The sequence below is a fragment of the Melospiza melodia genome, unplaced genomic scaffold, assembly GCF_035770615.1.
Source record: "Melospiza melodia melodia isolate bMelMel2 unplaced genomic scaffold, bMelMel2.pri scaffold_34, whole genome shotgun sequence".
Lineage (NCBI taxonomy): Eukaryota > Metazoa > Chordata > Aves > Passeriformes > Passerellidae > Melospiza > Melospiza melodia.
In genome coordinates, this window is record NW_026948659.1 from 7,850,816 (window position 1) to 7,994,231 (window position 143,416).

At 50.2% G+C, this 143,416-nt stretch overlaps 3 protein-coding genes across 3 annotated transcripts; 2 read left to right on the plus strand and 1 right to left on the minus strand.

Annotated features, from left to right (window-relative positions):
* Nucleotides 1–7,782: 7,782 nt before the first annotated feature.
* Nucleotides 7,783–33,724, plus strand: LOC134434263 (olfactory receptor 14J1-like; the record flags this gene model as incomplete). The annotated part of the gene is made up of 3 exons (XM_063182943.1): nucleotides 7,783–8,274; nucleotides 33,257–33,330; nucleotides 33,703–33,724. Coding segments are annotated over 3 exons (588 nt in total), but the record flags the coding sequence as incomplete, so codon positions are not given.
* A 3,890-nt stretch (nucleotides 33,725–37,614) lies between these two features.
* On the plus strand, nucleotides 37,615–67,855 carry LOC134434264 (olfactory receptor 14J1-like; the record flags this gene model as incomplete). Its single annotated transcript, XM_063182944.1, has 3 exons — nucleotides 37,615–38,106; nucleotides 66,752–66,810; nucleotides 67,729–67,855. Coding segments are annotated over 3 exons (678 nt in total), but the record flags the coding sequence as incomplete, so codon positions are not given.
* Nucleotides 67,856–70,846: 2,991 nt separating this feature from the next.
* LOC134434265 (olfactory receptor 14J1-like) lies at nucleotides 70,847–111,970 on the minus strand (the record flags this gene model as incomplete). The annotated part of the gene is made up of 2 exons (XM_063182945.1): nucleotides 70,847–70,894; nucleotides 111,509–111,970. Coding segments are annotated over 2 exons (510 nt in total), but the record flags the coding sequence as incomplete, so codon positions are not given.
* Nucleotides 111,971–143,416: the final 31,446 nt, after the last annotated feature.

A 143,416-nucleotide genomic window follows, 5' to 3' on the forward strand; every position in this document is an offset into this window, starting at 1 on the left:
TTGTGAATTATTTGCTTTATACTGAGCTTTAGAACTTCTAAAAGATGAGGTGGGGACTATTTACACAGACTCAAAATATGCTTTTGGAATTGTACACACATTTGGAAAAATCTGAATGGAAAGAGGTTTGATAAACACTCAAGGGAAGAAACTGATCCATCAGGAGTTAATAATCTGATTGTTTGAAGCCCTGAAAAGACCTAACAGAAGAGCTGTAGTACATGTAAGAGGTCATCAACGAGGGTCAAGCTGCTTAGTGAGAGGAAACAACACAGCTGAACAAGCTGCAAAGGAGGCAGCTTGTAAATTAAAATAAACTATCCAGCTGAACACTATAGTGGAAATTCAAGAGGAGCTGCCAAAAGGCTACAGTACTCAAGAGGAGGAATCTATAAAAAGATTAAAAGCTAAGAAAGAGCTTGGAAAATGAGTACTACCAGATGGGAGAGAGATTTTACCTAAAGCTTATGCTAGAAGGATTCTAAGCCAGTTACACCACTGTACTCATTGGGGAACAAGACCCTTATGGGATCATTTTTTAAAATATTATGGATGTATTGGAATTTTTGAGATAGCAAAACAACACAGGGGTGTTTGACTTGTCAAAAAGTTAACAAAAGGGTAATGAGACAAGCTTCAACTGGTGGTAGAAAAATAGCCTACCGACCATTGGAAAGGGTTCAGGTGGATTATACTGAATTACCAAGGGTGGGCAGATGGAAATGCTTTTTAGTATTAGTAGATAAACTAACTCATTGGGTGGAGGTCTACTCAGCTGCCCGACCCATGGCAAAGTTTAAAAAAAAAAAAAAAAAAAAATTTTGGAACAAATTATTCCCTGATTTGGGGTTATCAGGGCCATTGCCCTTGGCACCCCCATAGCTCTGGGAGGGTGGAAAGAATGAACCAAACTATAAAACAGCAATTAAAAAAATTGATGATTGAGACCCAAATGTCACGGGCAAAATGTTTACCTTTAGGATTACTTAATATAAGGACGCTTCCAAATGCATATACGGGACTTTCTGCATATGAGATGCTTTATGGAATGCCCTATTCTCAGGAAGTACCCCAAACATCAGTTGTTGTAGCTGATATGACTATTCAAAAATACATCCAGAAGATGGGACAACATGTCTAGAACTAAGGGAGAAAGGGGTAATTGCTCAATCAGCCCCTCTCAGATTTAGCATGCATCAAATAAAATCGGGTGACTGGGTGCTGATTAAAAGCTAGAAAGAAGAAAGTTTGTCTCCTAGGTGGGAAGGTCCCTATTTAACTCTGCTGACCACTGACACAGCTGCCCGAACTGCGGAAAAAGGCTGGACCCACACGTCGTGGGTCAAAGGACCAGCAGAACCACTGACAGAGACGGAATCCCAGTGGAGAATTGCATCTACCCCCGGAGAACAGAAAATGAACTTAAAAAGGGACTGATGTATGTCAGGAAAATGCTCCTACCTTAAGCTGCAAAATCAGTTCACTCAGGAGAGGTAGAATGTACTACTCCAAACTGTAAGTGTTATCCATGAGGTTGTTTTAAGTGTATAGAGTGTGAAGAATATTGGTACACAAACCTACCAAGGGGACAGGTCCCTAATGCTCTCTGCTGTAATTGTACAAAATAAATAGAAAAAGAAACTGATAGAACGTCGTGGGCTGTTGTAAGGAAAGGATATATTAAAACAGTTGATAAAGATTGGTGGAGAACTTGGGTACACGGAACAAGAGGAGGAATTGATTTGCAGGAAGTACCAAAGGCCAAATTAAAAGAAACAGAGTGTGACAAGAGTAATTGGATACATTATGAATATCAAATTAAAGCAAAAGAGTGGCAGAAAGCCAAGTATTGCTGGAAGAAAGGGAGGCACATACACCAACCCTATTGTAGTCACATATCCCCCGAACTTAGGGGCCAATTGGCCTAAATTAAAAAGAATCAGGCCACAACCACAATAAACAGAGATCTGAAGGCTCATGAGGCAAAAGGCAAAAATGAAACAAAAGATATCAGTGACTAAATCCCAAGGTATAAACTCTGCTACAGAGAAGATCTACATCTCGGCCCTTGGATGCAACACAAGGGGCCTTGAGAGAGGTAGAGAGTTAGACCCTCTGAGGATTATTTTCACTGCATTGATCATTGCATCCCAGGCAATGGGCCTTAAGAGCCTCACTCCTGAACTCCACATAATCCATGAGCTGCAGGATCAGAGCCTATTGGTCCGACAAATGCAATCATACTGTCTGGATCAGGGGAAAAATGGAATCAATGTTCATGGCAGATTCCCATGTTAGTGAAGTGTGCTATGACCATAACCAATTAAAGATGTGCACTATGGGTGGCAAAATATACTGGGTTGGAGAAAATTTAAAACACGGACTGAAGGTTTCTCCCAAGGATTGGCCTGTGTTTATCAACCTTCTCAAAGATGATGATGAACGAATTTGTCTGCGATACGCCAAATTCTTTTGTTTAGCAAAGGACAGAGAAGGAAGAGACCCAGAGAGTAAAATTAAACAAATTACTCAAAAACTACAAAAGCAAGAATCAGAAGCAAAAATGTAAAGAGTAGAACAAGAAAAGCTAAATAAATTTAGTGAACAATACAAACAGTTAGAACAGCAGTATAGTGATTGGGGTTTTCTGATTTCAAATAGGAACGTTTTTGTAGATCCAAGGCAAGAAATTGCCACAGAATTAGAGTTAGCCAATTGTTGGATTTGTGGGGGATAGAAATCAGCTGAAAAATGGCCATGGAGAGGTGAGAGTCTAGCTCCAGAGCAATTTCTAAAATAGAACCATACTCAAATTTCCAAAAGATTGAAACGTCCTGAAGGATGCATTTTAAATCATCAAATAATTGGAACAGTTTGCATCAGCAGAGAGGGGAGAAAATGTACTGAAGTGGTAGGGTATACTCCCTGCACATCTACTTTAGCAGTAAATTCAACCAATAACACTAGAACCTGGCAGCCAACACCTCCTGCTGGATACTGGAGCCTAATTAAGGAGAAAAATTGCAAATGGAACAACCAGATAAAGTTGTGCTGGCATAAAAGTCCTGCAGCTAACCTTTACCGATCCCTAGAGACCCTAAGAAATTACTGGGAAAAACCTGAGGCTGTAAATGACCATAGAAAGCCCCCAACTGTATATATTGGATTTGTGGGCAAAAAGCTTATACAACCCTCCTTCTTTGTACTACCAAAGTCCAAGAGTAACCTGTTAGGAGCACCCTTATATGAAAACCTTAACAGGGAAAAATGAGAATTGAAACTTGAGTTTCCAAGGGCAGGAGGGGACCAAAAACGGGGAGAAGAAGAATGGCTAGCAGAAAGAATAATAGATTATTATGGGCCAGCCACTTGGGCTCAAGATGGAAGCTGGCAATATATGACCTTGATTTACCTATTGAACCGATTGATTAGACTACAGACAGTGGTAGAAATAGTCTCAAATAACTCCTCGGAGGCCCTGGACTTGTTAAGCTGGCAGCACACTCAGGTGCAGGCTTTTGTGTATCAGAACAGAATAGCACTGGAATATTTGCTGGCCAAAGAAAGGGGAATGTGTGGAAAATTCAATGAGTCTGAGTGCTGCATTGAGATTAATGATTATGGAGAAATCATCAGAGGTTTAGCAGCAGAGGTCAAAAGGCTGGCTCATGTCCCAGTCCAAAAATGGAATTCCATCCTTCAAGCCTCATGGTGGGACCAGATGCTTGGAGGAGGAGCTTGGTGGAAGAAAATAGGGTTCATGATATTGTGTTCATTAGCTGGGTTATTGTTTCTACCTTGCCTTATTCAATATTTTATCCGACTAATCCACTCAGTCATTCAAAGCATGCAGATTGCTGTGGTAGACCTGGAATTGGCTACAGGAGAGGCTGGACAATTTGAGACAACAGCTAAGATATCCAAAATAATGAGATTAAAGACAGAAGACAAAAAGGGAAAAGCTTCCAAAGTTTTGGCCAGACTTGAAGCCCAGACACGAATGAGTAAGATAAATGAAAATTTATACTAGCGAGGGGGGACTTTGAAATACAATGCTGTGTATTGTGTCAGGTACATACAGGCAATGTGTATATTTGTGATTGCAATATGGAGACCAACAATGGGACAGTTGCGAATTCTAATAATAACTGAGGAAAAAAAAAGCATGGAAGAAGGCCTTTGAACCTATCTTTGTTTGCAATTAACCTTGGTTGATTGAGGAGCATTTGAATTAAAGTGTTAAGGATGTTGCTCTTTGCTTGTAGTTAATCCTTAAAGAGTTCTGCAATAAAAACCTTTTGAAGTGAAATTTTAGAATATTGCTTGTATACTTGAAATCATAGCTTTGGAATATATATAAAGGAAACATGCTTATCTCACACCTTAACAAAAAAGAGAAAAGCAGCTCAAGAAAGGAAGATGAACATAAAGTCGAGGATTTACATTTTTGACCAAGGGAAGCTGGACATCATTGTTATGAGATTTATAGTCTCTGCAATAAAAAGGTGGACCCACATCTGGGGAGCTGGACTCCACTAGATGGGACCTGACTTTCTTCTTTTGGAAACTGGACCACCACCATATGGGGATACTACTTTTTGGCATACATCCCAAGAAAAACTAAATCACAATAGTGTATAGAATTGCAACAAAAAATTTGGGAATAAAAACCGCTGATGAGTAAAAATTGGAATAGAAACTGCTGAGAAAGCTGATGAGTACCCCTATAAATACCTGTAAGCCTCAACTACTTGTGTGCAGTTAGAGGGAAAACTTCCCGCATTCTACCCAGTGCTGTATTGCTCATATTTACCATATTAAAAAATGAATTGATTGCAGCTTGAATATTGGCCTAGTCAAGCTTCCATGTATAACAGGCACAGGGCAGGGACAAAGCAGGACAGCCTGGGCACAGGCATGTGCAGCAGCTGCAAAACAGCCCTGCCAGAGCCAACTTGGGCAGCACTTTGGCCATGGCTGCTGGGCCTGGGCCTGAAGCAGGACCAGGAGACAAGTAACCCTTGCAGGCCTGGGGCCTCATTGCCTCCTTGTCCCTGCTCAGCAGCCTGGCAGGGGCCGCCCCATGCTCCTGCCCTTGCCATTGCACATCCCCACATGCCAGTGCCCATCCCGGCAAGAGCCCTGAGCAAGGAGGGAGGGACAGGATCTGCCTGGCCAGGGGCTGGGGCTCAGGCCTTGGCCCTTTGCATTCCTCAAACACATCCAGCTTTGCTCAGCACCAGAGACACCTTGGCCTTGTTTGTCCCCAGCTGTCATCACTGCCTCCAGTATTCTGCTCTAACTAACCTGGGAACACTTTCTCAGTGGGACCCATTTAAACTTCAAGAAACTTCAGAGTTTATATTTAATTTTGAGTTCGTGAGAAGTTTTTTGAAGACTCTCTCAGGGACTGAGTCTGATGTAAAAACCAGCAAAGCCCCAAGAGGCTCATTAAACTCCTTGTGCTGTCTCTGTGCTGATGAGCTTTAAAGGAACAGCTCTTGCCAGGGCCAGCTCCTCTCCCAGCCCAGCAGGGCTGAGGGCTCTGCCTGCAGGCACTGAGGGGACAGGAGCCAGGTAGAGACAGGCTGAAGGCAATCAGGACTGGGAAGATATTGAGCTGAGACTTCACTTGGGGAAAGATCTTCACAGCCCTGGGCATGGTGAGTGTGTGGCTGCAGGGCAACATCCGCTGTGCTCCTGGAGGGATCTCCCGAAGCTGACCCAGGACAGGACTGATGTGACTGTAAGGATGCTCTGCTGCTCTTTCTGCTTTGGGGGAGGATGTGCTGCAGAGAATGTCTGCCTTGGGCAGTGTCAGAGGGACAGGGCAGGACGGCTCCTGCTGCCAGGGACGGCTGCAGGGGGTGAAGCTGGGGCTGCAGCCTGGGCTGCTCAGAGCTCCAGGTCATGCCCAGGGTGACTTTTAATTAGTTCATTCAGGGCAGGAGTTTCCTGCTTGGGTCTCTGCTTTCCTGAATCTGTGCTCCCACTTTTCCCTGGCTCAGCTTGGTGGCAATAGAAAATTAACTGTGCAGGGCAGATCAGGGGCTGAGACACTTAAACCATCACCCTGAGGATTCCTGGGCACCTCAGAAAGTGCCTGCACCTGCCCAGCCTCCAGATCCATGCAGCATCACCTCTGCATGGTCCCCAGGCTGGGGAAGCTGTTCTTTAATCCCTGCAGGGCCCAGCAGCTGCAGGGCAGGGCTGGCCCAGGGGCTGGGCTGGGCTCGGGCAGCTCTGGCAGGGAAGGAGCCGGGGCCACAGGAGCAGCTGGGGCTGGGACAGCTCCAGCAGCAGAGCCCTGGGCAGGCAGGTAGGGCGGCAGTGCTGAGGGAGGCCCTGCTGCAGGGCAGATGTGGCAACTGCCGGGGCTGCTCTGCAGGGCAGACACTGCCCTGAGCAGCACAGCTCTTCTGTCCCCTCGCAGCCAGCACAGCCTTCAGCCCGGGGGCTCGGGGCCCTCAGTCCCTTCTGGGCCGGCAGAGCAGCCCCAGAGATGAAGGGCATCTCTGCAGCCATGTGCCCATTCCCTGCTGACCAGGGCCTGAGGGCCACTGTCCTGCCCTGCTGCTGCCTGGCAGGGGCTGGGCAGGGCTGGCCAGGGAAAGGCTTTTCCTCAGGCCCGGCTCTCTCTCTCTCCTTGCCTTGCCCAGGTGCTGCTGGCATTGCTGAGGGGCTCTCTGCAATGGCAGTTCCAGCTGCAGGGCCAGGCCCAGCCCTTGGGCTCCTCCTGTGCAGGCTGAGCACAGCAATGGGGTGTCCCAGCTCCCTGTGCCCGGGCAGCTCTGGGCAGGGCAGCCTGGGAGGCTGGCAATGAGCCCACTCTCCTGACTCTGGGAAAGGCAGGAGCCACTTTGTGTGCCAGGGATCCCTCTGCTCTCAGCAGTGTCTCCTGGCTGTCCAGGGTAACATATGAGTGGATTTCAGAAAGGTGCAAGTGCAGGGCAGCTGGAACAGGAGAGAGGGACAGAGCAGCTCCCCTCAGTCTGCACTAAGCCTCAGACAACCCTCCTGCCTCCCTGGACTCTCTGTTCTCCCCAGGTGCAGCAGAATCCCTCGCTCTGCCTTCTCTTACCCCCATCCCTTCAGCCAGGCAGTTCTGCAGCCTTACAGGAAGATTCTTTATCCAAGCCTGAACACCAGGACTGGGCCCTGCTCTCACTGTTCCCCTGCACTGACTGGGGGTCAGGGCTGACTCCCAGGTGTCCTGCAGGCCAAGGTCCAGATCCTCAAACAGCATTGGCCAGCAGCAATCAGGGCTCCAGCAACAATGGTGAAGGAAGATATCCTAGACATACACAAGGGGGAGGTGCTTAGTGGAAAGAAAGAGGCTTCGACAAAGAGTTTTGATTTTTCTGTGAGAAATTTCCCCTCCATCGTCCTGTCTTTCCTCCTTCTGTATGTTGAAATGTGCAGACACAGGAAATGTCCAACAGCAGCTCCATCAGGCACTTCCTCCTGCTGGCATTGGCAGACACGCGGCAGCTGCAGCTCCTGCACTTCTGCCTCTTGCTGGGCATCTCCCTGGCTGCCCTCCTGGGCAACGGCCTCATCATCAGCGCCGTAGCCTGCGGCCACCACCTGCACAGGCCCATGTTCTTCTTCCTGCTCAACCTGGCCCTCAGCGACCTGGGCTCCATCTGCACCACTGTCCCCAAAGCCATGCACAATTTCCTCTGGGACACCAGGGACATCTCCTACTCAGCATGTGCTGCACAGCTCTTTTTCTTTCTGTTCTTCATCTCAGCAGAGCTTTCCCTCCTGACCATCATGTGCTACGACCGCTACGTGTCCATCTGCAAACCCCTGCACTACGGGACCCTCCTGGGCAGCAGAGCTTGTGCCCACATGGCAGCAGCTGCCTGGGCCAGTGGCTTTCTCGATGCTCTGCTGTATACAGCCAATACATTTGCCCTGCCCCTGTGTCACGGCAATGCCCTGGTCCAGTTCTTCTGTGAGGTGCCCCAGATCCTCAAACTCTCCTGCTCACACTCCACCTTCAGAAAAATTTGGATTTCATTGGTTGCTGCCTCTTTAGCTTTTGGCTGTTTTGTGTTCATGGTTTTCTCCTATGTGCAGATCTTCAGGGCTGTGCTGAGGATCCCCTCTGAGCAGGGACGGCACAAAGCCTTTTCCACCTGCCTCCCTCACCTGGCCGTGGTCTCCCTGTTCCTCAGCACTGGCACATTTGCCTACCTGAAGCCACCCTCCATCTCCTCCCCATCCCTGGATCTAGCCCTGTCAGTTCTGTACTCGGTGGTGCCTCCAGCCCTGAACCCCCTCATCTACAGCCTGAGGAACCAGGAGCTCAAGGCTGCAGTGTGGAGACTGATGACTGGAAAATTATGAAAATATTAAACTGATTGCCAATTTCTGCATATCTCTTGTAATAAAAGTGAGATTTGGTAGTTTTTGTTGGTTTGGTTATTTGCCCCCTCTGTTTTAAGTTTTAATATTCTCCCTAAACCAAGGCCACTGTTTCTACCATTTCTAATTTTCTTTCTCTCCACCTTCCCTGTGCCCCCAGACTGTGTCAACTTCAGCTGTGCTCTCAGTGGCTTTAAATGAAATAAAGGATCTCTCAGCAGAATTTTCACCAGAGATGCCCCTTTCGTTGCCTTCTCTGGAGCTGCAGCAGCAATGTCTGTGTGCAGAGCTGGGGCAGATCAGGGCTGGCCCAGCAGCTGTGCCCAGCAGCAGCAGCAGCACTTGGTGTTGCCAGTGCTGCTGCCGTGGCCCTGTCCCGCTGCCCTAGTGGGCCTGGTGTTGCTGCAGGGCCTGAGTGCTCTCGGGGCCGGGCACAGCCCTGGGGGTGGCAGTGCCGGGGCTGCAGCAGGGACAGGCCATGGGCACTGCTGGGGCAGCGCTGACGCCTCAGCCCAGGGCCTGGGGGCTCCAGGCTCCTTGCCCAGGCTCTCTCAAGAACATGCCCAGGCCAATGCTCAGCACAGAAAAGCCCCGTGAGCAGCCCCAGGCTGGCCGTGGGCAGGCTGGGGGCAAACAGCATGGCTGGGGCTCTGCAAGGGCCCTGGGGCAAATGCGAAGGAGCAGCAGAGCAGGGGCTGATCCATCCCCAGTGCGCTGCACAGCCTAGGGCAGCGTCCCAGAGCGTCCTCATGGAGCTGCCAACAACATCCCCCCTTTGCAGCCCTGGCCTCTCCCCCAGCTCACACAGGTGCCCCATCCTTGCAGGCACAGACACGGCAGCACTGGCTCAGCAGCCCCTGTTTGCATTGCACAGAGCAGGGGGAGCACCCCCATGCTGTTGGTGTGGGGCATGAACCTGAGGGAGCCCAAATGCCATCAGCCCCTGGGGCCAGCAAGGGCTGGGGGAAACCACGGAAACCACTCAGCTTTGTCCTGGGCTCTGCAGTCAGCCAGAAAGTTTGTTCCCATCATCTGGGAGTTTCCTGTCCCACTGCAGATGCTGTTGCTCAGAGCCAGGGCTGCCTGGCAGCCACCCCCAAACTGCCCTGAGCATTTCCTTTGCTTTCACCTTTGCTTTCTTTCCACTCTCCCGATCCAGATTTCTTCCTATTGCCCATCCTCGTCCCCTCCCCTGAAAACAGCCCATCCCTGTTAGCCCTGTCCACTCTTGCCCTCACTCCCCATTGCAGTTCCTTACTTGGCACCATGGGAACATCCCTTGGGCAGCAGGATCATCCTACAAGTGCTGCAGGAATTGTCTGCAGGCTCCTGCAGTGCCTGGTGCTGCTCCCTTGCCAGAGGCACCCCAGGCCAGGGGGGCACATCTGGGCTGCTGTGTCTGGCTCTGGGGCTCCCTGTTCTGGGCAGTGAGGAGGGGCTGCAGAGGCTCTGCAGGACTGACAGGATGGGCTTTGGGGCTGGCAGGAGAAGCTGAGGGACCTGGGCTGCTGGAGCTTCTGAAGAGGAGGCCCAGGGCTCCTCCTGCAACTGCTCCACGGGTGGTTCCAGAGAGTCACGGAATGAGCCAGGTTGGAAAAGACCTTGGAAATCATCAAGTCTAACCTGTGCCCTGATATTGCCTTGTCTCCCTGGGCCTCCTCTTCTCCAGGATAAACAACCCCAGCTCCCTCAGCTGCTCCTACCAGGACTTGTGTTCCAGACCCCTCCCCAGCCTTGTTGCCCTTCTCTGGACACGCACCAGCCCCTCCATGGCCTTCCTAAATTGGGGGCCCAGAACTGGACACAGCACTCGAGGTGTGGCCTCACCAGTGCCGAGTGCAGAGGAAGAATCACTGCCCTGCTCCTGCTGGCCACACCATTCCTGATCCAGGCCAGCAGCCATGGGCCTTCTTGCCCACCTGGGCACACTGCTGCCTCATGTCCAGCCTGCTGTCCATCAGTGCCCCAGATCCCTTTCTGCCTGGCCGCTGTCCAGCCACTCTGTCCCCAGCCTGTAGCACTGCAAGGATTGTTGTGACGAAAGTGCAGGACCCGGCACTTGGACTTATTAAACTTCATCTTATTGGACTCTGCCCATCCATCCAACTGTTCCCGGTCTCTCTGCAGAGGCCTCCTACCTTCCAGCAGATGGACACACGCTCCCAGCTTAGTTTTGTCTGCAGATTTACTACTGAAAGTCTCAACACTCTCATCCATGTTGTCAGTATCAATATTGAACAGAACTGGCTCCAGCAGACACCCCTGAGGGACACCACAGGTGACTGGCTGCCAGCTGTATGCAGCAGCATTCACCACCACTCTCTGGTGTAACATTCACCGCCACTCAACTGGCCATCCAGCCAGTCGTAGGTGTTTAGTGCATGCCCCTCGTTCTTTCAGAGAATATTAAAAAAATTAATAATTTCATGGTCAGTAGTGGTGTTCACCGAGGTCCCAGAAGAGGGAAGAGAAAAGGATCTGACTCCATGTTTCAGAAGACTAATTTATTATTTTATGATAGGTATTATATTAAAACTATACAAAAAGAATAGAAGAAAGGATTTCATCAGAAGGCTTGCAAACAAAGGCGAAAGAATGGAATGAAAACAAAATCCTGTGTCTGACCAGAGAGACACACAGCTGGACTGTGATTGGCCATTAATTAGAAACAATGACATGAAGCCAATCACAGATCCACCAATTGTTCTCTGCCCAAGTTTCTCCGCCAGATGACGGTTTGGCATGGTATTTAGCAAGCAATGTGTAAAAGTCAGTGTGGAGAGTATTATTAATAATTGGTTAGCTGAAAAAGGCCACACTGATATAATGCCACTGGTTAAGCTGAAGGAGAAAAGTCAGCAGTCAGCAAGCTGAAAGGAAGAGTCAGCAGCGACCTTGCTGCAACATAAGGATAGGGAGTTGAGATTAGTCCTGAATATATCCTAAGAATATGTAGAAAGTATCAAAAGTAGAACCATAGGAATGTAGAAGTAGGCGTAGGTGCTGATATGTAAGCTGACCAATCCTGAGCTCAACTTTTGCAATATGTATGAAGCTCATTATTAACTGTATTTAACCCGCCGTACTGACCAATAAAATTGAGCCTGTGATGATCAAACTGATGTCCTGGTTCCCTTCCGCCGACAAATGGTGGAGAATGCGGGCATAACCGAATCTCTGCCCTTTTTCTCGGATTAAAAGAAAAAGGGATTACGCCACGATCGAAGAAGTTGGGTTTGGGTCCCGGCAGCAGGGACGGTGCCAGAATTTGAAGCACCCTTAAGGTTCACAACTGTGACTTAAGCCAATACGTGTCCGCCGGAGCCTGGAGAGCTGCAACAGCTCGCGCTGATTAATACATATGGATAGGCAAGCGGCATATGATTTATTTACCGCCTATTTAGAGCGGCGTGGGATAAAAGGGATAGATTTAAAAAAGGAGTTAAATGAGGTTTGTTTTTGTTATACTGCTCAATGCTGTAGCAAGTGAAGCAGTAGGAGTAACACACTTTAGTCAACCAAGGAAAAGTTTATGGGTAACACTTGCTAATCAAACTAACCAATCATCACTTTGCCTTAGTCTTGGAGGAGTCACTAATCCATTACGAACATGCCTGGTGGGACTTCCGGTGTGGTCTCTTGGAGAATTTTGCAGTTTGATAAACAATCAAACCTTATGTATGTCTAACATGTCAAACATCACATTGCCGGTGCAACAAGGGTATACTGCAGGTCAGAGTGATGGCTATCGTCAATGCTTACTAATCCAATCACTTAACACCTCTTTGCATTCTCCTCCTGAAGAATTGGATGTTTTTGGAAGTACAAATGCCAGCATATCTAACACTACAGCTGGTGGATGGTTTAGCTTCAAACTTTCGGGTGCTCAGAATTTAAACCAACCTAAAGAAACATGGGCCACCCTAGATTCATCCCTGAATGTGAGTGAATTCTCTCCACAGCATTACAGTCAATGTAACGACACAAATATCACAGCACCAATGAAATTACCCACAGGAATATTTTTGATTTGTGGAGACAGGGCATGGAATGGTATACCAGCTAAACCACAGGGTGGACCCTGTTTTTTGGGAAAATTGTCACTGTTTCATCCTAATGTGTCCTTGCTAATGCAGCTGAGTCAAAATTCAAACAGGAGAAAACGTAGCATACATGACTTAGACTGCAGCAAGATAGGAGATCCACGGTTTTGGGGCACATTCAAACAGGTGGTGGTTTCAACTATCTTACCAGGAGGATCTGCCAATAAAGCCATGAATTTAGCAAAACAATTAGGATGCTGGGCAAGGCATGAGCTGAACAAGACATCACAAATTCTAGACGTGTTAACTGCAGATGTGCAAAGTGTTAACCATGCTGTTTTGCAAAATAGAGCTGCTGTAGATTTTTTGCTCTTAGCACAAGGGCATGGATGTGAAGAGTTTGAGGGAATGTGTTGCATGAATCTGTCTGATCATTCAGTGTCCGTTCACACTAAGATAAAAGAATTGCAACAGGGACTTCACAAACTCAAGGAAGAAGATGGTTTAGGAATTGACGAATGGCTTAAAGGCTTAGGACTTGGACCATGGCTGAGGAACCTTGTGATCTATGCTATAGGACTGCTGGGTGTAATTTTACTGTTTTTGCTTATTCTGCCTTGTATCTTTAACTGTATTCAAAACATGGTCAGCCGTACAATAGCAAAAACATGGCAAACTAATCTCCTTGCACAAGAAGAAAACGGGGGAAATGTGGAGAGTATTATTAATAATTGGTTAGCTGAGAAAGGCCATGCTGACATAATGCCACTGGTTAAGCTGAAGGAGAAAAGTCAGCAGTCAGCAAGCTGAAAGGAAGAGTCAGCAGCGACCTTGCTGCAAAATGAGGAAAGGGAGTTGAGATTAGTCCTGAATATATCCTAAGAATATGTAGAAAGTATCAAAAGTAGAACCATAGGAATGTAGAAGTAGGCGTAGGTGCTGATATGTAAGCTGACTTACATATCAGCACCTACAAATCCTGAGCTCAACTTTTGCAATATGTATGAAGCTCATTATTAACTGTATTTAACCCGCCGTACTGATCAATAAAATTGAGCCTGTGATGATCAAACTGATGTCCTGGTTCCCTTCTGTCGACACAGTAGCTTTTCCCAGGGTTTGAAGCTGGGCACCAGTAGGATAGGTATGAGTGTTTGACGTGTAGGGAATAGGGGTTTACCCTTGGCTGTCCTGGAAACAGGTCGGTGATGTGGAGCACGAAGGATGGAGTGTTGGGTGTGGTGATTTCTCTGAGTGCTTTGCCAATACTAAGGTGTCGCATGACCCACCTGAAGGGCTGATGGGTGTAGTGGTCTGGGCTGGCTTGCCCTCTGGTGACAAACCCCAGCAGCAAAATCACACAGAAACACCCTTGATGGTTGGGTCTCACCCGTGCGGGTCTCTCGGGCACTGCCTGACGGCTTGGTGGTCTGTCGCTTTCGTCTGGAACCAGGATGTACGCGTCACGAGGACGTCCCACGAGCAGGTCCTGTAAACAAAGACTCGCAATTCTCGTCAGTCTCATTCTGCTCGCTATGAAGGTCCGGTTTAATCGACTTAAGTGGACACCACCTGATTTTGCCGTCCTTTTTGACAGCCGCGTACCCTCTCCCTGTGAGCATCAGCCTCCAGCCCCGCTCCCATTCGCCTAGCTCGTTTCTGATTACCACCTGTGGGCCCTCTTCTAGTGTTTGAGTGGCCCAGTGTTTTTGGACGGGATAGTTTGTTTCGTCTCCCCTAGGGAATTGATTCAGTGCCAGCAAAGCGGTTGCCAGCACACGTGCCTGATCTCCTGGGGGAATGGCATTGGCAAAGCCCTCTGCTTTTGCCAATACTTCTATCTTGGTTTTCAGGGTCTGGTTTGCTCTCTCAACTATGGCCTGCCTGGTACTGTTGTGTGGGATGCCTTGCACTAACGTGATGCCCCATTTCGCAGTGAATTCCTGTATTTGTCTGGAGGTGAAATTGGACCTCTTGTCCGTTTTGATCTGCTTGGGAATACCAAGCCAAGCCATGGCTGTCAGCCAATGCTGAATTGTGTTTTTGGAGTTAGTTTTGGGGTGCTGTGTGGCTATGATCATTCCGCTATATGTGTCTACTGTCACTGCAAGCCATGCTCGGGGCTTCAGCAGTTGACACAAGGTGAAGTCTGACTGCCAGATTTCTGAGGGCTTGAGACCTCTCGAGTTGACTCCGTAGGTCCAAAGGGGTGACTTCTGACAGTGAGGGCAGGTGGCTACCACGTGTTTTGCGTCCGCCGTCGGGATTCCACACCTCTTTGCCAGTGCTTTGACTCCGATGTGGAGCGACTCGTGCAGTTGACGAGCTCTTTGCAAGGTCCAAACGCCTTTTGCTGCGGCGTCTGCTTTGTCGTTGCCGGTCTGGAAGTAGCCTTTGACTGGGTCATGGCTGTTGATGTGGATGACTGACACGGTGCCCTGTCGCGAGGAAAGCGCTTCTTCCAGCATTAGGGCTGCTGCTGATGTCGACACACCTGGTCCTGCCATGGCTAGGCAGAGCCTTGCCACAAATATAGAGTCCGTTACGATGTTGAGGGGCTCTTCTTGGAAGAGTCCACACGCCAAAACCACTGCTGCTGCCTCCAGTTGTTGCACTGACAGTGTGGGGTCACACACTTTGACGCAGTGCCATTGCTCTCCTGCCTGCCACACTGCTGCTGCGGTCGAAGTCATGGAGGAAGCGTCTGTGAAGACCGTTGGTCCTGGCTGTGGTCTGTCCTTGACCTTCGGTGGCATGTCCATGTTGACTACGGTCAGCAGCTTGGTCCAGGGTGGCTTGGAGGAGTAGGAGTTTTCTCCTCCGAAGCCGGAAAGAGCAAGGCCCAGGTACTCCGATATTGTGGCTGACTCCGAGGTCGGCTGCTTGCGAAAAGGAAGGTGGATGCTTGTCGGCTCTGTTCCTAGGTGTTTCTAGGCAAGTTTCCTGCCTTTCATAATGAGGCTGGCGATGCATTCGATTCCCGGGGAAAATGCACGAGCGGGTCTTCCGAGGACCACCCATTGGATCGGTCGGGCCTTTTCAGAAGGTCCTTGGGCCAGTGCTCCCACTCCCCCCTTTGGTGTAAATTGGACGTACAGGTCCAGTGGCGTGGCTGGGTTCCACCTGGCAAGCGTGCCTGTGGACATCTGGTTTTCGATGAAGTCGAGGGAGCTCGTTGCCTGCGGCGTCAGCTCCTTGGGATCCCAGGGGTTCTTCCCTTTCAGGAGGTCGTACAAAGGGTCCATGACCTCAGAGGGAATCAGGATGATGTTGCGAAGCCACTGCAGCAATCCCACCAGGCGTTGCACGTCGTGGAGCGTCTCGACTTCTTGGTTGATCTTCATCTCGGGGGGTGTCACATAGGAGCTTGTGATTCCTACTCCCAGGAAGGTCACGCAGGGTCCTCTCTTGATCTTTGCGCTCGCGATCTCGAAGCCGTTGGCCTGAAGGGTCTCTGTGATTGGGGTCACCAGGTCATCTACTTGGCTTGTCGATGGTGCTGCAACCAGGATGTCGTCCATATACTGGATGATGGTTGCGGTGGGATTGGAGTGTTGGACCGGCATCAGTGCTTTGTCCACAGTGATTTGGCATATGGTCGGGCTGTCGACCAGGCCTTGTGGAAGCACTCTCCATTGGAAGCGAAGGTTGGGCCGCTCGCCGTTCCGAAATGCCACAGAAAAGGCGAATCGTTCTCTGTCCTCAGGGTGCAGGGGTATTGAAAAGAAACAGTCCTTGATGTCCCGTACTGCGCACGGCTGCCCTGTGGGGATGGCTGAGTTCGCGGGTAGCAGTGTCTGGACCGGACCCAGGGGTCGGATCGTCTTGTTCACCTCTCTCAGGTCGTGGACAAGACGATAGCCTTCTCCGGACTTTTTGGGGATCACGAATACAGGGATGTTCCATGGGCTGGTGGAGGGTTCTATGTGACCCTTTTGCAGTTCGCGGTCGACCAGTTCTAGCAAGGCTGCCACTCGAGGCTCTGTCAGGGGCCCCTGCTCAACCCATACAGGGTCTGATGATTTCCAAGTCAATTTGATTGGCAGTGGAGGGTGTACGGCAGTGGTCTTCACGATAAATTTGTAATCCGAAATCCGAGCATTGAAAGGACGTCCCATTTCCCCAGGGCCGGGATGCTTGGAGTGAGGATGCTGCCAGAGAAAGCTGTGCCGGCTGGGGACAGCTCGCTGAGTTGCTGCCCTTCCCCGGAAGCCTGGGCTAACGTTGTCGTCCTGCCATTCCTGCTTAAATACAGTCCACTCCGCCCCATCAAAAAGCATGCGGCTTATTTGCGTAATATCAAAGGTGAGCAGATCGTTATTGCTAGAAAGGTCCTCCTCAAGAGTGGGTACTACAGCTGAGTTGATCCCTATTTCTGAAATCGCTTTGGCTTCTTTTGGGTTAACTGGGGTATATGCCCTTTGTTGGTTCCCCCGCGCTCCGGCAACCCCCCTGGGGAAAGCGTGCATGGAGGCTGCCGGTGCCCGGTCCCCACAGGCTGCTTTTATTTTTCCCCATTTTGTGAGTTTGTGTTGCGATTGTTTCCCGATATTGTTTAAAGCTTTATTCGGTTTCTCTCAAAACCGCATTAATTCTGCTCTCTCGGTTTCCGAGTCCCATCCGGACTCGGTCGGCTCTTCCGAGCTGTCTGAGCAGCTGTTACTTGACTCTGAGGTGGAAGCCGACTGCCGGTACACTTCCGGCGCTCCGTGCCGTTTTGTTCGGCTTTGACCTCGCTCCTCCCTTTGGGGGTGGTGCCGTTCCCTCCCCCTGGGCTCCCCCCGCCTCCTGCCGGGGGAGGTCCTTGCCCCATAAGGACCTAATTTGAATAGAGCGCTCTGATTGGTTTTACGCTCCTCCGCGGGGGCCGCCCCGTCTCCCTGCTCGCCCGCGCATGCGTTGTTAAGCAGGCTGACTGCGTTTCCGCCCCCCGCCTCCTCCCTTCTGCCCTCGCCATGTGGTTCGGCGCCATTTTTAAACGCACATGGTGGGGGCGAGTTTTTACCGATCCCGGCGGGGTCCGACAATCTGGCCTCGTTCCGTGCCTCCTCCGCGAGTCCCTGCCAGAAGCATCGTGCGCGCTGCTCTGCTTCTTGCGCCGGACCGGCGGCCGGAGGGGAAGAGACGGAGAGAGAAACCGCGGCTTTTTCGGACGGTTCTGCGGGGGGGCTAGGACCCGGCGGGCTCCGCGGGAAGGTCAGGGGGTCCCCTGGGTGTTCCGGGGGGTCTCCTGGGGGCTCCGGGGGGTCTGGGCTCGGGCTCGGGAAAGGATGGAACGTGCCCGGCCCCCGCATATTCCCGCCTTCAATCCGATCGCTCTCAGAGGCGGTCTGTGTCGCGGCCCCCACCCCCGGCTTTGGTGTAGCTAATAAAAGTGTACGCGCGGCTTTCCGCGTCTCTCGTTCTTCTAACGTCTTGCGTAGGGCCTCTTCTACTTTCCCCCACGCTTTGAGGTTTTTACCACTGCCTGCGGACTTAGAGTCCTCTGCTGAGGCGGCAGTGCACTTCTCCCGCGCTTCCCAATATAATATATTTACCGGACGTTCGATCGTCCCCAGCTATAGGAGCCTAGCAAAAGCAAGATTAGAGTTCCTGAGCTCACCTTTAATTCCCCATTGCTCATGAGCCTGACTTACGACCTTCGCTGTGGATTCCATGGTCCAAGCTGGTCCGGGGGGAGTCCCCCCCCGCTGCGGTCAGTCCCGCTGCTGCAGCCGCCGTCCTCTTTCCAGGAGTATCCCCGTTCCCCGGGCGCAAGCCGCTTTCCTGGGTGTTGGCACCAGAATGTTGTCTTCTATACCAAGGCTGGCGACGTGGTTCTGAGGTACAGCTCGACAGCCCACTCTCCAGGGCCATTCGGGCCAATGACATACGCAGACACCAATGTGGTGGACGGTCAAAAGGCGTTTATTACTTCTTCTTCTGGGGTCTTATAGTCTTGGGGGTCTCTACGTCAAAAAGGGGTTTGTCCTTCTTACCTATGGTTAGTAGGGAATGGAAAAGTACTGAGTAAGGAGTGGAAAGTTACTGGCTTCAGTGGAGCAACATTCCTATTGTTAGTGGGGCCACATTCCTATGTTAATTTCTTATCTATGAGTACCTGAGGGTCTTATCTATGGGGAACAGAGGGTCCTGGCTTTCCGTGACATCGCGGCAATCTTCTGCAGCGCCTCTTCCCTATCTACCACACCAGTTCCTCCCAATGTCATCCAGAGGATGCCCCAGTGTCCCCCAGTCTTCCCTGCAATATCCCCAGTGTCCCCAGTTTCTCCCAGTATCCCCCAGTGTCACTCCCAGTATGTCCCAGTGTCTCCCACAGCGTTCCCAGTGTTCCCCAGTATGTCCCAGTCCTCCCCAGTGTTTCCAAGGACAGTTTAATTTCTCTCGGTGGCCGTGGCAGCCAAACCCAGCAGTGGGGTCAGTGCAGTGCCCATGGCCACAGCCCCTTGCAGTGGCCCAGTGCAGCTTGGGCTGATGATCCACCCTCACAGCTGGCCCAGGGCAGCTCTGCAGTGTCTTTGGTGGCACCTGGGGCTGGCACACACCTGAGCAGTGTGTCTGTTTGCAGTGGGGAAACTCAGGAGTTCAGATTGCTTCAAAAAGCTCCCAGAAAGTGAAAACCCCTCTTAGGCTGAGTGCAGCCAGCTCTGCAAGCACAGCAGGGCCCAGGGGAGTGAGGACAGACAGGATGGGGCTGGGCAATGTGGAGCAAGGTTGTCCACACTGGGTCACAGCTCCCAGCACAGCTCCTGTGAGCAGGCCAGAGCTGCTGAGGAGAGATCCTAGGTCAATATCAATCACAGAATTATGCAACCAACTCTGCTCTAAAGAGAAATAAAATAAAATATAATACATCCTTTAAAATAGGAATGTGTATTTCCTACAAGGTCCTTGAAATCTTTCTCCATAATTGGACAAGGAAAATTTTAATGACCCTCTCAGGGCTTTGGTGTTGTTTACATCAGACTCAGTCTCTGAGACTGTCTTCAAAAAACTTCTCAAGAACTCAAATTTAAATTTATACTCCAAATTTTCTTAAAGTTTTAATGGGCCCCACTGAGGGACAGGACTGAGAAAGTGTCCCCAGGTTCTAGTTAGAGCAGAGCACTGGAGGCAGTGATGACATCAGAGGTGATTGCACCATTCTGTGATTCATATTGACCCAGGGTCTCTCCTGAGGAGCGCGGGCCTGCTCACAGAAGCTGTGCCTGGAGCTCTGACCCAGTGTGGACAACCTTGCTCCACATTGCCCAGCCCCATCCTGTCTGTCCTCACTCCCCTGGGACCTGCTGTGCTTGCAGAGCTGGCTGCACTCAGCCTAAGAGGGGTTTTCACTTTTTGGGGATTTTTTGAAGCAGTCTCAAACTCCCGAGTTTCCCCACTGCAAACAGACACACTGCTCAGGTGTGTGCCAGCCCCAGGTGCCACCAAAGGCACTGCAGAGCTGCCCTGGGCCAGCTGTGAGGGTGGATCATCAGCCCAAGCTGCACTGGGCCACTGCAAGGGCCTGTGGCCATGGGCACTGCACTGACCCCACTGCTGGGTTTGGCTGCCACAGCCACCGAGAGAAATTAAACTGTCCTTGGAAACACTGGGGAGGACTGGGACATACTGGGGAACACTGGAAATGCTGTCTGAGACACTGGGACATACTGCGAGTGACACTGGGGGATACTGGGAGAAACTGGGGACAATGGGGATATTGCAGAGATGAATGGGGACACTGGGGCATCCTGTGGATGACACTGGGAAGAACTGGGAATGACTGGGAAAAAACTTGGGTGTATTGGGACAGACTGGGCTGTACTGGGAGGGATTGGAGGGGTACTGGATTGTACTGGGTTCTTCTGGGGAAGAATTGGGCTTCAATGATTTTACACTCGTCTGTACTGGGGATGAACTGGGCTTTACTGGGAAGGACTGGAGGAGGGTGAATTGGCTGTTCCCACCTCCACTGCATCCCATTTGCCGAAGCTCCCGCCCATCTCCAGCCGCAGCCAATCAGCGCCAGGGATCCGGGCCTGGGGGCGGTGCTTACACGGGCAGCAATTTTCTTTTTGCCTACAACTCCCGTCATGCCCCGCGGCCCGACTGAGCCCCATTGCAGCCGGGAGAACAAGTCCCGTCATGCCCCACGCAACACAGAACTCCGGGATCTGTCCCCATCTGTCCCGTAAGTGTCCCCCAAACACTCCAGGATCCCTCAGTGCCGCCTCAGCGCTCATTCGGGACTCCCATAAGCACCCCCGAACCCCTGAGTGCTCGCACCCTCACAGATGCCCGATACAGCCACTGCTGGGAATTCATCTGCTCTCGTCCCCCGTGGCCCCAGAGCCCCTCAGAACACAGTCCCGCGCCTAAAACTCCGGCCGTGACCCGCGGCCTAAAGAGCCCGGTTGGAGCTCTCTGAGCTCCTCCCAAGGGCTCCCGTGCCGTTTAGGTTCCCCCAGACAATCCCAAGTCGTGGCTCGGACGCAAAGGTGTCCCCCAAGAGCCGTCCCGGACTCCGAAACATTTCGTTCCAACCACTTCCGAGACTACAGCTCCCGTCATGCCCCGCGCCCCACCGAGAGCCATTGCAGCTGCACCCAGAACTCCCGTGATGCTCCGCGGCCCTGTTAAACCGTATGATACCCGTGCCTACAACTCCCATCACCCCCCGCGCCCCAGAGAGCCCCGTTGGAGTCCCTCCAAGTGCCCGCCCGGACCCCGAAGGGCCCCAAATTCCCCTCCCTGACCTCCAAGGGCCCCCCTGGCCTCCCAAGTGCTACCATGGACCCCAAACTTTCCCTCAGAATCCCTGAGTGCCCCTCCAAGTGCCCACCCGGCTCCCCCAGTTGTCCTCCAGACCCTCAAGTTCTCTCTGAATTCCCTCCCCAGACCCAAAACTGCCCCAAATGTGCCCCAGAAATGTCTCCAGGGACCCCGAAGTGCAGACCCCCCCAACCCTGTCTGAGAAAAAGATGATAAAAATGATGACAAAAAGACTATAAATATAACTAATTACATAAAGAGAAAGAAATAAATAGCCAATAGAAATTATTTAATTAATTCATGAAGGAATTGTGTTACTTAGAACCAATGATGAATAATTTTCTTGGTTGCTACAAATGTATCCAATTTTAATATAACTATACAAATTAGGTAATAAAAACATTGTATTAGACTATCCTAAATTCAAATAATACAATTATTATTTTGTTATTAATAAATTTTATTTATAAGGAAAAATGCTAAAACTTTTCTTTTTTTTGGAGATGTCAGTCCCAGGTGGGCGTTGTCAGACATGGTGAGGCTGGGGGTGAGGAGCAGCTTGACCAAACAGGCTCAGCCTGCAAGGGGCTCATTCTTATCCATGCCCAGACCTCCTAAGGAGACATTCAGCATCCAGATCACTTGGGGAATGCTTCTATCCCCTCTTCTCATAACTATAATATAAAAAGATACTGATGTGATTAAAAAAACAAAAATCATGAGGTGCATTTTGACATCTTCCTCCTGAAGACAACTCCAAACTGACTCCAGTCACTGCACAAGCCCTGGAGACTCAAAGACAATGGAGGGGAGACAAAGAGCTCCTGAGGGCTTTCTGTATTTTAATCAGCCCCACGCTGGATTTGGAGCTGGCTCCAGGAGCCTCAGGCACGCAGAGAAAGATGAAGAAGCTGCTCAAGGAGTCAGCAGCAAAACTCCAAGTGCCTTGGAGCATGGCTGGGCCCCAGAGAGGGCAGGGAGTGCCCAAGGCTGCCCAGGGCCTGGTGAGAGCAGATCCTTGAGGGCAGGATTGCAGGGAGCCCAAGGCTCTGAGCAGGGAACTGCAATGCTGAGCAAGGCCTGGCCTGGCTGCAGGAAGCAGAAAGGCCAAGCCCTGAGCCCAGCCTGGGCCAGCAGGGCCTGTCCCTCACGGCTGCCTCGGGGCTCTTGTTCGGTCAGGGGGATGTGAGGGGCAGCAAGGACAAATGGCATCAACCTGCAGCCCCTGCCAGCCTTGCCAGGGAGGCCGAGGGAGAAGCAAAGTGCAGCCCCTGCCAGGAAAGTTCCTCCTGTGGGGCCTCCAGAGGCGCTGCCCGAGCCCAGGGCACAAAGGCCTGGGTGCCGGTGGCCCTGTGTAGAAGTCCATCCGAAAATCCTTCATTTTTGCCTCACAATTGTCATGAGAAAAGACTACCAAAGGGTTAAAACTGCTGAGCCGGTTGGGAAAGAAAGTCTCCTGCTTATCTAGTATGTTCACAAGTGATGTTTGCAGAACACGCCATGCTGTACTCGAAGGGGCATGCTGCCCTTTTCTGGACAATTGAACTGGACTTTCTTCCAAACTCCTGACCTGGCTGGACTGAGCTCTGGGGTGGTTCCCCTCCGCTCCATGAGAAGACCCCTCTTGCCTGTCTTCAACCACCGTGACGGACCAACAGAGATGCGAATCCCCTCGTCAAGGAATCAAGAACCCCTCTGGCACCCTATTGACACCCCCATGGCACCCCCATGGCACCCCCCCTGGCAACCTCCTTCCAGAGACTGGGACTGTACTCCCTCCCAACTCGGGGAGGGGGAAAAACCTAACGTACCTGTGAGCATTCGGCCATGAAAACAATGGACTTCTCCCCTCCATGGAAACCTAATTTCAGCCACCTTCCCCCAACCAAGAACAGTATATATATTGGGGTTCGGCCCGACTGTCCTTTGAGATCTCCCCAAGACGTGTACCAGCGAGTTTCGGCGGCGGGACCCCGAAGTTTTGGTAGCTATACCCCATTCCCTGACCTCCTTTCCTCCCTTTTTCCTTGTCTTACCCTTCTCTTCCCCGGATCCCTTAACCAAACGCATATTTAGCTATGGTTGTAATCAATAAATTGCACCTTGTTGATTTGTTACTGCAAAACCCCTGTGCCTCTTTTTGGTTATTTTTGCACCCAAAAATCATTCGTCACCCATTTATTTCGGGCGGACCTTCACATAGTTGGCATCACAGACAAGGATTCCAGCAGCCAGTGAGATTTTGCAGGTTTTGTGTAGTTTGTAACCTCTTGCAGACTACACATGCCAAAGCCAAACCTCACGCTCGATTGAGCACACAGGCTCTGGAATTGACACAGAAGATTTTTCGGTGCAAAAGCAGGGAAAATCGTTACTGTCACTTCTGTTACTGATTTTACCGGCACGGACACTGACACTGATACTTCTCCTGATCCTGATATTGATGCTGTTACTGATATTGATACTGATATTGATACTGTTGTTGTTGTTGTTGTTGTTGTATTTGAATTGAATCTGAACCTGTTACTGTTGTCTTTTGAGCTGAATTTGAACTTGTTACTGTTTTTACTGCTGTATTTTGTGTACCTGGACTGTCTAAAAGGGAAGGGGCAGACTTGAATTAATTAAGCAGTGCCTTTTAGACAGATATTGTCCCTTCACCTACACAGGGAGCAAGGGGCGGCCCAGCGAAGGCTGAGTGGCTTTTTCCCTGTTCTAGGTTTCTGGTCCCCTCACAGAGAAAACATTTGTGTGTGCGTGTAAGTGTGTGTGTCTAGACTGTCTGGAAAGGAAGGGACAATCTGAAGCAATTAAGACAGTGCCTTCCAGACAGATTTGGTTTCTTCAGCTATCTAGGGAGACAGAGTGGAACAAAAGTCTGTATGATTGTGTAACTTGAGTTCGCAAATCAGCTCCCTGGTATAGTTCTAGTCCCTTCACACAAAATGAGTGAAAATCTCAATCCTAATGCAAAAGCTGACTGTCGACAGAAGGGAACCAGGACATCAGTTTGATCATCACAGGCTCAATTTTATTGATCAGTACGGCGGGTTAAATACAGTTAATAATGAGCTTCATACATATTGCAAAAGTTGAGCTCAGGATTGGTCAGCTTACATATCAGCACCTACGCCTACTTCTACATTCCTATGGTTCTACTTTTGATACTTTCTACATATTCTTAGGATATATTCAGGACTAATCTCAACTCCCTATCCTCATGTTGCAGCAAGGTTGCTGCTGACTCTTCCTTTCAGCTTGCTGACTGCTGACTTTTCTCCTTCAGCTTAACCAGTGGCATTATATCAGTGTGGCCTTTCTCAGCTAACCAATTATTAATAATACTCTCCACATTTCCCCCATTTTCTTCTTGTGCAAGGAGATTAGTTTGCCATGTTTTTGCTATTGTACAGCTGACCATGTTTTGAATACAGTTAAAGATACAAGGCAGAATGAGCAAAAACAGTAAGATTACACCCAGAAGTCCTATAGCATAGATCACAAGGTTCCTCAGCCACGGTCCGAGTCCTAAGCCTTTAAGCCATTTGTCAATTCCTAAACCATCTTCTTCCTTAAGTTTGTGAAGTCCCTGTTGTAATTCTTTTATCTTAGTGTGAATGGACACCGAATGATCAGGCAGATTCATGCAACACATTCCCTCAAACTCTTCACATCCATGCCCTTGTGCTAAGAGCAAAAAATCTACAGCAGCTCTATTTTGCAAAACAGCATGGTTAACACTTTGCACATCTGCAGTTAACATGTCTAGAATTTGTGATGTCTTGTTCAGCTCACTCCTTGCCCAGCATCCTAATTGTTTTGCTAAATTCATGGCTTTATTGGCAGATCCTCCTGGTAAGATAGTTGAAACCACCACCTGTTTGAATGTGCCCCAAAACCGTGGATCTCCTATCTTGCTGCAGTCTAAGTCATGTATGCTACGTTTTCTCCTGTTTGAATTTTGACTCAGCTGCATTAGCAAGGACACATTAGGATGAAACAGTGACAATTTTCCCAAAAAACAGGGTCCACCCTGTGGTTTAGCTGGTATACCATTCCATGCCCTGTCTCCACAAATCAAAAATATTCCTGTGGGTAATTTCATTGGTGCTGTGATATTTGTGTCGTTACATTGACTGTAATGCTGTGGAGAGAATTCACTCACATTCAGGGATGAATCTAGGGTGGCCCATGTTTCTTTAGGTTGGTTTAAATTCTGAGCACCCAAAAGTTTGAAGCTAAACCATCCACCAGCTGTAGTGTTAGATATGCTGGCATTTGTACTTCCAAAAAGATCCAATTCTTCAGGAGGAGAATGCAAAGAGGTGTTAAGTGATTGGATTATTAAGCATTGACGATAGCCATCACTCTGACCTGCAGTATACCCTTGTTGCACCGGCAATGTGATGTTTGGCATGTTAGACATGCATAAGGTTTGATTGTTTATCAAACTGCAAAATTCTCCAGGAGACCACACCGGAAGTCCCACCAGGCATGTTCGAAATGGGTTAGTGACTCCTCCAAGACTAAGACAAAGTGATGATTGGTTAGTTTGATTAGCAAGTGTTACCCATAAATTTTCCCTTGGTTGACTAAAGTGTGCTACTCCTACTGCTTCACTTGCTACAGCATTGAGCAGTATAACAAAAACAAACCTCATTTTTCTTTCTGCCTGCTTTCTTCTCCTTTTCTTCCTTCTGCTTATGTTGTTTTTCCTTTCTTCGCTGTCTTTTCCCTGGTTTGCTAGATTGTCTATTGTAAGGCTGTGTCAATTTTTGAATATACTGATCTAATTCTAAATCAGCATCCTTGCTCACAGGTATAGCATGAGGTAAGTTTGAAGGCAAATCAGCTTTACAGCGAGCTGCTATGATGCGTGAGGCTTTATTAATTTCAAATATTCTAAGGTTTTCCTGTAACTTCCACCTAAGATATGCTCTAATCACTTGTTCTGCACTCTCAAAGAGCTGTAATCCTGTCCGTCCTGGCAGGCCAGTACTTTGTTCATGAGCTCTAACCCAGATATGATTTCGAATCCACTTTCCAAAACAAGATGTACACCATAAATATCCCAATGACCTCTGTGGATACCAATAAACCTGATTACAATCTGCACAATGCAAAGCTACCCATGCATAGCATTTATCTTTATCCTTTTTGCAAACATAACAAGGAAGCGAATGTAAGTAAGGACCAGTATAAAATTCTGGTTCTTCAACCCAAAGCAACCAATTCAATGGTGGTGATCGCAAAGCCTCTTCAGCCTTTTTACTATATGAGGCTAACAGCTCAAGGTCTTTCTTTAACACAAGGCGTATCTTATTTTGTAATCGTAGTTCTTGTTCGTTATCCTCCTCAACAACTATATCCTCCCGAGGGTCCCACAACTGTAAAAGTGTTCTAATCATAGAAAATTAATTAGCAATCACTGATACCCCTATTCAAATGAGACCGTTCCCTTTTTTGCCTTCTTTTTCTTATCTGTCTTCAATCTTGCTGCTCCTAATTTCACTGGTCCTGCCACTTGCAAACTTAACTTTTGCAACTTATCAATGCAGCAATCTAATGCTCTATCAGGATCCCCTTGGAAGGGTCCTACAACTGAATGCTGTGTTAAAGGCACTAATTTCCTACACCTTATAGAAACTATACGTGATTTACATTGAACCTTAACTCTATTTACAATACATTGTATTTCCCATCGATAATAAGCAAGAACCTTCTGTTCAGGAGACTCATAAAGATTTAAAGCTATATATGCGTTTTGCCCCGTTTGTCTCCTTAATTCATCTTGCCAGCTTTTTCCCCACGCATGCTCGTGTTCACAAGTATGACACCACAAATCCCGTAATAATGACTGTTCTATCCAAAAAGTTCTTTTACAACCCCCACAACATAGAGCTATCCAGGCAGCACAATGTGGATTGTGACAGTCAAGGCAATGTAGTTTCGCTGGATCTGTTAAGTGAAAAGTTGATAATGAGTCAATAAAACCAATCAACTCCTGTGCCGTCCGGTAGTGATGTGTCAGTGCTCTGTCCACCGCTTCCGAGTACCCCTTCAATTGTAACAGTAGTGGTTGTAGGACTAGAAGCAGTTTCTTCCCCAGTCGCTCCCTGTCCTCCTCCGTAAGGCGATCCACCAGAGGCTGCATCAAAAACAGGTTTAGTCCACTTAGCAGGCACCCACAAAGGCCCTGTAGGTGAGGAAACACAAAGATACCCCCGACCCCAATATAATACTTTTGCAGGTTTTTCCCATAATCCTGTACTCGGGTTCTTATACTTAACCCAGACCTCTGTTTCCTTAGTATTTTCCTGACCTGACCTCGGATGATGTTTCATTGCAGTGGGGGGTATCATCTTCCCCAAAAATGCATAAATGGTTAATCACATACAAAACCTTAGCCAAACATGCTTGTGGATCTGTCAAATCTTGATGTTTTTCAATATACTGCTTAAGGGTACCGTTTGCTCTTTCCACTATTGCCTGTCTAGTAGAAGAGTGTGGAATACCTGTCACATGCTTAACAGACCACTGATTCAAAAATTTCCGGACCCTAGCACTTATATAACCTCGACCATTATCCGTTTTGATACTCTTTGGAACTCCCATAACAGCGAAACAACTTGACAGGTGTCTGATAACCTGTATAGCTTTCTGTCCTGCCTGAGCCGTAGCCCATATGTAATGACTATATGTATCTATGGTGACGTGCACATGCTTGACTTTACCGAATCTAGCTATGTGTGTAACATCCATTTGCCATATCTCATTTATTTTTAAACCTCGAGGATTAACCCCGATGCCTAGACCTATCCCACCATTATGATAACTACATGTTGGACATGCTCTGACAATGGCCTTGGCTTCTGACAAACTCAGCTCAAAGTGTTTTGCTAAACCTCTTGCATTTTGATGATATCTACTATGTGCTTCTCTGGCCAATGTGTGCTTGTCAATAGGACAAGAATTATCAATGGGTAGGGTAACCAATTTATCTGCACGTTCATTCCCTTCTCCTAAACCTTCAGACCACTTATGGCTCCTAATATGAATCACAGAATATGCTGCATTTCTTTCTCGTAAAGCTTTCCTTAACTGTATCAGTAACTCATACAATCGTTTATTATTCACTTCTTTAATTGCTGCTTCCTCTATTCGTTTGACTACTCCTGCAACATACATAGAGTCTGTGACCACATTTAAAGGCTCCTGTAAGTTGGACACTGCCCATACTACTGCTAACAATTCCAAAGTTTGTAAGCTATCTGCAGGGTCTGCTGTGAGGAGTTGATGCTTCCATTGTCCTTTTTCTTGCCAGGTAACAGCAGCACGCCTTGATTTCTTTCCTGTATCTGTAAAAACTAATAGCTCCTTCTATGGGGTTTTCTTCTCTCAAAGGTTGAGTGATCCAGTTCCATTCTGTCATCCATTGCAAAACTCTAGGCACTAATTTACTAGTCTCTACTTTAGCAGGTGACATCAATAATGCTTCTGGTAAATTCTTCCAATTAATCAAGTACCAGTCCAAGGTTTCTTTTTCCATAGGCAATCTAATAGTAGCAGGTTCTCTACCATCCACTTCAAGAATTCTGAGACGCCCCTTTTTGATTAATGCAGCCAATTGTTCAATTTTTGAAGATATTGTTTTCTTATGCTGTAGTGGTGGTGATAACCATTCCAACACCTGTATCTCCCCCGTTTTCTTTTGCAACTGAGAGAGAGCACCAAGCAAGTGGCAAGGGCTATTCCAAATAGTAAGGTCAATGGTGTGCTCGAGTTGTCGACGAGACACATACCCTTGCTGTACACAGTTACTAATTTGCTGCAAGGCAAGACGATGCTGCTTTGTCAGGTGTACAGGAGTAGTAGGGTCCACGCCTTTTAACAAAGGTCGTAGGACTTCTAATAAATGATTTGTTATTCCCACAATAGGCTTCAGCCACTGTAAGTCTCCCAGCAACTTCTGTGCATCATGTAGAGTTTTAATGTCCAATTGTAATTCCAATTTTTGTGGTATTACTATTTGATCCGTCAAAGTCCATCCCAAATATTTCCAGGGCTTTGTAGTCTGAATTTTCTCTGCAGCAATAACAAGTGAATATGCAGCAAGAGTATTTTTAATGGTGTTAATCTGTAAAGAGCAGAATGGCTGTTGCTGTGCAAACAAAATATCGTCCATGTAATGATATATTATAGTTTCTGGCCATTTACGACGTAGTGGCTGTAATGCAGCATCAACATAAAGCTGACATAAAGTGGGGGAGTTGCGCATGCCCTGCGGAAGAGACGTCCATTCAAATCTTTTATCTGGTTCCCCATGATTTATTGCTGGTAAAGTAAAAGCAAATCTCTTCATGTCATCAGGATGCAGGCCAATAGTGAAAAAACAATCCTTTAGGTCAATAATTAAAAGTGGCCAGTGTTCTGGAATCATAGCTGGATTTGGAAGACCAGGCTGTAAGGCCCCCATTGGTTCCATTTGGTCATTTACAGCCCTCAAATCATGTATCAAATGATATTTCCCTGATTTCTTTTTGATTACAAAAATAGGTGTATTCCAAGGGCTTGTAGACAGTCGTAGGTGCCCCTTTGTATATTGTTCCTGTACCAATTCATGGGCATGCATAAGACTCTCCCCTTTTAATGGCCATTGCTTAACCATCACCGGTGTATCCATTTTCCAGGTGAGTGGAATGGGGAAAGTCCAAGCAATGGCAATTACCCCAAAGGGTGCTGATTAGTTAACACCACTCCCAATTGTGTTAAAATGTCCCTTCCAATTAAGCAGGAAACTGTAGGAGGCAGTTGAACAATTGAAAACACAGCAGATATTTGTTGATTCTCAATGCACACAGACAAAGACAGCGACCTGCTTGCCAATGTAAATCCTCCCACTCCTGTGAGCATGTTTGATGATGGAAATAGAGGCCAATGTTGTGGCCATGCTTCTGGAGAAATGATGCTAGTATCTGCTCCTGTATCCAATAATCCATAAAGGGTTATGCTTTGATGCCCATAGGTAATTTCAACCTTTTGTTTTGGTCTATTTTGTAAATCCACAGTTAAAAGTGTAACACCAGTAGAGCCAAAACCTTTTTCATCCCATGTTTGTCCAGTAAATGATTGTATTCCTGATGTCATTTGTGACAGTGGTATCAATTGAGCAATGCGTTGTCCTTTTGTAATTTTAATCGGAGGATAAAGGGTGTAAGCCATGATTTGTATTTCCCCTGTAAAGTCCGCATCGATAACACCAGGCAAAACAAATAATCCCAACATAGTTATAGAGGAACGTCCCAGCAATAATGCTCCACATGTTTGTCCATTTAATATAAGAGGGCCCTTTACTCCAGTGGGTATCCTCTGAGGCCGGTTCGTCATTAGTGTGACGTCTACTGCTGCTGATAAGTCCAAGCCGAGGCTCCGTGTTGTTGCGGGTTGCAGACAGGAGGTGGCAGCGATGTCACGGCAGCAGCTGGTGTCTCCGATGTCACGGCGGCAACTTGTGTCTGTCCCTCATTCCCGCATCGGTAACACTTGATGAATGGTCTCGAGCCTCTTTACGTGACTGCCAGTGAGCCGCTTTGGAGAGGAGCAAGAGCAACTAACACCTGATTTTGAGTAGACTCTGCTTTTGTAACCCTAATCCTAATTCCTTTAAGGCTTCTGCTATAAATGCCTGTGAAGCTGTTGGCATTAATGCCATTCGCTCTAATGCTTCCTCAATAGTCCAATTTGCCCCTAAAGTAGCTAACACTCTTTGGGTTGCTGGATTGCTATTTTGCAAGGCACACTGCTTCAATAGCGCCCTGCAACACCAGCCCGATCTATAGCAGTAGCTGTTCTATCGATAAAATTTCCAAATGATTTTTCTCTACCTTGTTTAATGCCCATATAAGCTGGTAACCCTCCTGGCTCTTTAACCATGTCTATTGCAGCACGCACTAACCACATAGACTCTCTAAGTTTATCTTCTCCCGATATCATCTGTGCCTCTGTACGTAAAAATGCCTCTAAGCCCATCAGCTCCTCTACTATTACTCCATGTAATGGGTCATGTGCATTAAACAATAACTGCTGATGCTGAGTAAATATCAACCGAACTATTCCTCTTAAATCATTAGGACATAAAACCTGAGTATTAAAAAGATAATCTAACATTTGCTTAACAGGTTCACTTTTTACTCCAAACTGACTAACCGTAGAACGTAGCTGAGTTAACAGCTTCCAATCTAAGGGAGTATATTCTGCTATATTATGCGTAAGGTTCCCCTGTGCATCATACTGTGGTGTGTATGTAACTGGACATGCAAGACTAGAAGCTATTTCCACCGCCTCACCATCCCCCAATTGCATTACTTCTTTCGCCAAAGCAGCCCAAGCTTCCCTCCTCTGTTTAGCCATCTCCCCCCATGGATCACGGTGTGCCCCTGGGATGGGATCTGGCCCTTTAAGGGTGCTATGCTGCTGGCGCTTCGGTGCAGACACCGAGTTTTCGCGCGGGGGGGGCAGTGAAGCAGGTGCTGGCTCGCGCGGGGGAAGCCCCGCTGGAGCTGACAGTGAAACCGGAGCCGACTCAAGCGGAGCCGGCTCATGTGGGGGAAGCCAGCCCCCCACCGAAGCTGTAACCGGAGCTGGCTCACTGAGGGGAAGCGGCGGAGGCAAGGCTGGCGGCGGAGGCGAAGCTGGCTTGCTCCCACCCCCACCATCCGACCCTCCTGAAGCTGGTGGCGGAGGCAAAGCTGGCTTGCTCTTACCCCCACCATCCGACTCGCCCTCCCCCTCTGACAGGAAAGGTGCAGACGGTTCCACTGCACCTATAGGAAAATCCTCCACACCACTTTGCTGGGGACTCTTAGGCCTAAGTACCTTACTTACAGAAGGTGCCAGGGGATCATCTTCACGACCATACCCTATATTCCTCTTATGAGCTTCTGTTGCCCTTTCTGCTGCCTTTCTCTCAGAGACCTGCTGAAGTAACGTGTTATACACCACCCGCCATAACTTCCCGAATATCTTTGCTGACTTATCATCATCTAGCACTGTATCCCACAATATTTCCCCAAACTTTCTCCACTCTGATAACTCATGAACTGTATGAGGATTAGAAAAGATACCCTTAGCATGGCCATAAGCTAATAACCCTGGTAACTCCTTTTTTAAATCTATCCCTTTTATCCCACGCCGCTCTAAATAGGCGGTAAATAAATCATATGCCGCTTGCCTATCCATACCTATTAATCAGCGCGCGCTGTTGCAGCTCTCCAGGCTCCGGCGGACACGTATTGGCTTAAGTCACAGTTGTGAACCTCAAGGGTGCTTCAAATTCCGGCACCATCCCAGCTGCCAGGATCCAAACCCAACTTCCTCGACCGTGGCATAATCCCTTTTTCTTTTAATCCGAGAAAAAGGGCAGAGATTCGGTTATGCCCGCATTCTCCACCATTTGTCGGCGGAAGGGAACCAGGACATCAGTTTGATCATCACAGGCTCAATTTTATTGATCGGTACGGCGAGTTAAATACAGTTAATAATGAGCTTCATACATATTGCAAAAGTTGAGCTCAGGATTGGTCAGCTTGCATATCAGCACCTACGCCTACTTCTACATTCCTATGGTTCTACTTTTGATACTTTCTACATATTCTTAGGATATATTCAGGACTAATCTCAACTCCCTATCCTCATGTTGCAGCAAGGTCGCTGCTGACTCTTCCTTTCAGCTTGCTGACTGCTGACTTTTCTCCTTCAGCTTAACCAGTGGCATTATGTCAGTGTGGCCTTTCTCAGCTAACCAATTATTAATAATACTCTCCACAATTCCTATATCCGCAATCGCTTTAACAATTGCCTGCACATCTTTCAGATTGACCGGTGAATAAATTCTTTGGTTTCCGCCTGCCCCCCGCCCCCCACGAACCGGGAACACCAGAGTGGCGGACGGAGCCAATTCCGCGCAAGCCATTTTTATTTTCCGCCAGTTTGTAAGCGGGGTTCGGTTTTTCTCTGGTAACTCCTTCACCCATGCAGGAGCGCTGTGGCTAGTGACCTTACATGCCGCTGCTCTCTCTCTGTTAAAGCTAAAATCTGAGCCGGAATCCTCCGACCCTGTCTCGGGCTCCGAGCTCGAATCCGAGTCCGAGCCGAAAGTCGAGTAAAGAAACGCTTCTGGGCTGCTCTGCCTTTTCCTCGGTCTCCGACCCTGCCCCTTCCTGCGGGGGTCGGGCCGTTCCCTCCCCCTGGGGTTCCCCCGCCTCCTGCTGGGGGAGGTCCTTTCCCTATAAGGACTTAATTTGAATAAAGTGCTCTGAGTGGTCTTATGCGCCTCCGTGGGGGCCGCTCCGTCTCCCCGCTCGCCCGCGCATGCGTTGTTCAGCGGGCTGACTGCGTTTCCGCCCCCCTCCTCCTCCTTTCCGCCCTGACCATGTGGTCTGCCCCCATTTTCAAACGCATATGGTGGGGAGGCGTTTTTATCGGTCCCTATGGGGTCCGACATTCCGGCCGCGTTCTGCGCCTCCTCCTAAAGCCCCTGCCAGAACGCCCACTAGTGCTCCCCACCCTCTGATGGTGAGTCCGCTCGCTGAGGGGGATCCGGCGTTTGCGCCTCCACGCGCCCACCCGGATCAGGCACCTCCGCAGTTAGTGTCGCCACGCCCACCCCCAACAGCAGCACAGCTATTAAACAAGTTCGAGCGGCTTTCCAGGTTTCTTGCTCTTGTCGAGCTTTTTGCAGAGCCTGGAAAACTCTGCCCCACAATTTTAGGGCTTTTCCTGAGCCCAAGGACATAGAGTCCTCCGCCAGGGCTTTTGTACAATTATCCCACGCGTCCGAATGTAGGACGTCCACAGGGCTTTCAATAGCCCCAAGCTTAATCAATCTCGTCAATGCAAGAGTTAAATCTCTTAGGTTACATTCTATACCCCATTGCGCATGCATCTCTGTTGCGACCCTCGCTATGGCTTCCATTGTCCAAGCTGGTCCGGAGGCGTCCCTCCCGCTGCGGTCAGTCCCGCTGCCGCAGCCGCCATCCTCTTTCCAGGAGAATCCCCGTTCGCCGGGTGCAAGCCGCTGTCCCGGGTTTCCGGCACCAGAACGTTGCCTTCTATATAAAGGCAGGCAACTTGGTTCTGAGGTACAGCTCGACAGCCCACTCTCCAGGTCCGTTCAGGCCAATGACACACGCAGACACCAATGTGGTGTCAAGTCAAAAGGCATTTATTACTTCTTCTCATGGGGTCTTATAGTCTTAGGGGTCTCTATGTCAAAAGGGGTTTGGCTTCCTTATCTATGGTTAGTAGGGAATGGAAAAGTACTGGGTAAGGAGTGGAAAGTTACTGGCTTCAGTGGGGCAACATTCCTACTGTTAGTGGGGCCACATTCCTATTGTTAGTTTCTTATCTATGAGTAACAGAGGGTCTTATCTACGGGGAACAGAGATGGCTTTCCGTGAAATCGCGACAATCTTCCGCAGCGCCTCTTCCCTAGCTACCACAGGCAGGGACACCGTGGGACAGCCTGGGCTGCACAGGGCACAGGCATGTGCAGCAGCTGCAAGACAGCCCTGCCAGAGCCAACTTGGGCAGCACTTTGGCCATGGCTGCTGGGCCTGGGCCTGAGGCAGGAGCAGGAGACAAGAGACCCTTGCAGGCCTGGGGCCTCATTGCCTCCTTGTCCCTGCTCAGCAGCCTGGCAGGGGCCGCCCCATGCTCCTGCCCTTGCCATTGCACATCCCCACATGCCAGTGCCCATCCCGGCAAGAGCCCTGAGCAAGGAGGGAGGGACAGCATCTGCCTGGCCAGGGGCTGGGGCTCAGGCCTTGGCCCTTGGCATTCCTCAAACACATCCAACTTTGCTCAGCACCACAGACACCTTGGCCTTATTTGTCCCCAGCTGTCATCACTGCCTCCAGTGTTCTGCTCTAACTGCAACCTGGGGACACTTTCTCAGTTGTGTCCATCGGTGGGACTCATTTAAACTTCAACAAGCTTCAGAGTTTCATTTTAAATTTGAGTTCTTGAGAAGTTTTTGGAGCATTCTCTCAGGGACTGAATCTGATGAAAACAACACCAAATCCCCTAGAGGCTCATTAAATTCCTTGTGCTGTTTCTGTGCTGCTGAGCTTTAAAGGAACAGCTCTTCCCAGGACCAGGTCCTCTCCCAGCCCAGCAGGGCTGAGGGCTCTGCCTGCAAGCACTGAGGGGACAGGAGCCAGGCAGAGACAGGCTGAAGGCAATCAGGATTGGGAAGACATTGAGCCGAGACTTCACTTGGGGAAATATCTTCAGATCCCTGGGCATGGTGAGTGTGTGGGTGCAGGGCAATGTCCCCTGTGCTCCTGGAGGGATCTCTTGAAGCTGACCCAGGACAGGTCTGATGTGCCTTTAAGGATGCTCTGCTGCTGTTTCTGCTTTGGGGGAGGACGTGCTGCAGAGCAGGGCTGCCCTGGGCACCGTCAGAGGGACAGGGCAGGATGGATCCTGCTGCCAGGGACAGCTGCAGGGGGGGAAGCTGGAGCTGGAGCCAGGGCTGCCCAGAGCTCCAGCTCATGCCCAGGGTGACTTTTCATGAGCTCATTCAAGACAGGAGTTTCCTGCTTGGGTCTCTGCTTTCCTGAATCTGTGCTCTTACTTTTCCCTGGCTCAGCTTGGTGGCAATAGAAAATTAACTGTGCAGTGTAGATCAGGGGCTGAGACACTTAAACCATCACCCTGAGATTTCCTGGGCACCTCAGCAAGTGCCTGCACCTGCCCAGATCCATGTAGCATCACCTTTCCATGGTGCCCAGGCTGGGGGAGCTGTTCTTGAATCCCTGCAGGGCCCAGCAGCTGCAGGGCAGGGCTGGCCCAGGGGCTGGGCTGGGCTCTGGCAGCTCTGGCAGGGAAGGAGCCTGGGGCCACAGGAACAGCTGGATGGGGAAGGAGCCTGGGGCCACAGGAGCAGCTGGGGCTGGGACAGCTCCAGCAGCAGAGCCGTGGGCAGGGATGGAGGGAGGCAGTGCTGAGGGAGGCCCTGCTGCAGGGCAGATGTGGCACCTGCCGGGGCTGCCCTGCAGGGCAGACACTGCCCTGAGCAGCACAGCTCTTGTGTCCCCTCAAAGCCAGCACAGCCCTCAGCCTGGGGGCTCAGGGCCCTCAGTCCCTCCTGGGCTGGCAGAGCAGCCCCAGAGATGAAGGGCATCTCTGCGGCCATGTGCCCATTCCCTGCTGACCAGGGCCTGAGGGCCACTGTCCTGCCCTGCTGCTGCCTGGCAGGGGCTGAGTAGGGCTGGCCAGGGAAAGGCTTTTCCTCAGGCCCGCCTCTCTCTCTCTCTCCTTGCCTTGCCCAGGTGCTGCTGGCATTGCTGAGGGGCTCTCTGCAATAACAGTTCCAGCTGCAGGGCCAGGCCCAGCCCTTGGGCTCCTCCTGTGCAGGCTGAGCACAGCAATGGTGTGTCCCAGCTCCCTGTGCCCGGGCAGCTCTGGGCAGGGCAGCCTGGGGGGCTGGCACTGAGCCCACTCTGCTGACTCTGGGAAAGGCAGGAGCCACTTTGTGTGCCAGGGATCCCTCTGCTCTCAGCAGTGTCTCCTGGCTGTCCAGGGAAACACATGAGTGGATTTCAGATAGGTGCAAGTGCAGGGCAGCTGGAACAGGAGAGAGGGACAGAGCAGCTCCCCTCAGTCTGCACTAAGCCTCAGACAATCCTCCTGCCTCCCTGTTCTCCCCAGGTGCAGCAGAATCCCTCGCTCTGCCTTCTGTTATCCCCATCCCTTCACCAGGCAGTTCTGCAGCCTTACAGGAAGATTCTTTATCCAAGCCTGAACACCAGGACTGGGCCCTGCTCTCACTGTTCCCCTGCACTGACTGGGGGTCAGGGCTGACTCCCAGGTGTCCTGCAGGCCAAGGTCCAGCTCCTCAAACAGCATTGGCCAGCAGCAATCAGGGCTCCAGCAACAATGGTGAAGGAAGATCTCCTAGACATACACAAGGGGGAGGTGCTTAGTGGAAAGAAAGAGGTACGACAAAGAGTTGTGATTTTTCTGTGAGAAATTTCCCGTCCATTGTCCTGTCTTTCCTCCTTCTGTATGTTGAAATGTGCAGACACAGGAAATGTCCAACAGCAGCCCCATCAGGCACTTCCTCCTGCTGGCATTGGCAGACACGCGGCAGCTGCAGCTCCTGCACTTCTGCCTCTTGCTGGGCATCTCCCTGGCTGCCCTCCTGGACAACGGCCTCATCATCAGCGCCGTAGCCTGCGGCCACCACCTGCACAGGCCCATGTTCTTCTTCCTGCTCAACCTGGCCCTCAGCGACCTGGGCTCCACCTGCACCACTGTCCCCAAAGCCATGCACAATTCCCTCTGGGACACCAGGGACATCTCCTACTCAGCATGTGCTGCACAGCTCTTTTTCTTTCTGTTCTTCATCTCAGCAGAGCTTTCCCTCCTGACCATCATGTGCTACGACCGCTACGTGTCCATCTGCAAACCCCTGCACTACGGGACCCTCCTGGGCAGCAGAGCTTGTGCCCACATGGCAGCAGCTGCCTGGGCCAGTGGCTTTCTCGATGCTCTGCTGTATACAGCCAATGCATTTTCCCTGCCCCTGTGTCATGGCAATGCCCTGGTCCAGTTCTTCTGTGAGGTGCCCCAGATTCTTAAACTCTCCTGCTCCCACTCCACCTTCAGAAAAATTTGGATTTCATTGGTTGCTGCCTCTTTAGCTTTTGGCTGTTTTGTGTTCATGGTTTTCTCCTATGTGCAGATCTTCAGGGCTGTGCTGAGGATCCCCTCTGAGCAGGGACGGCACAAAGCCTTTTCCACCTGCCTCCCTCACCTGGCCGTGGTCTCCCTGTTCCTCAGCACTGGCACATTTGCCTACCTGAAGCCACCCTCCATCTCCTCCCCATCCCTGGATCTAGCCCTGTCAGTTCTGTACTCGGTGGTGCCTCCAGCCCTGAACCCCCTCATCTACAGCCTGAGGAACCAGGAGCTCAAGGCTGCAGTGTGGAGACTGATGACTGGAAAATTATGAAAATATTAAACTGATTGCCAATTTCTGCATATCTCTTGTAATAAAAGTGAGATTTGGTAGTTTTTGTTGGTTTGGTTATTTGCCCCCTCTGTTTTAAGTTTTAATATTCTCCCTAAACCAAGGCCACTGTTTCTACCATTTCTAATTTTCTTTCTCTCCACCTTCCCTGTGCCCCCAGACTGTGTCAACTTCAGCTGTGCTCTCAGTGGCTTTAAATGAAATAAAGGATCTCTCAGCAGAATTTTCACCAGAGATGCCCCTTTCGTTGCCTTCTCTGGAGCTGCAGCAGCAATGTCTGTGTGCAGAGCTGGGGCAGATCAGGGCTGGCCCAGCAGCTGTGCCCAGCAGGAGCAGCAGCACTTGGTGTTGCCAGTGCTGCTGCCGTGGCCCTGTCCCGCTGCCCTAGTGGGCCTGGTGTTGCTGCAGGGCCTGAGTGCTCTCGGGGCCGGGCACAGCCCTGGGGGTGGCAGTGCCGGGGCTGCAGCAGGGACAGGCCATGGGCACTGCTGGGGCAGCGCTGACGCCTCAGCCCAGGGCCTGGGGGCTCCAGGCTCCTTGCCCAGGCTCTCTCAAGAACATGCCCAGGCCAATGCTCAGCACAGAAAAGCCCCGTGAGCAGCCCCAGGCTGGCCGTGGGCAGGCTGGGGGCAAACAGCATGGCTGGGGCTCTGCAAGGGCCCTGGGGCAAATGCGAAGGAGCAGCAGAGCAGGGGCTGATCCATCCCCAGTGCGCTGCACAGCCTAGGGCAGCGTCCCAGAGCGTCCTCATGGAGCTGCCAACAACATCCCCCCTTTGCAGCCCTGGCCTCTCCCCCAGCTCACACAGGTGCCCCATCCTTGCAGGCACAGACACGGCAGCACTGGCTCAGCAGCCCCTGTTTGCATTGCACAGAGCAGGGGGAGCACCCCCATGCTGTTGGTGTGGGGCATGAACCTGAGGGAGCACAAATGCCATCAGCCCCTGGGGCCAGCAAGGGCTGGGGGACACCAGGGAAACCACTCAGCCTTGTCCTGGGCTCTGCAGTCAGCCAGAAAGTTTGTTCCCATCATCTGGGAGTTTCCTGTCCCACTGCAGATGCTGTTGCTCAGAGCCAGGGCTGCCTGGCAGCCACCCCCAAACTGCCCTGAGCATTTCCTTTGCTTTCACCTTTGCTTTCTTTCCACTTTCCCGATCCAGATTTCTTCCTATTGCCCATCCTCGTCCCCTCCCCTGAAAACAGCCCATCCCTGTTAGCCCTGTCCACTCTTGCCCCCACTCCCCATTGCAGTTCCTGACTTGGCACCATGGGAACGTCCCTTGGGCAGCAGGATCATCCTACAAGTGCTGCAGGAATTGTCTGCAGGCTCCTGCAGTGCCTGGTGCTGCTACCTTGCCAGAGGCACCCCAGGCCAGGGGGGCACATCTGGGCTGCTGTGTCTGGCTCTGGGGCTCCCTGTTCTGGGCACTGAGTAGGGGCTGCAGAGGCTCTGCAGGACTGACAGGATGGGCTTTGGGGCTGGCAGGAGAAGCTGAGGGACCTGGGCTGCTGGAGCTTCTGAAGAGGAGGCCCAGGGCTCCTTCTGCAACTGCTCCACGGGTGGTTCCAGAGAGTCACAGAATCAGCAAGGTTGGAAAAGACCTTGGAAATCATCAAGTCTAACCTGTGCCCTGATATTGCCTTGTCTCCCTGGGCCTCCTCTTCTCCAGGATAAACAACCCCAGCTCCCTCAGCTGCTCCTACCAGAACTTGTGTTCCAGACCCCTCCCCAGCCTTGTTGCCCTTCTCTGGACACGCACCAGCCCCTCCATGGCCTTCCTAAATTGGGGGCCCAGAACTGGACACAGCACTCGAGGTGTGGCCTCACCAGTGCCGAGTGCAGGGGAAGAATCACTGCCCTGCTCCTGCTGGCCACACCATTCCTGATCCAGGCCAGCAGCCATTGGCCTTCTTGCCCACCTGGGCACACTGCTGCCTCATGTCCAGCCTGCTGTCCATCAGTGCCCCAGGTCCCTTTCTGCCTGGCCGCTGTCTAGCCACTCTGTCCCCAGCCTGTTGCACTGCAGGGGTTGTTGTGGCCAAAGTGCAAGACCCGGCACTTGGACTTATTAAACTTCATCTTATTGGACTCTGCCCATCCATGCAACTGTTCCTGGTCTCTCTGCAGAGGCCTCCTACCTTCCAGCAGATGGACACACGCTCCCAGCTTAGTTTTGCCTGCAGATTTACTACTGAAAGTCTCAACACTCTCGTCCATGTTGTCAGTAACAATATTGAACAGAACTGGCTCCAGCAGAGACCCCTGAGGGACACCACAGGTGTCTGGCTGCCAGCTGGATGCAGCAGCATTCACCACCACTCTCTGGTGTAACATTCACCGCCACTCAACTGGCCCTCCAGCCAGTTGTAGGTGTTTAGTGCATGCGCCTCGTGCTTTCAGAGAATATTAAAAAACTTAATAATTTCATGGTCAGTAGTGGTGTTCACAGAGGTCCCAGAAGAGGGAAGAGAAAAGGATCTGACTCCATGTTTCAGAAGACTAATTTATTCTTTTATGATAGGTATTATATTAAAACTATACAAAAAGAAGAGAAGAAAGGATTTCATCAGAAGGCTTGCAAGCAAAGGTGAAAGAATGGAATGATAACAAAATCCTGTGTCTGACCAGAGAGACACACAGCTGGACTGTGATTGGCCATTAATTAGAAACAATGACATGAAGCCAATCACAGATCCACCAATTGTTCTCTGCCCAAGTTTCTCCGCCAGATGACGGTTTGGCATGGTATTTAGCAAGCAACGTGTAAAAGTCAGATTTTGCATTAGGATTGAGATTTTCACTCATTTTGTGTGAAGGGACTAGGACTATACCAGGGAGCTGATTTGCGAACTCAAGTTACACAATCATACAGACTTTTGTTCCACTCTGTCTCCCTAGATAGCTGAAGAAACCAAATCTGTCTGGAAGGCACTGTCTTAATTGCTTCAGATTGTCCCTTCCTTTCCAGACAGTCTAGACACACACACTTACACGCACACACAAATGTTTTCTCTGTGAGGGGACCAGAAACCTAGAACAGGGAAAAAGCCACTCAGCCTTCGCTGGGCCGCCCCTTGCTCCCTGTGTAGGTGAAGGGACAATATCTGTCTAAAAGGCACTGCTTAATTAATTCAAGTCTGCCCCTTCCCTTTTAGACAGTCCAGGTACACAAAATACAGCAGTAAAAACAGTAACAAGTTCAAATTCAGCTCAAAAGACAACAGTAACAGGTTCAGATTCAATTCAAATACAACAACAACAACAACAACAGTATCAATATCAGTATCAATATCAGTAACAGCATCAATATCAGGATCAGGAGAAGTATCAGTGTCAGTGTCCGTGCCGGTAAAATCAGTAACAGAAGTGACAGTAACGATTTTCCCTGCTTTTGCACCGAAAAATCTTCTGTGTCAATTCCAGAGCCTGTGTGCTCAATCGAGCGTGAGGTTTGGCTTTGGCATGTGTAGTCTGCAAGAGGTTACAAACTACACAAAACCTGCAAAATCTCACTGGCTGCTGGAATCCTTGTCTGTGATGCCAATTATGTGAAGGTCCGCCCGAAATAAACGGGTGACGAATGATTTTTGGGTGCAAAAATAACCAACAAGAGGCACAGGGGTTTTGCAGTAACAAATCAACAAGGTGCAATTTATTGATTACAACCACAGCTAAATATGCGTTTGGTTAAGGGATCCGGGGAAGAGAAGGGTAAGACAAGGAAAAAGGGAGGAAAGGAGGTCAGGGAATGGGGTATAGCTACCAAAACGTGATGTCTTCGGGGTCCCGCCACCGAAACTCGCTGGTACACGTCTTGGGGAGATCTCAAAGGACAGTCGGGCCAAACCCCAATATATATACTGTTCTTGGTTGGGGGAAGGTGGCTGAAATTAGGTTTCCATGGAGGGGAGAAGTCCATTGTTTTCATGGCCGAATGCTCACAGGTACGTTAGGTTTTTCCCCCTCCCCGAGTTGGGAGGGAGTACATTCCCAGTCTCTGGAAGGAGGTTGCCAGGGGGGGTGCCATGGGAGTGCCAAGGGGGTGTCAATAGGGTGCCAGAGGGGTTCTTGATTCCTTGACGAGGGGATTTGCATCTCTGTTGGTCCGTCACGGTGGTTGAAGACAGGCAAGAGAGGTCTTCTCATGGAGCGGAGGGGAACCACCCCAGAGCTCAGTCCAGCCAGATCAGGAGTTTGGAAGAAAGTCCAGTTCAATTGTCCAGAAAAGGGCAGCATGCCCCCTTCGAGTACAGCATGGCGTGTTCTGCAAACATCACTTGTGAACATACTAGATAAGCAGGAGACTTTCTTTCCAAACCGGCTCAGCAGTTTTAACCCTTCGGTAGTCTTTTCTCATGACAATTGTGAGGCAAAAATGAAGGATTTTCAGATGGACTTCTACACAGGGCCACCGGCACCCAGGCCTTTGTGCCCTGGGCTTGGGCAGCGCCTCTGGAGGCCCCACAGGAGGAACTTTCCTGGAAGGGGCCGCACTTTGCTTCTCCCTCGGCCTCCCTGGGGAGGCTGGCAGGGGCTGCAGGTTGATGCCATTTGTCCTTGCTGCCCCTCACATCCCCCTGGCCCACCAAGAGCCCCGAGGCAGCCGTGAGGGACAGGCCCTGCTGGCCCAGGCTGGGCTCAGGGCTTGGCCTTTCTGCTTCCTGCAGCCAAGCCAGGCCTTGCTCAGCATTGCAGTTCCCTGCTCAGAGCCTTGGGCTCCCTGCAATCCTGCCCTCAAGGATCTGCTCTCACCAGGCCCTGGGCAGCCTTGGGCACTCCCTGCCCTCTCTGGGGCCCAGCCATGCTCCAAGGCACTTGGAGTTTTGCTGCTGACTCCTTGAGCAGCTTCTTCATCTTTCTCTGCGTGCCTGAGGCTCCTGGAGCCAGCTCCAAATCCAGCCGGGGTCTGATTAAAATACAGAAAGGCCTCAGGAGCTCTTTGTCTCCCCTCCATTGTCTTTGAGTCTCCAGGGCTTGTGCAGTGACTGGAGTCAGTTTGGAGCTGTCTTCAGGAGGAAGATGTCAAAATGCACCTCATGATTTTTGGTTTTTTAATCACATCAGTATCTTTTTATATTTTAGTTATGAGAAGAGGGGATAGAAGCATTCCCCAAGTGATCTGGATGCTGAATGTCTCCTTAGGAGGTCTGGGCATGGATAAGAATGAGCCCCTTGCAGGCTGAGCCTGTTTGGTCAAGCTGCTCCTCACCCCCAGCCTCACCATGTCTGACAACGCCCACCTGGGACTGACATCTCCAAAAAAAAGAAAAGTTTTAGCATTTTTCCTTATAAATAAAATTTATTAATAACAAAATAATAATTGTATTATTTGAATTTAGGATAGTCTAATACAATATTTTTATTACCTAATTTGTATAGTTATATTAAAATTGGATACATTTGTAGCAACCAAGAAAATTATTCATCATCGGTTCTAAGTAACACAATTCCTTCATGAATTAATTAAATAATTTCTATTGGCTATTTATTTCTTTCTCTTTATGTTAATTAGTTATATTTATAGTCTTTTTGTCATCATTTTTATCATCTTTTTCTCAGACAGGGTTGGGGGGGTCTGCACTTCGGGGTCCCTGGAGACATTTCTGGGGCACATTTGGGGCAGTTTTGGGTCTGGGGAGGGAATTCAGAGAGAACTTGAGGGTCTGGAGGACAACTGGGGGAGCCGGGTGGGCACTTGGAGGGGCACTCAGGGATTCTGAGGGACAGTTTGGGGTCCATGGCAGCACTTGGGAGGCCAGGGGGGCCCTTGGAGGTCAGGGAGGGGAATTTGGGGCCCTTCGGGGTCCGGGCGGGCACTTGGAGGGACTCCAACGGGGCTCTCTGGGGCGCGGGGGGTGATGGGAGTTGTAGGCGCGGGTATCATACGGTTTAACAGGGCCGCGGAGCATCACGGGAGTTCTGGGTGCAGCTGCAATGGCTCTCGGTGGGGCGCGGGGCATGACGGGAGCTGTAGTCTCGGAAGTGGTTGGAACGAAATGTTTTGGAGTCCGGGACGGCTCTTGGGGGACACCTTTGCGTCCGAGCCACGACTTGGGATTGTCTGGGGGAACCTAAACGGCACGGGAGCCCTTGGGAGGAGCTCGGAGAGCTCCAACCGGGCTCTTTAGGGCGCGGGTCACGGCCGGAGTTTTAGGCGCGGGACTGTGTTCTGAGGGGCTCTGGGGCCACGGGGGACGAGAGCAGATGAATTCCCAGCAGTGGCTGTACCGGGCATCTGTGAGGGTGCGAGCACTCAGGGGTTCGGGGGTGCTTATGGGAGTCCCGAATGAGCGCTGAGGCGGCACTGAGGGATCCTGGAGTGTTTGGGGGACACTTATGGGACAGATGGGGGCGGATGCCGGAGTTCTGTGGAGCGCAGGGCATGACGGGAGTTGTTCTCCCGGCTGCAATGAGGCTCAGTCGAGCCGCGGGGCATGACGGGAGTTGTAGGCAAAAAGAAAATTGCTGCCCGTGTAAGCACCGCGCCCAGGCCCGGATCCCTGGCGCTGATTAGGTGTCGCTGGTGATTGGCGGGAGCTTCAGCAAATGGGATGCAGTGGAGGTGGGAACAGCCAATTCACCCTCCTCCAGTCCCTCCCAGTAAAGCCCAGTTCATCCCCAGTACAGACCAGTATATTATCAGTAAAGCCCAGTTAGTCCCCAGTAGAACCCATTACATCCCAGTACCCCTCAAATCCTTCCCAGTACAGCCCAGTCCGTCCCAATACACCCGAGTTCATTCCCAGTCATTCACAGTTCCTCACAGTGTCATCCACAGGTACCCCAGTGTCCCCAATCTTCTCTGCAATTGCCCCAGTGTCCCCAGTTTCTCCCAGTATCTCCCAGTGTCACTCCCAGTGTGTCCCAGTGTCTCCCACAGCGTTCCCAGTGTTCCCCAGTATGTCCCAGTCCTCCCCAGTGTTTCCAAGGACAGTTTAATTTCTCTCGATGGCCGTGGCAGCCAAACCCAGCAGTGGGGTCAGTGCAGTGCCCATGGCCACAGCCCCTTGCAGGGGCCCAGTGCAGCTTGGGCTGATGATCCACCATCACAGCTGGCCCAGAGCAGCTCTGCAGTGGCTTTGGTGGCACCTGGGGCTGGCACACACCTGAGCAGTGAGTCTGTTTGCAGTGGGGAAACTCAGGAGTTTGAGATTGCTTCAAAAAATCCCCAAAATGTAAAACCCCTCTTAGGCTGAGTGCAGCCAGCTCTGCAAGCACAGCAGGGCCCAGGGAAGTGAGGACAGACAGGATGGGGCTGGGCAATGTGGAGCAAGGTTGTCCACACTGGGTCAGAGCTCCAGGCACAGCTTCTGTGAGCAGGCCGGAGCTGCTGAGGAGAGACCCTGGGTCAATATCAATCACAGAATGCTGCAATCATCTCTGATGTAAGGAGAAATAAAATAAAATACATCCTTTAAAATACGAATGCGTATTTTTTATAACTACTTTGAAATCTTTCTCCGTAAATTGACTAGGAAAACTTTAATGACCCTCTCAGGGCTTTTGTGTTGTTTGCATCAGACTCAGTCCCTGAGAGTGTCTTCAATAAACATCTCAAGAACTCAAAATTAAATTGAAACTCTGAACTTTCTTGATGTTTAATGGGTTCCACTTAGGGACATGACTGAGAAAGTGTCCCCAGGTTCCAGCTAAAGCAGAAAACTGGAGGCAGTGATGACAGCTGGGGACAAACAAGGCCAAGGTATCTCTGGTGCTGAGCAAAGCTGGATGTGTTTGAGGAATGCCAAGGGCCAAGGCCTGAGCCCCAGCCCCTGGCCAGGCAGATGCTGTCCCTCCCTCCTTGCTCAGGGCTCTTGCCGGGATGGGCACTGGCATGTGGGGATGTGCAATGGCAAGGGCAGGAGCATGGGGCGGCCCCTGCCAGGCTGCTGAGCAGGGGCAAGGAGGCAATGAGGAGCCAGGCCTGCAAGGGTCACTTGTCTCCTGCTCCTGCCTCAGGCCCAGGCCCAGCAGCCATGGCCAAAGTGCTGCCCAAGTTGGCTCTGGCAGGGCTGTCTTGCAGCTGCTGCAAATGCCTGTGCCCTGTGCAGCCCAGGCTGTCCCACGGTGTCCCTGCCCTGCGCCTCTGTCCCTGCAGGCTGTCGGCATCCCCCGGCTGCCCCACCTGGCTGGCCCCTTCCTTTGCTGACAGCTCTGACTCCTGCCTGCCTCTGCCTGCCCACACAAAGCCTGGGGCTGATACCAGAAGGGTTCATTTCATTTTTCCCCTGCCTGTGAACTTTCAGCACAGGAACAAGGCATGCGAGGGCTGCTTTCCCAGCAAGGATGGGTGGAAGAGAAGAAGAAGACATCTGGCTCAAGGCTACAGGGATAGAGAAAACAAGGAGTGAATCTGGGAATTGCGGTGGATTTTATGGAAATGGGTAAACTGTGATTCACATTTAATGACTGTGTATATGTAACACACTGGTAGAACCACATGTCCATGTAGATTTGGCAGTTATCCCATATTGGACATTGGACATTAGGCCTCAGTAAATGATACCCTCTTAAATAGCAAATGAGAGTTAAAGAATCTGATTCTCATATTTCAGATATTTGGTGACAGCAGGGTCTCACAGAACCAAGGATTCAGCTGTGACACTGTACAAACTCATGGAACAAAGGGTCCATTGTGACCCTGCAGAACCCCATGGAACCAAAATCCATTTTGGCACATTGGGGTCACATTGAACCAATGGTCCATGGTGATATTGCGGATCCAAGGAGACCATTGTGACCCCGAGAATCCTCTTGGAACCAAGGGGCCATTGTGACACTGCAGAACCTCACGGAACCAAGGTGACCGTGTTCTACTGTGGAACCTCATGGAACAAAGGGTCTGTGGTGACACTGCAGAACCAAGGAGACTGCTGCTGGCAGTGTGAAAGCTCATGGAACCACAAGTCCATTGTGACACAGCAAGGCCTGATGGAACAAAGGGTCCCTTGTTAAACTGTGTGGCCTCATGGAACCATGAGCCATTGTGACACAGCGTGGCCACACAGAGCCAAGGCGCCACTGTGACACTGCAGATCCAAAAAGACCATTGGGACTGAGGAACCTCATGGAACCAAGAGTCCATTTAGTTCCCCCACTGGGGGGCCCTGTGCAACTAAGGGGAGCACAGTGACATTGAGGGGCCTCATGGAACAATGGAGACTGTTCTGAAAATTTTGGAGCCACGGGAACCAAGGGGCCATTGGAGCATTGCAGGGCCTGGTGGGATGGAGGGGACCGCAGTGAACCCTGTGGGTGTCCATGGGATGAAGGATCCATTCTGACACCGGGGAACCAAGGATACCATTGTGACACTCTGGGGCATCATGGTACCAAAGGTCCATTGTGACACAGAAGGGCCTCAGGAAACCATGGAGGCCATTTTTACACTTGTGGAGGCCTTGTGGAACCAAAGGGCCTTTGTGGCACTTCAGGGCCTTGTGGAGCCAAGAGGACCATAGTGACACTGTGGGGCTGCATGAAACCAATGGTCTGTTGTGACACTGCAAGGCCTTATGGGATCATGGAGACCACTGTGACACTGCAAGACCTTATGGAAACAAGGAACCATTGTGACACTCTGCAGTCCTGGCAGGCCAAGGGGCAGTTGTCACACTGTGTGGCACCGTGGAACCAAGGAGGCCATTGTGACACTACAGGGCCCCATGGGACAGTGCAGGACCCCATGGAACCAAAGGTCCATTGTAACACTGCGGGGCCTCATGGAATCCTGGAGGCCATGATGACACTTGGAGGCCTCATTGGATCAAGGGGCTCTGCAGGGCCTCATGGAACAAAGGAGACCCTTCTGACATTGTGGGTCCCCATGGAACCAAGGGTCCATTGTGACACTGCAACACCAAGGAGACACCTGTGACACTGCAAGGCCTCATGGAAGCCAGGGACCATTGTGACACTGTGGAGCCCCATGGAAACAAGAGGCCAGAGTGACACATCTGGGCCTGATGGAACCAAGGATCCAATATGACACCACCACTCTGACACTGCAGGGCCCCATGGATCCAAGGGAACAGGGAACAGGTCTGGTTGGCTTGGCCTGACTGGTCCAACTGCTCTTGGCATGTCGAGGGTCTTTTCTCATGTGCCCCTGAAACCCTGGGGCTCTGGGCTTTTCTTCAACTGGAAAAGAAAAGAACTGCCCTTCTCATTCAAGCATCCATAGCCAAAATGGGATTCCCTCTCCAAAATTGCCAATATCCTGGGATTGCTCCCAGTCAACAGCTGCCATTGCCAATGAGCCTGACTGACCTTGACTTCCTGAGAGCTGGGTCTGACCTGCCTTCAGACACTGGGGCGCTTTCCTTCTTATGGAAAAGAACTGTCCCTCCTGCACAGGCACCGATTCATAAAGTAGTATTTCTCCTCCAAAATTCCCTCTATGCCTGGTTTTCTCCCAGAAAAAAGCTGCCAGGACATACAACTCTGGCTGACCTTGGCCTCTGGTGGTTGCCTCTATTCTGCCCTGAAACACTGGGGTTCCACCCTTTACTTCTTATGGAAAAGAAACATCCTTCTTCTTCAGGCGCCCGTGGCTAAAATTGGGATTCCACCTCCAAAAGTCCAATGATTGCTCCTACACAAAAGCTGCCATTACAGACAGGTCTGGCTGGCCTTGCCCTCCTGAGGGCCGGCTCTCACCTGCCTTCCAAAAGCAGGTGCTCTGTGCTTTTCTTTCTGTGGATAAGAATTGGCCAAAAATAGGATTTCACATTCAAAATTTCATATATCTAAGAGTTGCTCCCAGACAAACTTGCCAGGAGAGACAGACAGGCCTGACCTTGGCCTCTGGTACTTGTAGTTCATCAGCCCCTGAACCACTGGGGCTCCGTGGTTTCCTTCCTGTTGAGACCCTGGTGACACTGTGGGGCCCATGAGGACCACTGTGAAATTGTGGGGCCTTCTGAAATGAAGAGATCCTGGTGGCACTGTGAGGACCCTGTGGAACCAAGGCCATCACTGAGGCTCTGCTGGGCCGCATGGTCCCAAGGGGCCAGTGTGAAGCAGCAGGGCTTTGTGGAACCAAGAGGCCATTGCTGCATTCCAGGGCCTCGTGGAACCAAAGGGCCGTTGTGATCCTGCAGGGCCCCAAGAATCCATGGAGACCATTGTGGAATTACAAGGCCCCATGGAATCATGGAGACCATTGTGACACTGTGGGGCCCCACGGAACCAAAGGGCCACTGTGAGCCTGCAGGGCCTCATGGAAGCACGGGGCCATTGTGACACTGCAGAAGCAAGGAGAACATTGTGACACTCATGGAACCAAGGGGAGATGGAACAGGTCTGGCTGGTTTGGCCTCCCAGGGGCCACTGGACAGGTCCAGCTGATCTTGAAATACTGGGGGCTGATTCTCATCAGTTCTTGAAGAACTGGGGCTCTGTGCTTTCCTTCCTATGGAAAAGAACCATCTCTCTTTCCAGGTGCCCAAGGACAAAACTGATAATCCCCCTAAAATATTCCCTATCTGCAAGGGTTCTCCCAGGCAGAAGCTGCCAGGAAAGAGAGCTCTGGTTGGCCTTGGCCTCTGGTGGTCACCTCTAATCTCAAGGAAGCCCTGAGGAAAGAATTTGAACATGTTTAACTACTGGAACATCAATAAATGTCTCTCCTCCTCTGAAAAACTGAGATGATCTTCTGATCATATGTGTCTTTTTTTTCCCATTGTGTATTTTGCATGAAACATTATTTTCACTAAATAATATTATTCTTCTCACTCTACCTAACACTCTGCAGTGTTATCTGACACAAAACACCTCCTCTGTGTATGGATTCAGGTCACCTGTATAAGCAGACACTAGAAAGAATCCAGCAGGAATGATTTGTCTCATCCCATCTGTCCCATCTCCTCTGGAGCTGGAGGAGCAGCCCCAGCACTTGGCAGGGCTCAAGGGCTCCCAAGCTCAGCTCCCACCAAGAGAATTTGCAGACCCTGGGCTGCTCTTCTTGGCCCCTGCACACTCAGCCAGGCTGAGATGGACACTGATGGTTTCTGGGCCAGGCTCTCTGAGCACAGAACAGCTCCCTGCAAGCTCTGCCAGCTGCCCTGAGCTCTGGGCAGCACCAAGGGCCTCTCCCCAGCCCAGCCCAGCCGGCTCTGGCCCCACAGCTCTGCTCAGGCCAGGCTGCTCTGGGCACTGCCCCATAGCCTCAGGCCCTGGCAAGGGCAAAGCAGCAGCTGCAGCTGCCACAGGACTCAGCCCCAGCATGGGGGAAGGTGCCTGGCCAAGGGAAAGGAGGCTCCCTGGGTGCCCTGCTCTCCCTTGCAGGAGATGCTGAGAGCTCTGCAGCCCCTGCTGCCATCCCATCTGCCCAGGGCAGCACAAGAGCCCCGGCCTTGGGGCCCTCAAGAGCTGCTCCTGCTCCAGGCCCAGGGTCCATCCCAAAGCTGGGGCAGCCACAAAGCTGTGCCCATTTCTGTTCATTGCTGCTCTGACGGGGATGGATCCTCAGCACCTTGGAGGTTGGTGATGAGCTTTACTTTTCCAGAGGCCTCTTCTTTGTTGAGCTGTTCAGTTCAGGAATTCAGTGACAAAGGCTCATTAACATTCGTTCAAAACACCCAAACAACACAAGCCCATGGGAATAATTCAAATCTTCAGTTCTTCTGTGTTAATTAGACAGATTTCAGAAGTGTAGTGAAAGTGAATCTACGATATTGAAAAAAATGCAGATAGAATTGTTTTGTCCTGTTAAGTTTTCTTTTCCCCTTTTTAAACTGGTATCAGCAATCCCCAGTTGATATTGATCCCCAGCCGCTCCTCATGCAGTCTGAAGAGATATGAAAATCAAGACCCTTCATGGCTGACAATCAATCACACTTTGTCCCTACCCCCTCCCCACCCTTTCCCCCATCCAACCCCTGGCACTCAGAGCAGCTCAGGAATGGAGTCACATCCAGGGGGGTCCCCAGGGCTCAGGATTGGGGCCAGGGCAGTGAAATCTCTTTATTGCTGATCGGGACGAGGCCATCAAGTGCACCCTCAGTCAGTTCCCAGGTGAGCCCAAGCTGGGTGGCAGTGTGCCTGTGCTGGAGGGCAGGAAGCTCTGCAGAGGGATGTGCCCAGGCTGGAGCCATGGGCCCAGGACAATGGGATGAGGTTCAGCAAGGCCAAGGGCCACGTCCTGCCCTGGGCTCACAACCACCCCAAATCCCTGGCTGTGCCCTGCCCCTGATCCCCACAGCCTGTCCTGTTTCCTTCATCCCTGCATTGCCAGGGACTCTCTGGGACAAGGGAGCTCTGCTCTGGGGATGGAGGGAGGTGCCGGTGCCACCACTGGAGTGGGAGCCAGAACTCACCAGGTTTGTGTCCTTTGGGGGTCAGGAACTGGTGGGACTCAGAGGCACAGGAAATTTCTCTTCATGACCAACATAAAAAATGTAAACATGATACCATTTAAGACACATTGAAACTCTTCTCTCAGCAATGTGAGACATCCCAGCAACATCTGGCATGTCCACCATTCACAAAGGGATTTTTGTACAAAATCAGTTTTAGACAAAGATGATTCTTTTACTGATATAAACAAACTTAAGGTGATGTATCAGGATGCTCTGGGTGAATTGGGATAAAACGGCCTGAATAATTCCCAGTTTTTTAAGCTGTCAGTGGTGGATGGAGAATGGGTCAGGCTGCTTTAGGTGTTGAGGAAATGCTGAAAGCAGCCCGACTCATTTCAGCTCCTCCTGTCCTGGCTGATCTCCCCTCTTTCCCCTTCCACCCATTGGCTTTTGTCTCCCTCCAGCCCCCCCGGTGAAGAGCCTGGCTCTGTGTTCTCCATCCCCTCCTGGCTGGCACTGCCAGGCTGGGATGAGGAGCCCCTCAGCCTTCCCTGCTCTGGGCTGGACCAGCCCAGCTCCCTCAGCCTCTGCTCACAGCCCAAGGGCTCCAGCCCCACCTTGGAAGCCCTTCCCAGGCCCTGCTCCACCTGCCAGACATCTTTCCTGCCTTGAGGACCCCAAACCAAACATCAGCATGTCCTTGATGTCCTCGTCACACAGCCCAGCCCCCTGTCCCTGAGTGAGGTTTTGGGGTTGATCTTGTGGAACATCCTTGTGGGAGGCTGCAGCTCCAGGTGGACCAGGGGGATACCAGGGGACAGGGACCCTGCTGGGCATGAACAGCTTTGGACTTTTGAGGGGAAACTGTGAGGAGGGGCTGGGGCAGAATGACCAACCCAGTGACCTCACACAGCCCTCCTGTGATGTCACACAGCCCCCCTGTGATGTCACACCCCATTATCCAATGTTACACAGCTGATCTCTGATGTCAGAGCCCACTCAGTGATGTCATAATCTGCTCTCTGATGTCAGTCCTGTGCCCTGTGATGTCACTGCTAGTGCTTTGATGTCACAACCAATTCTCTAGTGTCACACAGCTGGTCTCTGATTTCACAGATAACTCTCTGATGTCATAGTCTGCCCTGTGATGTCAGTCCTCTGCTCTGTGATGTCACACTTGGCTCTTTGATGTCACAGAGACAGTCTCTGATGCCATAGTTGCTTGATGACCTCATATAACCCACTCTGTAATGTCATAGCCCACTCTGTGATGTCATGTTACCAGATGATAAATTATCTACACCAGATGAGCACACACAATGCTGGTTCTCCAAAACCCCAGGCCTCCAAAAGGTACAGGGGGACCTGTTCCCAGAGCATGCAGGGACAGAGGCTCTGGGAACAGGTCCCCCTGTACCACCCCATTGTGTGGAAACCACACAATGCCCATTGTGTGAGAAGGGGAACTGAAATTCACCAGCCTCAGTGTCCTGCCAGCTCAGCCACGCCCACTGGAACATTGGGGTCCACAAGCACCAGGGACCACCAGAGACCCCCAGGACAGGTGAACGTATGGGTAAAGGGGAGGAGAAATATGTTAATGATTTTGGGGAAATGATTATCATATGTGTGTTTAGTCCAGGACAATCAATGAATATGTATAGGAAATACAGAATATAAACAGAAACTTTCCTGTACTCAGCATGCACAGCTTTGGGAGGAGCTATCCCCCCGTGCATCTGGCCAAATAAAGAATGCTGCTTCTTAATGCTACATTGGGATTATGGAGTTTTATTATTTTGCTGAATTTTTGGTAACAGTCCCACTCCCAAGGAAAGCTCTTTCTCCTGCTGTTCACAAACAGAGAAGAGCTGGTGGGAGATGTGCTGGTTGGAGGCTGCCTTGGGCACAGCGACCATGAAATAATCAAATTTCCAATATTCTGTGAAAGAAGGAGGGGCAGCAAGAAAACTTCATCACTGAAATTACGGAGGGCAGACTTTGGATTAAGGATGCAGATTTGGAGAGTACTGAATCAGGTACTGGTTTTTTAAGGGAAACAAACTTAAAAACAAAGGTGTCCAGGAAGGATGGACACACCTCAAGAAAGGAATCTTAAGGGGAAAGAAGCTGCCTGTCCCTCTGTGCCAAAGTTGAGCCTGAGAGGAAAATTATTGTCCTGGCTGGGCATGGAGCTTTTGTGAGAACTCAGGAAAAAGGAGAGTGCATCATCATTGGGTAGATCAGGCATCCCAGGAAGTGTTTAAGGATGTTGTTAGGTCATGCAGAAGGAAAAGTAGAGTGATGAAAGGTCAGTTACATCTTAACTTGGCCATTTCTGTGAAAAATAATAAATTTTTTTTTTTAAAAATGAACTAATAGCAAAAGGACGGATAAGTAGAACATTTACCCTTTATTGGATGTGGTGAGGAGTAGAGTAAGGATAAGGAAAAGCTGAGCTGCTTAACATCTTCTTTGCCCCAGTTTTCAACATTAGGACAGGTTGTGCTCAGGACAAGTGTTCTCCTGAGCTGGTGGATGGGCACAGGGAGCAGAACAGCCCCCTGTAATCTGGAAGGAAACAGCTGGGGACCTGCTGAGCCAGATGGGCAAGAAGGCCAATGGCTGCTGGCCTGGATCAGGAATGGTGTGGCCAGCAGGAGCAGGGCAGTGATTCTTCCTCTGCACTCGGCACTGGTGAGGCCACACCTCTACTGCTGTGTCCATTTTTGGTCCCCCAATTTAGGAAGGTCATGGAGGGGTTGGAGCGTGTCCAGAGAAGGGCAACAAGGCTGGTGAGGGGTCTGGAACACAAGTCCTGTGAGGAGTGGCTGAGGGAGCTGGGGTTGTTTATCCTGGAGAAGAGGAGGCTCAGGGGAGACCTCTTCACTCTCTGCAACTCCCTGACAGGAGGGTGCAGCCAAGGCAGGGTCGGGCTCTTCTCACAGGGAACAGTGACAGGACAAGAGGACACAGCTTAAAATGTGCCGAGGGAGGGTTAGACTGGACATTTGGAACAGGTTCTTCACAGAAAGCGTGATTGGGCGTTGGAATGGGCTGCCCATGGAGGTGGTGCAGTCACTGTCCCTGGAGGTGTTTAAGGAATGACTGGATGTGGCACTCAGTGCCATGGTCTGGGTGACAAGGTGGTGTTGGGTCACAGGTTGGAGTTGCTGATCTCCAAGGTCTTTTTCAACCTGGTTAATTCTATGATTCTGTAATGATTGTGACACTGGGTGGCATCATAAAACCAAGGGTCTCTTCTAACAGTGCAGGGCTAAATCAAACCAAGGAGTCCATTTTGGGACTCTGGCACCTCATGGAATTCAAAAGACTGTTGTAACACTGTGTGGTTTTGTAGAAATGAGGAGACTGTTGTGACATTGTGCGGCCTTGTGTGACAATGGGGCCATTCTGACAATGCAGAGCCCCGTGGAACCAAGGGGCCATTTTTGCACTGAGGGCACTCATGGAATGAAGGAAACAGTTTTCACACTGTGGTGCCCCTTGGGACTAAGAGGCCATTGTGACACTGCAGGACCCAGGGAGAACAGAGGACACTGTGAAACTGAGGGGCCCTTTAGAACCAAGAGGCCATTGTGACTCTGTGGAACCTCCTGGAATCATGGAGACCCTTCTGACACTCCAGGGCCCCATGATGCAAGGGATATCAAAAGTTGAGTGCAAGTGTGGATCTGCTGGAGGGTAGGAAGGCTCTGCGGAGGGCCCTGGACAGGCTGGAACCAGAGCCCAAATCCAACAAGGTGAGGTTGAACAAGACCAAGATCTAGGCCTGACTTTGGCTGCAACTCCCCCTGCAGGGCTACAGGCTGGGGACAGAGTGGCTGGACAGCGGCCAGGCAGAAAGGGACCTGGGGGCATTGATGGACAGCAGGCTGGACATGAGCCAGCAGTGTGGCCAGGTGGGCAAAAGGCCAATGGCTGCTGGCTTGGATCAGGAATGGTGTGGCCAGCAGGAGAATAGTTGCTGTGCAGCCCCTGACATACCCCCAGGTATGCACACAGACATTGCTGCTGCAGCTCCATAGTAGGCAAGGAAATGGGTATCTCTGCAGAAAACTCTTCTGGGAGATCCTTTAGTTTATTTAAAGCCACTGACAGCACAGGTCCTTATTGGTACAATCTGTGGCCACAGTGAAGGTGGAGAGAAACAAAATGAGAAATGGCACAAACAATGGCATGCCTTTGAGGACAATATTTAAAAACTAAAACAAAGGAATGAAAAGAACAAACGACCAAACCCAAGTACTATCGAAGATGACTCTTATTAGGAGTGACTTGCAGAAACTGGCCAGCAGTCGATTGTTTCTGAAACCATCCAGTGATCAGTGTCCACATTGCAGCCTTGAGCTCCTGGTTCCTCAGGCTGTAGATGAGGGGGTTCAGGGCTGGAGGCACCACCGAGTACAGAACTGACATGGCCAGATCCAGGGATGGGGAGGAGATGGAGGGGGGCTCCAGGTAGGCAAAAAAGCCAGTGCTGAGGAACAGGGAGACCACGGACAGGTGAAGCAGGCAGGTGGAAAAGGCTTTGTGCCGTCCCTGCTCAGAAGGAATCCTCAGCACAGCCCTGAAGATCTGCACATAGGAGAAAACAATGAACATAAAACAGCCAAAAGCTAAAATGACAGCAAACAATGAAACCCAAATTTTTCTGAAGCTAGAGTTTCAGCAGGAGAGCTTGAGGAGCTGTGGGATTTCACAGAAGAACTGGCCAAGGGCATTGGCATGGCACAGGAGCAGGGAAAATGTATTGGCTGTGTTCAGCAGAGCTTAGAGAAAGCAGCTGCTGCCATGTGGGCAAAAGCTCTGCTGCCCAGGAGGGTCCCGTAGTGCAGGGGTTTGCAGATGGACATGTAGCGGTCATAGCACATGATGGTCAGGAGAGAAAACTCTGTTGTGATAAAGAGGAGAAAGAAGAAAACCTGTGCAGCACATGCTGAGTAGGAGATGTCCCTGGTGTCCCAGAGGGAATTGTGCATGGCTTTGGGGACAGTGGTGCAGATGGAGCCCAGGTCGCTGAGGGCCAGGTTGAGCAGGAAGAAGAACATGGGCGTGTGCAGGTGGTGGCCGCAGGCTACGGCGCTGATGATGAGGCCGTTGCCCAGGAGGGCAGCCAGGGAGATGCCCAGCAAGAGGCAGAAGTGCAGGAGCTGCAGCTGCCGCGTGTCTGCCAATGCCAGCAGGAGGAATCGCCTGATGGAGCTGCTGTTGAACATTTGCTGTTTCTGGACATTGGAACCTTTTGAAGAAGGAATGACAGTGATAATTGAGGGGAGATTTCTCCAGAACACTCCAAGCTCTATCTCATAGATCCTTTCCTGCAACTAAATACTGTCAATGTCTCAGAGATCCTCATTCACCTTTGTTGCTGGAGCCCTGATTGCTGCTGGCGAATGTTGTGTGAGGAGCTGGACCTTGACCTGCAGGACACCTGAGAGTCAGCCCTGATCCCAATCAGTGCTGGGGAACAGTGAGGGCTGGGGGCATCCTGGTGATGGGACTTGGATAAAGAATCACCTCTTAAAGGAGAAGAGCTGCCTGGGTGAAGGGATGGGTATTGCAGGAGGCAGAACAAGAGATTCTGCTGCACCTGAGGAGAACAGAGAGTCCAGTGAGGCAGGAGGGTTGGCTTAGTGCAGACTGAGGGGAGCTGCTTGGTCCCTCTCTCCTGTTCCAACTGCCCTGGACGTGCACCATTGTGAAATCCACTCCCGTGTTACCCTGGACAGCCAGGAGACACTATTGAGAGCAGAGGGATCCCTGGCACACAAAGTGGCTCCTGCCGTTCCCAGAGTCAGGACAGTGGGCTCATTGCCAGCTTTCCAGGCTGCCCTGCCCAGAGTTGCCTGGGCACAGGGAGCTGGGACACCCCATTGCTGTGCTCAGCCTGCACAGGAGGAGCCCAAGGGCTGGGCCTGGCCCTGCAGCTGGAACTGCCATTGCAGAGAGCCCCTCAGCAATGCCAGCAGCACCTGGGCAAGGCAAGGAGAGAGAGAGAGCCGGGCCTGAGGAAAAGCCTTTCCCTGGCCAGCCCTGACCAGCCCCTGCCAGGCAGCAGCAGGGCAGGACAGTGGCCCTCAGGCCCTGATCAGCAGGGAATGGGCACATGGCCGCAGAGATGCCCTTCATCTCTGGGGCTGCTCTGCCGGCCCTGGAGGGACTGAGGGCCCCGAGCCCCTGGGCTGAGGGCTGTGCTGGCTGCAAGGGGACACAAGAGCTGTGCTGCACAGGGCAGTTTCTGCCCTGCAGGGCAGGCCTGGCAGGTGCCACATCTGCCCTGCAGCAGGGCTTCCCTCAGCACTGCCTCCCTCCCTGCCTGCCCACGGCTCTGCTGCTGGAGCTGTCCCAGCCCCAGCTGCTCCTGTGGCCCCAGGCTCCTTCCCCATCCAGCTGTTCCTGTGGCCCCAGGCTCCTTCCCTGCCAGAGCTGCCAGAGCCCAGCCCAGACCCTGGGCCAGCCCTGCCCTGCAGCTGCTGGGCCCTGCAGGGATTCAAGAACAGCTCCCCCAGCCTGGGCACCATGGAAAAATTATGCTGCATGGATCTGGAGGCTGGGCAGGTGCAGGCTGGGCAGGTGCAGGCACTTGCTGAGGTGCCCACGAATCCTCAGGGTGATGGTTTAAGAGTTAAATCTTCAGCTGTTTAAGAGCAGAGCTCAGTTTCCATTGCCTCCAAGCTGAGCCAGGGAAAAGTGGGAGCACAGATTCAGGAAAGCAGAGACCCAAATCCTGCCTTGAACAAGCTCATGACATGTCCCCTCAGAAGGGGAGCCCTGCACTACAGGACATCCTCCTCCTTCTCCTTCTCCTCTGCCACAGTGAAACTGGGAGAGTCCTCCTAACACAATCCCAAGGCTGTGGGGTGTGCTGACTTCAGGAGATCCCTCCAGGAGCACAGGGGACATTGCCCTGCACCCACACACTCACCATGCACAGGGCTGTGAAGATCTTTCCCCAAGTGAAGTCTCAGCTCAATGTCTTCCCAATCCTGATTGCCTTCAGCCTGTCTCTGCCTGGCTCCTGTCCCCTCAGTGCCTGCAGGCAGAGCCCTCAGCCCTGCTGGGCTGGGAGAGGAGCTGGCCCTGGGAAAAGCTGTTCCTTTAAAGCTCAACAGCACAGACACAGCACAAGGACATTAATGAGCCTCTAGCGTATTTGGTGTTGTTTACATCAGGCTCAGTCCCTCAGAGTGTCTTCAAAAAACTTCTCAAGAACTCAAAGTTAAATTGAAACTCTGAAGTTTTCCAAGTTTTATTGGGTCCCACAGAACAACACGACTGAGAAAGTGTGCCCAGGTTCCAGTTAGAGCAGAACACTGGAGGCAGTGATGACAGCTGGGCACAAACAAGGCCAAGGTGTCTCTGGTGCTGAGCAAAGCTGGATGTGTTTGAGGAATGCCAAGGGCCAAGGCCTGAGCCCCAGCCCCTGGCCAGGCAGATGCTGTCCCTCCCTCCTTGCTCAGGGCTCTTGCCGGGATGGGCACTGGCATGTGGGGATGTGCAATGGCAAGGGCAGGAGCATGGGGCGGCCCCTGCCAGGCTGCTGAGCAGGGACAAGGAGGCAATGAGGCCCCAGGCCTGCAAGGGTCACTTGTCTCCTGCTCCTGCCTCAGGCCCAGGCCCAGCAGCCATGGCCAAAGTGCTGCCCAAGTTGGCTCTGGCAGGGCTGTCTCGCAGCTGCTGCACATCCCTGTGCCCTGTGCAGCCCAGGCTGTCCCACGGTGTCCCTGCCCTGCGCCTCTGTCCCTGCAGGCTGTGGGGAACAGGTCTCCCTGTACCTTTTGGACACATACCTTGGCATATTGGAATGTTGTCCACATGGATGGCTGCAGAACACCAAAACATAAATTCTCATCTCTTTTTTTCTGAAAATATAGGATCATAAGTCGGTATACTATCCTTTGGTGGTTTTCATTATAATGAATCTGACCTTTATGAATGGAAGGGTGTCCTTCTTTGTGTGTAATATCTAATACAAAGGTAAAACTAATTAGGAATCATTTCAGGCATGGGCATTCATGACCATAGCACTCCAGGAAGGGGCCAGGTTAGAATCCATGTGTTTTTCAATACAACTATTGTTCTGGAAGCTTGAAACATAACTGAAGAGGACAACTGGGAAATGACTTTGTCCTGCAGCCTTATGGTGCTTCTGTTTTAAGAAATTCATGTGTGAAATTGCAACTAACCTGATGTCATTTGTATTTTTAGAGGAAAGAAGGGGTCATTAGGCGTAACTAAGTCCTATCCATAAGACATTCTATAAATCTTTAGATTATTGAGCCCCAAAGGATAAGTTAGCATGGTATACCATGATAAAGGTATCAACTTTATCAACATCATATGGACCACCCCTTATCTGGCCTTTGGACACTCAACTTTTCAACTACCTCATACAGACATGTTCATACACACAGACAAGTGTGCAAAAAGCTTTCTCATCTGACTCCACCAGATCCCACTGGCTCTGCAGCACAGTCAGAAAATACACATTGAGTCTAATTAAGATACAGGGTACTGTGGAACAGTGCAGGGACCAGGTGCAAGGCAGGGCCTTACAAGCACACTGACCAGCATTTGTCAGCATCTGTCAGCATGACTGACACCACTTATTTTATTATTCCTCTATTTTCCTATGTCTATTTCTCTCCAAACCACCTTGATTCCTCCCTTTTCCTTCTTTGGTTCTTCCCCTAACATTCCATATTAAGTCTAGTGAAATTCAGAAATGCTGCTTCCTTGCACCCCAATATTACCCATGTGCCACTAGGCAGTAATACCAGCCATTCTGCAAAGCCTTTTGGAGAGCCACTCTGCTGACTCATGGTGATAAGTTTTCTTCCCAGATCATGAGGCTGAGGCTCTCCTGGAACAGCTGAGATTAGTTTTCATTTACTTATTTGTAAATGTATTTTTAAAATTAATGTATTTAATTTATTTATCTAATATCTTTTACCATGCTCCACATGTTCCACATGGCATACCATGTCCCCTGCTACAGAAGACTCCAGTATCACTGCTCTTACTTTCAAAATGAAAACAATACTGAAAAAACATCTGTCCTTCAGTGGAACCCAACTACTGACAGAGTCTTATGTGAATCTCTCCTGGCCACCTTGTTACAGTGATTGACAGGGGTGTTGGCCAACTAAATATCTCCCAAGGCTGCAGCCATCATTTGGCAATGTGAAACAGGTCTTGGACCACATAAGCCATGTTGTAAAACTCATCCCCTGGCTGCCCCACCTGGCTGGCCCCTTCCTTTGCTGACAGCTCTGCCTCCTGCCTGCCTCTGACTGCACACACAAAGCCTGGTGATGACCCAGACTCATTCTGGTGTTGGACCAGAGCTCTGCCCTGGAGGGAAATTTCTTTCTCCTGCATGCCAGTCTGAACCTCCCCAGCTGCCATTTTTATTAATTTTTCTTTTTTCTGCCTTTTTCTTTTATGTCAGAAGGATCCACTATCACTTAAACCACCCTTCAGTCCCTCCCAGGGCTCTCCTCTGCTGTCCTCAGTCCCCACCCTACTGAGCACAGAGCTCCTCTGTCCCTGTACAGTGCTCATGTGCTTGTGGCCATGGGTGCCTGGAAAAGAAGGACGGTTCTTTTCTACAGGAAGGAACCCACAGAGCCCCAGGGGTGTGAAGGCAGATCAGAGGCAGTCACCAGACACCAAGGCCAGCCAGACCTGTCTGTCCTTGCAGCTTTTGTCTGAAAGCAACCCTTGGATATTTGTGGAGTTTTGGAGGTGGAGTTTCATTTCAGCCACGAGTGCCTGGACCAGAATGACAGTTCTTCTCCACAGGAAGGAAAGGGCAGAGCCCCAGTGTTTCAAAGGCTGATTGGAGGCAGCCCCAAGGAGGCCAAGGCCAGCCAGACCTTTTTGTCTTGGCAGCCTTTGTCTGCGAGCAGTCCTTGGGTAGATGAACTTTGGGAGGCCAAATCCTAGTTTTTTCCATGGGCACCAGGACAAGAAGGAGAGTTCTTTTCCATAGGAAGGCATGTACACAGCTCCAGTGTTTTACAGGCAGATGAGAGCTGGCCCTCAGGAAGCCAAGGGAACCTAGACAGTCCTGGCAGCTTTTGTCTGGGAGTTATTCTAGGAAATAAGGAATTTTGGAGGCGGATTCCCACTTTTGGCTATGGACACCTGCACTTGAAAGATGATTTTTCCATGGAAAGAAAATCTTGGCCCCCCAGCGTTTTGAAGGCAGATGAGAGGTGGCCCCCAAGATGCCAAGGCCACCCAGAGCTGTCTATTCTTGCAGGTTTCATACAGGAGTCATCCTTCGATATAACTGAATTTGGCCGTAGAATCCCAATTTCAGCCATGAACACCTGGAGGAGGAGAGTTCTTTCCCACAGGGAGGAAAGCACTGAAGTCCAGGTTTTTAGCAGCAGATGACAAGCAACACTCAACATGCCAAGGTTAGCTGCACCAGTCAAGCCAAGCCAACCAGAACTTTTCCATGTTCTTGGATCCTTTGGTCCCTGCAGCATCACAATGGCCTCTTGGTTCCATGACTCCCTGTAGTATAACAAGAGATCTTTGTTTCCCGGTGATATCACAGTGGTCTCGTTGGGTCCCCATTGGCACAATGGCCCCTTGCTTCCATGAGGCCTTGCAGTGTCAAAATAGTTTCCTTGGTTCCATGGGACTCTGCAGAGTGCCACAATGGCCCCTTGGTTCTATTGGGCTCCCCAGGATCACAATGGACCCTTGGTTCCTCAGGGCATGACTGTGTCACACTGGCCTCTTGCTTCCATGGGGACCCATAGTTTCACACTGAACCCTTGGTGCCATGGGGATTCAGAGTGCCAGAATGGTCTCATTGAGTCCCCTCAGTGTCACAAAGAGCTCCTTGGTTCCACAAGGCCCTGCAGAGCCCCTTGATTCAATGAGGCCTTAAAGTGACATAATGGCCTCCAGGATTCCATGCAGCCCTGCAGTGTCACAAGGGCATCTTGGTTCCATGAAGCCCTAAAGTACGGAATGGCCTCTTGATTCCACTGGGCTCTTCACTGTCAGGTCAGTTCTCAGTTCCATGCAGCCCTGTAGTGTCACAATGGTCTCCTTGGTTCCCCAGAGTCAGAATGTCCCCGTGGTCCCATGGAGCCCCAATACGATCCCCTTGATTCCATGAGGCCCTGCCGTGCTGCAATGAGCCCTTGGTTAAACGAGGCCTTGCAGTGTCACAATGGCCCCTTGGTTCCAGTGGGTCCTGAAGTGCCATAATGGCCTCCATGGTTTCATGAGGCCTCAGAATGTCACAATGGACTTTTGACTCTATAAGTTTCCATACTAAAAACAACAGTCTCCTTGCCTCCACAGTGTCATAAGTGACCCTGGTTCCATGAGATGTCTGGCCTCCCACAGCCTCTCATAGACCTTCTCCCCCTCAAGGTCCCCAAGAGCCCTTCATGGCCTCTCAGAGCCCCTCATGGCCCCTAAAAATTCCTCATGGCCTCTCAGGACCCCTCTTAGCTCACAGCCTCTCATGGCCCTTTCACAGCCCGCACAGCCCCTCATAGCCCCTCATGGCCCTTCACAGCCCCAGGCCTGGAGCTCCTTCAAAGGAGAAGGGTTTGGGCCCTGCTTGTTCTCCTTTTATTTCGGTCCCTTCACAGCCACGAGTAAAGAAAGGCTGAAATGGAGCCTTTCCCCAGCCTTTCCCTCGGGGTTAACGGCAGACTGAAGCTCTGTGCTAGCGCTGGCTCGAGCGCCACCATCCCTGCAGCCGCCAGGCCTTTGCTGTCCCCCCGTGTCCGTTCCCTGTCCCCGAATCCCGCCCGGCTCTGGCAGCAGCAGCAGCTGCAGCGCAGGGGGCGCTGGCCCGGCCCAGCCGGGGCTTCTGGCCAGGAGCAGTAGCAGCACCGGCCCCTTCCCACCTGCTCCTGCCTCGGCTCCCAAGGGCTTTTTCCGGCTCAGTTCTGGACTACAGCAGCCAGCACTCACACACAGCCCTGACTCCTCAGGGCCCACCTGTGCTGCCCTGAGCCAGCCCTCATAGAAAGAAAGGATCAGGTTCCAGCGCTGTTTTCCGCTTTGTTTTACTCACCCTGAGGTGACAGCAGGAGGCTGCTGTTGCCTTTGCCTTGGGAATTGGAGACCATGGCTGTTCTTGTCACTCTTCTGCTTGCCACTTGAAATTTATCCATAAAACTGCAGTTGCCTTTTTTGATCAGCTCTACTCAGAGTGCTTTCGTGATGGTGAAGGTGGGAATCCTTAAAATCAGAGGGTTTTGGGAAAGCTGCAAAAGGAAGGCCTCAGAGACAGCAGAACTGTGATTAGAGCTAAGTGGTAGCCATAAGATTTGTCAGCAGAAAAGCTATATTAGAATTAGAAAGTAAGGACAAATAGAACAATGGTTTTTGTATTAACGCTTGGTAGAATAACTCCCTAAGCTGCAGAAAAGTATATCTAGCAAGATATTGGGAGGTTCTAAGCTTGAGCTCTGTGCATTGTGTTTTAAGGCTCACAAGCATGTATTGTATTGGAAATAAGCAAGCATTGTTTTAACCAAAGGTATGTGTGCTTATAGTGGTTGGATAGAACTACCATCAATATGCTTTTGCTTTGTGGGATTGGTCAAAAAACTTTGAAAGTAAGTTGTAACATTGAGTTCTTTGTCTGCTGCTAAGGACACGAGCTGCTAGCATCTTCCCATTGTCATAACTATGTAATGATACTGATGCTGGAAAATAAACAGCTCGAGACAAGTTTCTCAGCAGTCCCGTCCTGTTGGTGATTTGTACATAGCCCCCAGATGGCAATAGGTAAACTCAGGCTTTTGATCCCAGGCATCATGATCAGCAGATCTTGAAATGCTCCCAAGTCCCTGAGCACTAAGTCAAGGAGAATTAAAGCAGCCACACCGGCCACATTTGCAGTGCTCAAACATAGCCCTGTTGCTGCTGCTGCTGAAATAGAATCAACTGACAGAGGCCATCACAGAAATTGCCTCTTGAGAGTCAAATCAAATGAAAAAATCTACCAGGAGAAAGAGAAACCAGAACTTCTTGACTCCCTGCATTGTTTCTTCTGAGCAGAAGCAGCAGCAAATGGAGATGTGCAGAGGTATTTCCAGCTGCTGCTGATCCCAGCTGGAGCCCAGCCTGCTGCCCAGGCCCAGCGGGAAGCTGAGCCCAGCCCAGGGAGCTCCCGCAGTGTCGGGAGCTCAGCGCACGCGGGGCCACACCCAGAGCCCCGGGCACGGCCGCCCATTGCGGGGCAGCAGACGGAATGTCCTGCGGCCCAAACCTCCTGCTCCTGCCACACAGCGCCAGCGCTCTCCCCCTCCTCCTCCTCTCCCAGCACGGCACAAATTCTGTCTCGGAGGAGGCTGCCCCAGAGAGGGCTCAGGTTCCTGGTCCAGCCTCAGGGTCCCTGCAGAGGAACAGGGCATCTTTCAGGCACTTCCAAGCTCTGGGTTGCCATTTCATGGGGAATCTGGGATGAAAATGGCATGGTTAGTAAGGACAAAAGCAAGGGAATGGACTAAAATTAATAGTTAAAATGATCCTTTGTACAGGCAAAGCTCACTAAGTCATTCCCTGCATTTCTCCTTTTCGGATTCTTTCATTCATCTCCTGAGAAATCCAGCTTGTTTTGGTGCCCTTCATGAACTGACAGTAACTCTTGATTTATATCAATGCATGAGATGTTGCAGCCTCTGAACTGAACAATGAAACAAATTCCCTCTGTCAGCCCATTTTCATCTTCTACATTGCTTTCAAGATGTCCATGTGGTTGATGGAATGATTATCCCACAGCTCTCCATTTCTGGCTGCAGGCTCTGGAGATTCTTTCTCTGCATTCAGTCAGGCTTGCATTCCCTAACAATTCCTGGTAGCCCGTCATGTTTCCTTAGTGTAGAATAGTAACAATGAAAACCTCACCAATGGCACAAGTGCCCAGATCACAAGGAAAAGAACAGGCTGTAAATTTCTTCAAACATTTGTCCTGCTTTGCTGCAAGAGTCGTGCTGCACGCACGGTGTGGAAAGCCAAGAGAAGCTGCAGCTGGTGGCACATCTTGTGACAGAAGCTGCACCTTGTTCTCCAGGAAAGGTTCTTGGAAAGAGCAAACAGGACTGTGGAGAAGATTCTGGAAGAATTGAAGCAGTTTTTAAGAAATGAAATGAAAACAGAAAAAACCATACTCAATTACTCTATTTATTAGATGTATTACTCTATTTATTTTTATGCTCCCCTTTGCACTACTTCTCTGTCCCATTAATTCCAAAAGGATCTCACTTCTAAGATACATGACTTGGCATGTTTTAGACACTGTAAAATACCATGAGCTATACCAAGTTTGCCTTCCCCAGCTTTTTCTTTTCTTTTGCAAAGCAATGCTGGAGAGGTAAATGCAGTTGTAATATATGGAAGGGATAATTCATGCTCCAAATGTATGTGTCTGACCACCCCAGCCAGGACCAGCTGTCTATTTAGGTTCAACAAGTTCCCTGACACAAGTTAAGATAACTACTGATGCTTTAACGTAAGAATAGATGCTTCCAGGGCGATGATAACTGGTATCCCGAGTCATCGGGAGCCACCCAAGAGCGATTATTGCCTTGCCAATTGCATCTGTCAAGATAGTCAGGGGCGCCAAACTGATACATCTGAATACACAGCTTGCTGGAGCCGATTGACACCAGTGGCACACCTGGACCCAGCTTTTGTCCACCTCTGCACATGGAAAGAAACAGCAATGCATGTGAAGAGATACAAAGAAAATTTGGTCATCTTTGCCTCGGGCAGAATAAACTGTATAAAACCTCACTGCAAGAAGCAGCGTGCATGAACGGGGGAGACTCTGACACTCGAGAGGTCAGATCCAGGTTCACCCAGCGCCAAACACAGGCTCAACGCTGTCTCTTTGGCTGTGGTAGTTTTGAAGACTGAAATTTGGTCGCGCAGACAAATTAAGAAATCTTTACTAAATTTTTGATAAATTTTGGGTCACGATTTGATCATTTATAACAAACTGGTGAAACTCGAAGCGATTTGAATTTGGGGTTCGGGACCCCTTCCTGCCCTGAAGGCACCTTGGTGATTTCAGCAGTCTGAGCAGGATTGGAGTCCGCGAGACCAATTAAAAATCACCAAACCAAAACTGGAGCCACAGCTAAAGAGGGATAAAATGGGCCCCGCTCTCAGGAACTTGGCAAGATCCAGGGGATCTCCAAGCCCGAGGTGCTTTTTTTTCCCCTCAGAAATCAACATGCATGAAGAATTCAAGTGGGAAAAGGAACCATGAGTATCGCGTGGTTGAGTGGGGTGTGACCGAGTTATTGTGAGCTGTGACTCTGTCACAAAGCAAGTGTGGACCCCACAGTCGCAGTTCCACCATACCGTGAGGCACATGGTCGTCAAGGGGGAAGCAGACGCTTTTCCTTAACACACGTGGGACCTGGGACTCATAGAAAGTTCGAGGGGGGAAATTGGTCATGGTTCGGTCAGAAAGGGGAAACGACAGTCCTGGAAAATTTCAGGAGTCCATCTACCTTCTGATGCAGAGAAAACAGGAAAGAAAACCGGAGATCAGTCAAAAAGTCAGCGGAACGGTTCTCCGTTTGACTGAGTAAGACTGGTGACATTTTGCAGATTCAGGAAATCAACATCAGACAAAGAGTCAGGACTCACGACGAGCATCCCAGCTGGAGGAGACAAGGTGAGAAAATTCGCAGGAGGGATTTTTGGAAAAATTAGGTTGGGAAAAAGCAGGTTCTGGAGAAAACCCGAGGAAAAATCTCCCCAGGGTCCCGGGGAAGTTCTGCCAGAAACCCCAAGAGATAGTCCGTTGGGGTGGATGCTAGAACACTGGGATGAGAGCCCAAGGAGAGCGGGCAGGTCCAAGGAGAAAATGATACATTTTTGTATGGAAAAATGGGGAGGGAAGGAGATCGGAAAATATGTGGTTTGGCTGGTGTTCGGCACGTTTAAAGCATGGACTTGCAAGTCTTTGTACGATTACGTATTTGATTGCTGCCTGTAGGATTTTGAGGAAATCGAGAATGCCGAGATGTGGAGGTACGCTTGTATGAGTTTATACCCAGTATGACCCCTCCGAAACTCAGAAAACATGGGAAAGGAATGGGAACCCTTGGACAATCTTCCACCTCCCTACCTTGTTCCTCCGCCCCAGCCCGGACCAGCTCAGGCACTACCGGTGCCCACGTTGCCTCCCAAGGTGGCGATCCCGCTGGCTCAGGTCTCGGCACTGCCGCTCCCACCGGAGCCAGCTGCGGTACCTCCCCCTCCACGTGACCAAGCGGCGGCAGCGACTCCGCTCCCATGTGAGCAGCTGCTGCAACTGATCCTTCCCAAAACCGAAGAAAAACAGGTAACCATCCCCAAAACCAGCTCTCCCCTGGCCCATTGAAGAAGCGGCGAACGAGGAGGGCAACCACGGGAGACAGTGGGGATGAGGAAGAGAAGCTCGGCATCTTCCCTTTACTGGTGGAGGGGCTGATGGCTCCTGGAGTTATTGCCTTTGTACACGCGCCAATCGACACCAGTGACATGAGAGCGTTCAAGAAAGAGATGGGAAAATTGATAGATGATCCTTTGGGGGTGGCAGAAAAGCTAGATGAATTTCTAGGGACCGGCACCTACACCTATGAGGATCTCAACGCGATCCTGAGATCGCTCTTCAACAATGAGGAGAGGGACATGATCAGACAACCTGCAATCAAAGATTGGGAAAAGAGAAACCCCAATGGGAAAAGCAGGGCCCAGAGTTGGCCAAACCAGAAACCATCCTGGAATGCCCAGATGGAGGAGGGGAGGCAGAAAAGGATAAATTTAGGTAATATGATAATTCAGGGTATCAGGGAAGCAGTACCCAAGGGACAGAACATGAGCAAGGTACTCAGGGAGTGCCAGGGGAAAGATGAAACTCCCATGGAATGGTTGCAGAGGCTCTGCAAGGGTTTGAGAATGTATTTGGGGACGGTTTTGCTAAAAACTCAGTCTGTGGCAAAATCCTGGGAAGACAGATAGAAAAAGTTAGAAAAGATAGATGGGTGGCAGGAAAATGGGTTGCAAGAGCTGCTTCGGGAAGCTCAGAAAGTCTACATGAGATGAGACGAAGAGAAACAGAAGATCCAAGCTAAGGTATTGGTAGCTGCAGTAAGGGAAGCACACAAACAGGAGCAGGGCAGAGACAGAGCAAAGAAGGAGCCGGCAAAGAAGCAGAACTCTTCCCAAGGAAAAGGATCAAACAATCAGAAGAGAGATTTTGAGTGCTATTACTGCAAACAAAAGGGACACATCTGAAGGAATTGTCCCAACAAAGCCAAGGACCAGGCAATGTTGCAAGAAGATGAGAGGTTTCAGGGACTTTTCAGTTTGGAGTCCAGAACATTGAGGGAGCCCTTGATAAAATTAAAAGTAGGACCCCGCAGGCAGGAGATGTGGTTTATGGTAGACTCAGGGACGAAACGGACAGCGGTGCAGCAGCTGCCGCAAGGGTGCTCTCTAAGCACTGATTCCATGATGGTAATAGGGGAAAAAGGGGAACCCTTTGAGGTTCTGATCATAAAAGATGTAGAAATAGAAACAAAAAACAAAAGACGTACAGGAAATATCTTACTGATACAGGATGCGTATTTAAATGTACTGGGGCGGGACATGATGGTAGCCCTGGAAATCACCTTGGCAGTGGAAAATTCAAGGCTCACGGTGAGAATGTATAAACTCACCATCCAGGACAAGGAGAAAATAGATCCGAAGGTGTGGTATGTCAAAGGGGAAGCTGGGAGGCTGGACATAGAGCTGATTTGTGTCGAAATTGAGAGACCAGAGGACCCTATTTGGGTTAAGAAATATCCCATCTCCATGGAGGGGAGGAAGGGATTGGAACCGGTGATTGATGAATTAATAAAGAAAGGAACGTTGGAGCCGTGCATGTCTCAGCACAACACCCCAATTCTGGCTGTGAAAAAGATGGACGGCAGCTTTAGGCTAGTGCAAGATTTAAGGGCTGTGATTCAGAGAACTAAGACCTTGTTCCCCATGGTCTCAAATCCTTACACCTTGTTGAATAACATTTCTCCTGAGGACACATGGTACAGCGTGATTGATTTGAAAGATGCTTTCTTGACCTGTCCTTTAGCAGAGGGCAGCAGAGATTGTTTTGCGTTTCAGTGGGAAGATCTAAAGGCGAACAGAAAGCAGCAGCTCAGATGGACGTCGTTGCCTCAAGACTTCATGGGTTCCCCAAATTTATTCGGGCAAGCACTTGAGCAGGTATTGAGCCATTTTGTACCAATGGAGGGAACAAAATTGTTACAATATGTAGATGATTTGCTGGTTGCAGGTCCAAGGGAGGAGGTTGTGAGTGTGCTCCAAGAGTGAGCACCATTGAAGTATTGAACTTTTTAAGGGAAAAGGGGTTGAAGGTGTCAAAGTCTAAGTTACAATTCACAGAGCCCGAGGTCAGGTACTTGGAACATTGGTTAACCAAGGGAAAAAAGAAATTGGATCCAGAGCGGGTGGCAGGGATTGTTGCTTTACCACCCCTGCAAACGAAAAGGGAGGTCAGACAGCTTTTGGGGCTGTTGGGATATTGCCAGCAGTGGATTGAAGGGTACAGTGAAAAGGGGAAGTTTCTATTCAAGAAACTCACCACAGACCGAGTCAAATGGATGGAAAAGGATGAAGAAGAATTCAGGGGAGTCAAGGAAGCACTCACAGCGGCACCGGTGCTGAGCCTCCCTTATAGGAAGAGACCCTTTCAGTTGTTCGTGGATGTGAGTAATCACACGGCACACAGGGTGCTGACACTGGGCTGGGGTCAGGAAACCGCTAGGTTACTTGCCCTGGCTTTTGGACCTGGTCAGCAGGGGCTGGCCCACCTGCTCGCAGGCAATTGTGGCTGTGGCATTGCTGGTGGAGGAGGCCAAGAAGGTAACCTTCGGTGCACCATTGGTAGTATTTGCACTGCACAACGTGTGGGGAATACTACAACAGAAAGCAGATAAATGGCTCACTGATGCTAGATTGCTTAAGTATGAGGCCATTTTGATTCATTCACAGTATTTGGAATTGCGGACAACAACTGCACAAAACCCTGCGCAGTTCTTGTTTGGGGAAGCTTTGGAGGAAATTGTTCACAATTGTGTGGAAGTGGTAGAGTTGCAGACAAAAATCAGAGAGGATTTGGAGGAGGAGGAATTAGATGAAGGGGAAAATGGTTTGTAGATGGGTCAAGCAGGGTGATTGATGGGAAAAGACAGTCAGGGTGTGCAGTCGTGGATGAACGAATGGGGAAAGTGATTGAAGCGGGTCCCCTGAGTGCAAGTTGGTCAGCCCAGGCTTGCGAACTGTATGCCGTTCTGAGAGACTTGAAAGGACTGAAGGGGAAGAAGGGAACAATTTTTACAGACTCTAGGTATGCCTTTGGGGTGGTTTACACCTTTGGGAAATCTGGGAAGTAAGGGGATTGATCAACACCCGGGGAAAGGAACTGATGCACGGAGAATTGATCCGGCAAATCTTGGAAGCACTAATGGGGACTGAGGAAATTTCAGTGGTCCATGTGAAGGAACACCAGGCAGGAATTCAGTTCCAAACATGGGGCAACAATTTGGCAGACCAGGAAGCCAAAACCGCAGCACTGATGATGGTAAGTACCCTGTAAATTGAAGCGATCGAGGTCCCAGATGACCCTCCTGAACCCTCCCAAAAGGAGATTGAAAGCTATGAGAAGGTTGGGGGAAAATTGGAGGAAGGTAAGTGGAAATTGCCAGATGGGAGAGAACTAGTCTCTAAAAGTTTTACCAAGAAGATTTTGAGGAAACTGCACCAGCGAACACACGGGGGGGGGCAGAGACCCTGGCAGAACAATTTTTGAAATTTTTCCGGTGCAGGGGAATTTACGAATTGGCCAAACAAGAGGTACAAGGATGCCTGATTTACCAGAAATTAACAAGACTAAGGCCATCCTGGGGAGTCGCCCCATCGCGTATCGACAATTTGAAAGGATTCAAGTCGATTTCACTGAATTGCCCAAAGTGAGGAGGCTCAAATTTGTGCTTGTGATCGTGGACAAATTGACCCATTGGGTGGAAGCTTTCCCCAGTCCACGGGCAATGGTTCAGACAGTATCCAGGAAATTGCTGGAGGAAATTGTGCCCTGATATGAGGTGGTGAATTACATTGATTAGGACCAAGGAAGTTATTTTACGTCAAAAATTATTAAGCAGATGGCAGAGGCGCTAGGCATTCGGTGGGAATACCACACTCTGTGGCATCCCCAGAGCTCAGGACAGGTGAAAAGGATGGATCAGATCTTGAAAGCGCAGTTGTCTAAATTAATTTTAAAAACTCGGATGTCCTGGCTGAAATGCCTACCTTTAGCCTTGCTTAATATCAGGAAAATGCCTCATTCAGAGATGGGGCTCTCACCCTTCGAGATGTTATATGAAATGTCATATAAGCATGGGATGCCAGTGGGACACCCCAGACTTGAGGACAGCCAGATTCAACTGTATTTGGTTGGGATAAACAGAAACTTACAGGAACTAAGAAAACAAGGGATAGTATCTCAGAGTGCTCCTCTGGGATTTGCTATCCACAAAATTCAAGTGGATGACAGAGTGCTTGTGAAAGTGTGGAAAGCTGTACACCTCTCTCCTCACTGGGAAGGTACTTTTCTTGTACTCCTGACAACAGACACGGCCATTTGGATGGCGGAGGCTGGACACACGAATCTAGGGTGAAGAAAGTTGAACATCGGGAGGAAGCAGCCAAGTGGAGAGTCACTTCTTCCCCACGTGACTTGAAACTCAAACTCCAATGTCCTTGTAAATGACCGACAGTGAGTAGATAGGTTGTATACTGACTCTGTATGCTATCCGTTTGTACTTTTTAAGTGTGAATATTGTCAGGGAGCTTTTATTGTACGCTGCAGAAGGGGGCAGAGGCCAAAGGGATTGTGCACCCAGTGTCTGGAAGAGGAGCTTGAGCTGACTGACTGCATTCTAACCCTAGCCACAGATTTAGGAATTATCGAATTAGATTCACAAGAGTGGTTCCACATTTTCCAGAACGGGGTGCGTGGAAAACTCAAATCTAAGGCAGAAATATTGTATGTGGAGCGCCGAAAGTCAATCAAGGTACCGTGCAGCTCAGATGCCATCAGAATTTCAAGGTGAGGAACCTTTAAAAGGAGGTAAGTGGCTAGGTCAGAGAATATATTCCCTGAAGAATACTCCTGCTGCCACGAAGATGGTCTTCCTTGCCGCTGGTGGTACCTCAGGGGGCGGAGGCAAAGGCAGAGGAGTACGCCTGGTGGGAATCCTGATTGTCCTGAGCCTAGCCATGTGCAGGATGCAGAGTCTGCACACTGAGGTCCCGATGAGAGGCGGAAACGAGAGCTCCACAAATGAGTGCGGAAATTGCACTCAGGTGGTCCCAGCTGTAAAGGGAACAAGAAACCCTCAGCATACCAAGCCCTGGTAGATTGTCTCAGGGAACCTGGCAGGTACTGTTGGAAGAATGGCATGAGGGTCAAATTGTGTGAATTGGTAACAGGGATTTGGTGTATTAATCATGAGGCAGGGCTAAGGAACGGGCAGTCAGATAAGCACAAGCACCAGATACAAAAACAAAATGCAGAAATAATGTCAATCTCCATTTGTAACCAACATAACCGAACCATGTGGGTTGGGGGGGAAATGGAATCAATCTTTGTCCCGTATCACCAGGTGAATCCATTGTGTTATGACAATGCGAGGCTGGGGATATGCATGATGAACAGGAAAATGTATTGGATGGAAAGAAATGTTAAATTTGATAGCAGATTTACCTTGATCAGAGAACCAATCATATTGGGTTTGGCAGAGGCAAATGATGATAGGGTGTGCCTGCAATATGATTGGGTTGTCTGTTTCATGAAAAATAAAGATGGTGAGGATCCTGAGGGAGGAATGAGAGAAATAACTCAGGAATTGAAGGGAAGGGAGTCAGAAATGAGGAGAAAGCAAGTTGAACAGGAAAGATTAAAAACTCTGGGAGAACAGTATGAATTGCTGGAGAAACAATATGCTGATGGGGAGCTGCTTTCCCCGGAATAGAACCTGTTCATTGACCTGATGCAAGAAATTGCAATTGAACTAGGATTGTCAAATTGCTGGATTTGTGGGGGGCTGAAGTCAGAAGAAAAATGGCCTTGGAAAGGGGAAGGTTTGGGTCCAGAACAGCTTCTGAAATGGGACAATCCGAGGGTCTCAAAATTGGCACAGGGACCTGAGGGATGGATTTTGGACCAGAGGTTGATTGAAACCATCTGCACCAGTCGAGAAGGAAAGGAGTACACTGAAATGGTGGGATGCACCCCGTGTGTGTCTACCCTGACGGTGAACTCAAACACCAAAAGCAAGGTCTAGCAGCCAGAACCCCCTTTGGAGTACTGGAGCAGGAAGAATGAGACAAATTGTGAATGGAACAAAAGGATAGGACTGTGTTGGGTCAAAAATCCTGGAGCCAACACTTTCCAATCCTTGGAAGGCCTGAGAGAGTCCTGGGGAGACCCAGGGAGGACAAATATCAGATGGAAAGCCCCAGATAGAATTTATTGGATTTGTGGGAAAAAGGCATACAATGTGTTACCCCCGAGGTGGAAGGGATCATGCACTCTGGGCATGATCCGGCAAGTCTTCTTCACTCTCCCTCGAACGAAAAGTAACCTACTAGGGGCTCCTCTGCATGAGACCCTAAAGAGGGAGAGAAGAAGCCTGAAAAAATGATACATGTAATAGGTGGTAAACAAACCATGGGAGAGGAAGAGTGGCCAGCTGCAAGGATAATTGATTATTATGGACCGGCCACGTGGGCTCAAGATGGAAGCTACAAATATAGGACTTCAATTTACCTACTGAACCGGCTGGTTCGGCTGCAGGCAGTGGTGGAAATTGTTTCGAATGACACCTCTGAGGCCCTGGATTTACTTAGTCGGCAGCACACCCAGGTACGGGCATTTGTGTACCAAAATTGAAGAGCTTTAGACTATTTGCTGGCCGAAGAAGGGGGAGTGTGTGGAAAGTTCAACGAATCAGAATGTTGTATTGAAATTGATGATTATGGGGAAACCATAAGAGCTTTGGGGGCCGAGATCAAAAAGGTGGCCCATGTCCCAGTTCAAAAATGGAACTCGACTTTACAATCTTCATGGTGGGACAAATTGTTTGATGGGGCCTGGTGGAACAAAGTGATGGTTTTTGTGCTCTGTTCAGTAGCTGGAATCCTATTCCTGCCTTGTCTAATTCCATGCTTTTTTAGACTGATCCACTCCATGGTCCAGGGAATACAGATAGCGATAATTCCCGTGGACCTGGAGGGAGCTTCCAGAGGCAACACATCTAAAATCATGTGATTGGAAGAAAGGAAGTGTGCCAGCAATGCTGCTGAAGTATTGGCAAAGTTCGAGAAACAAGCAAAAGCGAATGTGAATAATATGGGATAACAGGGTGTTCCACAAGGGGAGTACAGAATAGTGTAAGGGAGCACTCTGTTTGTGAAAGACCCTCAGTGGTGGTGGGTAGAAGTAGAAAATGAAAAATTTAGCAATTTGAGAACATGAATTGAATTGGTGATATAAATGGGGAGGGATTGTAGTATATGATAGAGATAATTCATGCTAGTAATGTATAAAATATTGTAAAATCCACACTATGTCTTTTGACCATCCTGGCCAGGAGCAGTGTCTTATTCTTATCTACTTCCTGGACGTTCGTTGAGATAAACATTGGGGTTTTAACATAAGAATAGAAGTTTCCAGGCCAATAATCGCTGGCTTCCCTGGGTCACCGGGTATACCTAAGAGTGATTATCATCTTGATGATTACATCTACCACGATGATCGATGGCGCCACCCTGATGCATGTGAATGCTGCTTCCCCGGAGTCGACTGACAACATCGAGACACCTGGACTGAGTCTTTGCCTACCTCTGCACATGTAAAGCCATGGTTCTGCATGTGAAGAGACACAAAGAACATTCGGTCCTTTCTGCCTCTGGAAGAATATACTGTATAAGAACTTGCTGCGCGATGCATCATTCATGAACAGGGAGAGACTGTGACATTTGGAGGTCAGATCCGTGTTCACCCAGCACCGATCCCGGGCTCAACGCTGACCCTTGGCTGAGGTGGTTTTGACGATCAAACTTTGGTCTCACAGACAAATTAATAAATCTTTGCTAAATTTTCTTATAAGTTTGGCTATCAATTTCATCATTTAAAACAGGATGGAACAGCACAGACTGCTGAAAAGATTCCAACTGGTCTCAGGGCCCAGAGAAAGCCAAAATTGTTTAACTTGGTATTTGGTAGTCCAAGTCTGTATAAAAAAATGCTCTAAAATGTCAGCTTTCAAGAAAATGTCCTAGGTTGATGTTTCCTGTGCTGGTGAGAGTCTTTTAAACCCAGGTCTCCTGACCTCTCTGCTGTTGCAGTTCCATGGACAGAGGCAGTTGTCTCTTACCCCCTGCCATGGGCAGGCTGGTGTTCATCCATCTACAGGACAGCAGGGCCCCATCCCACGTCACTGAGACCTGGGAAGGCAAAATCCATCACTCCAAATGTCCCCCCTTGCTCCTTCTTGCCAGACGTTTGACCCTGGCATTGGGGTTTGCTGCTGGTTGCTGCAGGAAAAGGGAAAACCATGTGACATTTTGGGGCAGATGGAACCAAGGAAATCCCTGTGACACTGTGGGGCCTGATGGAACCAAGGGTCCTTTGTGACACAGAGGGGCCACATGGAGACAAATATCCATTGTGACAGTTTGGGATCTCATGGAACCCATTGTTGGTTATGACAATGCAGATCCAAGGAGACCATGGTGTTGCTCATTGTTTATGCAAAGCTTTCACATTAATTATGGAATCATGGAGCCCATTGTGACACAGTGGGGCCCTGTGGAACCAAGGGGCCAAGGTGACACTTGGAAGTAAGGATACCACTGTTGAGTACAGAACCTCGTGGAACCAAAAGTCCATTGCCACAGAGCAAGGCCTCATGGAACCATGGAGTGAAAAGGTCTAAAACATTTCCTGCACAGTTCTGCCTTGGGTGAGGGGAACGTTGTTGGTGGCAGCTTGGTCTTGGCACACACCTGAGCAGTGTGTGTGTTTTCAGTGGGGAAACTCAGCAGTTTCAGATTGCTTCAAAAAATACAAAAAGTGAAAACCCCTCTTAGGTTGAGTGCAGCCAGCTCTGCAAGCACAGCAGGGCCCAGGGGAGTGAGGACAGACAGGATGGGGCTGGGCAATGTGGAGCAAGGTTGTTCACACTGGATCAGAGCTCAAGGCACAGCTTTTGTGGGCAGGCCAGAGCTGCTGAGGACAGATCCTGGGTCAATATCAATCACAGAATGCTGCAATTGTCTCTGCTCCAAAGACAGCAGTAATAAAATACATCCATTAATATAGGAGTGCATATTGTTTAGAAGCTCTTTGAAATATTTCTCCATAACTGGAGGAGGAGACCTAGAAACCTAGGAGAGGCAAGGACAATGTTGCAGCTTCAGGCCCAAAAAGTGCAAACAGTGAATTGAGGAGAGCAGACTGGGAGGATGGGACTTCACAAACTGAAGCTGTAATTAGACAATTAACCCCAATATGGAAATGGACCAAAGCTTATGAAAGTGTGAAAATGTGTGACCCATTGTCCATCTTGGGTGTACCCTCAGCCGGGCTCTTGTACTGCCCCAGGTGTGTCTTTGAAGGCCTTTTAATAAATCCCTACTTTATTCCTGTAACTCTGTCCAGCTTCTGTTCTAGGCAGACTCTCAAGGCATCAAGGCCTGGCTGGCTGGGACACCTGGGGGCCACCTGACAGCTCCAGCTGACCCTGGCATTCCAAGGGCTGCTGCTCATCAGCCCCTGGAGCGCTGGATCTCTGGGCTCTCCTTCCTGTGGAAAGAACTGTCCTTCTCCTTCAGGTGTCCGTGGCCAAAATCATGATTTGTCCTCCAGATTTCCATCTATGCAAGGATTGTTCCCAGATGAAATCTGCCAGGACTGACAGATCTGGCTGGCTTGGTCACCCAGGGCCACCTCTCATCTGCCTTTGAAACACTGGAACTATGTGCTTTTCTTTCTTACTGGAAAAAAAGCACCTTTCATATCCAGGCACCCATGGCCAAAGTTGGGAATCCACCTCCAGAATTCCCTATATCCAAGGATTTCTCCCAGACAAAAGCTTCCAGGAGAGACAGGTCTGGCTGGCCTTGGTTTCTGAAGAGCTGGTTCTCATCTGCCTTTGAAGCACTGGGGCTCTGTGCTTTCCATCCTAATGAAAAGAACTCTTCTTGCTGTCCAGGTGCCCACAGCCAAAACTGAGATTCCACCTCCAAAATTCCCTACATCCAAGGATTTCCCCAAAATGAAAGGTGCCAGAAGAGAAAGGTCTGGCTGCCCTTGGCCTCTTGGCAGCTGCCTCTCACCTGCTTTTGAAACACTGGGGCTTGGTGCTTTCCTTCCAATGGAAAGGAACTGTCATTCTTGTCATGGTGTCCATGGTCCAAATTGAGATTCAGCCCCACAAAATTCTGTATATACAAGGATTCCTCTGCGACAAAGGCTGCCAGGACAAACAGGTGTGTCTGGCCTGTGGCTCAGACAGCCTCTGCTTCTGCCCCTGAAACAATGGCATTCCATTATTTCCATCCCATGAAAAAGAATCATCCTTCTTGTCCAGTTGTCCATGTCCAAAGATGGGATCCTACTTCTAAAATTCTGTATATCCGGGGATTGCTCCCATAAAAAGTCTGCCAACACAATCAAGTCTGGCTGGCCTTTGGTGACTGCCTCTCATCTGTGCCTGCAACTCTGGGACTCAGTTGCTTCCTTCCCGTGGAGACCATTGTGCCACTGTGGGAATTCATAGAACCAAAGGGCCGTTGTGATCCTGTGGGGCACCGTGGATCCATGGAGAGCATTGTGGAATTTCAAGGCCCCATGGAATCATGGAGAGCATTGTGACACTGTGGGGCCCCAGGGAACCAAAGGGCCACTGTGACCCTGCAGGGCCTCATGAAGCACAGGGCCATTGTGACACTGCAGAAGCAAGGAGAACATTGTGACACTGCAGGGCCTTGTGGAACCAAGGGGACATGGAACAGATCTGGCTGGTTTGGCCTCCCAGGGGCCACCTGAAAGGTCCAGGTGATCTTGGAATGTTGAGGACTGCCTCTTATCAGCTCCGGGATCACTGAGGCTCCATGCTTTCCTTCCTATGGAAAGAACTGTCTCTATTTTCTGACACCCAAGGACAAAATTGGTAGTCCCCCAGGAAAAATTCCTGTATGCAAGGAAAAGATAGCCAGAAAAAATCCTGCCAGCTCTGCCTAGCTTTGGCCTCTGCTGATCACATCTCATCCACCTCAGAAGAACCAGGGATCTGTGCCTTCCTTCCTATGCAAAAAAACCTGGCTTTGCCCAGGGGCCATTGCAGAAACTGGAATTTGGCTGACAAAATTCCATCTATCCCAGGATTGCTCCCAGACAAAAGCTGCCATGGACAGAAACCTCAGCCTGGCCTTGGGCACTTGTGATATATTGTTAGACTATGAGCAGAATGTTTTCATCTGAAAACACCATGGAGAGGGCTCAAAGATCTCCCAGACTGGTGTTTGCAGGCCTAAAGAACATAACCAATATATGGAGGCTGATGTGCTTGGTCTGAGTTGTGAGGAGACTGCAGACAGAAAAGGAGTGGACTGGCAGGGTTTAAAGGTGGATTCAGAAATGGTGAAGCATTTTCTCCATAGTGGGAAACAGCCAGATAGAGAAATTATACCACAAATGCAGCTGGGGAGGCCCTGACAGGACCCAAAGAGAAAGGAATTTTCCTCCCAGGGCTGAGCTATGATGCAGAACATCTCTTAGAAGGAGCCTGGGTCAGCCCAAGGCTTGGTGTGGGCAGGCAGAGGCAGGCAGGAGGCAGAGCTGGCAGCAAAGGAAGGGCCCAGCCAGGTGGGGCAGCCGGGGGATGCCGACAGCCTGCAGGGACAGAGGCGCATGGCAGGGACACCGTGGGACAGCCTGGGCTGCACAGGGCACAGGGATGGGCAGCAGCTGCAAGACAGCCCTGCCAGAGCCAACTTGGGCAGCACTTTGGCCATGGCTGCTGGGCCTGGGCCTGAGGCAGGAGCAGGAGACAAGTGACCCTTGCAGGCCTGGGGCCTCATTGCCTCCTTGTCCCTGCTCAGCAGCCTGGCAGGGGCCGCCCCATGCTCCTGCCCTGGGCATTGCACATGCCAGTGCCCATCCCGGCAAGAGCCCTGAGCAAGGAGGGAGGGATAGGATCTGCCTGGCCAGGGGCTGGGGCTCAGGCCTGGGCTCTTTGCATTCCTCAAACACATCCAGCTTTGCTCAGCACCAGAGACACCTTGGCCTTGTTTGTCCCCAGCTATCATCACTGCCTCCAGTTTTCTGCTGTAGCTGGAACCTGGGGAAACTTTCTCAGTTGTATTCCTCAGTGGGACCCATTAAAATTTCAAGAAACTTTGCGGTTTTAATTTAATTTTGAGTTCTTAAGAAGTTTTTTGAAGACCCTCTCAGGGCCTGAGTTTGATGTAAACAACAGCAAAGCCCTGAGAGGGTCATTGAAATTTTCCTAGTCCAGTTATGGAGAAAGATTTCAAAGAACTTGTCAGAAATACACACTCCTTTTTTAAATGATGTATTTTATTTTATTTCTCTTTAGATCAGAGATGACTGCAGCACCCACGGTCTCTCCTCAGCAGCTCTGGCCTGATCACAGAAACTGTGTCTGAAGCTCTGACCCAGTGTGGACAACCTTTGTGAGATGCAAAGTTGTATTTTGTGTCAGGTACAAGCAGGCGATGTGTATATTTGTGAATGTGAAATGTGTGGACCCCGACAATGGGAGAGTTGTGAATTCTAATAATAACTGAGGAAAATAAAGCATAGGAAAAGGCCTTTTACCTATCTTTTGTTTGCTAATACCCTGGTTGATTTAGGAGCATTGGAATTAAGGTGTTAAAGATGTTGCTTTTTGCTTGCATTTGATCCATAAAAAGCTCTGCAATAATAACCTTTTGAAGCCTAATTTTAGAATATTACGGGTATCCTTGAAACTGTAGCTTTGGAATATATATAAAGGAAATATGCTTTTCTCAGGCCTTATTGAAGCAGAGAAAAACAGCTTGAGAAAGGAAGATGAACATCAACTCAAGGATTTATGGTTTCGAGCAAAGGGAAGCTGGACATCACTGTTATGAGATTTATAGTCTCTGCAACTAAAACGTGGACACACATCTGGGGTGCTGGACCCCACCAGATGGGAGTCGTCTTTCTTCTTTTGGAAACTGGACCGTCACCATCTGGGGATACTCCTTTGAAAATACATCCTGAGAAATTAAAATCACAATAGTGTATAGAATTGTGACATAAAAATTTGGAATAAAAATTGCTGATGAGTATAAGATTGGAAATAGAAAGTGCTGGAAAAACCCTGATAGGTACCCCTATAAATACCTGTAACACTCAATTATCAGTGTGCAGTTGGAGGGAAAACTTCCCCCACTGTACCCAGCGCTGTATTGCTCATACTTTACCATATTAAATAATAAATTGATTGCTGCTTGAATATTGGCCTCGTCAAGCTTCTTATTCATAACAGATTTGGTGCATTGGCCGGGAATTTCCAAATCCATTGAGGGAGACTCCTGATCTCAGGGAGGCACCCCATCTTGGAGGCTTCTGCCTCCAGTGGCCCTGAGGGACGGGGGAATCTCTCAGGGAAGAAGAAATCTATAAGGTAAATTATGAGCAAAGAATTTTGAGCTCCCAGAGTAGACTGCAGTAAATTCACCTGTAAAAACTCGTGCAAGAAGACCCAGGTGAGAAAAGGAGGCTGTAAGTGTCGCTTGGGTAGGTGGGATAAGAACGGGTGTAGGTGTTTAAGAGTGTGAATGGTGTGTGTATGAGACGTGACCTAGTCACGACACGAGTGAGGAGTTTTTCTAACCTCGGTTTCCCTACCCCACAAGGGGGGTGGCAGGTGAAGGAACGAAGCGTGGGGAAAAGGATTCTCTGTATGCAAAAGGTTGGGGGTGATGAGATAAGATAATAATTACAGAGAGGAATTTGTTTTCTTTTCCCAGTAGAGAATCAGAGGCGAGAGGCGTTAGAAGGGACTTGTTATTAGGGAAATTGCTGACAAGAAAGGACTAAGGTCTGAACCAGTGAGATCAGAGTGAGTGAGGGTACACCCCTACAGTGGAAAAATGGGTCAATGCCAGAGCAAATACCCAGGAGCTGGTATAAACCAGCAGGAAAATAGAGGTACTGAAGGTACTGGAAAAAGAGGGAGCATTTTGCCAGATATACCCCAGGACAGCCCCCTTGGGGTAATGTTAAAATTGTGGGACAAATGTGAATCCAGGAGAGGAAAAAGTAAAGAGAAAATGATACAATATTGTATGGTAGAATGTACTAAGGAAATGATACGACCTGATAATTTGTGCTGGCCAATGCGTGGGTCATCTGAAGGGTGGATCTGTAAGGCCTTGAATGCCTATGTAAATAAAAAGGACCCTATTAACCAAGAAGAAAGCGATTATGCTGCTTTATGGCATGGGTCCTGACCTGCTCCTCTGTATGAATTAAAAACCAAAAAGGAAAAGAATCAGTGGGACCCCTTAAACAACCTTCCTCCACCCCTTATCTACCAGAGGTGCCTCATCCAGCACCTAACCGGGCACCCTTTGCACCCAATCCAGCACCCTTTGAACCCAGTTCAGCACCCCTCTCACCCAATCCAGCACCCCCGCACCTAAACCAGGACCCCTTGCACCACAAGCCCCAGTGGCTCCGCTCCTGGTACATGATTCACCACCAGCACACAGAAAGTGAAGCCAGGAAAGGGCACGAGCAGAAAACAGTGGGGATAGCAATAAAGAAGGGAAGGGGGGGGGGGGCAGCTGTACCCATTGAAGGAAGTACCATTAGTAGGAACTCAAGGGAGACCAGTCATTGGGTATGTGTCAGCACCCCTGAACACCGGGGATGTAAGGGCTTTTAAAAAAGAAATGGGAAGGTTACTTGAAGATCCTCTGGCGGTGTCTGAAAGGTTAGATCAGTTTCTAGGACCCAGTATTTACACCTGGACAGAGATTCAGTCAATTTTAAGTATTTTATTTACAGCAGAGGAGAGACAGCTGATAAGACAGGCTGGCATGAGAATTTGGGATAGGGACCACCAGCAGGGACCTTTAGGAGAAATGAAATGGCCCCTGGCAGCCCCTAAATGGGACCATAACAATGATCAGGATAGGCAGAATATGGTGGATCTCAGGAATATTCAGGGAATTCGAGAATCAGTCCCCAGAGGGCAAAATATTAGCAAGGCCCTGGATGAACGTCAGGGGAAAGATCAGTCACCCATAGATTGGTTAGAAAGAATAAGGAAGAGTATACAAATGTATTCGGAATTAGATCCTGATACAGCAGTGGGGGAAGCATTAATCAAAACTCAGTTTGTGGCAAAATCATGGGAGGATATTAGAAGGAAACTTGAAAAGTTAGACAGCTGGCAGGAGAGAGGTTTGCAAGAATTGTTAAGGGAAGCACAGAGAGTTTATGTCCACAGAGATGAAGAAAAGGCAAAAGCTAAAGCTAATGTTTTTGTGGCTGCAGTAAAAGAGGTTCAGAACAGTGGTGCATCTTCAGGGGATGCTAAAACCACAAGAAAAATAACAGGTGAGGGTTCTAAAAGACCAACCTGCTTTTACTGTGGTATGAAAGGAGATGTTAAAAGGGTTTGCAAGAAGTGGGAGGCAGATCAAAAACTGTTTGTAGAAGATTAGTGGTGTCAGGGGCTCTATTTATTAGGGACCAGGCCATCACAAGAGCCCTTGATAAAATTAAAAGTAGGTCCCCAAGGTGAAGAATACACCTTTTTAGTAGATACGGGTGCTGAAAGATCAACAGTGCAAAGATTACCAAAAGGATGCAAAATCAGCGGGAAAACAGCTCAAGTAATTGGAGCAAAAGGGGAGGCCTTTAAGGTTCCCATTATTGAAGAAGTACTAATTGAATCAAAGGGGAAAGTGGATATCAGTGATTTATTACTAGTCTCAGAAGCAGAATGCAATCTTTTCGGGAGAGACCTGATTCTTTCGTTAAAAATTTGTATTCAACCCCAAAATTATCAACTAATGGTACAGCTGTACAAATTGACAGACCAGGACGAGAGCAAAATATGTCCTGATGTCTGGTCCACTCCTGGGGAGATCGGTAAATTGGATATAGAGCCTTAAAAAACACCATTGTAAATCCTGAGTTTCCTGTAAGGGTGACACAATACCCTATTCCACTAGATGGCAGACGAGGGCTGAAGCCAGTAATTGAAGAAGTCTTAGGGCAGGGCAAATTAGAAGAATGCATGTCACCCCACAACACCCCCATAATCTCTGTGAAGAAAAGTGACGGCAGCTACCGTCTAGTCCAGGACCTAAGGGCTGTCAGTCAATGAACAGCCACAAGGTTTCTTGTAGTAGCTAACCCTTATACATTACTAAGTCAGATTTCCTCTGACTATACCTGGTATAGTGTAGAGGATTTGAAAGATGCCTTTTGGTCCTGTCCTTTAGAGGAGGGATGCAGGGACTATTTTGCCTTTGAGTGGCAAGATCCAGATAGAGGGAGAAAACAACAATTAAGGTGGGTGGTACTTCCACAGGGCTTTACAGAATCCCACAATATTTCAGCCAGGCTTTAGAAAGAATTTTACGAGATTTTGAAAGACCAGAAGGAACTAAACTAGTACAATATGTAGATGATCTATTAATTGCAGGAGAGAATCAGGAGCAAGTGAGAGAAGCAACAATCAGTCTGTTGAATTTCTTGGGAAAGAAAGGCCTAAAGGTTTCAAGGGCAAAGTTACAATTTGCTGAAGAGGAAGTGAAATATCTAGGTCACTGGCTGAGTAAAAGAAAAAAGAAATTAGATCCTGAGAGAATGTCAGGAATACTGAGTCTGCCTTCCCCTAATACCAAAAGGGAAGTACCACAACTCTTAGGGTTATTGGAATATTGCAGACAATGGATAGATAGATAAAGTCAAAAGGTGAAATTTTTGTATGAAAAACTAACAGTCAATACAGTGAAATGGAACCAGGAGGATGAAAAACAATTTAAGAGTTTGAAAGATGCTCTAATTCAAGTCCCAGTACTCAGCCTACCTAACTTCGAGAAACCTTTTCAATTATTTGTAAATACTGCTGAGCAAACTGCTTATGGAGTGCTCCCCCAGGACTGGGGAGGAGACAAAAAGCCGGAGACAAAAATTCAAGTTACTGGACCCTGTTAGTCGAAGATGGCCAATATGTTTACAAGCTATAGTAGCAACAGCTCTTCTGGTAGAAGAAGCAAAGAAAGTTACATTTCAAGCTCCTTTAGTAATATATACCCCCACAATGTTAGAAGCATATTGCATCAAAAAGCAGAGAAGGGGCTCACTGATAGCCAGGTTTTAAAGTATGAAGCTATCTCGATACATTCCCCTGAACTGGAACTTAAAGTCACTCCTGCTCAGAACCCTGCTCAGTTTCTCTATGGGGAGCCAGCTGAAGAGCTTGTGTGGAATTACAAACAAAAGTGAGACCAGATTTAAGTGAGATGGAGCTATCTAGTGAGGAAAAGTATTTTATCGATGGCTCGTCATGTGTGATAGAAGGGAAAAGAAATTCAGGATACACTATTGTAGAAGGAGAAAATATGTCTGCAAAGAAAGAGGAAAAATAAGTTCTAGCTGGTCAGCTCAAGCTTGTGAATTGTTTGCTTTATACTGAGCTTTAGAACTTTTAAAAGATGAGGTGGGGACTATTTACACAGACTCAAAATATGCTTTTGGAATTGTACACACATTTGGAAAAATCTGAATGGAAAGAGGTTTGATAAACACTCAAGGGAAGAAACTGATTCATCAGGAGTTAATAATCAGAGTGCTTGAAGCCCTGAAAAGACCTAAGAGAAGAGCTGTAGTACATGTAAGAGGTCATCAACGAGGGTCCAGCTGCTTAGTGAGAGGAAACAACACAGCTGACCAAGCAGCAAAGGAGGCAGCTTGTAAACTAAAATAAACTATCCAGCTGAACACCATAGTGGAAATTCAAGAGGAGCTGCCAAAAGGCTACAGTACTCAAGAGGAGGAATCTATAAAAAGATTAAAAGCTAAGAAAGAGCTGGGAAAATGAGTACTACCAGATGGGGGAGAGATTTTACCTAAAGCTTACACTAGAAGGATTCTAAGCCAGTTACACCAACGTACTCATTGGGGAACAAGACCCTTATGTGATCATTTTTTAAAATATTATGGATGTATTGGAATTTTTGAGATAGCAAAACAACACAGGGGTGTTTGACTTGTCAAAAAGTTAACAAAAGGGTAATGAGACAAGCTTCAACCGGCGGTAGAAAAATAGCCTACCAACCATTGGAAAGGGTTCATGTGGATTATACTGAATTACCAAGGGTGGGAGATGGAAATGCTTTTTAGTATTAGTAGATCAACTAACTCATTGGGTGGAGGCCTACTCAGCTGCCCGACCCACGGCGAAGTTTAAAAAAAAACAAACAAAATTTGTTGGAACAAATTACTCCCTGATTTGGGGTTATCAGGGCCATTGATTCTGATCAGGGCTCCCACTTTACTTCCAGCATCATAAAAGGAGTAACACAAGCCATGGGTATTTCCTGGGAATATCACACCCCTTGGCACCCCCATAGCTCTGGGAGGGTGGAAAGAATGAACCAAACTATAAAACAGCAATTAAAAATTTGATGATTGAGACCCAAATGTCATGGACAAAATGTTTACCTTTAGGATTACTTAATATAAGGACGCTTCCAAATGCATATACGGGACTTTCTGCATATGAGATGCTTTATGGAATGCCCTATTGCCAGGAAGTACCCCAAACATCAGTAGTCGTAGCTGATATGACTATTCAAAAATACATCCAGAAGATGGGACAACATGTCCAGAACTAAGGGAGAAAGGGGTAATTGCTCAATCAGCCCCTCTCAGATTTAGCATGCATCAAATAAAATCGGGTGACTGGGTGCTGATTAAAAGCTGGAAAGAAGAAAGTTTGTCTCCTAGGTGGGAAGGTCCCTATTTAACTCTGCTGACCACTGATACAGCTGTCCGAACTGCGGAAAAGGCTGGACCCACACGTCGTGGGTCAAAGGAACAGCAGAACCACTGACAGAGACGGAATCCCAGTGGAGAATTGCATTTACCCCCGGAGAACTGAAAATGAAGTTAAAAAGGGACTGATGTATGTCAGGAAAATGCTCCTACCTTAAGCTGCAAAACCAGTTGTACTCACGAGAGGCTGAATGTATTACTCCAGACTGTGTTATCCATGAGGTTGTTTTAAGTGTATAGGGTGTGAAGAATATTGGTATACAAACCTACCAAGGGGACAGATCCCTAATGCTCTCTGCTTTAATTGTACAAAATAAATAGAAAAAGAATCTGATAGAATGTCGTGGACTGTAGTAAGGAAAGGATATATTGAAACAGGTGATAAAGATTGGTGGAGAACTTGGGTACACGGAACTAGAGCAGGAATTGATTTGCAGGAAGTACCAAAGGCCAAATTAGAAGAAACAGAGTGTGACAAGGGCAATTGGATACATTATGAATATCAAATTAAAGCAAAAGAGTGGCAGATAGCCAAGTATTGCTGGAAGAAAGGGAGGCACATACACCAACCTTATTGTAGTCACATATCCCCCGAACTTAGGGGCCAATTGGCCTAAATTAAAAAGAATCAGGCCACAACCACAATAAACAGAGATCTGAAGGCTCATGAGGCAAAAGGCAAAAATGAAACAAAAGATATCAGTGACTAAATCCCAAGGTATAAACTCTGCTACAGAGAAGATCTACATCTCGAGCCTTGGATGCAACGTAAGGGGCCTTGAGAGAGGTAGAGAGTTAGACCCTCTGAGGATTATTTTCACTGCATTGATCATTGCATCCCAGGCAATGGGCCTTAATAGCCTCACTCCTGAACTCCACATAATCCATGAGCTGCAGGATCAGAGCCTATTGCTCCGGCTGTCTGTGACAAATGCAATCATACTGTCTGGATCAGGGGAAAAATGGAATCAATGTTCATGGCACATTCCCATGTTCGTGAAGTGTGCTATGACCATAACCAATTAAAGATGTGCACTATGGGTGGCAAAATATACTGGGTTGGAGAAAATTTAAAACACGGACTGAAGGTTTCTCCCAAGGATTGGCCTGTGTTAATCAACCTTCTCAAAGATGATGATGAACGAATTTGTCTGCGATATGCCAAATTCTTTTGTTTAGCAAAGGACAGAGAAGGAAGAGACCCAGAGAGTAGAATGAAACAAATTACTCAAAAACTACAAAAGCAAGAATCAGAAGCAAAAATGTAAAGAGTAGAACAAGGAAAGCTAAATAAATTTAGTGAACAATACAAACAGTTAGAACAGCAGTATAGTGATTGGGGTTTTCTGATTTCAAATAGGAACATTTTTGTAGATCTAATGCAAGAAATTGCCACAGAATTAGAGTTAGCCAATTGTTGGATTTGTGGGGGATAGAAATCAGCTGAAAAATGGCCATGGAGAGGTGAGAGTCTAGCTCCAGAGCAATTTCTAAAATAGAACCATACTCAAATTTCCAAAAGATTGAAATGGCCTGAAGGATGTCTTTTAAATGATCGAATAATTGGAACAGTTTGCATCAGCAGAGAGGGGAGAAAATGTACTGAAGTGGTAGGGTATACTCCCTGCACATCTTCTTTAGCAGTAAATTCATACAATAACACTAGAACTTGGCAGCCGACACCTCCTGCTGGATACTGGAGCCTAATTAAGGAGAAAAATTGCAAATGGAACAACCAGATAAAGTTGTGCTGGCATAAAAGTCCTTGAGCTAACCCTTACCAATCCCTGGAGACCCTAAGAATTTACTGGGAAAAACCTGAGGCTGTAAATGACCATAGAAAGCCCCAAATTGTACATATTGGATTTGTGGGCAAAAAGCTTACAGTGAACTGCCCCGTAGATGGAAAGGATCCTGTACTTTAGGGATTATACAACCCTCCTTCTTTGTACTACCAAAGTCCAAGAGTAACTTGTAAGGAGCACCCTTATATGAAAACCTTTAAAGGGAAAAAAGAGAATTGAAACTTGAGTTTCCAAGGGCAGGAGGGGACCAAAAGCGGGGAGAAGAAGAGTGGCTAGCAGAAAGAATAATAGATTATTCTGGGCCAGCCACTTCGGCTCAAGATGGAAGCTGGCGATATATGACCTTGATTTACCTATTGAACCGATTGATTAGACTACAGACAGTGGTAGAAATAGTCTCAAATAACTCCTCGGAGGCCCTGGACTTGTTAAGCTGGCAGCACACTCAGGTGCAGGCTTTTGTGTATCAGAACAGAATAGCATTGGACTATTTGCTGGCCGAAGAAGTGGTAGTGTGTGGAAAATTCAATGAGTCCGAGTGCTGCATTGAGATTAATGATTATGGAGAAATCATCAGAGGTTTAGCAGCAGAGATCAAAAGGCTGGCTCATGTCCCAGTCCAAAAATGGAATTCCATCCTTCAAGCCTCATGGTGGGACCAGATGCTTGGAGGAGGAGCTTGGTGGAAGAAAATAGGGTTCATGATATTGTGTTCATTAGCTGGGTTATTGTTTCTACCTTGCCTTATTCAATATTTTATCCGACTAATCCACTCAGTCATTCAAAGCATGCAGATTGCTGTGGTAGACCTGGAATTGGCTACAGGAGAGGCTGGACAATTTGAGACAACAGCTAAGATATCCAAAATAATGAGATTAAAGACAGAAGACAAAAAGGGAAAAGCTTCCAAAGTTTTGGCCAGACTTGAAGCCCAGACACGAATGAGTAAGATAAATGAAAATTTATACAAGCGAGGGGGGACTGTGAAATACAATGCTGTGTATCGTGTCAGGTACATACAGGCAATGTGTGTATTTGTGATTGCAATATGGAGACCAACAATGGGACAGTTGCGAATTCTAATAATAACTGAGGAAAGTAAAGCATGGAAGAAGGCCTTTGAACCTATCTTTGTTTGCAATTAACCTTGGTTGATTGAGGAGCATTTGAATTAAAGTGTTAAGGATGTTGCTCTTTGCTTGTAGTTAATCCTTAAAGAGTTCTGCAATAATAACCTTTTGAAGTGTAATTTTAGAATGTTGCTTGTATACTTGAAACCATAGTTTTGGAATATATATAAAGGAAACATGCTTATCTCACACCTTAACAAAAAAGAGAAAAGCAGCTTAAGAAAGGAAGATGAACAAAAACTCGAGGATTTACATTTTTGACGAAGGTAAGCTGGATATCATTGTTATGAGATTTATAGTCTCTGCAATCAAAAGGTGGACCCACATCTGGGGAGTTGGACTCCACTAGATGGGATCTGTCTTTCTTCTTTTGGAAACTGGATCACCACCATATGGGGATACTCCTTTTTGGCATATATCCCGAGAAAAACTAAAGCACAATAGTGTATAGAATTGCGACAAAAAATTATAGAATAAAAACCAATGATGAGTAAAAATTGGAATAGAAACTGCTGAGAAAGCTGATGAGTACCCCTATAAATACCTGTAAGCCTCAACTATTTGTGTGCAGTTAGAGGGAAAACTTCCCCCATTGTACCCAGTGCTGTATTGCTCACATTTACCATATTAAAAAATGAATTGATTGCTGCTTGAATATTGGCCTAGGCAAGCTTCTCATGTATAACAGGCACAGGGCAGGGACAAAGCAGGACAGCCTGGGCACAGGCATGTGCAGCAGCTGCAAAACGGCCCTGCCAGAGCCAACTTCGGGAGAACTTTGGCCATGGCTGCTGGGCCTGGGCCTGAGGCAGGAGCAGGAGACAAGTGACCCTTGCAGGCCTGGGGCCTCATTGCCTCCTTGTCCCTGCTCAGCAGCCTGGCAGGGGCCGCCCCATGCTCCTGCCCTTGCCATTGCACATCCCCACATGCCAGTGCCCATCCCGGCAAGAGCCCTGAGCAAGGAGGGAGGGACAGCATCTGCCTGGCCAGGGGCTGGGGCTCAGGCCTTGGCCCTTGGCATTTCTCAAACACATCCAGCTTTGCTCAGCCCCAGAAACACCTTGGCCTTGTTTTTCCCCTGCTGTCATCACTGCCTCCAGTTTTCTGCTCTAACTAACCTGGGAACACTTTCTCAGTTGGACCCATTTAAACTTCAAGAAACTTCAGAGTTTATATTTAACTTTGAGTTCTTGAGAAGTTTTTTGAAGACTCTCTCAGGGACTCAGTCTGATGTAAACAACAGCAAAGCCCCAAGAGGCTCATTAAACTCCTTGTGCTGTCTCTGTGCTGCTGAGCTTTAAAGGAACAGCTCTTCCCAGGACCAGCTCCTCTCCCAGACCAGCAGGGCTGAGGGCTCTGCCTACAGGCACTGAGGGGACAGGAGCCAGGCAGAGACAGGCTGAAGGCAATTCAGCATTGGGAAGCATTGAGCTGAGACTTCACTTGGGGAAAGATCTTCACAGCCCTGTGCATGGTGAGTGTGAGGGTGCAGGGCAATGTCCCCTGTGCTCCTGGAGGGATCTCCTTAAGCTGACCCAGGACAGGACTGATGTGACTGTAAGGATGCTCTGCTGCTCTTTCTGCTTTGGGGGAGGATGTGCTGCAGAGTGGGGCTTCCCTGGGCACGGTCAGAGGGAAAGGACAGGACGGCTCCTGCTGCCAGGGCCGGCTGCAGGGGGTGAAGCTGGGGCTGCAGCCAGGGCTGCTCAGAGCTCCAGCTCATGCCCAGGGTGACTTTTCATGAGCTCATTCAGGACAGGAGTTTCCTGCTTGGGTCTCTGCTTTCCTGAATCTGTGCTCCCACTTTTCCCTGGCTCAGCTTGGTGGCAATAGAAAAGTAACTGTGCAGGGTAGATCAGGGGCTGAGGCACTTAAACCATCACCCTGAGGATTCCTGGGCACCTCAGCAAGTGCCTGCACCTTCCCAGCCTCCAGATCCATGCAGCATCACCTTTCCATGGAGCCCAGGCTGGGGAAGCTGTTCTTTAATCCGTGCAGGGCCCAGCAGCTGCAGGGCAGGGCTGGCCCAGGGTCTGGGCTGGGCTCTGGTAGCCCTGGCAGGGAAGGAGCCCGAGGCCACAGGAGCAGCTGGGGCTGGGACAGCTCCAGCAGCAGAGCCGTGGGCAGGCAGGGAGGGAGGCAGTGCTGAGGGAAGCCCTGCTGCAGGGCAGATGTGGATCCTGCCGGGCCTGCCCTGCAGGGCAGACACTGCCCTGAGCAGCACAGCTCTTGTGTCCCCTCGCAGCCAGCACAGCCCTCAGCCCGGGGGCTCGGGGCCCTCAGTCCCTCCTGGGCTTGCAGAGCAGCCCCAGAGATGAAGGGCATCTCTGCGGCCATGTGCCCATTCCCTGCTGACCAGGGCCTGAGGGCCACTGTCCTGTCCTGCTGCTGCCTGGCAAGGGGTGGGCAGAGCTGGCCAGGGAAAGGCTTTTCATCAGGCCCGGCTCTCTCTCTCTCCTTGCCTTTCCCAGGTGCTGCTGGCATTGCTGAGGGGCTCTCTGCAATGGCAGTTCCAGCTGCAGGGCCAGGCCCACCCCTTGGGCTCCTCCTGTGCAGGCTGAGCACAGCAATGGGGTGTCCCAGCTCTCTGTGTCCGGGCAGCTCTGGGCAGGGCAGCCTGGGGGGCTGGCAATGAGCCCACTCTCCTGACTCTGGGAAAGGCAGGAGCCACTTTGTGTGCCAGGGATCCTCTGCTCTCAGCAGTGTCTCCTGGCTGTCCAGGGTAACACGGGAGTGGATTTCAGAAAGGTGCAAGTGCAGGGCAGCTGGAACAGGAGAGAGAGACAGAGCAGCTCTCCTCAGTCTGCACTTAGCCTTAGACATCCTCCTGTCTCACTGGACTCTGTTCGCCCCAGGTGCAGCAGAATCACTCATTCTTCCTTCCGTTATCCCCATCACTTCACCCAGGCAGTTCTGCAGCCCTACAGGAAATTCTTTATCCAAGCCTGAACACCAGGGCTGGGCCCTGCTCTCACTGTTCCCCTGCACTGACTGGGGGTCAGGGCTGACTCCCAGGTGTCCTGCAGGCCGAGGTCCAGCTCCTCACACAGAATTGGCCAGCAGCAATCAGAGCTCCAGCAACAATGGTGAAGGAAGATCTCCTAGACATACACAAAGGGGAGGTGCTTAGTGGAAAGAAAGAGGCTACGACAAAGAGTTGTGATTTTTCTGTGAGAAATTTCCCCTCCATTGCCCTGTCTTTCCTCCTTCTCTACGTTGAAATGTGCAGACACAGCAAATGTTCAACAGCAGCTCCATCAGGCACTTCCTCCTGCTGGCAGTGGAAGACAGGCGGCAGCTGCGGCTCCTGCACTTCTGCCTCTTGCTGGGCATCTCCCTGGCTGCCCTCCTGGGCAACGGCCTCATCATCAGCGCCGTAGCCTGCGGCCACCACCTGCACACGCCCATGTTCTTCTTCCTGCTCAACCTGGCCTTCAGCGACCTGGGCTCCATCTGCACCACTGTCCCCAAAGCCATGCACAATTCCCTCTGGGACACCAGGCACATCTCCTACTCAGGATGTGCTGCTCAGCTATTTCTGTTTGTATTTTTCATTTCTGCAGAGTTTTCCCTCCTGACCGTCATGTGCTATGACCGCTACGTGTCCATCTGCAAACCCCTGCACTACGGGACCCTCCTGGGCAGCAGAGCTTGTGCCCACATGGCTGCAGCTGCCTGGGCCAGTGCCTTTCTCAATGCTCTGCTGCACACAGCCAATACATTTTCCCTGCCCCTGTGCCATGGCAATGCCCTTGGCCAGTTCTTCTGTGAGGTTCCCCAGATCCTCAAGCTCTCCTGCTCACACTCCACCTTCAGAAAAATTTGGATTTCATTGGTTGCTATCATTTTAGCTTTTGGCTGTTTTATGTTCATTGTTTTCTCCTATGTGCAGATCTTCAGGGCTGTGCTGAGGATCCCCTCTGAGCAGGGACGGCACAAAGCCTTTTCCACCTGCCTCCCCCACCTGGCCGTGGTCTCCCTGTTTGTCAGCACTGGCACATTTGCCTACCTGAAGCCCCCCTCCATCTCCTCCCCATCCCTGGATCTGGCAGTGTCAGTTCTGTACTCGGTGGTGCCTCCAGCCCTGAACCCCCTCATCTACAGCCTGAGGAACCAGGAGCTCAAGGCTGCGGTGTGGACACTGATGAATAGATGGTTACAGAAACATTAAGCTTCTGACCAGTTTCTACAAATCTCATGTAATAAAAGTCATCTTTGATACCACTTGGGTTTGTTTGTTGATATGTTCTTGTCTTTTGGTTTACCGTTTTATTATTTACAACAAAGGAAGGTCACTGTTTGTGCCATTTGTCATTTTGTTTCTCTCCACCTTCACAGTGGCCTCAGACTGTGTCAATGAGGTGCTGCACTCTCAGTGGCTTCAGACAGAATAAAAGCTCTCCGAGCAGAGTTTTCATCAGAGACACCCCTTTTGTTGCCTTCCCTGGAGCAGCAGCAGCAATGTCTGTGTGCAGACCTGGGGCAGATCAGGGCTGGCCCAGCAGCTGTGCCCAGCAGCCGCAGCACTTGGTGTTGCCAGTGCTGCTGCCGTGGCCCTGCCCCGCTGCCCTGGTGGCCCTGGTGTTGCTGCAGGGCCTGAGTGCTCTCAGGGCCGGGCACAGCCCTGGGGGTGGCAGTGCCGGGGCTGCAGCAGGGACAGGCCATGGGCACTGCTGGGGCAGCGCTGACGCCTCAGGCCAGGGCCTGGGGGCTCCAGGCTCCTTGCCCAGGCTCTCTCAAGAATACGCCCAGGCCAATGCCCAGCACAGAAAAGCCCTGTGAGCAGCCCCAGGCTGGCCGTGGGCAGGCTGGGGGCAAACAGCATGGCTGGGGCTCTGCAAGGGCCCTGGGACAGACAGGAAGGAGCAGCAGAGCAGGGACTGATCCATCCCCAGTGCGCTGCACGGGCCAGGGCAGCGTCCCAGAGCATCCTGATGGAGCTGCCAACAACGTCCCCCCTCTACAGCCCTGGCCTCTCCCCCAGCTCACACAGGTGCCCCATCCTTGCAGGCACAGACACGGCAGCACTGGCTCAGCAGCCCCTGTTTGCATTGCACAGAGCAGGGGGAGCACACCCATGCTGTTGGTGTGGGGACATGAACCTGAGGGAGCACAAATGCCATCAGCCCCTGGGGCCAGCAAGGGCTGGGGGACACCAGGGAAACCACTCAGCTTTGTCCTGCCCTCTGCAGTCAGCCAGAAAGTTTGTTCCCATCAGCTGGGAGTTTCCTTTCCCACTGCAGACACTGTTGCTCAGAGCCAGGGCTGCCTGGCAGCCACCCCCAAACTGCCCTGAGCATTTCCTTGGCTTCACCTGTGCTTTCTTTCCCCTTTCCTAATCTAGATTACTTCTTCTTCCACCCCTGTCCCCTCCCTTCAAACAGCCCATCCCTGTTTGCCCTTTCCTCTCTGGCCCCACTCCCCATTGCAGTTCCTGACTTGGCACCATGGGAACGTCCCTTGGGCAGCAGGATCATCCTACAAGTGCTGCAGGAATTGTCTGCAGGCTCCTGCAGTGCCTGGTGCTGCTCCCTTGCCAGAGGCACCCACGGCCAGGGGGGCACATCTGGGCTGCTGTGTCTGGCTCTGGGGCTCCCTGTTCTGGGCAGTGAGGAGGGGCTGCAGAGGCTCTGCAGGACTGACAGGATGGGCTTTGGGGCAGGCAGGAGAAGCTGAGGGCCCTGGGCTGCTGGAGCTTCTGAAGAGGAGGCCCAGGGCTCCTCCTGCAACTGCTCCAAGGGTGGTTCCAGAGAGTCACAGAATCAGCAAGGTTGGAAAAGACCTTGGAGATCATCAAGTCCAACCTCTGCCCTGACACCTCCTTGTCTCCCTGAGCCTCCTCTTCTCCAGGAGAAACCACCCCAGATCCCTCAGCCACTCTGATAGGACTTGTGTTCCAGACCCCTCACCAGCCTTGTTGCCCTTCTCTGGACACACTCCAGCCCCTCCATGGCCTTCCGAAATTGGGGGCCCAGAACTGGACACAGCACTCGAGGTGTGGCCTCACCAGTGCCGAGTGCAGGGGAAGAATCACTGCCCTGCTCCTGTTGGCCACACCATTCCTGTTTCAGGCCAGCAGCCATTGACCCTTTTGCCCACCTGGGCACACTGCTGGCTCATGTCCAGCCTGCTGTCCATCAGTGCCCCAGGTCCCTTTCTGCCTGGCCGCTGTCCAGCCACTCTGTCCCCAGCCTGTAGCACTGCAGGGGGTGTTGTGACCAAAGTGCAAGACCTCGCACTTGGACTTACTAAACTTCATCTTACTGGACTCTGCCCATCCATCCAACTGTTCCCGGTGTCTCTGCAGAGGCCTCCTACCTTCCAGCAGATGGACACACGCTCCCAGCTTAGTTTTGTCTGCAGATTTACTACTGAAAGTCTCAACACTCTCGTCCATGTTGTCAGTAACAATATTGAACAGAACTGGCTCCAGCAGAGACCCCTGAGGGACACCACAGGTGACTGCTTGCCAGCTGGATGCAGCAGCATTCACCACCACTCTCTGGTGTAACATTCACCGCCACTGAACTGGCCCTCCAGCCAGTTGTAGGTGTTTAGTTGATGCCCCTTGTTATTTCAGAGAATATTAAAAAAATTAATAATCTCATGGTCAGTAGTGGTGTTCACAGAGGTCCCAGAAGAGGGAAGAGAAAAGGATCTGACTCCATGTTTCAGAAGACTAATTTATTATTTTATGATAGATATTATATTAAAACTATACAAAAAGAATAGAAGAAAGGGTTTCATCAGAAGGCTTGCAAGCAAAGGAGAAAGAATGGAACGATAACAAAATCCTGTGTCTGACCAGAGAGAGCCACAGCTGGACTGTGATTGGCCATTAATTAGAAACAATGACATGAAGCCAATCACAGATCCACCTGTTGCATTCCAAAGCAGCAGATAATTATTCTTTATATTTTGTACCTGAGGCCTGAGCTTCTCAGGAGCGAAATCCTGGCAAAGGGATTTTTCAGAAAATATCATGGCTACAATGGTCGCTGTGCCCCAAACAGCCTCTGACCACCTCTGATCTGCCACCAGCCCTTCTCTGTTTGGGACCAGCAGAAGACAGAGCTTTCCTTGGCAGTGGGAATTGCAGGAAACCTCCCCAAAGTGAACATTGGAAGGTTCAGGCTGGAGCTGAGGAGAAGGCAAAGTCCCTCGCAGGGCAGAATGTTGGTGCTGGAGGTGTGGCAGCGTGAGGCTGGGCCATGGCCGGGCTCTGTGTGCCAGGAGCCGGCAGCGCTGGGTGCAGGGACCTCAGGGAGGGCACAGCAACGCTGGGTGAGAAATGCTGGGGCACAGCGAGATGGGCGAGTGCAGCCGGCCAGGGCAGAGGAGCAGCATGCCCAGGGGGCACAGCCTGCAGGACAGATGGCCAAGGGCTGGGCAGGGCTGGCAGGGCCACAGGCACCCAGGCCTTTGTGCCCTGGGCTCGGGCAGCGCCTCTGGAGGCCCCACAGGAGGAACTTTCCTTGCAGGGGCTGCACTCTGCTTCTCCCTCGGCCTCCCTGGGGAGGCTTGCAGGGGCTGCAGGTTGATGCCATTTGTCCTTGCTGCCCCTCACATCCTCCTGGCCCAACAAGAGCCCCAAGGCAGCCGTGAGGGACAGGCCCTGCTGGCCCAGGCTGGGCTCAGGGCTTGGCCTTTCTGCTTCCTGCAGCCAAGCCAGGCCTTGCTCAGCATTGCAGTTCCCTGCTCAGAGCCTTAGGCTCCCTGCAATCCTTCCCTCAAGGATCTGCTCTCACCAGGCCCTGGGCAGCCTTGGGCACTCCCTGCCCTCCCTGGGGCCCAGCCATGCTCCAAGGCACTTGGAGTTTTGCTGCTGACTCCTTGAGCAGCTTCTGCATCCTTCTCTGCGTGCCTGAGGCTCCTGGAGCCAGCCCCAAATCCAGCGTGGGGCTGATGAAAATACAGAAAGACCTCAGGAGCTCTTTGTCTCCCTTCCATTGTCTTTGAGTCTCCAGGGCTTGTGCAGTGACTGGAGTCAGTTTGGAGTTGTCTTCAAAACGAAGATGTCAAAATGCAACCCATGATTTTTGTTTTTTTAATCATATCAGTATCTTTTTAGTTTTTAGTTATGAGAAGAGGGGATAGAAGCATTCCCCAAGTGATCTGGATGGTGAATGTCTCCTTAGGAAGTCTGGGCATGGATAAGAATGAGCCCCTTGCAGGCTGAGCCTGTTTCGACAATTGGCTCCTCACCCCCAGCCTCACCATGTCTGACAACGCCCACCTGGGACTGACATTCCAAAAAAACAGAAAAATTTTAGCATTTTTTCTTATAAATAAAATTTATTAATAGCAAAATTATAGTTATAATATTTTAATTTAGGATAGTCTTAGACAATATTTTTATTACCTAATTTATATATTTATATTAAAATTGAATACATTTCTAGCAACCAAGAAAATTATTCATCATTGGTTCTAAGTAACACAATTCCTTCATGAATTAATTAAATAATTTCTATTGGCTATATATTTCTTTCTCTTTATGTTAATTAGTTATATTTGTAGTCTTTTTGTCATCTTTTTTATCATCTTTTTCTCAGAGAGGGTTGGGGGGGCGTGCACTTCGGGGTCCCTGGAGATATTTCTGGGCCACATTTGGGGCAGATTTGGGTCTGGGGAGGGAATTCAGAGGGAACTTGAGGGTCTGGGGCACACTTGGGGGAGCCGGGTGGGCATTTGGAGGGGCACTCAGGGATTCTGAGGGACAGTTCAGGGTCCAGGGCAGCACTTGGGAATCCAGGGGGGCCCTTGGAGGTCAGGGATGGGAATTTGGGGCCCTTCAGGATCCAGGCGGGCACTTGGAGGGACTCGAACGGGGCTCTCTTAGGCGCGGGGGGTGATGGGAGTTGCAGGCGCGGGTATCATACGGTTTAACGGGGCCGTGGAGCATCACGGGAGTTCGAGGCGGAGCTGCAATGGCTCTCGGTCGGGCGCCGGGAATGAAGGGAGATGAAGTCCTGCCTGAAATACCGCTGGTCATGCGGTGCGGAGCATGATGGGAGCTGTAGTCCCCAAAGTGGTTGGAACGAAATTTTGGGAGTCCGGGACGGCTCTTGCGGGACACCTTTGCGTCCGAGCCCCGACTTGAGATCCTCTGGGGAAACGTAAATGGCACGGGAGCCCTTGGGAGGAGCTCGGAGATCTCCAACCGGGCTCTTTAGGGCGTGGGTCGCGGCCGGAGTTTTAGACGCGGGTCTGTTCTGGGGGGCTCTGGGGCCACAGGGGACGAGAGGAGATGAATTCCCAGGAGTTGCTGTACCGACCATCTGTAAGGGTGCGAGCACTCAGGGGTTCGGGGGTGGTTATGGGAGTCCCGAATGGGCGCTGAGGGGGCACTGAGGGATCCTGGAGTGTTTGGGGGACAGTTGTGGGACAGATGGGGTCGGACCCGGAGTTCTGTGGAGCGCAGGGCATGACGGGAGTTGTTCTCCCGGCTGCCATGGGGCTCAGTGGGGCCGCGGGGCATGACGGGAGTTGTAGGCAAAAAGAAAATTTGCTGCCCGTGTAAGCACCGCCCCCAGTCCCGGATCCCCGGCGCTGATTGGCTGCAGCTGGAGATGGGCGGGAGCTTCGGCAAATAGGATGCAGTGGAGGTGGGAACAGCCAATTCACCCTCCTCCAGTCCCTCCCAGTAAAGCCCAGTTCCTCCCCAGTACAGACCAGTATAACCCCAGTAAAGCCCAATTAGTCCCCAGTGGAACCCATTACATTCCAGTACCCCTCCAATCCCTCCCAGTACAGCCCAGTCTGTCCCAATACACCCGAGTTCATTCGCAGTTCTTCACAGTTCCGCACAGTGTCATCCACAGGTACCCCAGTGTCCCCAGTCTTCTCTGCAATTGCCCCAGTGTCCCCAGTTTCTCCCCGTATCCCCCAGTGTCACTCCCAGTATGTCCCAGTGTCTCCCACAGCGTTCCCAGTGTTCCCCAGTATGTCCCAGTCCTCCCCAGTGTTTCCAAGGACAGTTTAATTTCTCTCGGTGGCCGTGGCAGCCAAACCCAGCAGTGGAGTCAGTGCAGTGCCCATGGCCACAGCCCCTTGCAGTGGCCCAGTGCAGCTTGGGCTGATGATCCACCCTCACAGCTGGCCCAGGGCAGCTCTGCAGTGGCTTTGGTGGCACCTGTGGCTGGCACACACCTGAGCAGTGTGTCTGTTTGCAGTGGGGAAACTCAGGAGTTGGGGACTGCTTAAAAAATCCCCCAAAAAGGGAAAACCCCTCTTAGGCTGAGTGCAGCCAACTCTGCAAGCACAGCAGGGCCCAGGGGAGTGAGGACAGACAGGATGGGGCTGGGCAATGTGGAGCAAGGTTGTGCACACTGGGTCAGAGCTCCAGGCACAGCTTCTGTGAGCAGGCCAGAGCTGCTGAGGACAGACCCTGGGTCAATATCAATCACAGAATGCTGCAATCACCTCTAATGTAAAGAGAAATAAAATAAAATAAAATACATCCTTTAAAATAGGAATGCATATTTTTTACAAGTTCTTTGAAATCTTTCTCCATATGTGGACTAGGAAAACTTTAATGACCCTCTCAGGGCTTTTGTGTTGTTTACATCAGACTCAGTCCTTGAGAGTGTCTACAAAAAACTTCTCAAGAACTCAAACTTAAATTTAGACTCCCAAGTTCCTTGAGGTTTTAATGGGATCTACTGAGGGAGATGACTGGGAAAGTGTCCCCAGTTTCCAGTTAGAGCAGAACACTGGAGGCAGTGATGACAGCTGGGGACAAACAAGGCCAAGGTGTCTCTGGTGCTGAGCAAAGCTGGATGTGTTTGAGGAATGCCAAGGGCCAAGGCCTGAGCCCCAGCCCCTGGCCAGGCAGATGCTGTCCCTCCCTCCTTGCTCAGGGCTCTTGCCGGGATGGGCACTGGCATGTGGGGATGTGCAATGGCAAGGGCAGGAGCATGGGGCGGCCCCTGCCAGGCTGCTGAGCAGGGACAAGGAGGCAATGAGGCCCCAGGCCTGCAAGGGTCACTTGTCTCCTGCTCCTGCCTCAGGCCCAGGCCCAGCAGCCATGGCCAAAGTGCTGCCCAAGTTGGCTCTGGCAGGGCTGTCTTGCACCTGCTGCCCATCCCTGTGCCCTGTGCAGCCCAGGCTGTCCCACGGTGTCCCTGCCCTGTGCCTCTGTCCCTGCAGGCTGTCGGCATCCCCCGGCTCCCCCACCTGGCTGGCCCCTTCCTTTGCTGACAGCTCTGCCTCCTGCCTGCCTCTGCCTGCCCACACAAAGCCTGGGGCTGATACCAAAAGGGTTCATTCCATGTTTACCCTGCCTGTGAATTTCAGCACAGGAACAAGGCATGCAGGGCCTGCTTTCCCAGCAAGGATGGTTGGAAGAGAAGAAGACATCTGGCTCAAGGGTGCAGGGATAGAGAAAACAAGGAGTAAATCTTTGGATTTCGGGTGGGTTTCATGGAAATGGGTAAAATGTAATTCACATTTAGGAACTGTATATAAGCAACACACTGGTAGAATTCCCTGTCCACATTTTTAGGAGTTATCCCATGTTGGACCGTAGGCCTGAATAAATGATACCCTCTGAAATTGCAAATGAGTCTTGAGGAGCCTTATTCTGATATTTCATGGATTTAGTGACAGCAGGGCCTCACAGGGAGTCAGCTGTGACACTTTGCAAACTCATGGAACAACGGGTCCATTGTGACACAGCAGAACCCCATGGAACCAAAATTCGTTTTGGCACATTGGGGCCACCTTGAACCAATGGTCCATTGTGATGGTGGGAATCCAAGGAGACCATTGTGACCCTGAGAAACCTCTTGGAACCAAGGGGCCATTGTGACACAGCAAGGCTGGTGGACCCATGGGTCCATTGTGACACTGCAGAACCTCACGGAACCAAGGTGACCGTGTCCTACTGCGGAACCTCATGGAACAAAGGGTCCATGGTGACACTGCAGAACCAAGGAGACTGCTGCTGGCAGTGTGAGAGCTCATGGAACAAGAAGCCCATTGTGACACAGCAAGGCCTGATGGAACCAAGGGTCCCTTGCTAAACTGTGTGGCCTCATGGAATTGTGACACAGCGTGTCCACACGGAGCCAAGGTGCCACTGTGACACTGCGGATCCAAGGAGACCATTGGGACTGAGGAACCTCATGGAACCAAGAGTCCATTGTTCCACTGTGGGGCCCTGTGGAAGTAAGTGGAGCACAGTGACATTGTGGGGCCTCATGGAACAATGGAGACTGTTCTGACACTTTGGGACCCACTAGAACCAAGGGGCCATTAGAGCATGGCAGGGCCTGCTGGAATCAAGGGGACTGTAGTGAACACTGATGGTGTCCATGGGATGAATGGTCCATTCTGACACCATGGAGCCAAGGATACCATTGTGACACTCTGGGCATCATGGAACCAAAGGTGCATTGTTACACAGCAGGGCCTTGTGGTGAGCCTGGTTCAAACATGGCTTAAAGAAAGAGGCCATGAAGGTATACAGCTGATGGAAAAGTAAAAGGCAGCTGTAAAGCAGCAGTTCCCCGGCTTGATTCTGTAAATAATTAGGTTCTTAAGGACATTTTTTATAAACAACAAATTCTCAGACAGTCTTCTCATAAAAGGTAAACATTCTGTCCTTGGCTGCTCTGAGAACAGATAGCTGCTCTGGGAACAGATATGAAGATTTTGAGAACTTTTCATATCACAGTGAGAACACTGGTCTTAGTTTCAATAAACAAACCACAGGTATTGTAAACAAAAGGAGGTGTTAGAGTTTTCTCTGTAGCCTATTGTGAGCTTGAAATTTGCAATATGCATGAACTTAATTAACAGTTATAAAAGGTGACTGATTTGATCAATAAATTGGGAGTCGATGCTGATCAACAAAGATGGGTCGTCTCCCTTTGCTTTCAACAGGGCCTCATGGAACCATGGAGGCCACTTTTACACTTGGAGGCCTTGTGGAACCAAAGGGCCATTGTGGCACTTCAGAGCCTTATGGAGCCAAGGGGACCATAGTGACACTGTGGGGCTCCATGAAACCAATGGTCTGTTGTGACACTGCAAGGCCTTCTGGGATCATGGAGACCATTGTGACACTGCAAGACCTTATGGAAACAAGGAACCATTGTGACACTCTGCAGTCCTGGCAGGCCAAGGGGCAGTTGTCACACAGTGTGGCACCATGGAAACAAGGAGGCCATTGTGACACTCCAGGGCCCCATGGAACTAAGGATCCATGGAACAGTGCAAGACCCCATGGAACCAAAGTTCAATTGAGACATTGTGGGGCCTCATGGAATTTTGGAGGCCATGATGACATTTGGAGGCCTCGTTGAATCAAGGGGCTCTGCAGGGCCTCATGGAACCAAGGAGACTCTTCTGACATTGTGAGTCCCTATGGAACCAAGGGTCCATTGTGACACTGCAGCACCAAGGAGACCCCTGTGACATTGCAAGGCCTCATGGAAGCCAGGGACCATTGTGACACTCTGGAGCCCCATGGAAACAAGAAGCCAGTGTGACAAATCTGGGCCTGATGGAACCAAGGATCCAATATGACACCACCACTGTGACACTGCAGGGCCCCATGGATCCAAGGGAACAGGGAACAGGTCTGGTTGGCTTGGCCTGACTGGTCCAACTGCTCTTGGCATGTCGAGGGTCTCTTCTCATGTACCCCTGAAAATCTTGGGCTCTGGGCTTTCCTTCAAATGGAAAAGAAAAGAACTGCCCTTCTCATTCAAGCATCCATAGCCAAAATGGGATTCCCTCTCCAAAATTGCCAATATCCTGGGATTGCTCCCAGTCAAAAGCTGCCATTGCCAATGAGCCTGACTGACCTTGACTTCCTGAGAGCTGGGTCTCACCTGCCTTCAGACACTGGGGCGCTTTCCTTCTTATGGAAAAGAACTGTCCCTCCTGCACAGGCACCGATCCCAAAATTAGTATTTCTCCTCCAAAATTCCATATATATGCCTGGGTTTCTCCCAGAAAAAGCTGCCAGGACAGACAGCTCTGGTTGACCTTGGCCTCTGATGGTTGCTTTTATTCTGCCCTGAAACACTGGGGTTCCACCCTTTACTTCTTATGGAAAAGAAACATCCTTCTTCTTCAGGCGCCCGTGGCTGAAATTGGGATTCCACGTCCAAAAGTCCTATATCCAATGATTGCTCCTACACAAAAGCTGCCATTACAGACAGGTCTGGCTGGCCTTGCCCTCCTGAGGGCCGGCTCTCATCTGCCTTCCAAAAGCAGGTGCTCTGTGCTTTCCTTTCTGTGGATAAGAATAGGCCAAAAATAGGATTTCACATTCAAAATTTCATATATCTAAGAGTTGCTCCCCAACTTGCCAGGACAGACAGACAGGCCTGACCTTGGCCTCTGATACTTGTAGTTCATCAGCCCCTGAACCACTGGGGCTCCATGGTTTCCATCCTGTTGAGACCCTGGTGAGACTGTGGGGCCCATGAGGACCATTGTGAAATTGTGGGGCCTTCTGAAATGAAGAGATCCTTGTGACACTGTGGACCCTCGTGGCACCAAGGCCATCACTGAGGCTCTGTTGGGCTACATGGTCCCAAGGGGCCAGTGTGAAGCAGGAGGGCTTTGTGGAACCAAGAGGCCATTGCTGCATTCCAGGGCCTCGTGGAACCAAAGGGCCGTTGTGATCCTGTGGGGCACCGTGGATCCATGGAGACCATTGTGGAATTGCAAGGCCCCATGGAATCATGGAGAGCATCGTGACACTGTGGGGCCCCATGGAACCAAAGGGCCACTGTGAGCCTGCAGGGCCTCATGGAAGCACAGGGCCATTATGACACTGCAGAAGCAAGGAGAACATTGTGACACTCATGGAACCAAGGGGAGATGGAACAGGTCTGGCTGGTTTGGCCTCCCAGGGGCCACTGGACAGGTCCAGCTGATCTTGAAATACTGGGGGCTGATTCTCATCAGTTCTTGAAGAACTGGGGCTCTGTGCTTTCCTTCCTATGGAAAAGAACCATCTCTCTTTCCAGGTGCCCAAGGACAAAACTGATAATCCCCCTAAAATATTCCCTATCTGCAAGGGTTCTCCCAGGCAGAAGCTGCCAGGAAAGAGAGCTCTGGTTGGCCTTGGCCTCTGGTGGTCACCTCTAATCTCAAGGAAGCCCTGAGGAAAGAATTTGAACATGTTTAACTACTGGAACATCAATAAATGTCTCTCCTCCTCTGAAAAACTCAGATGATCTTCTGACCATATGTGTCTTTTTATTCCCATTGTGTATTTTGCACGAAACATTATTTTCACTAAATAATATTATTCTTCTCACTCTACCTAACACTCTGCAGTGTTACCTCACACAAAACACCTCCTCCATGTATGGATTCAGGTCACCTGTATAAGCAGATACAAGAAAGAATGCAGCAGGAATGATTTGTCTCTGCTCCCATCTGTCCCATCTCCTCTGGAGCTGGAGGTGCAGCCCCAGCAATTGACAGGGCTCAAGGGCTCCCAAGCTCAGCTCCCACCCAGAGAACTTGCAGACCCTGGGCTACTCTTCTTGGCCCCTGCACGCTCAGCCAGGCTGAGATGGACATTGATGGTTTCTGGGCCGGGCTCTCTGAGCCCAGCCCAGCTCCATGCAAGCTCTGCCAGCTGCCCTGAGCTCTGGGCAGCACCAAGGGCCTCTCCCCAGCCCAGCCCAGCCAGCTCTGGCCCCACAGCTCTGCTCAGGCCAGGCTGCTCTGGGCACTGCCCCACAGCCTCAGGCCCTGGCAAGGGCACAGCAGCAGCTGCAGCTGCCACAGGACTCAGCCCCAGCATGGGGGAAGGTGCCTGGCCAAGGGAAAGGAGGCTCCCTGGGTGCCCGGCTCTCCTCTGCAGGAGATGCTGAGAGCTCTGCAGCCCCTGCTGCCATCCCATCTGCCCAGGGCAGCACAAGAGCTGTGGCCTTGGGGCCCTCAAGAGCTGCTCCTGCTCCAGGCCCAGGGTCCATCCCAAAGCTGGGGCAGCCACAAAGCTGTGCCCATTTCTGTTCAGTTCTGCTCTGATCAGGATGGATCCTCAGCACCTTGGAGGTTGGTGATAAATTTTACTTTTCCAGAGGCCTCTTTTTTGTTGAGCTCTTCAGTTCAGGAATTCAGTGATAAATGCTCATAAACATGTGTTCAAAACACCCAAACAAGACAAGCCCATGGGAATAATTCAGATCTTCAGTTCTTCTGTGGTTAATTAGACAGATTTCAGAAGTGTATTCAAACTGAATCTACTATATCAAAAACAATGAATAGAGAATTATTTTGTCCTTTTAGGTTCCTTTTCCTGTTTTTATATTGCTATCCGCAATCCCCACTTGATATTGATCCCCAGGACCTCCTCATGCATTCTGAAGAGATATGAAAATCAAGACCCTTCATGGCTGACAATCAATCACACTTTGTCCCTACCCCCTCCCCACCATTTCCCTCATCCAACCCCTGGCACTCAGAGCAGCTCAGGAATTGGGTCACATCCAGGGGGGTCCCCAGGCTTCAGGATTGGGGCCAGGGCAGTGAAATCTCTTTATTGCTGATCTGGATGAGGCCATCGAGGGCACCCTCAGTCAGTTCCCAGGTGAACCCAAGCTGGGTGGCAGTGTGGCTGTGCTGGAGGGCAGGAAGCTCTGCAGAGGGATGTGCCCAGGCTGGAGCCATGGGCCCAGGACAATGGGATGAGGTTCACCAAGGCCAAGGGCCACGTCCTGCCCTGGGCTCACAACCACCCCAAATCCCTGGCTGTGCCCTGGCCCTGATCCCCACAGCCTGTCCTGTTTCCTTCATCCCTGCATTGCCAGGGACTCTCTGGGACAAGGGAGCTCTGCTCTGGGGATGGAGGGAGGTGCAGGTGCCACCACTGGAGTGGGAGCCAGAACTCATCAGGTCTGTGTCCTTTGGGGGTCAGGAAATAGTGGGACTCAGAGGCACAGGAAGTTTCTCTTCATGGCCAACAGACCATGGTTGAAGAGGACACAATTCAATATAATCATGCTCTTCCCTGAACCATGTGCAATGTCCCAGCAGCATCTGATATGTCCACCATGCACAAGTGATTTCCATACTAAAATTACCTTTAGAAAAATGTGGGTCTGTGATAGATATATATAGAATAAGTTTTTGTTTCAGGATGCTCGTCCTGAAGTGGGGATAAAATGGCCTGAACAATTCCCGATTTGCAAAGCTGTCAGTGGTGGATGGAGAATGGGGTCAGTCTGCTTTTGGTGTTGAGGAAATGCTGAAACCAGCCTGACTCATTTCAACTCCTCCTATCCTGGCTGATCTCCCCTCTTTTCCCTTCCACACATTGGCTTTTGTCTCCCCCCAGGCCCCCCGGTGAAGAGCCTGGCTCTGTGTTCTCCATCCCCTCCTGGCTGGCACTGCCAGGCTGGGATGAGGAGCCCCTCAGCCTTCCCTGCTCTGGGCTGGACCAGCCCAGCTCCCTCAGCCTCTGCTCACAGCCCAAGGGCTCCAGCCCCACCTTGTAGGCCCTTCCCAGACCCTGCTCCTGCTGCCAGACATCTTTCATGCCCTGGGGACCCCAAACCAGGTCCCAATGACCTGCATAATCCACGTCCTTGATGTGCTGGTCACACAGCCCAGCCCCTTGTCCCTGTGTCAGGTTTTGGGGTTGATCTTGTGCAACATCCTTGGTGGAGGCTATGGCTCCAGGTGGGCCCGGGGGATACCAGGGGATAGGGGACCCTGCTGGGCATGAGCTGCTCTGGACTTCCAGGGGGAAGCTGTGAGGGTGGGCTGGGGCAAAGCGACCAACCCAGTGACCTCACACAGCCCTCCTGTGATGTCACAGCCAAATCTGCAATGTCATAGTCTGCTGTGTGATGTCATAGTCTGCTCTGGGATGTCAGTCCTCTTCAATGTGATATCACACCTGGCTCTGTGATGTCACAGAGACAGCCTATGATGCTGTAGTTACTCACTGACCTCACATAACCCACTCTGTTATGTCACAGCCCCCTCTGTGACCTCATGTTACCAGATGATAAATTGTCTACACCAGGTGAGCACTCACAATGCTGGTTCTCCAAAACCCCAGGCTATGGAAACCACACAATGCCCATTGTGTGAGAAGGGGAACTGAAATTTACCAGCCTCAGTGTCCTGTCAGCTCAGCCAGGCTGAATGGAACATTGGGTTCCCCAAGCACCAGAGAACCCCAGGACAGAAAATGCATGCAAAAAGGGAGGGGAAATATGTTAATGACTTTGGGGAAATGATTATCATATGTATGTTTAGTCCAGGACAATCAATGCATATGTGTGCAAAATACAGAAAATAAACAGAAACCTTCCAGCACTCAGCATGAATGGCTTTGAGAGGACCTATCCCTCCGTGCATCTGGCCAAATAAAGAATGCTGCTTCTTAATGCTACATTGGGGTTATGGAGTTTTATTATTTTGCCAAATTTTTGGTAACAGTCCCACTCCCAAGGAAAGCTCTGTCTCTTGCTGTTCACAAACAGAGAAGGGCTGGTGGGAGATGTGGTGGTTGGAGGCTGCCTGAGGCAAAGTAACCATGAAATAACAGAGTTTCCAATATTCTATGAAAGAAAGAGGAGCTGCAACAAAACTTCATCACTGGAATTATGGAGGGCAGACGTTCGCTTATTCAGGGTGCAGATTTGGAGAGTACCAGATAAGATACTGACATTTAAGGGAAACAGTCCTTAAAAACAAAGGTGTCCAGGAATGATGGACGCACCTCAGCAAAGAAAACTTGAGGGAGAAGGAGCAGCCTGTGCCTCTGTGCTAAAGTTGAGCCAGCTAATTATTGTCCTGGCTGGGCATGGAGCTTTTGTGGGAACTGAGGGAAAAAAGAGAGTGCATCTCCTTCGGACAAAAGATCAGTCATCTCAGGAAGTGTTTAAGGATGTTGTTAGGTCATGCAGAAAGAAAAGTAGAGTGGTAAAAGGTCAATTAAAACTTAACCCAGCCAGTTCTGTGAAAAATACTAAAAAACGTTTTAAAATGAACCTAATAGCAAAAGGAGGGATAAGTAGAACATCTACTCTTTATTGGAGGCAGTGGGGAATACGATAAGTAAGATAAGAAAAAGCTGAGCTGCTTAACACCTTCTTTGCTCGAATTTTCAAGAATAACACAGGTTGTCCTCAAGACAAGTGTTCTCCTGAGCTGGTGGAAGGTCACAGGGAGCAGAACAGCCCCCTGTAATCCAGGAGGAAGCAGCTGGGGACCTGCTGAGCCACTCAGATGCTCACAGGTGTCTCAGGGAGCAGATGGGATCCATCCCAGGGGGATGAGGGAGCTGTGGATGAGCTCCCCAAGCTGCTCTCCATCATTTACCATCAGTGCTGGCTCAGCAGGGAGGTCCCAGAGCACTGGAGGTGCCAATGTGAGCCCATCCCCAAGAAGGGCTGGAGGGAGGAACTGGAGAACTCCAGGCCTGTCAGCCTGACCTGGGTGCCTGGCAAGGCTATGGAACAGATCACCTTGAGTGCCATCCCAGGGCACCCACAGGATGGCCGTGGGATCAGAGCCAGCCAGCGTGGATTTCAATATCTGCACTGATGATCTGCATGAGGGGATTGAGTCCAGCATCAGCAAATCTGCAGATGACACCAAGGTGGGTGTGAGTGTGGATCTGCTGGAGGGAAGGAGGGCTCTGTAGAGGGACCTGGACAGGCAGAATCCAGGGCCCAAATCCAACAAGGTGAGGTTGAACAAGACCAAGTGCTGGGTCCTGCACTTTGGCCACAACACCCCCTGCAGTGCTACAGGCTGGGGACAGAGTGGCTGGACAGCGGCCAGGCAGAAAGGGACCTGGGGCACTGATGGACAGCGGGCTGGACATGAGGCAGCAGTGTGCCCAGGTGGGCAAGAAGGCCAATGGCTGCTGGCCTGGATCAGGAATGGTGTGGCCAGCAGGAGCAGGGCAGGGATTCTTCCCCTGCACTCGGCACTGGTGAGGCCACACCTCGAGTGCTGTGTCCAGTTCTGGGCCCCCAATTTAGGAAGGCCATGGAGGGGCTGGAGCGTGTCCAGAGAAGGGCAACAAGGCTGGGGAGGGGTCTGGAACACAAGTCCAATGAGGAGAGGTTGAGGGAGCTGGTGTTGTTTATCCTGGAGGAGTCTCAGGGAGATAAGGCAATATCAGGGCACAGGTTGGACTTGATGATCTCCAAGGTCTTTTCCACCCTTGCTGATTCTGTGACTCTCTGGAACCACCCTTGGAGATGTTGCAGGAAGAGCCCTGGGCCTCCTCTTCAGCAGCTCCAGCAGCCCAGGTCCCTCAGCTTCTCCTGCCAGCCCCAAAGCCCATCCTGTCAGTCCTGCAGAGCCTCTGCAGCCCCTCCTCACTGCCCAGAACAGGGAGCCCCAGAGCCAGACACAGCAGCCCAGATGTGCCCCCCTGGCCTGGGGTGCCTCTGGCAAGGGAGCAGCAGGAGGCACTGCAGGAGCCTGCAGACAACTCCTGCAGCACTTGTAGGATGATCTTGCTGCCCAAGGGACATTCCCATGGTGCCAGGTCAGGAACTGCAATGGGGAGTGGGGCCAGAGCGGACAGGGCGAACAGGGATGGGCTGTTTGCAGGGGAGGGAACAGGGATGGGCAATAGGAAGAAGTTTGGATCAGGAAAGAGGAGAGAAAGCAAGTTGAAGCCAAGGAAATGCCTGGGGCTGTTTGGGGATGGCTGCCAAACACCAGCCCTGGCTCTGAGCAACAGCGTCTGCAGAGGGACAGGAAACTCCCAGCTGATGGGTACAAACTTTCTGGGTGACTGCAGAGGCCAGGACAAACCTGAGCGGTTTCCCTGGTGTCCCCCAGCCCTTGCTGGCCCCAGGGGCTGATGGCATTTGTGCTCTCTCAGGTTCCTGTCGCCACAACAAAAGCATGGGGGTGCTCCCCCTGCTCTGTGCAATGCAAACAGGGGCTGCTGAGCCAGTGCTGCCGTGTCTGCACCTGCAAGGATGCAGCACCTGTGTGAGCGGGGCGAGAGGCCAGGGCTGCAGAGGGGGGATGTTGTTGGCAGCTCCATCAGGACGCTCTGGGACACTGCCCTGGGCTGTGCAGCACACTGGGGATGGATCAGCCCCTGCTCTGCTGCTCCTTCCCGTCTGCCCCAGGGCCCTTGCAGAGCCCCAGCCATGCTGTTTGCCCCCAGCCTGCCCACGGCCAGCCTGGGGCTGCTCACGGGGCTTTTTTGTGCTGAGCATAGGCCTGGGCGTGTTCTTGAGAGAGCCTGGGCAAGGAGCCTGGAGCCCCCAGGCCCTGGCCTGAGGCGTCAGCGCTGCCCCAGCAGTGCCCATGGCCTGTCCCTGCTGCAGCCCCGGCACTGCCACCCCCAGGGCTGTGTCCGGCCCCGAGAGCACTCAGGCCCTGCAGCAACACCAGGGCCACCAGGGCAACAGGGCAGGGCCACGGCAGCAGCACTGGCAACACCAAGTGCTGCTGCTGCTGGGCACAGCTGCTGGGCCAGCCCTGATCTGCCCCAGCTCTGCACACAGACATTGCTGCTGCAGCTCCAGAGAAGGCCACAAAAGGGGCATCTCTGGTGAAAATTCTGCTGAGAGATCCTTTATTTCATTTAAAGCCACTGAGAACACAGCTTATGTTGACACAGTCTGGGGGCACAGGAAAGCTGGAGAGAAAGAAAATTAGAAATGGTAGAAACAATGGCCTTGGTTTAGAGAGAATATTAAAAATGAAAACAGAGGGGGAAAATAACCAATCCAACAAAAACTACCAAATCTCACTTTTATTACAAGAGATATGCAGAAATTGGCTACCAGTTTAATGTTTTCTAAATTTTCCAGTCATTAGTCTCCCCACTGCAGCCTTGAGCTCCTGGTTCCTCAGGCTGTAGATGAGGGGGTTCAGGGCTGGAGGCACCACTGAGTACAGAACTGACAGGGCCAGATCCAGGGATGGGGAAGAAATAGAGGGAGGCTTCAGGTAGGAAAATGTGCCAGTGGTGACAAACAGGGACACCACGGCCAGGTGAGGGAGGCAGGTGGAAAAGGCTTTGTGCCGTCCCTGCTCAGAGGGGATCCTCAGCACAGCCCTGAAGATCTGCACATAGGAGAAAACCATGAACAAAAAACAACCAAAACCTAAAGATGCACCAACCACAATGAAGCCAATTTCCCTGAGGTAGGATTTGGAGCAGGAGAGCTTGAGGATCTGTGGGATTTCACAGAAGAACTGGCCCAGGGCATTGCCATGGCACAGGGGCAGGGAAAATGTATTGGCTGTGTTCAGCAGAGCAGTGAGAAAGGCACTGGCCCAGGCAGCTGCTGCCATGTGGGCACAAGCTCTGCTGCCCAGGAGGGTCCCGTAGTGCAGGGGTTTGCAGATGGACACGTAGCGGTCATAGCACATGACGGTCAGGAGAGAAGCTTCTGCTGTGATAAAGAAAAGAAAGAAGAAAACCTGAGCAGCACATCCTGAGTAGGAGATGTCCCTGGTGTCCCAGAGGGAATTGTGCATGGCTTTGGGGACAGTGGTGCAGATCATGCCCAGGTCGCTGAGGGCCAGGTTGAGCAGGAAGAAGAACATGGGTGTGTGGAGGTGGTTGCCGCAGACTACGGCGCTGATGATGAGGCCGTTGCCCAGGAGGGCAGCCAGGGAGATGCCCAGCAAGAGGCAGAAGTGCAGGAGCTGCAGCTGCCACGTGTCTGCCAATGCCAGCAGGAGGAAGTGCCTGGTGGAGCTGCTGTTGGACATTTGCTGTGGCTGGCCATGAGGACCTGTTCATGGAAAAAGGGACAGTGAAGTGTTAGAGGAGATATTTGTAACCAAAATCAAAGCCATTTCCCGTACATCCTCCTCTGTGACACATGGATTATTTTAATTGTCAATTAATTCTGTGTTTAAGAGTTCTGAGGTTTTCTGATTGAGCTCTTCCCATTTGTGTCCTGGTATTCTTGGATATCAGAAACCCTCTACATTGTTTCTGCACTCAGGGAGACCAGAGCAAGTTCTGTGAGACAAAATAATGAGAGGAGATGGAGGGCAGATTGTCTCTCATTCTGACCTATTCAGTTTCTCTGGGCTTTAACCTTTCTCAGGTGGAGAGTGATCATCTTCCCATTTTTTCCCTAAAATGTCACCAGGTACTGCTGAGAAGAGATGGATACACCACAGCCCAGCTCCACTTTTGTAGCCAAGGACTCACATTGCTCATTTCACCAACCCAGCAGCATTTTCAGTGTCACAACACCTCTGCCTCTCCCCATCAATCTTATAACTCAGAGATGCTCTAGGACATGTTTGCATCCTGGATTGGAACTTCCAGCTTGGACTGAAATCTCAGAGACTTCCAAGTGTCCTTATGATGGCATTGGATTGAGGGAGATGCAGCTCCTTACCTGGCTGCCCTGACAGCATTGCCCAGAGCCAGGCACTGGGGACAGCATCACCCTGAGCCAGCTGTGCCCCCTCCAGAGCCCCCAGGGCCGGGCAGCTGCTCCCAGCCCTGTGCTCTGCAGGGGGAACTCGGCCCGGGGCTGCAGAGCTGCCCCACGGCTCTGCTGCAGCTCTGCCTGCACAGGAGGGGCTGCACACCTTGGAGCCCCGGCCCTGAGGGCAGAGGCTGGGCTGAGGCACAGGAGGGAGGGGGCTTGTTCAGAGGGAGGGGCTGCACTGGAGGGGATCCTGTGGGCATCTCTAAACTCTCCCTGCCACAGCATTGCTGGGTTTTGTTTTCTCTCATTGCCCAATCTTCTCTCTGCTTCCTGGAGATTTCCCTCCTGCAGGTGTTTCCCTGTGCCTGATCTCTCCCTGACAGAACTCACAGACCCCAAATCTCTGTGCCCCCTCCTTGGCCCTACAGAACCCTGTCTGTTCGCAGGGCCCTGGCTGGGGGCAGGTTCTGTTTGCAGGTGGGACAAAGGACAGCTCAGACTGAGACTGATGGGTCCAGCAAAGGGAATGCTGGTGCTGTCCATGGGCAGAGAGGCTGAAAGTACATTAGGGAACTCCTGTGAATGTACGGAACACTAAAATAATAGTTCCAATATCTCAGGAACTTTTAAAATTTCATAATTAATAATTCATAATCAATCTTTAATGTTAATCCCCCCCCGCTGCCTGCCATTCTCCAATATTAGGAAACTGAATACAAAGTCCTTGGAAATGTCCTAATTTTCAATGAAATCCTTGTATTGGAAATATTTTATGACTGAATAGCATTCCTCAGCATGTCAAAGCTTCATGAGCATTTCACCTCCCCTGCACCAGAAATATTCAGAGATTTACTCACAGAGTCTGGAGGCATTGGGATGTTCCAGCTTTAGGAGATGGCTCCAGGAGCTGCAGCTGCCTTGTCCTGCAGCCAGAGGTTCCTGTGCCAAGGGCTGGCAGTGATTGTGCCTTGGCACTTCTCAGCCCCTTCCCAGCCCTGACTGATTGAAGATCTCTGTGCCTCTGTGCAGTGCCCAGGGTGGCTGCAGGCAGTGCCCCAGCCCGGCTGGGCTGGTAGAGAAGCTGCTCCTCAGGAGAAATGTCTTTATGAAGCTCTTCTTGGTTTGCCAGGAGCTGCCTCTGGGCCAGGAGCCCAGCCCAACTCAGCAGCACAGACACAGCACAAGGACTTTAATGACCCTCTCGGGGCTTTGGTGTTATTTACATCAGACTCAGTCCCTGAGAGAGTCTTCAAAAAACATCTCAAGAACTCAAACTTAAATTGAAAGTGTGAGGATTCTTGAAGTTTTTATGGGTCCCACTGAGGGACACAACTCAGCAAGTGTCCCCAGGTTCCAGTTAGAGCAGAACACTGGAGGCAGTGATGACAGCTGGGGACAAACAAGGCAAAGGTTTCTCCTGTTCTGAGCAAAGCTGGATGTGTTTGAGGAATGCCAAGGGCCAAGGCCTGAGCCCCAGCCCCTGGCCAGGCAGATGCTGTCCCTCCCTCCTTGCTCAGGGCTCTTGCCGGGATGGGCACTGGCATGTGGGGATGTGCAATGGCAAGGGCAGGAGCATGGGGCGGCCCCTGCCAGGCTGCTGAGCAGGGACAAGGAGGCAATGAGGCCCCAGGCCTGCAAGGGTCACTTGTCTCCTGCTCCTGCCTCAGGCCCAGGCCCAGCAGCCATGGCCAAAGTGCTGCCCAAGTTGGCTCTGGCAGGGCTGTCTTGCAGCTGCTGCCCATGCCTGTGCCCTGTGCAGCCCAGGCTGTCCCACGGTGTCCCTGCCCTGCGCCTCTGTCCCTGCAGGCTGTCGGCATCCCCCAGCTGCCCCACCTGGCTGGGCCCTTCCTTTGCTGACAGCTCTGCCTCCTGCCTGCCTCTGCCTGCCCACACAAAGCATTGGGCTGACCCAGGCTCCTTCTGGGGGCCATGTTGCACCCCAGCCCTGCCCTCGGAGGGCAATTCCTTTCTCTTTGGGTCCTGTCTGGCCCTCCCTACCTGCCCTTTGCATTAATTCTTTCTCTGTGGGTTCTCTACTATGTCAAAAGGAGCCACCATCTCTGAAACCACCGTTCAGTCCCTCCGAGGATTCTTCTCTGCTGTTCTCAGTCTCCACCCCACTGAGCACAGAGCTCCACTGTCCCTATATTGTGCTCATGTGCTTGAGGCCTCCAAACCCCTTCTTGGGAGATCTCTCAGCCCTCTCCAAGGTATTGGCTAATGAAAACATTCTGCTCATAATCTAAGAAAATCACCTCAGGACAAGACCAGTCAGACCTGTGTCTCCTGGCTACTTTTGCCTTGGAGCAATCCTTGGATAGATGGAATATTTTAGGCCGAATTTCAGTTTTGCCCATGGGCACTTTGATGTGAACAATGATTCTCTTCCATTGGAAGGAAAACAGAGGCCCGGTGTTTCAGGGGCAGATGAGCAGAAGCCACCAAGGACCAAGGTGAGCCAGACCTTTCTGCAATTGCAGCTTGTGCCTGAGAGAAATCCTTGGATACACATAATTTGGGAGGTAGAATATAAGTTTTGGCCACTGGTCCCTTGATGAAAAGGCCGTTTCTTTTCCACCTGAAGGAAAGCAGAGAGCCCCAGGGTTTGATGGTAGATGAGAAGCAGCCCCTGGGAGGCCAAGCCAGCCAAACTTGTCTCTCCTGGCAGCTTTTGATTGGGACCTATCCTTGGATATATGAAATTTAGGGGCCAAATCTCAAATTTGGCCACGGCCCCTGGACGAGGAGACTGTTCTATTTCCATGGGAAGGAAGGCAGAGAGCCCCAGTGTTTCAGGGGTAGATGACAGGTGGCCATCAGAGCCCACAGCGCCAGCCAGAGCTGGCAGGTTTTGTCTGGGAGAAACCCTTCATATAGTGAATATTTTAGGAGGAGTAGCAATTTTGGTCATGGAGGAATAAGAAGATTCTTTTCCAAAGGAAGGAAAGCACAGAACCCCAGTGCTTTAGGGGCTGATGAACTGCAGGCAACAGGGACCAAGGCCAGCCTGACCTGTCTGTAATAGCAGCTTTTGTGTAGGAGCAATAATTGGATATAGGACTTCTGGTGGTAGAAACCCAATTTCAACCATGGGCACCTGGTGAAGGATGGTTCTTTTCCTTTAGGATGGAAAGGACAGAGCCCCAGTGTTTCAGGGCAGAATTCAGGCAACCACCAGAAGCCAAGGCCAGCCAGACCTGTCTGTACTGGGAGATCTTGTCTGGGAGAAAAAACCCTTGAATGCAGGAATTTTGGAGGACAAGTACCAGTTTCGGTCATGGGTTCTTGTGCAGGAGGGATATTTCTTGTCTTCCACAGGAAGGAAAGCACAGAGCCGCAGTGCCTGAAGGCAGGTGAGACCCAGCTCTCAAGAAGACAAGGTCAGCCAGACGGGTTGTAATGGCAGCTTTTATGTGGGAGAAATCCCTGGATATTGGGAATTTTGGAGGGAGAATCCCATTTTGGCCAAGGATGCTTGAATGAGAAGAGCAGTTCTTTTCCATTTGAAGGAAAGCCCAGAGCCCCAGGGTTTCAGGTGTACATGAGAAGAGACCCTGTCAGGCCAAGCAAAACCTGTTCCCTGTTCCCTTGGATTCATGGGGCCCTGCAGGGTCACAGTGGTGGTATCACATTGGATCCTTGGTTCCATGAGGCCCAGATGTGTCACACTGGCCTCTTATTTCCATGGGGCTCCAGAGTGTCACAATGGTCCCTGGCTTCCATGAAGCCTTGCGGTGTCACAGGGTCCTCCTTGGTGCTGCAGTGTCACAATGGATCCTTGGTTCCATGGGGACTCACAGTGTCAGAAGGGTCTCCTTGGTTCCATCAGGCCCTGCAGAGCCCCTTGATTCAACGAGGCCTCCAAGAGTCATCATGGCCTCCAGAATTCCATGAGGCCCCACAATGTCTCAATTGAAATTTGGTTCCATGGGGTCTTGCACTGTTCCATGGAGTCTTGCACTGTTCCATGGATCCTTAGTTCCATGGGGCCCTGGAGTGTCACAATGGCCTCCTTGGTTCCATGGTGCCACACAGTGTGGCAACTACCCCTTGGCCTTCCAGGACTGCAGAGTGTCACAATGGTTCCTTGCTTGCATGAGGCTTTCTAGTGTCACAATGGTCTCCATGATCCCAGAAGGCCTTGCAGTGTCACAACAGACCATTGGTTTCATGGAGCCCCAGAGTGTCACTATGGTCCCCTTGGCTCCACAAGGCTCTCAAGTGCCACAATGGCCCTTTGGTTTCTCAAGGCCACCAAGTGTAAAAATGGCCTCCATGGTTCCATGACACTCTGCTGTATCACAATGGCTCATGGTTCCATGAGGCCACAGAATTTAAAAAGGGACCCTTTGTTCCATCAGGCCTTGCTGTGTCACAATGGACTTGTGGTTCCATGAGTTCTCACACTGCCAGCAGCAGTCTCCTTGGTTCTGCAGTGTCACCATGGACCCTTTGTTCCATGAGTTTGCAAAGTGTCACAGCTGACTCCTTGGTTCTGTGAGGAACCACTGTCACCAAATCTCTGAAATATCAGAATAAGGCTCCTGAAATCTAACTTCATATTTCAGAAGGTGTCATTTATCCAGGCCTAACTCATAAACTTATGTGGACATGTAATTCTACCAGTGTGTTGCATGTACACAGATGCAAAATGGGAATTACAATTAATCCACTTCCATAAAACCCACCTCAAGTTCCCAGATTCACTCCTTGTTTTCTCTATCCCTGCACCCTTGAGCCAGATGTCTTCTCTTACAACCATCCTTGCTGGGAAAGCAGCCCCTGCATGCCTTGTTTCTGTGCTCAAAGTTCACAAGCAGGGTAAAAATTGAATGAACCCTTTTGGTATCAGCCCCAGGCTCTGTGTGAGCAGGCAGAGGCAGGTAGGAGGCAGAGCTGTCAGCAAAGGAAGGGCCCAGCCAGGTGGGGCAGCCGGGGGATGCCGACAGCCTGCAGGGACAGAGGCGCAGGGCAGGGACACCGTGGGACAGCCTGGGCTGCACAGGGCACAGGCATGGGCAGCAGCTGCAAGACAGCCCTGCCAGAGCCAACTTGGGCAGCACTTTGGCCATGGCTGCTGGGCCTGGGCCTGAGGCAGGAGCAGGAGACAAGTGACCCTTGCAGGCCTGGGGCCTCATTGCCTCCTTGTCCCTGCTCAGCAGCCTGGCAGGGGCCGCCCCATGCTCCTGCCCTGGGCATTGCACATCCCCACATGCCAGTGCCCATCCCGGCAAGAGCCCTGAGCAAGGAGGGAGGGACAGCATCTGCCTGGCCAGGGGCTGGGGCTCAGGCCTTGGCCCTTTGCATTCCTTAAACACATCCAGCTTTGCTCAGCACCAGAGACACCTTTGCCTTGTTTGTCCCCAGCTGTCATCACTGCCTCCAGTGCTCTGCTCTAACTGGAAACTGGGGACACTTTCTCAGTCATGTCCCTCAGTGGAAGCCATTAAAACCTCAAGGATCTTTGGAGTCTAAATTTAATTTTGAGTTCTTGAGAAGTATTTTGAAGACACTCTCAGGGACTGAGTCTGATGTAAATAACATCAAAGCCCTGAGAGGGTCATTTAAATTTTCCTAGTCCAATTATGGAGAAAGATTTCAAGGACCTTGTAAGAAATACACATTCCTATTTTAAAGGATATATTTTATTTTATTTCTCTTTAGAGCAGAGTTGGTTGCATAATTCTGTTATTGATATTGACCCAGAGTCTCTCCTCAGCAGCTCCGGCCTGCTCACAGAAGCTGTGCCTGGAGCTCTGACCCAGTGTGGACAACCTTGCTCCACATTGCCCAGCCCCATCCTGTCTGTCCTCACTCCCCTGGGACCTGCTGTGCTTGCAGAGCTGTCTGCACTCAGCCTAAGAGGGGTTTTCACTTTTTGGGGATTTTTTGAAGCAGTCTCAAACTCCTGAGTTTCCCCACTGCAAACAGACACACTGCTCAGGTGTGTGCCAGCCGCAGGTGCCACCAAAGCCACTGCAGAGCTGCCCTGGGCCAGCTGTGAGGGTGGATCATCAGCCCAAGCTGCACGGGGCCACTGCAAGGGGCTGTGGCCATGGGCACTGCACTGACCCCACTGCTGGGTTTGGCTGCCATGGCCACCGAGAGAAATTAAAGTGTCCTTGGAAACACTGGGGAGGACTGGGACATACTGGGGAACACTGGGAATGCTGTGGGAGACACTGGGACATACTGGGAGTGACACTGGGGGATACTGGGAGAACCTGGGGACGCTGGGGATATTGCAGGGAAGACTGGGGGACACTGGGGCATCCTGTGGATGACATTGGGAGGAACTGTGAACGACTGGGAATGAACTCGGGTGTGTTGGGTAGATTGGGGTGCACTGGGAGGAACTGGAGGGGCACTGGTGTTGAACTGGGTTCTACTTGGGATGAAATGGACTTTACTGGGGTTATACTGGTCTGTACTGGGAATGAACTGGGCTGTAGTGGAAGGGACTGGAGGAGGGTGTTTTGGCTATTCCCACTTACAAGGCATCCCATTTGCTGAGGCTCCCGCCCATCAGCAGTTCCAGCTAATCAGCACCTGGGATCCGGGTCTTGGGGCGGAGCCTAAATAGGCACCGTATTTCTTTTGCCTACATCTCCCATCATGCCCCGCGGCCGAAAGGAGCCCCATAGAAGCAGGGACTGCAACTCCCGTAATGCCCTGCGCTCCAAAAAACAACGGGATCCGCCCTTATCTTTCCCATAAGTGTCCCCGAGACCCTCCAGGATCCTTCAGTGTCTCCTCAGCGCCCATTCCTGACCCCCTAAAAAGCGTCCTTGGATCCCCTGAGTGCTCCCAACCCCACAGATGCCCGGTACAGCTACTTCTGGGAATTCATCTCCTCTCATCCCCCGCGGCCCCAGAGCCCCTCAGAAAACAGTCCCGCGCCTAAAACTCCTGCTGTGACCCGTGCCCTAAAGAGCCCAGTTAGAGATCCCAGACCTCCTCCCAAGGACTCCGAAGACGTTTACGTTCCCCTCGAGGGCCTCAAGTCGCGGCTTGGACACAAAAGTGTCCCGCAAGAGCCTTCTCTGATCTCCAAATATCGTGTTCGAGCCCCTTTCGGGACTACAGCTCCCATGATGCTCCGCGGAAAACGTCCGGCGCTATTCCAGCCGGGACTTCTTCTCCCGTCGTGCCCCGCGCCCCACCGAGAGCCATTGCAGCTGCACCTCGAACTCCCGTGATGCTCCGCGGCCCCGTTAGAACGTATGATACTGCGCCTACAACTCCCATCAACACCCGCGCCCCAGAGCGCCCGGTTCGAGTCACCCAAGGGCCCGCCCGGACCCTGAAGGGCCCCAAATTCCCCTCCCTGACCTCCAAGGGCCCCCCTGCACCCCCAAGTGCTGCCCCAGACACTGAACTGTCCCTCAGAATCCCTGAGTGCCCCTCCAAGTGCCCACCCGTCTCCCCCAAGTGTCCTCCAGACCCTCAAGTTCCCTCTGGATTCCCTCCCCAGACCCAAAACTGCCCCAAATATGTTCCCGAAACGTCTCCATGGACTCCAAGGTGCCCTCACCCGCCCTCCCCCCCGGCCCCGTATTGTAAAAAGAATTTTAAGCAGATGGCAAAAAGAGTACAAATGTATCTAATTACCAGAAAGATGAATAAATAAATTACTGCTAGAACTTAATTAATTAATGAAGGTGGGAGAAACCACAATTACTTGTTTTTAAAATTTTAAAAGTTTAATACTAATGGAATGGTTATTAAAATACTAATACAATTTGAGTAATAATAATTTGGACAATTTGAATTGGGATAATATGAGACAATAAAGAGAAAGAGTTACGGACATCCAGGTACCTTTTTCTGGGCAGCACGAGCCCAGTAAAGGACACCCGTTATCAAAGGATTAACCCTTAAACCAATAGCCCGTTGCATAGTCATAGACTTCATACATGATGCATAAATTCCAGTCAAATACAGGATTCCGTCTGGTCATCATCAAATTCTTCCTTCTAATCTGAACAGCGCCTTTGAGGCGGGAAGAAGTTTGTTTCTTCTGATAAGAGGGCAATAAATTATTTTTCTCTTAAAGATTTAGGTGTCCTGGGGCTGCTATCTGCTGTGAGTGCCTCATTCCGTTCTTAAAAATCCCACTAACATAGTTTCTATTTTAACTACAAAAGCTACCTTTTAATTACAGGACTACATTTAGTATTAAAATGTTAATACAGCACTACTAATCAAGAAATCAAAATACATGTGGTAAATATCTGCATAGAGCCATTTAATATGCACTTTTAATAAAGGGAATTGTCTTACTTAGAAACATTGAGCATTAACTTTCTCGGCTACTAAAAATGCCTTGATTTTTTCTACATAAATATAAAGACTAGGTAATAAAAACTAATAGTGTAGTTATAAATATAAATACTTATAACAAATATATAAATAATAAAATATTAACATTAAATAATGCATTACAGAATAAAAATTAATAAATTGCATGAACATTTTTGGATGTTTCGGGATCTCAGTGAGGTTGGGGGTGCGGGTCAGGTTTTCCAAACAGGCTCAGCCTGCAAGGGGCTCATTCTTATCCATGCCCAGACCTCCTAAGGAGACAATCAGCATCAAGATCACTTGGGGAACGCTTCTGTCACCTCTTCAGTGAACTGAAAAATAATAAAATGCACCCTTGATTAAAAACCAATCAGGAGGAGCATTTTGGAATCTCCCTCCCAAAGACAACTCCAAACTGAATCCAATCCCTGCACAAGCCCTGGAGACTCAAAGACAATGGAAGGGAGTCAAAGAGCTCCTGAGGCCTTTCTGTATTTTAATCAGCACCACACTGGATTTGGGGCTGGCTCCAGGAGCCTCAGGCACGCAGAGAAGGATGAAGAAGCTGCTCAAGGAGTCAGCAGCAAAACTCCAAGTGCCTTGGAGCATGGCTGGGCACCAGGGAGGGCAGGGAGTGCCCAAGGCTGCCCAGGGCCTGGTGAGAGCAGATCCTTGAGGGCAGGATTGCAGGGAGCCCAAGGCTCCGAGCAGGGAACTGCAGTGCTGAGCAAGGCCTGGCTTGGCTGCAGGAAGCAGAAAGGCCAAGCCCTGAGCCCAGCCTGGGCCAGCAGGGCCTGTCCCTCACTGCTGCCTCGGGGCTCTTGGTGGGCCAGGGGGATGTGAGGGGCAGCAAGGACAAATGGCATCAACCTGCAGCTCCTGCCAGCTGTGATAAATGGGCCCCGGAGACCAGCTCCTTTAAAAGGCCTTTATTAAAGTCAGCTCTGGGTGGGGAACCCGAGGGGTTGCGCACACTGCCACTGCTCCACTGGACGACGCTGAGGAGGAGGAGTGCAGCTTTGTCTTTTGGCACAGCTGGGGCTTCCATCCTCACGAGAGTCCTTAGGAAGGTGATGTTGGCTCGTAGTCCAGAGGTATCTTTCAAGCTGGGTACTATCAAAATTATGGTGACAGGACGGAATCCAGCTCTGGTCTAGAGTGGGTGACTTATTGTGGTTCTGGTGGGTTAAAGTCAAAGTTTATGCACTGGTTTGTTGTTTTGAGAGGGTTCATATAGTTCCCACAGCCTCTCATTTGAATTCAGTCCGGGTGCAAGTCCTCCGGGGTGCAGGGGAGCAGGAGAAGTGGTTCTGGATGGGAATGGATACAAATCCCAGGTGAGAGGGAAAGGGGTACAAATACAGAGTATGACGGGGAGAGATACAAATACAAGGTAAAATAGTAACATCTAACAGCGGCAACTAAAGGCAAGTCTTAGAATTCTAACATTCAATGTTTAGCAGCACACTAACATGGGGTACAAATAGAGAGTATGATGAGGACAGATACAAATAGAGGGTAATATAGCAACATTTAATAACGGCAACTAAAGGCAAGTCCTAGAACTCTAACATTCAATGTTTAACAACAGACCAACACTTCAAATTAAGACTTTATCAACTTCATAAACATCAACGACCAATTACTACTCTAAAAAAGAGCTGTCATCTCCAGGATTTTATTTCCTCACAGTATCCCCTCTCTTTCTTTTTAATTGAGTTTAAGCGCACATCAATATGTAATTTCTGTTTCGTCGATATAAAACTTCCTTAACTTCTGATACTGGCATAAACACATTTAGCTGTTTTATGTTCTTCTTCTTGACTTTCAATCATCATTATTTTGGTTTTGGCTTAGGCAGTTGTTTCTGAAAACTGTGTACATGATATAAACTTAATTAAACATGGGAGTAGGCAAGGTAAAACTATTAAACTTATTAATGCTGCCACTACTATAAAGGTTACTTTCTTCCACCATTTCCCTTTAAAACACCAAAAATCATCCCACCAACTGGTGCCTATTAGTGCCTCCTGATTTCCCACATATGCTATTTTTCATATTTCTGTTGAGATGTTTCTTATTACCTCACTTCTATCATCGATTTTAAGGCAGCACTCTGATGAATTAAATTTTCCACATATCCCTCTTTCATCGGCTACTAAGTAATCAACTGCAAGTCGAATTTGGTAGATGACAGTTCTAGTTTGGGCCAGTTGGTAATTAATATGGTCAAGGACAAGTGATGTTCTGTTGGACACTACTTCTAGTACTGCCTGGAGTCGAATGATCCTACTGAGCATGTAAATTGGAGTACGATATCCCCAGGATCCATCCTGGGCCCAAGTTGCAGGTCCATATGTGTTAATTATCTCTTCTGCTGTCCAGATTGTTCCCTTCCAGGTTTGTTTTCTCCCCAGGTCAATTATATTCCTCTTTTTCTGGTTAGTCTTTCTCAAATTGTCATACAATGGAACCCCTAAACTTGACCCGGATTCCTTTGGCAATAGAAAGAAAGCAGGTTTGATGACACCTATAGTGCAGCTTCCCATCCAGTCTCCTGGAAGAGTAGTATAGGCTGTGTTGCCACAAATCCAAAATAGATGATCGGGGGCTTTCCAAAAGATGTCTCGGACTTCCCAAGGGTATTCTCATTATTTACATATTTGTCTTATTCCCCAAAAGGGGTTTACCCCTTTTTCTGTACATTTGTACAGCCTATAGCCTTCAGGATAAATGCACCCCTTTTCCTTTTTCCCAGTGGACCATTATTGATTTGGCTCTTGGGGAATCCATCTAGCATTTAAGTCTTCAATCTTTAGATACCTCTTGCATGCCATATTTCCCACTGGGCTATTATATCTCTTCCCTGTCCTTATTATGCATTCTTCCCCAATTACTTTAGATTTTAAGTCCCATTGTTCTTTCCTTCTCTGTCCTAAAATGTGAGGTTTCTGTCCTGTGTTGCCTTCTAGATCAAGGTAGGCGACCTGGTTCTGAGGTACAGCTCGACAGCCCTCTCTCTAGGGCCGTTCGGGCCAATGACATACGCAGACACCAATGTGGTGGACGGTCAAAAGGCGTTTATTACTTCTTCTCATGGGGTCTTATAGTCTTAGGGGTCTCTATGTCAAAAAGGGGTTTGTCCTTCTTACCTATGGTTAGTAGGGGATGGAAAAGTACTGGGTAAGGGATGGAAAGTTACTGGCTTCTGTGGGGCAACATTCCTATTGTTAGTGGGACCACATTCCTATGTTAATTTCTTATCTATGAGTACCTGAGGGTCTTCTCTATGGGGAACCGAGGGTCCTGGCTTTCCGTGACATCGCGAAATCCTCCGCAGCGCCTCTTCCCTAGCTACCACATCTCCCCCTCCCTTTTCACAAATGAATGAGGTAGTCATGTACATAGATACTGAATTGAGGTATAAAGTTGTAACTTGACAAGGGAAAGGGATTTTGGGAAACCTGAGTAAGCTTTTGCCAGACAAGTTTCGAAAATCTTGTGACTGGCAGTGTTTTTTGGTGGAATTCCCTGGTTGAATTCACAGCAATTGTCGTCGCCCTATGAACAGGATGTTGGTCCGTTCCAGGCGGCTCTGAACGAATGAGACCAGCTTGTTCAGCAGGCATGGTCCGAAGGTGACCGTTAGAAACAGCATCGCCAATGGACCTATCAGGGCAGAAATCAAAGTGGTTAGCCAAGGTGACTGATTGAACCAGGACTCGTACCAGCTCTGTTGGGCTTCCCTGTCTTTCTGCCTCTGGGCCAGTCTGTTCCGGAGTTCTGCCATGGAGTCTCTCACAACTCCCGTGTGGTCTGCATAGAAACAGCACTCTTCTTTCAAGGCGGCACACAGGCCCCCTTGCTGCATGAACAGGAGGTCCAGGCCCCGCCTGTTCTGCAAGACCACTTCTGAGAGTGAGGAGACTGACTTCTCTAGATAGGAGATGGATTTCTCGATCCTCTGCAGGTTCTCGTCAATCGTTGCCTGCAGTTGGGACAGTCCTTGATGCTGGGTCGCTAGGGATGAGACACCCGTGGCCGTTCCTGCTGCTCCCAGGCCGAGCAGCATTGCGATAGTTATACCTGTCATTATTTCTCTTTTGTGGATCCGGCTGGGTCCCTCAAGAAGATGGTACATCTCTTCATCTGAGTGGTACAAGACCCTAGGAACAATCAGAACTTGGACACAGAAGTCGTTAGAGTCATTGAATTTGGCAAGGAACACACAAGGACTCACTCCGGATCGCTGGCAAACCCACATCCCCGATGAGGATGGGACTGCCCACTTATTGTTTTTCCTGTTCAGCCTGCCAATTTTGGTGCAGATGTTACCTCCCCGCTTAGCTAGGGCTGAATTGCCAAAGCATCTGCCTCGGCCTGTGACTTGACTCAGGGTGATTCCTTTGCGAGGGGTGTCCCATCTGCACTGGTGAGGGGCGTCGGCTGTGGAATAACTGAAGGGAGTGTCTAAAGCGACTCCTTCGTAAAAGGGGGGTTTGACATCGTAACAAAGCCAGCAGGATTCGGTTAGGTTAGGGTTGGATTCGTTCAGGGATACAAAGGTAGCTTCTAACATATGAAGGATTGGGTCTGAGTCTGACTCGGTTAAGCGACTCATCTGAAAGGTTTCCGCTTGACTGGTCGGGACATTGCTGACCCCTGTGGGTAAGGTTTTGGGGTAGGTTATGTTTCTCCCTTTCGGCACGCTTTTAATCACTTTGTTGGGTCCGACTGCTCGGGACGGTCTGGCATCTGTAATTATGGTTTCGCAGCCCCAGTGCCCCCAATATCCCCACCCTGGGTGATTGCAGTAGCTTTTCCCAGGTTTTGAAGCTGGGCACCAGTAAGATAGGTACAAGTGTTTGACGTGTAGGGAATAGGGGTTTACCCTTGGCTGTCCTGGAAACAGGTCGGTGATGCGGAGCACGAAGGATGGAGTGTTCGGTGTGGTGATTTCTCTGAGTGCTTTGCCACTACCAAGGTGTCACATGACCCACCTGAATGGCCGATGGGGGTAGTGATCTGGGCTGGCTTGCCCTCTGGCGACAAGCCCCAACAGCAAAATCACACAGAAACACCCTTGGTGCTTGGGTCTCACCCGTGCGGGTCTCTCGGGGGCTGCCTGACGGCTTGGTGGTCGGTCACTTTCGTCTGGAACCGGAATGTACGCGTCACGAGGACGTCCCACGAGCAGGTCCTGTAAACAAAGACTCGCAATTCTCGTCAGTCTCATTCTGCTCGCTATGAAGGTCTGGTTTAATCGACTTAAGTGGACACCACCTGATTTTGCCGTCCTTTTTGACAGCTGTGCACCCTCTCCCCGTGAGCATCAGCCTCCAACCCCGTTCCCATTCGCCTAGCTCGTTTCTGATTACCACCTGTGGGCCCTCTTCTAGCGCTCGAGTGGCACAGTGTTTTTGGACGGGACCGTTTGTTTCATCTCCCCTAGGGAATTGATTCAGTGCCAGCAAAGCGGTTGCCAGCATACGTGCCTGATCTCCTGGGGGAATGGCATTGGCAAAGCCCTCTGCTTTTGCCAACACTTCTAGCTTGGTTTTCAGGGTTTGGTTTGCTCTCTCAACTATGGCCTGCCCGGTACTGTTGTATGGGATGCCTTGCACTAACGTGATGCCCCATTTCGCAGCGAATTCCTGTACTTGTTTAGAGATGAAATTGGAGCCATTGTCCGTTTTGATCTGCTTGGGGATACCAAGCCAAGCCATGGCTGTCAGCCAGTGCTGAATTGTGTTTTTGGAGTTGGTTTTGGGGTGTTGTGTGGCTATGATCGACCCACTATAAGTGTCTACTGTCACTGCAAGCCATGCTCGGGGCTTCATCAGTTCGCACCCGGTGAAGTCTGACTGCCAGATTTCTGAGGGCTTGAGACCTCTCGGGTTGACCCCGTAGGTCCAAAGGGGTGACTTCTGGCAGTAAGGGCAAGTGGCTACCACGTGTTTCGCGTCCGCCGTTGGGATTCCGCATCTCTTCGCCAGTGCTTTGACTCCAATGTGGAGCGACTCGTGCAGTTGACGAGCTCTTTGCAAGGTCCAAACGCCTTTTGCTGCGGCGTCCGCTTTATCGTTGCCGGTCTGGAAGTAACCTTTGACTGGGTCATGGCTGTTGATGTGGCTGACTGACACGGTGCCCTGTCGCGAGGAAAGTGCTTCTTCCAGCATTAGGGCTGCTGCTGATGTCGACGCTCCTGGTCCTGCCATGGATAGGCAGAGCCTTTTCACGAATATAGAGTCCGTTACGATGTTGAGGTGTTCGTCTTGGAAGAGTCCGCACGCCAAAACCACTGCTGCTGCCTCCAGTTGTTGCACTGACAGTGTGGGGTCACACGCTTTGACGCAGTGCCATTGCTCTCCTGCCTGCCACACTGCTGCTGCAGTTGAAGTCGTGGAGGAAGCATCTGTGAAGACTGTTGGTCCTGGCTGCGGTCTGTCCTTGACCTTCGGTGGCACGCCCATGTCGACTACGGTCAGCAGCTTTGTCCAGGGTGGTCTGGAGGAGTAGGAGATTTCTCCTCTGAAGCCGGAGAGAGCAAGAGCCAGGTACTCCGATATTGTGGCTGACTCCGAGGTCGGCTGCTTGCAAAACGGAAGGTGGATGCTTGTCGGCTCTGTCCCTAGGTGTTTCAAGGCGAGTCTCCTGCCTTTCATGATGAGGCTGGTGATGCATTCGATTCCCGGGGAAAATGCACGAGCGGGTCTTCCAAGGACCACCCATTGGATCGGTCGGGCCTTTTCAGCAGGTCCTTGGGCCAGTGCTCCCACTCCCCCCTTCGGTGTGAAGTGGACATACAGGTCCAGTGGCATGGCTGGGTTCCACCTGGCAAGTGTGCCAGTGGACATCTGGTTTTCGATGAGGTCGAGGGAGCTCGTTGCCTGCGGCGTCAGTTCCTTGGGTTCCCAGGAGTGCTTTCCTTTCAGGAGGTCATACAAAGGGTCCATGACCTCGGGAGGAATCAGGACAATGTTGCGAAGCCACTGCAGCGATCCCACCAGGCGTTGCACGTCGTGGAGCGTCTCGACTTCTCGGTTGATCTTCATCTCCGGGGGTGTCACGTAGGCGCTTGTGATTCCTACTCCCAGGAAGGTCACGCAGGGTCCTCTCTTGATCTTTGCACTCGCGATCTCGAAGCCGTTGGCCTGAAGGGTCTCTGTGATTGTGGTCACCAGGTCATCTACTTGGCTTGTTGATGGTGCTGCAACTAGGATGTCGTCCATGTACTGGATGATGGTTGCGGTGGGATTGGAGTGTCTGACTGGCGTCAGTGCTTTGTCCACGGTGATCTGGCATATGGTTGGACTTTCGACTAGGCCTTGTGGAAGCACTCTCCATTGGAAGCGAAGGTTGGGCCGCTCGCCGTTCCGAAACGCCATGGAAAAGGCAAATCGTTCTCTGTCCTCAGGGTGCAGGGGTATTGAAAAGAAACAGTCCTTGATATCCAGTACTGCACACGGCTGCCCTGTGGGGATGGCTGAGTTCGCGGGTAGCAGTGTCTGGACTGGACCCAGGGGTCGGATCTTCTTGTTCACCTCCCTCAGGTCGTGGACGAGATGATAGCCTTGTCTGGACCTCTTGGGGATCACGAATACAGGGGTGTTCCATGGGCTGGTGGAGGGTTCTCTGTGACCCTTTTGCAGTTTGCGGTCGACCAGTTCCAGCAAGGCTGCCATTCGAGGCTCTGTCAGGGGCCACTGCTCAACCCACACAGGGTCTGATGATTTCCAAGTCAATTTGATTGGCAGCGGGGGGTGCACGGTAGTGGCCCTCAGGATAAATTTGTAATCCGAAATCCTAGCAAGGAAAGAACATCCCTTCCCAACAGGGGTGGAGAATTTTTCAAAATGTAGGGGTAGATTGCTACTGTCTGTTCTGGTCCCTTTTTCGTGTGAAGTGTTATAGTCACCAGCTGGGTGCTTTTCCATGCCCGGGACTGCCCCCCCACTCCATTCACTGGAGGGACTTCTTTGATTTGCCAATGTCCGGGCCAGTGTGCTTGGGGAATAATCGTGCAGTCTGATCCCGTGTCCGCCCAGAACTGGAGCCCTATGACGTGAGGATCCTGACTGCCATAAAGGCGGCATGTCCCCCACACCATCAGGGCTTCTTTCCCTATTTTCATGACCAAGGCCACCCAGGGATCCCGCTCTGGGACGTCCCCTGCTGTTCCTGTGACTCCGGCGCGACTTGTGGCGGTGGGCGGTGCGAGGGTATTGAGGGCGGTGCTGCGCAACTCTGCCATTGTATTGCTGGAGGGGATGCAAAGTTGACTGCTCCCTGTGGGGCCATAGGGTATGAGGGTCCCCTGCCCCACTGGGGGTTGCTGTAGCTGGGCCGCTGCATGTTCCAGGTGGGAGGGGGCTGGATACGGCCTGGCTGCCCCCTCCCTCTCCCGTTTCCCTGAAACCTGGATCTGCATTCCTTAGCTAAATGCCCCTTCCTTCTGCACACCCAGCACGGCCCCCTACCTCCCCCTTGGCGTGGTGGAGCATCTGCTGATAGGCGCCTTGGCTGGAGGCAGTTTACTGCCAAGTGGCCTGCCTGGCCGCACTTAAGGCACGCCATCACACTGGTTATTGCGGTGTGAACTGCTGCTTGAATGGGAACTAGATGTTCCTCCTTTGCAACGTGTCTGGTCATGGCAGCTATATTGGACCCCTGTGGCAGTGACCTTAAAATGTCTTTGGTGGCTGAGTTACATTGTTGGCGTAGGCAGTCTGCCAGCACGGGACCCTTCGCCTCTGAGGGTAACGCAGAGGAATCTAATGCAGCCTGAAGTTTGTCCACAAAATGAGTGAAACTTTCTCTCTCACCCTATTTTATGAGAGACCACGGGGATGGTTTAGCTACCACTTTTGAAGTGTCACGGATGGCTTCTCGGGCAGCACGGGTTGTTGTCATGACCTCATGGACCCGCAAGCCCTCAGCCTGTTGCTGGGGGGTGATCATGGTGGGGTCTGTGCCCATTAGCCTCTGTATGCTGGAGCTGTGCAGTGGGTGGTCTGCCCCCGTTACCAAGGCTAGCTGTTTGAGGCAATTATCCTCCCATTCTTGTTTAAAAACGATCATTCTCGCACCATCAAATATCATTCTACACGTCTGCTTAATATCAAAGGGAAGCATATCGTCCCCACCAAAAAGGCCGTCAATGAGTGTGCAAACCATGGTAGAATTAATTCCCTTATCCGCAATCGCTTTAACAATTGCCTGCACATCTTTTGGATTAACCGGTGAATAAATCCTTTGGTTTCTGCCTGCCCCCCCACACGAACCGGGAACACTAGAGTGGCAGAGGGAGCCCATTCCGTGCAAGCCATTTTTATTTTCCGCCAGTTTGTAAGCGGGGTTCAGTTTTTCTCTGGTAACCCCTTCACCCATGCAGGAGCGCTGTGGCTAGTGACCTTACATGCTGCTGCTCTCTCTCTGTTAGAGCTAGAATCTGAGTCGGAATCTTCCGACCCTGTCTCGGGCTCCGAGCTCGAGTCCGAGTCCGAGCCGGAAGTCGAGTAAAGAGACGCTTCCAGGCTGCTCTGCCTTTTCCTCAGGCTCCGACCCCGCCCCTTCTTGCGGGGGTCAGGCTGTTCCCTCCCCCTGGGGTCCCCCCACCTCCTGCTGGGGGAGGTCCTTGCCCTACAAGGACTTAATTTGAATAAAGCGCTCTGATTGGTCTTATGCGCCTCCGCGGGGGCCGCCCCGTCTCCCCGCTCACCGGCGCATGCGTTGTTCAGCGTGCTGACCGCGTTTCCGCCCCCCACCTCCTCCTTTCTTCCCTGACCATGCAGTCCGGCGATGTTTTCAAACGCATATGGTGGGGGGGCGTTTCTATCGGCCCCCATGGGGTCTGACATTCTGGCCACGTTCCGCGCCTCCTCCGCGAGCCCCTGCAAGAACGCCCGCGTGTGCTGCCCCCTCTCCGATGGTGAGTCCGCTCCCTGAGGGGGATCCGGCGTTCGCGCCTCCGCGCGCCCGCCCGGGTCAAGCACCTCCGCGGTTTGTGTCGCCGCGCCCACCCCCAACTGCGGCACGGCTAATAAACAAGTTCGAGTGGCTTTCCAGGTTTCTTGCTCTTGTCGAGCTTTTTTCAGAGCCTGGACAACTCTGCCCCACGATTTTAGGGCTTTCCCTGAGCCCAAGGACATAGCGTCCTCCGCCAGGGCTTTTGTACAGTTATCCCACACGTCCGAATGTAGGACGTCCACGGGGCTTTTAATAGCCCCAAGATTATTCAATCTCGTCAATGCGAGAGTTAAATCCTTAAGTTTACATTCTATACCCCATTGTGCATGCATCTCTGTTACGACCTTCGCTATGGCTTCCATGGTCCAAGCTGGTCCGGGAGGCGTCCCCCCCCGCTGCGATCAGTCCCGCTGTCGCAGCCGCCGTCCTCGTTCCAGGAGTGTCCCCGTTCGCCGGGCGCAAGCCGCTGTCCCGGGTTTCCGGCACCAAATGTTGCCTTCTAGATCAAGGCAGGCGACCTGGTTCTGAGGTACAGCTCGACAGCCCTCTCTCTAGGGCTGTTCGGGCCAATGACATACGCAGACACCAATGTGGTGGACGGTCAAAAGGCGTTTATTACTTCTTCTCATGGGGTCTTATAGTCTTAGGGGTCTCTATGTCAAAAAGGGGTTTGTCCTTCTTACCTATGGTTAGTAGGGGATGGAAAAGTACTGGGTAAGGGATGGAAAGTTACTGGCTTCTGTGGGGCAACATTCCTATTGTTAGTGGGACCACATTCCTATGTTAATTTCTTATCTATGAGTACCTGAGGGTCTTATCTATGGGGAACGGAGGGTCCTGGCTTTCCGTGACATCGCAAAATCTTCCGCAGCGCCTCTTCCCTAGCTACCACAGTCCTGATTGTTCCCACCTTAGAATTTCTCATGGTCCTAAACTAATTCCCTCCCATGGCCAAATTTCTGTCATTTTAGTACTCCCACAGACCCAGCAGTTGGTTAGATTTAGTTCCTTACTAATTCTTTCAACTAGGTCTAGGAATAGGTTCTTCCCTAAGCGCATTTCTATTTCATCCTTTTTGATGGTTACTGTTAATTGTCTTTCCTGTATTAGATCTTTCAGTCCTTCCTGATTACTTTCATGCTCAAAACAAAACCAAGTTTTTCCTACAGGGCATTCTCCAAGTAAGCGTTGCCTAAATGAGGCAGTGATTCTGGCAATCCAATACACTTTCCCGACCTCTTGACAGGTAAATAACTGGGAGTAGTTAAAAAATAAGGATTTACATTGGTGTGAACCCTTATCAGTGACCCAAGGTTCTCCCCATCGTGTAGGGGGTGATAGTACATGGATTTTCCTTACTCCCTATACTTTCCATAAACAGCAATAACACCAGTCCTCCCAAGAGTCCAGTATGAACCATTGCCATGATCTCACCCGGCCATGCCTCTTAGGATTGGGGAACTTTCTCCCTTCTCTTTCCTCCCACTTTCTATCATTTTAATAGCTCCTGAGGAATGTTCTGTAGGAGAGTAGGTTTGAAACCCCAGGGTTTTCCTTGGAGAAAAATAGATTATTAGAACTCTTTTGAACCTTTTGAACTTAACTATCATATTAACATTTAATTCTTATAACTCTTCAACTTGTAACCTTGAACAGTTTACAAGAGATGGAGGAACCCATTCTCTATATTCAAGATAATATATGAAATCTTTACACCAAACAGTTAACAAAATGTTCACTCTAATCTCTAATCCAATAATAGCATAATATACTCCAAAACAAAGGCTCCAACACAAACTAAAAATTCTACATTCATAAGTCAACAACAAAAACAATAAATAATAATGACTTGAAGAAAAAGTATAACAATTTGAATATATTAGTCTCTTGTGCTTTTATCAGTCTTTCTAAGCAACCTTTGGTCTCTTTCTAAAGGTAACTTTGAGATTGTCTGAGTTCGGGATTGCAACCCACGTGGAAGCGTCTGTAGCTGGTGCTGTTGGATCCAGTCTGCTGTTTGGGGGGGTAGGTACCGGTCCTTTGACTCGAGTGATGTGAGTCCAGCCTCTTTCTCGTGTCCTTCCTGCAGTGTGTGTCATGAGTAATACCTGGAAGGATCCTTCAAATTTTGGAGTTAATGGGGTATTGCTCCATGACTTCATTAGTACCCAATCTCCTGGACTTATTTGGTGCACATCTGTATCAAGGGGGGAAGTTTGGGGAAGATATCCTCTTTTTCTCAGACTCTCTAGGATCTTTCCAATGGTTTCTATTTACTTTTGGTTAGCTGTTTCCCCTTCTAAATAGTCCCCACTACTATATGGAGTCATAAAAAATGGGAGTCCAAACATCATTTCATAGGGCGGAACCCCTATATCTGATCAGGGTCCTGTCCGATCCTTAAAAGGGAGAGGGGTAGACATTTGAGCCAGTTCATCTACGTTTCTGCAACTGATTTTGTTAATATATTTGTGAGGGTTTTATTCATTCTTTCTACCCTCCCAGAGCTCTGGGGATGCCATGGGGTATGTAATCTCCGTTGTATTCCTAAAGCCTCAATTATTTTATGTAATGCTTGTGCGATAAAGTGTGGTCCCCTATCTGAATCAATATTGTTCACCAACCCGTATCGGGGATTGATGTTAGAATTCTAAGATAATCTTGGCTACTATTACAGCTTTTCCAGTCTCTTTTCTAGTTGGAAAGGCTTCTACCCAATGAGTAAGGTGGTCAACTATTACCAATAAGTTGTTGCAACTCTGTACAGGGGTCATTTCAGTAAAGTCTATTTGAATGTTTTGGAATAGTCTTTGGGCTAATTCTTTCCCCCTCGCATGGTCTGCCTCATCACTTTTTGATTTAGTTTTTGGCAAATTATGCACCCCTCAGTTACTGCTTTTGCTACCTCATGTATTCCGATACATAAGTTTTCTCTTAAATAGTGATCACATAACCCTTGGACCCCCCAATGGGTTAATTCCTGTATCTCTGTTAACATTTTCTGGGCTAGGGCTTTATTTAAAAATTTACGCCCATCTGGTGTCAACCACTCCCATTGGTTCCCCCGATGCATTTTTAATTCTTTTATTGCTTTTAGTTCTTTCTCACTGAATACTAGTTTTCCTTTCCTTTCTTCGCCTAACACTTTGTTTAACCTGAGTAATTTCACTGGCTCCCCTGGGTTTAACACTGCCTCCTTAGCCACTCGGTCAGCTAACTGATTCCCTTTTTCCTCGATGGTATCCCCTTTCTGATGTCCCTTAACATGTACCACTGCGATCTCTGCAGGTTTAGGTAGAGATCCTAATATTGATCTTATCAGTTCTGTGTGCACTAAGTTTTTTCCTTTGGAGTTCAGATACCCACGATCCTCCCAAATCTTTCCAAATGTATGAACGATCCCAAAGGCATACCATGAGTCAGTGTAAATTGTCCTTTGGCTGCCTTCCAATAAGTCAAGTCCCCTCTTTAAGGCATAGATGTCACAACACTGAGCTGACCAATTAGAAGCAGTTTGCCCTTCTCGGTAAATCTCATGTCTTCTGTTTCTGTAGTTTCAATTATTGCATATCCAGACATCCTTTTCCCCTCAACTACTCTCGAAGACCCATCAGTAAATAATTTTATTCCATAAGGTTGAGGTATCTTTTCTAGATCTTCCCTAACTTTTGTCTAAAAGTCCACTAGTTCCAAGCAGTTATGCTCTAGTTCTAATAATGGCTCTCCAGAGAGAAACTGCACTGGATTTAGAGTTTTAGAGGTTTCCAGCTCTAGGTTATCAGCATCTATTAAGATTATTTCATACTTTAATACTCGGGAGTCAATAAGCCACTTCTGGGCTCTTTGGCCTTAAAATTGTTTTTAGATCATGTGGTGTATGGATTCTTATTTTACATCACAGGGTCAGTTTTTCAGTCTCTTCAATTAAGGTGGTTGCTGCAGCAACTGCTTGAATACAGGTGAGCCACCTCCTAGCTACCGGGTCTAGTAGTTTGGAGATGCCAGCTATTGGTTTCTTGCACCCTCCCCACTCTTGGGCTACCACCCCATATGCAATTCCTTTTTCGGTATTTCCAAATAGGTCAAATTCTTTTTCCAGATTGGGCAAACGTAGGACAGGTGCTGAGGTTTGTTTATCTTTCAAATTATTTAGTTTTTTGTCATCCTCATTTCTCCATTCTATTGGGTCAGGGTTTACTAATTTGTCATATAAAAATTTTACACTTTGTGTATATTGGTCTAACCCTACATTACAGTACTCAAATAAGCCTAATAGTTTTCTGACATCTCTCTTAGTTTTTGGTGCTGGTATGGATAGTATGCCTGAAATTCTTTCAGGACTTAATTTCTTATATCCTTTCCCAATTATGTTTCCCAGATAAGTAACTTCCGCTTCCACAAATTGCAATTTATTCTGAGATACTTTTTAAAACCTTTGCTCCTAGGAAATTTAAAAGGCATATACTTGTTGCCCTGACATTATTCTGTTCCTCTCCAGATATTAATAAGTCGTCTACATATTGTAGAATTTGTACTTTACTCTCTGGGGTGAATTGTTCTAAAAGCCCTTCTAAGGCCTGTCCAGAGAGATGTGGGGACTCGGTACATCCTTGGGGTAGGCACGGCCACCTTAATTGTTGTTTCCTCCTCTTCTCTGGATGTTCCCACTCAAACACTAAACAATCCCTACATTCCTCAGCAAGAGGACATGCCCAAAATGCATCTTTTAAATCTATAATAGTAAACGAGGCATGCTCCCTTGGGATCTGACTCAAGAGGGTGTAGGGATTTGGGACCACTGGATGCCTGATAATAGTTCTCTTATTTGTCTTCCTTAAGTCTTGAACCAATTGGTATTTTCCATCTGCCTTCTTGATTGCTAAAATTGGAGTGTTGTGGGGAGACATACATGGCTCCAGGATACCTTCCTCTAATAGCTGCTCAATCACAGGGGTCAGTCCCTTTTTTCCCTCAATAGACCTTGGGTATTGCTTTACTTGAACGGGAGGAATTCCTTTTTGCATTTCAATTCTTATTGGTGGGATGTCTAGATAGCCCCTCTTTCCTTCTCCTGCCCAAACCTCTTGGTTTATCTGCTCTGTATCTCCTGATGTCAATTTCATGATCTGGACTATCATTCTCCCATCCTTTGGGATAATCCTCACTCCTAATGAGACTTGTAGGTCCCTTCCCAGCAAATTACTTTCTAGATTAGGTAAATAGATCAAGTCAGCCACACACTGCCTTCCATTTCCTTTAATTTCTACGTTTTCAGCTATGGAGGCTCTAAATGGTTTTCCCTCTGCTCCCATCACCTCACAGACCTTTCTCCCAGTTGTCACTCCTGCGGGTAATTTCTTTATACTTGATGTGTCTGCTCTGGTATCAACTAAAAATTCAAATTCCTCACTTTGGGGACTGACTTCAAAGTTTACCAGAGGCTCTTCTTGATGGTACATTGGGTCCCCTAGCATGTAAAGCCGCTGACACCCCTTGTTGTCATCCCTCAGGAGTCTCTCAAGAGCCTCTTGTTCTTTTACCATTGCCTCATCCAAAGAGAGTTTATTGCAATCCCTTCTTATGTGTCCTATCTCTCCACAATAATAACATTTCCTGTCGCTCAGTGGTGCCCCATGTCTCTTGTTTGTATCCACCCATGGAGGTAGTATAGGTTTATCTTTGGGTGTATCAAAGGAGGACTTGTGTCCATTTTCACTGATTCTCAATGGTTGTCCCTGCTGATCTCTTTACCCCTAGACTTTCCCTGGCTACAGCTACCATGATTCTAGCTTTAGCTTTAGTTTTCTCCTCTTCTCTCCTTAAATATATCTTTAAAGCTTCCTTTAACAGTTCATTTATTCCCTTCTCCTGCCAGTCATCCATTTTCTCTAACTTTCTCCATATGTCCAGCCACGATTTTGTTAGAAATTGCACTTTTAGAAGTACTTGGCCTTCAGAGCTATCAGGATCTCTATTGAAATATAATTAGAAGTTCCTTTTTAATCTATTAAGGCCAGGTAGCTGGGGTTTCATCCTTTTCTTGCATGCTATCAAAAGCTAGTTTTGTGTTATAACTTCAGGGAACTGATTCCTTTATTCCTCTAACCATCAGGGACCTATACTCTTCCATGTTCCTTCTATCTTCCTCTTCATTAGGGTCCCACTCAGGGTCCTGTAAGGGTAATTTCTGGTCACTGGGATCTCCTGAACAATTTTCTCACTCCCAGATCCGCATCCCTGCGGCTCTAATCATCCTTACTTCTTCTGCGCTGAACAAAATTTTAAAAATAGAGTTCAGCTCTCCCCAGGTGTAAATGCTGGGGCCTAGAAATTGGTCTACTTGGTTCGATATACCTACTGCATCCTCCACTAAGTTCCCTAACTCCTTTTCAAAGCCTTGAATTTCAGTGGCTGTTAATGGGGCATTCACAAACCCAAGTCCCCCACGTATCCCACCTATGGGGACTTCTCTAAGAGGAAAAAGCTTCTCCACTGTGGTAGATAGGGACAGGCGTTTGGAAGTTTATGCGATGTAACGGAAAGGCAGGACCCCCTGTTCCCCTAAGATAAGGGATAACCCTAGAAAGTGGCCTCCTAACAGTAGTGTCAGTAACTTCCCACCCCTGGTAACTTTCCTCTCCTTACTAACCATAGATAGTAGAGGCAGAGCCCCCAGTGACGTAGAGAATCCCTTAGACTATAAAACCCCACGAGAAGAGTTAATAAACGCCTTTGGACCGTCCACCACATTGGTATTTGCGTGCTCACTGGCCTGAGCGACCCTGGAGAGTGAGTCGCCGTGCTGTTGCTCAGAACCAGGTCGCCTTGCCTTATATCAGAAGGCAACAACTGGTGCCGACACCCGGGAGCCGATCAGCGCCCAGGGAATGGGGATTCGCCTGGACAGAGGATGGCGGCTGCACAGCTGGCCTAGTGCAGCGGGGGGGACGCCCCCAGACCAGCGTGGACCATGGAATCCAAAGCGAAAGTCGTAAGTCAGACTCATGAGCAATGGGGAATTAAATGTGAGCTCAGGAATTTTAATCTTGCTATTGCAAGGCTCCTAGAGCTGGGGACGATCAAACGTCCGGTAAATATAATATATTCGGAAGTGTGCAAGAAGTGCACTGCCGCCTTACCAGAGGACACTAAGTCCTCAGGCAGTGGTGAAAGCCTCAAAGCATGGGGGAAAATAGAAGAAGCCCTACGCAAGGCGTTAGAAGAACAGGAGACATGGAAAGCCTCGCGTACATGTTTATTAGCTACACCAAAGCTGGGGGGAGGAGCTGCGACGCAAACCGCCTCTGAGAGCAATCTGATGGAAGGCAGGGGCCGGGCGCATTCCACCCCTCCCCGATCCCGAGCCCAGACCCCCCGGAGCCCCCAGGATTAGATTCCTCTTCATTACCCTCAGAGGCGAAGGGTCCTGTGCTGGCAGAGTGCCTACGCCAGCAATGCAACTCAGCCACCAAGGACATCTTAAGATCACTGCTACAGGGGTCTAATGCAGCTGCCATGATCAGACACGTTGCAAAGGAGGAGGATCTAGCTCCCATTCAAGTAGCAGTTCACACTGCAATAACCTGTGTGATGGCATGCCTTAAGTGTGGCCAGGCAGGCCACTTGGCAGTAAACTGCCCCAGCCAAGACGCTCACCAGCAGCTGCTCCACCACGCCAAGGGGGACTTAGGGGACCGTGCTGGGCATGTGGAAGGAAGGGGCATTTAGCTAAGGAATGCAGATCCAGGCCTCAGGGAAATGGGAGAGGGAGGGGGCAGCCGGGCCGTGTCCAGCCTTCTCCCACCTGGAACATGCAGCGGCCCAGCTACAGCAACCCCCAGTGGGGCAGGGGACCCTCATACCCCATGCCCCCACAGGGAGCAGTCAGTTTTGCATTCCCGCCAACAGGACAATGGCAGAGCTGTGCAACACTGCCAGTAATACTTTCTCAACCCCCACCGCCACAAACCGCGCTGGTGCCACAGGACCAGCAGGGGACGCCCCAGAGTGGGATCACTGGGTGGCCTTGGCCGTGAAAATAGAGAAAGAACCCCTGATGGTGCGGGGGACATGCCGCCTTTATGGCAGTCAGGATTCCCACGTCATAGGGTTTCAGTTCTGGGCGGACATGGGATCAGACTGCATGATTTTTCCCCAAGTGCATTGGCCCGGACATTGGCAATTCAAAGAAGTCCCTCCAGTAAACGGAGAGGGAGGGCAGTCTCGGGCATGGAAAAGCACCCAGCTGGTGGCTATAATGCTTCACACGAAAAAGGGACCAGAACAGACAGTCACAATTTATCCCTACATCCTGCAAAATTCTCCACCCCTGTTAGGAAGGGATGTTCTTTCCATGCTAGGATTCAGGATTACAAATTTATCCTGAGGGCCACTGCCGTACACCCTCTGCTGCCAATCAAATTGACTTGGAAATCATCAGACCCCGTATGGGTCGAGCAGCGGCCCCTGACAGAGCCTCGAGCGGCAGCCTTGCTGGAACTGGTCGACCGCGAACTGCGAAAGGGTCACATAGAACCCTCCATCAGCCTATATAACACCCCTGTATTCGTGATCCCCAAAAGGTCTGGAGAAGGTTATCGCCTCGTCCACGACCTGAGAGAAGTGAACAAAAAAATCCGACCCATGGGTCCAGTCCAGACACTGCTACCCACGAACTCAGCCATCTCCGCAGGGCAGCCGTGCCTGGATATCAAGGGCTGTTTCTTTTCAATACCCCTGCACCCTGAAAACAGAGAAGGATTCGCCTTTTCCGTGGCATTCTGAAACGGCGAGCAGCCCAACCTCCGCTTCCAACGGCGAGTATTGCCACAGAGCCTAGTGGACAGCCCTGTCATATGCCAAATCACCGTGGACAAAGCACTGATGCCAGTCCGACACTCCTACCCCACCGCCACCATCGTTCAGTACATGGACGACATCCTAGTTGCTGCGCCATCGGCAAGCCAAATAGATCACCTGGTGTCCACAATCACGGAAACCCTTCAGGCCAACGGCTTTGAGATCGCGAGCGCAAAGATCAAGAGAGGACCCTGCGTGACCTTCCTGGGAGTAGGGATCACAAGCTCCTACATGACCCCCCCCAAGTTGAAGATCCGTTGAGACATCAAAACACTCCACGACGTGCAACGCCTGGTGGGATCGCTGCAGTGGCTTTGCAACATCGTCCTAATTCCTCCCGAGGTCATGGACCCTCTATATGACCTCCTGAAAGGAAAGCACCCGTGGGAACGCAAGGAGCTGACGCTGTAAGCAACGAGCCCCCTCGACTTCATCGAAAGCCAGATGTCCACTGGCACATTTGCCAGTTGGAACCCAGCCGTGCCACTGGACCTATACGTCCACTTTACACCAAAGGGGGGAGTGGGAGCACTGGCCCAAGAACCTTCCGAAAAGTCCCAACCAATCCAATGGGTGGTCCTTGGAAGACCCGCTCGTGCATTTTCCCCGGGAATCGAATGCATCGCGAACCTCATCATGAAAGGCAGGAAACTCGCCTTGAAACACCTAGGAACCGAGCCGACAAGCATCCACCTTCCATTTCGCAAGCAGCTGACCACGGAGTAAGCCACAATATCAGAGTACCTAGCCCTTGCTCTCTCCGGCTTCGGAGGAGAAATCTCCTACTCCTCCAGACCACCTTGGACTCAGCTGCTGACCGTAGTCGACATGGACATGCCGCCAAAGGTCAAGGACTGACCGCAGCCAGGACCAACGGTCTTCACAGATGCTTCCTCCACGACTTCAACCGCAGCAGCAGTGTGGCAGGCAGGAGAACAATAGCATTGCGTCAAAGCGTGTGACCCCACACTGTCAGTGAAACAGCTGGAGGCAGCAGCAGTGGTCTTGGCGTATGGACTCTTCCAAGATGAACACCTCAACATTGTAACAGACTTTATATTCGTGGCAAGGCTCTGCCTAGCCATGGCAGGACCAGGAGTGTCAACATCTGCAGCAGCCCTAATGCTGGAAGAAGCACTTTCCTCGCGACAGGGCACTGTGTCAGTCATCCACATCAATAGCCACAACCCAGTCAAAGGTTACTTCCAGATTGGCAATGACAAAGCGGACGCCGCAGCAAAAGGCGTATGGACATTGCAGGAAGCTTGTCAACTGCACGAGTCGCTCCACATCGGAGCCAAAGCACTGGCGAAGAGATGCGAAATCCCGACAGTGGACACAAAACATGTGGTAGCCACCTGCCCTCACTGCCAGAAGTCACCCCTTTGGACCTACGGGGTCAACCCGAGAGGTCTCAAGCCTTCAGAGATCTGGCAGTCGGACTTCACCTTGTGTCAACTGCTGAAGCCCCGAGCATGGCTTGCAGTGTCAGTAGACACTTATAGCAGAACGATCATAGCCACACAGCACCAGAAAACTAACTCCAAGGCCACAATTCAGCACTGGCTGACAGCCATTGCTTGGCTTGGTATCCCCAAGCAGATTAAAACGTACAACGGTTCCAATTTCACCTCCAAACCAGTGCAAGAATTCGCCTCAAAATGGGGCATCACATTAGTGCAAGGCATCCCGTATAACAGTACTGGGCAGGCCATAGTTGAGAGAGCAAATCAGATCCTGAAATCCAAGATAGAAGTATTGGCGAAAGCAGAGGGCTTTGCCAATGCCATTCCCCCAGAAGATCAGGCACGTATGCTGGCAACCGCTTTGCTAGCACTGAACCAATTCCCTAGTGGAGATGAAACAAACAGTCCCGTTCAAAAACACTGGGCCACCCAAGCGCTAGAAGATGGCCCACAGGTGGTAATCAGAAACGAGCTAGGCGAATGGGAACGGGGCTGGAGGCTGATGCTCACGGGGCGAGGTTACGCAGCTGTCAAAAAGGACGGCAAAATCATGTGGTGTCCACTTAAGTCAATCAAGCCCAACCTTCGCAATGAGCAGAATGAGACTGACGAGAATTGCGAGTTTCTGTTTACAGGACATGCTCGTGGGACGTCCTCGTGACTCGTACATCCCCGTTCCAGAGGAAAGTGACAGACCACCAAGCCGTCAGGCAGCACCCGAGAGACCCGCATGGGTGAGACCCAAGCATCAAGGGTGTTTCTGTGTGATTTTGCTGTTGGGGCTTGTCACCAGAGGGCAAGCCAGCCCAGACCACGACCCCCATCGGCCATTCAGGTGGGTCATGCGACACCTTAGTAGCGACAAGGTGCTCAAAGAAATCACCACACCGAACACCCCATTCTTCGTGCTCCACATTACTGACCTGTTTCCAGGACAACCAAAGGCGGACCCCTATTCCCCACACCCCACACACATGTACCTATCCTACTGGTGCTCAGCTTCAAACCCAGGAAAAGCTACTGCAATCACCCAGGGTGGGGATATTGTGGGCACTGGGGCTGCGAAACCATAGTTACAGATGCCAGACCGTCAGGGTCTGGGTGGGATCCACAAGAGCCTGACAAATTCTTACAGTTCACCTGGGCACCCACAGGCTGCAAAACACCCATCTTCCTCCAGGGAAGTTGCTATCGAAACCGCCATAAAGTACCTAAAATTTCGGAAATGCACTGGCTAGAACATGATGGTTTTGCAGCCAGATCACCCTAGTTGGGCCATAGGCAGAACGTGGACAGTAGTCCTTCAAGGGTCGAAAGAGAGGGTGAATGTGTGAATTATCAGGCTCCAACCGTCGGCACCCCGAGCGGTCGGACCCAACAAAGTGATTAAAAGCGCGCAGAAAGGGAGAAACACAACCTACCCCAAAGCCTTGCCCACAAAGGTCACCAGTATCCTGACCGGCCATGCGGAAGCCTTTCAGACAGGCCATTCAGCCGGGTTGGACTCAGACCCAATCCTTCGCATTCTAGAAGCTACCTTCCTATCCCTGAACGAATCCAACCCGAACCTAACCAAATCCTGTTGGCTTTGTTACGATGTCAAACCCCCCTTTTACGAAGGAGTCGCTTTAAACACTCCCTTCAGTTACTCCACAGCCGATGCCCCTCACCAGTGCAGATGGGATACCCCCAGCAAAGGAATCACCCTGAGTCAAGTCACAGGCCAGCGCAGATGCTTTGGCAATGCAACCCTAGCTAGGCGGAAAGGCAGCGTCTGCACCGATGTT